Source organism: Amblyraja radiata, chromosome 14 (assembly GCF_010909765.2).
Source record: "Amblyraja radiata isolate CabotCenter1 chromosome 14, sAmbRad1.1.pri, whole genome shotgun sequence".
NCBI lineage: Eukaryota > Metazoa > Chordata > Chondrichthyes > Rajiformes > Rajidae > Amblyraja > Amblyraja radiata.
The window spans coordinates 46,190,044-46,291,889 of NC_045969.1; the positions used below are offsets into that span (position 1 = coordinate 46,190,044).

The 101,846-nt window shown below is 43.2% G+C and overlaps 2 protein-coding genes across 2 annotated transcripts; both read right to left on the reverse strand.

Moving 5' to 3' along the window:
- Positions 1 to 5,528: 5,528 nt before the first annotated feature.
- Positions 5,529 to 54,363, reverse strand: LOC116980723 (superoxide dismutase [Cu-Zn]-like). Its single transcript, XM_033033224.1, has 5 exons — positions 54,251 to 54,363; positions 43,670 to 43,766; positions 15,076 to 15,145; positions 7,609 to 7,726; positions 5,529 to 6,294 (listed from the first exon to the last, which is right to left on the reverse strand). The coding sequence occupies exons 1-5, from the start codon at positions 54,323 to 54,325 to the stop codon at positions 6,178 to 6,180; spliced, it is 477 nt and encodes a 158-aa protein (XP_032889115.1). The 5' UTR covers positions 54,326 to 54,363; the 3' UTR covers positions 5,529 to 6,177.
- Positions 54,364 to 64,570: 10,207 nt separating this feature from the next.
- Positions 64,571 to 99,795, reverse strand: LOC116980239 (superoxide dismutase [Cu-Zn]-like). The gene is made up of 4 exons (XM_033032293.1): positions 99,684 to 99,795; positions 92,608 to 92,701; positions 91,317 to 91,386; positions 64,571 to 64,649 (listed from the first exon to the last, which is right to left on the reverse strand). The coding sequence occupies exons 1-4, from the start codon at positions 99,768 to 99,770 to the stop codon at positions 64,571 to 64,573; spliced, it is 330 nt and encodes a 109-aa protein (XP_032888184.1). The 5' UTR covers positions 99,771 to 99,795.
- Between the last annotated feature and the right edge of the window lie 2,051 nt (positions 99,796 to 101,846).

The following is a 101,846-nucleotide window of genomic DNA, read 5'->3' on the forward strand; positions in this document are numbered from 1 at the left end:
ATTTCTGAACATAACTGTTGAAAGGTCAACCACTATTTCCTTTTCCCCCCCATTGTTTATGTTGGGAAAATATGGGAAATTTGCTTGCATTCATGGCCATGAGTAATTTAACTTGCTCTTTGAAAACTATTTTCCATTATAACTATACTAATGCAATTACAGTAAAGTAGCTCTTTAAAATCGACCTCAACTTAAAAGCTCTGACCTAACCCTAACAGTAAGGGTTTTGCACTATTATGGGCCTGTCCCACTTAGGCGATATTTTTAGGCGACTAGGCTGTCGCCTGTATGGTCGTGAGCAGTCTCAGTTGCCCAAAGAATCGTAGCGTTTTTCTGGTCACTGCTGGACTTTGAAATGTAAAAAAAAAATTGGTGACAGTTGGCTTGACGCCAATGAGCATAGCTTGACTTCTCCTGACATAGGTGCTGTAGTAGGTGAATTTCATTGGCTGCTACCTACGTCAACCGGCCACAGGTACCGGCGACTGAATTGTCTTAAGTTGTCGCCGACAGGGTCGTACCTTGTGGCGGGTGGACGTAGGTGTGGTCATAGGTGGACGTACTAACGGGTCGGCGGTTGTCGGTAGCTTGCCGTATAGCATGACGTTGACTAGGTGGTAGGTTGTTGTAGACATTGTCGTAGGGGGGGTCCAGTCGCTGCTTTTTCGGTGACCTACGACTGACAGTCGCTGAAAAAAGTGCCTAAGTGGGACAGGCCCATTAGGCCCCAGTTGAGCTCTATTCTTGACATTGGTAATATATTTGTCTTTGCCCTGGATATAGCAGTTCATGATGGAAACTTACCACCTCTTTCTCAAGGGTAATCAAGGACGTGCCATAAATGCTCACCATGCCTGTGATGGGCAAGACCCATTGGAACATGTAGCGACCCTCTTAACCTGTACTGTGTTTTTTTTTTAATGGACAACACACAAATGTTTTACTGGGCTATTCGCCTATATATTTCCTCCGGCTAGCACATGCTAATCATTTGCAAAGTAATTATGTTCGCTGTCCAATAAGGGTAACTGGGTGAGTACATGTTCTGAACATCATTATAAGTGCAATACTATTTTGATCACTCTGGTCACAAGTTGAACTTGTGGAGCTTATTAGGGATGAGGTAAATGTGATGCATGTTACATTATTAGTATTTTGATTTGGAGCACTCGGATGCATTTCTTTTTAAAGGTTTCAAAGTGTAGGAATACTTGTGCATTTTGTCAGGCAGATGAAAATCTTCGTTAATTACATCTAGAGAGGTAGAACATATGCAGAGCTGCCAAATAGTACAGATTTTCTGTATATTGTACAGAAATGCGATAAGAATACAGATGTACGGATTTGCTTTGTAAAATACGGATTTTTTTTAAATCGGCCCGACTTCCTGTTTCATCTTGCTGCTTAAAAAATGCAAGGATTTAAAACGTCAAACTGTAACTCTAAAAATTATAGCAGATTAAATCTATTAGTATTTTAAATTTCAAGATCTGGATGATTATTTTCCTAAGTTTTGATCTGCCTGTCCCGCTACAGGTTTAAACAGCGCTGTCAGTTTAGCGCGTGGGAATTTAAACAAACAGCCTATGGGTTTTAATTATAGTGCTACCAGCTGGAGCGCTGTTGCCTTTACGCGTAGCATTATGGCCACAGCGCTATGGGTCACAGATTGTTCGGAGAGGGAGGAGGGAATAAGAGAGGGAGCGAGAAAAAAAGGAAGGTGATAGGGAGGAAGGGGGGGGGGGGGAAGAGAGGAAGGAGGGAGAGAGAGCGAGGGAGGCTTCCAAAATGGCTTCTACATCATCATCTGGTTCTAAAAACAGGAAGCAGCCGTTCAAACAGAAGTATACAAAGAGATGGCAATGAATGCACTGTCAAGTAAGGTGCGTAGAAGACAATTGGTAGCAAGGTTATGCAGTCTTGTACTCTTACATGGGTATGACAGCATATTAATTTTTTTTTTTAAATTTCAGCAAAATGGCACCGTGTAAAAATACTGATTTCCTCAGCAAAATACTGATTTTCAGGTACTAGAATACTGAAATGCTCTGACAAAACTTGGCAGCTCTGCATGTGATGCATTCAGTCCAATGATATCATCTTTACTAGGCTCTCTGAGATCATATTTTTTAGCAGTTTCTGAATGTCAGATAACACAAAAGGCTTACATAAACAATTTCAAAAGATTCAGGTTTGTCAAGAAATTTTCTTGGGAATTGTCATGTTAACTTTGTGAAAGCAAGGATTTACTTCCATTATTTGGCATTTTACAGATAAGATCTGTCGTCCATTCAGCAGGCTGATGGCATATTTGCTTCCAAGTCAGTAATTGGTTCCAGCCATAATGCAGTCTTGACCACTTGCACTTACGTACATTTTTTGAAATATGCTGTTGGAGGAGCAGGGTTTGGATGAGCTGTTAATAAGGCATTTTATTTTCAGATTAATATAAAAGATACAGTGGAACCACATGAACACAATGGGCAAAATGAGTTGTCATTTTTAAAGAATTCTATAAATTCTATATAACTATCTGGATGAGAAGGGAGATGTAACCAACCAATTTAAAAGAATTATTGGCTAAATTTGCCCATTTTATCTGTGCCCATTATCTCGCAGAGCAACTCTTCCCACAAACCATTCATTATAAATAACGACCCTATGATATCTCCACATCTAGCCAATAGCGAGGCAACTTGAATTTAACACAATCCTCCAGCTGAGGCAGACCCGTGTTTTATAAAGGTTCAGTGTTATTCCCCTGCTTTTCTGCATTGCCTCTAGATAAAGATCATTGAATTATCGAACAACAAAACCATTAATCTGATGCAGTTATTGTTTAAAAGATTGTGCACACATTGGCTGCTCTGTTTCCTTCAAAGTATCCTGCCTAAATGGTTTTTGGAACATTCTGATGATTTGACAACCCTTTGCTACATTTGAAGTGACTGTTGCCTTATTGCCTCAGGCGCAGGAGCTTAATGGGCCTGTCCCACTTAGAAGACTAGGCAGTCGCCACATGTTCACGGGTGGTTGCTGGGGAGTCGCCTTCATGGTCGTGAGGAGTCCCCACATTCTGGGAACTAGTCGCGACCTCATTACGCCCGGCGAGAATGTTTCAACGTTGAAAAATTAGCGGCGACTAGAATGAAGCCGTCACAGAGAGTATTGAGAATTCTCGAGCCTTAGGTGGGTTGCCAGGAAGTCGAAGGCTCTCGTAGGTTGTAGCCGGTGCTGACCGGTGAATTTCATTGACTCGTTGGGGGAAAAAAAACGTAAGTTTCCATAACCAAGGATAACCGACCGGTAATGTTAAATGTCCGCCAAAATTCACAGATGTATATCTCTGGCTTTTAGAAGTTGTCTGGCTTCTTAAAAGTTGTCTCCACTCCTTCTCTCTCTCCATCTCCCCCATCCCCTCTTTTAAAGGACTTACCATACACTGTGCTAGTCGTCTTAATTACAGCGCCAACCTTCCTGTTCATCGCGGGTGTGTCTATATCACCTTGGCTTTGCACCATGTGAATTTCGGACAGCGCTCCCCCCGCTTGCCCTGGCCCCTGCCTGTGTGATGTGTTTCTGTGTGTGTTGCATTCTGACAGTCACTATTCCAGGTGCCGGTTTTTCAGGCGACTGCCGGCAACTTGACAGTCTCTGGCAGTCACCTGAATAATTGTCTAAGTGGGACAGGCCCATTAAGTTGCTCAATGCACTATGCAATTCTTGGTCAACATTCAATCAAATTAGTTCACACGGTTTCTGTTCCATGCTCCCTAATTCTCATCATTTTAAAGGTAATTTTCAGAATTCCTTTGACTCATTGATGCCTTTTATTATTCTTATCTAGATTTGCTCACAAATGGAAATGCACATTCTTCAGATGTTTTCACAATAATTGGCAAGGCTCTGGGGAATGTTGTAGAGCTGAGGGATTTAGGAGTGCATAGTTCCTTGAAAGTGGCGTTACAGGTAGATAGGGTAGTCAAGAAGGCGTTTGACACATTGGCCAGGCTAATGAGTATAGAAGTTGGGATGTTATGTTACAGTTACACAGACATTGGTGAGGCTACATTTGAAGTATTGTGTTTAGTTTTTGTCACCCTGCTCCAAGAAAGATGTTGTTAAGCTGGAGAAAGTGAAGAAGATTTTCGAGGATGTAGCCAGGACCGGAAGGCCTGAGCTATACAGAGGTTAGACAGGCGAGGACTTTATTCATTGGAGCAAAGGAGGATAAGGGGTGATCTAATAGCAGTATATAAGATAATGAGGGGGATAGGGTAGATGTACAATCTTTTGCCCAGTGTAAGGAAATCAAAAATCATAGGTTTAAGATGGGAAAGATTTAAGTTGCTCAATTCAGTATGCAATTCTTGGACAACAGTTAGTCAAATGAGTTCACACTGTTTCTGTTCCATCCACCTTTTTCACACTAAGGGTGGTGGGTATATGGAACGAGCTACCAGAGGGAGTAGTTGCGGTAGGTACTAAAACATGTAAAATATTTGAACAGGGACATGGATGGGAAAGGTTTAGAAGGACTTGTGCTCAATGTGGGCAGGTGGGACCAGTGTAGTAGATGGGGCATCTTGGTCGGCATGAGCAAATGGGGCCGAAGGACCGTTTCCACGCTTTATGACGTTGACCATTACGTCTATTAGCTTTTCTAAAATATGGAAACCAGAATTGTGTATAGTATTCAAATTGTGATTGAAGTCTGTTTTAAATGTCTCCTCCAATGGATCTGCAATGTGGTTAGCTTTTTACATTGCCATATTCCCAGGTTGCAATTGGTAACTTCAGTACAGTTAATTTCCTTGTCTACTCCAATCAGAATATTGAAGCATTGTGGCCTTTTTCCAACTACATTTTACATTTATTTAAATGGAAATCAGGTTGCTAAATACAGTGATTCTAAATCCCTTTTTTAGTGCAAAGTACTTTAATATTAATTTGGAGTTGTGAATTCTGAAACTATATATGGTGAATATTCATTCATCTTAGTGCTAATAACTGTAGAAATCTAGAACTAACCATTGTCTAGGTATTATTTTAACATGTGTCAGCCAACTTTAGATTTCGAAGAGGGGCAGCAGGACAAGGGGAAAAAAGTGCTGAAGGGCATGTGCAATAGCCAGTGTTGTTGGTTATGAAAGCAACTAACAAAAACCAGCAATATTGACCATTTAAAAATAGGAGTTCTGGGAAGCAGTTCTGTTCTTCCAGTTTTGCCTCCTTTTTTCAAAAAAGTTAATCTTGCTATAATTGACCCCCCCCCCCCCCACGCCACAAATACAGCTTTACACATTGTCATCATCTCATGATGATCTGGAACATCCCCAAATCTATCGATGCTAGACTTCGGAAGCAGAATGCTTTAATAATAAATTTTACCTTTGTCAAAATGTACAAGAAAATGGTCCAGTGTATAATAATACTTACAAAAGCTTTGTTCAATTGAGCTTTTCCCTTGCCTCAATTATTTAGAGAAGGCTATTCAATAGAGGAAATTACAACCATAAAACTCAATGGACTGATGATAATTTTTATTTTTACCAGTTTGGGGAAATGACAGACTGTTGGTGTTAAATCACATGCATGAAAAGAGCTTGATATTTTCAAGTACTTTATGGCTAAATGCTAAGTAAATATTTCAGTTTAAGAAATTAAAATAAACTGTACTAGATTTTACCCAATAGAATATGGGATATCATTACATTGCCCTTTCTTTAAAATATAATTTAAAACAATTGATAAATTTGAACAGCATTTACTTTTCCTCTCATTGTTCAAGCAATGAATTCTAAGAGTCACACTGGCTTGAAGGTAATTTCGTCTGACGTAAAAAATAAATTAAATTACTAATGGTACTGGTATTAAACTAGGTTATTTCAGTCATGTCAGTTCAGTTCTTGCATTGTAGACCTAGTAACATATCCAAGTTATTTGATATCAATATTCATACTTAAAGAAAAAAGTTGATTCCAATTTTTCTTTGAAATATGCTGCCCTTTAAATAGGCTATGAAATTACTGACATGGTTCACAATTACATGCATGTTGCTATAAACAATACATATTTCTCTGCATGTAATTTTGAATCAATTGCTGTTCAATAATAGGTGCTGATTTAAGAAAATAATCAGTCATAGTGTCTCTAGGTAGGATTTCTACCACATATTTATTTGGGGTCTTCATCTATTCCGATTATACCCCAAGCTAAACCTGTTCCATCGTTTCCTGATTCAAGACTCTCTGCATTACCACCCTTGCCCAAATCATCTTCGTTCTCGTGAACCTTTAAGCAATAGAAAAGATGCATCAGTTGATTCCATATAAATACTATCTTTATTCATAGAGTAAATATAAAGCAAATACATAATATTCATCTGTTAGAACTGGGAAGACTGCAATCAAACAGATTGAAGCACGTTTGATTGCAGCATAGATTATATAAATTAAGATGCACTTTCCAGGATAGCAGAATCTGAGTGATTTAATTAAGATCACATTGTGGCTCTGTAGAACCTCTAGGTGATACGAATGTTAAGCCAGTTTCCTATGGCGACACATTTTAATGCACATTGTGGTCAAAAACAAGGATGCATACTCAACGCCCAATTTTGCATAGGGAACAGATTGTGTTCATAAAATGCAGAATTTATGTTGGTGTTGCAAAGTTAAGGCTCAATGCTTCCAGTAACTTTACACAATTGTACATGCAATCAGCAACAGGTGATCTACCATCTATCTACCCAGCCAGTGTTATGAAAGGGATTGATTTTCAGTGTACTAGATCTTCTGCAATTTGTATTGGCAGCTATTAACTTTAAGTAAGATGGGGAATAAAATATCAAATGTTGACAAGTATTTAGCACAAATTCCCCTTAGCAACCGGAATGAGTAGAGGATTGGTCGCGCTGAATACATGGTCATATTATTCCCCATCGGAACATCTATGTTCAGAAAGTAATTAATTCTCTTTAACGTGGCCAAGAATATTGTGAGACACATCAGTAATGAATCTCTCACCAATCTATGCCATCCACGTAAGGCCGTACTGCTGTTTAGTTTGGGGACAACATGGAAACAGATCCATAGGCCCAGAGAGTCCAAGCTGACCATCCATCTGTCACCATTTCACATATGTTTTCCCACTCCCTATATACAAGGGCCAATGAACATACAAACCTGCACTTCTTTGGGATGTGGGAGAAAACTGAAGCACCCAGAGGAAATGCATGCAGTCACGGGGAACAAGCAAACTCCACACAGAGCACCCGATGGAATCTAGGTCTCTTGTGCTGAGGCAGCAGCTCTACCAGCTGCATTACCGTGCCGCTGTTACATTAGCTGATGCCTCTCACAGCTTGCCACATACTCCCAACATGAGATCATAGGTATTCTGGCAACAGTCACCCAGCCTTCATTCCACTAATGGTGTAAGTCACCACTACATGACGCAATGAGAATGGAATGAGACCGAATTTCACTCTGGCTGGACATATTGCTGTACATTTTTTTCAATTCTGTTAGTTAATAGTGGAGAAATTGAATGAGTTTTTTATTAACACTTTGCTGTTTAATGTGACGATACAACTTTGACACTTACCACTATACTACGTCCAATAATTGAATGTTTTCCTGCCAGGCGCAGCAGCCGGTCTTCCATATCAAAGCGGGCTGTCCCATTTTCGTCAGCTTCAATGTTGCCTAGGTCACCTACATGTCTATATGAATTGGAAGATTAGGATTTATCCAAATAAATGTTCACTCTTTATGCACATTTACAAATCCTTGAAGCAATCATGGAGCCATTTGTCTGTGCCATATTTCTAGCATGAATTTCTGGAATGGACTTTTAACAGGTCAGACACCTATTACATTTTGTAAGTTTTCATGTAATCCTAAGTACTCCACTTCCAGACTTTTTCCACAACGTTACCACTGGAAAAGGAAGTGCTTTACTTGGAAATAAAATTAAATCAATTAAAATTATAAAGGCTTCACTTCATCTTGCCCAAATGAAATATTTCATGATTTCATAGAAAAGCGAATCTCTTCAAACCAAAGAATTGATCAACTTTATGGTGCTACTCTACAACTCATAGTTAAATCTTTAAATTGTTTTTGTGACAAGTTGTAAAAGTGATTTTTATAACTCTTATCTTAAGGAAAGCTGAATCCTCAACTCTCCCTGGCCAATAAACCATGCAAGTACTGCAATTGAGTTGCCTGTCTTAGCCTTTTCCACTACTGCTTCCTTGAGATGAACTGAAGTGTATCAAAATGGCTAAAGATGTCCTGTGGTTGTGTGATTCTCAGAAGGAAGCCACACTGATCATCTATTAATGACAACTAAACTAAATCAACAAAAGATTCTGTCACCCTCAAAAGGAAACCTGGATTACAAATGGCACTGCTGTATCAAGACATTGTTTTACTTCTTTTGAACAAGAGACATTGCCAGTAAAGAATGCACTTGCAAATCTAACAATAAACACTTCTCTACCTGCAAGGTTAAATTTAAAGTGACATTAAATGTATTTAAATGGGGGGTCCACCTACTTGGGGAGGAGTTAATACCCTGAGCCACCAACTACTAAAACCAGAGATCTAACTGGAGATTTTGAGTTTCATTCCCACTGATCCAAACCAATCTGCCCATGGGGAATAAATGCACAATTTCAGTCCTGAGTCAGGTTACACTTGATAACACCACAAGGATCACTCAACAATGGCCCAAGCACTGGATTTACCCCATGCAATTAATCCTACAACCACTTAGGGACCTTGTTATGATATAACCATATCTTTCCAAACACCAACAGGTCAATCATTGGGTTTAAACAGTAGAGCAGACCCAATAGAACTTGACATTGTCTGATTTGGACCCCAGGGAAGGCCTAATTGATAATGGTTGACGGAAGTCAACATTAACTGGATATTACTGATAAAATCAACATTGATTAACCATGAGAAAATAGTTCGCTATCAGTAAAAATGATATAGTTCCAAGCCAGTAACCATTGTTATTAATGGTAGAAATCGTGATTTTGAGAGTTTTTAGTCTTAAATGCTTTTGCAATGATATGCAATACAGCCCTTGTGCACCAGTGGTGGAGGGAAAGAAAGCTTATATTTTTGTGAAAATTGAATCAAGCATAAACTTGTATATAGCAAGTCAATGTACATGTTGCAGAGCTACCTTTTATTCATTATCATTGCAACATTATGTCTTTAGTGCATTATATGCCCACCATGGTTCATTATCAAGTCTTTGATATGATTTGGCATGAAATCAGACAGTTTGAAGATTTTTTTTCACGTCTATAACACAGCTATATTATTGCCTCAATTAGCTTCTGTCTTGTGGTATCGTCCTTTCCTCTAAATTACTCCTTGATAATTGACCACAAATTCTCAATCGGATTCAAGTCAGATGAGTTACCAGTTCAGTCCAAGGAACGTATGCCCTTCTGCTGGAAAGATTGAGTCACCATCTTTGTGTGAAAACAGTGCAGTCTTGCTGGAATATCCCAGATCCTTTTGGAAAAGTCTTCCTAATTTCCAGCATCAACATAATGCTTTGTTCTCATCATTCCGTCAACTGGTGCAGTGAACAAATAACATAGTAGCTGAAACAATCCTAGAACATCAATTGTTCAGGATGTTTGACAAACTGGTTAATGTGGCTTTTTCTCACCAGCTGTCTGACTGAACTCCGAGCATGTTGGCTACATTGGCTTTGAACCAAGAAATGGCTATGGTCACTGAATACCTTTTGCCAGTCCTCATGTCCAGTTTTTTATATTTTAAGACCAACTGGTATAATTGTTTTTTCATTGCAGCAGTTAGAAGTTATTTTTCATGGGTCCACTGGTTTTCAGACTGACTGATGAAGCGTTGGCACCCAGTGCTTGTGCTTATTGAGCCTCCTGCTGCCTCCAAATCTTTCTTCAAGGCATCTCTCGTCTTTCCCACATCCTTCTTACTTTCCATAATCAGCAAGACCTTATCTCTTGTAGTCGTCGTTCTTTTGCAGCCACACCTGCCTATCCTCTTAGGCAATAGTGATCCAGTTTCAGAAGCTCGATTGATAATCCTGGATACAGAAACTAGTCTATTTCTGTTGCATTCCTCCATCACCTGTGTTCTGATTTGTTGCTTGTACAACACTTATTAATTTTGGTATGATGCAGGAAGAAAATATCATTTGAAAGCACCATTGAGACCTTTTATCATTTGCTGATGATTGAGAGTAGACTGATTGACTAGTAATCAACGATCAGATAAGTTCTGCTTTTTATGAACACGACATACCTTAGGAAATCTTCAGCATTGTCAGATAAGCTCCATTATTATGACTGCTAATGTAGTTAGTTCTGGAGCACAGGTCCTAGGACAGCAGCTGGAAGGTCCCTTAGCTTCTACTCCCTTGATATCACTTGGAATGAATCAGAATGGTTAAAGATATCTGTGGTACTATGAATTTCAGAAGGAAGCCAGATGGATAATCTAATTAGCATTTCAGGCTAAAAGTGATTGCAACTACTTCTGCTGTCCCTATCAGTCATATTCTTGGGCTGTACTGTTAGGAAGCATGCTTTTTCCAATTTCCAGTGGTTGAAAACGACGACAAAATTCAATAAAGTAATCACATACATAACTGCCCCTTATGGTACTGTCTAGAACGTAAAAGTAGGCATCTAAAAAAATATATTGGTATTTCTCCAGTGAGTGTTAAGAATGTGAAGTGATTGAAGCAGATAATTGAAGTACATTAATTGATATTTAAGGGGAGGCCTCATTCATACAGGAGAGAAACAGAGGAAACACCTAAATTGCAAGCACATGTTAAAAATTAAAAATATCTTGACAACAATCTAAAATTGGCAACAATCTGAACCAGAATGCTGATTCTGAGTCCAGAACCAGTGGTCACAGTTAAAGAATAAGGGCCATTTAGGACTGAGATGAAGAAAAACATTTTCACCCAGGGAATTGTGAATCTGTGGAATTCTCTGTCACAACGGCAGTGGGGGCCAATTCACTGGATGTTTTCAAGAGAGAGTTAGATTTAGCTTTTTGGGCTAAATCAAGGGATATGGGTAAAAAGCAGGTACAGGGTACAGATTTTAGATCAGCCATGATCATATTGAATGGTTGGTGCTGGCTCAAAGAGCCTACTCCTGCACCTATTTTTCTGTTTCTGACCAAAAGCCATTATTATTAACGCCTTCTGTGCCCAAGGAACATGTGTACTATCACTCCAAAGATAATCAATCCTATATAAATATCAATTAGATTTCCTATTTCCTCTTCCACATAGCATTTTGATGACATTTGATTGAAGTTGGAGCTCTTTCTATTAATTGACTCAGGGCAATGTGAAATGTACAATTGACTACCCAAACCCTGCCACAGTTTCCAGGCTATTGTAACAATGGCACGAAACTGAGTAATCTTGTGGACAAAAGATAATGTTCAGAAAAGATGGGGAAAATATTTAACCTGCAGCAACTACACTCCAGAACCAAGGTCACCCAACCTTAAATTAATGACAACACTTGCTTTTATGCTTGCTCAGAAGCCAAGCATTTATTTCTTAACTCAGTTATGAAGGTAACAAGAGAATTGTCTTTTCACAAAACCAAAATCCTCAACCAACTTATTTCCAATGTACAACCCCACTCTTTAACAATTAAGGTTCAAAATAAACACTGGAGTATAGGGACCAATAGTATCTCAGAAGACATCTCTCAAGGAAGACAGGCAACCATCACCTTCAATGTGCCAGTGTGACCTTTCATTGACTGATGGAAAGGTATTTGAAGATCGAGACCTAAAAACCTAGAACAAAACTCCTAATCTACCACCTAGCAGTAATCCAGCTCTCCTGTACACTTCAACATATCATAAAGATACTACCAATGAGGTAGGTGTTCCAAATAGTTAGCATTCTTTCCAGACCAACATCATCAGCATTGAGGCAGTTCAGCTGATCCTCCCAAAACAGACACACTTCCCTTGATTAAAATTGCCACAGGCAGTCAATCCAACTTCATCTTTAGATTTCTCTACGCTGGTATCTTTAAGATTACTTCTTGAGATTAAACAGGCGTCTGGGGTAATGGGGGTGGGTGTGCGGGGAGGGGTCATTGTGGTGGCGGGGGGAGGGTTGTGGTGGCAGGGAGGGTTATGGTGGCGGGGAGGGTTGTGGTCGCACTCGCAGTGCGCAATCTGCTCACTCCGCTCCTTCAGCTTTCGGCCTCTCAGCAGCTCCCGGCTCATCGTTGTGGTCACCGCAGACGTAGCCCGCACTCTGCTCACTCCGCACCTTCAGCTTTCGGCCTCGCACAACGGCTCCCATTCCCGGCTCCGTCCTCACTCTGCTCACACTGCACTCGATCTCTGCGCTCTCTCTCTCTCTCTCTCTCTGCGCTCTGCTCACACTGCACTTGGTGCACTCTGTTCACTCCGGTCCTTCAGCTTCATTCTCCTTGCTGCCGGTGATTGACAGCGGGTACTGGAAGGGATTTTTAAACCTTCATAACTTTTCTAATATTCCACCGATCAGAACAAAACTTGGTGCACTTGCAGCACAGGAGAATGACGAGTAAGGTGGCGAATCGTAGCGCTTTCGGGTATCATTTTTGCGGAAATGTAAAAACAACGCAAACCAGAAGAGGACAAGATGAAGGTTTTAGTTCCGTATAGATAGATAGTATTCATTTTCAGAAATATTTTTCCATATCTCATATGGAAAGAAGGTAAAGACAAGATATTTGAAAAATGTTCAAAAAGAGAACGTGGACTTATGAAGGCAAGAATATTGTTGTAGTTTCATGTTGTAATGTGGAATAAGGCAGCAGGATAAAACAGATGTGAAATCATTTCTGGAGAACACAGTCTGAGGTTTTCATCTGAAGTCAAAGGTTTTTATTGTAAACCCCAAACACAACAGTTGCACGGCATTCTTTCTCACTCAGAATATTTTACATCTTTATAATCCTTATTCCACCTCTTCCACCAAACCCATTTTGTAAACAATTAATTATACCATAGGTCAGGAATGCAAGAGACAATACCGGCCAAACTTGAGTTCTAGCATAGCCACTCGGACATCCGTCAACTGTGGCAAAGCCCGAGTACAACAAAGTGAAGTAAGGCAGAATTGCTGGCAATAGTGTGGCCCCACGTTTGAACCTATGAGCGCAGCGCTTATACAAGCAAGCTAGACGCCATCCTCAACGGCACCATGCAGATCATCACCGGCTGCCTACACCCTACTCCGATGGAACTTCTGCCGGTGCTCGCAGGTATCGCACCCGCCAAGCTTCGCAGAGAGTACGTCACTCATAGGCTGGTGTGCAAGCCCCCATCGGACGCCAAACATCATTTGCACCACCTCGCCCAGGACTCACAGCAACTGGGACCTCAACGCCTGTCATCTCGTCGCCCCTTCTCCCATCACGCAGCGACCATCTGTGGGTCCAGTTTCAACACACTAGGAGCATGGAGAACCAGCTGGGAACAGACTTCACGACCTCCGCAATTCACAGTTGCACCGAACACCACAGCCCCACCCGCAAAGAGTGGGTCGCCCTGAGCCGGCTCCGTACAGGGGTCGGCCGGTTCAACGCCAACATGCATAGCTGGGGGCTGCGTTCATCAGCAGCCTACATGTGTGGAGCAACCCAGCAAAAAGTGCAGCACGTCATTTTCGACTGCGCTGTTCTCCACAACAGCACATTGAACTGGCTTCAGCGTCTGGAGGGCGTTACATAACCTCTGCTACCTCAAACGCAAGAAGATGCATTCTATGCTCGCTTTGAGCAGGTGTACAGGGCGTTGACATTCATCCCACACTAAACAGTTCCCACATCCCCCCCCCCCCCCAGTTTTGAGAGGTGGGGGACGATTCGGTGAAAACTCCGCTTTTCGCGAGACAGTGGAGGTGGGACTGCTGATCAGCAAGCAATGGGGGCGGGACATGATAATTCAGCGCGATCATTGGAAAAGGGAGGTGTTGGTCAGAGGCGGAAGTAGGGGGGCTGAGACTGAGGAAAGAGCACCTGTACATACAAACACGAGTTTGGGAAATCAATAGGGTGGATTTGCTGGCTGCCGTGGAAAAGCAGGCATTTCCTGCCATGTAAGAAGTCGATTTGCAGCGATATCTGAATAATGCAGTTAAATGCCCTAGTTTAACAAACATTTTACCTAGCTGACCTATATTATTATTTCATTTAAATATATTGCTTGGTGGCTATATTTTTTACTTGTGAACCATTCATAGAAACATAGAAAATAGGTGCAGGAGTAGCCCAATCGGCCCTTCGAGCCCACACCACCATTCAAGACGATCATGGCTGATAATCTAAAAACAGTACCCCGTTTCTGCTTTCTCCCCATATCTCTTGATTCCGTTAGCCCCAAGAGCTATATCTAACTCTTGAAACCATCCAGTGAATTGGCCTCCACTGCCTTCTATGGCAGAGAATTCCACAGATTCACAAGTCTCTGGGTGAAAAAGGTTTTCCTCATCTCAGTCCTAAATGGCCTACCCGTTATTCTTACACTGACCCTTGGTTCTACACTCCCCCAACATCGTGAAAATTTTTCCTGCATCTAGCCTGTCCAATCCCTTAAGAATTTTATATGTTTCTATAAGACACCTCTCATCCTTCTAAATTCCAATTAATATAAGCCCAGTTGATACATTCTTTCATATGTCAGTCCCGCCATCCCGGGAATTAACCTCCCTCAATCGCAAAAATGTCCTTCCCCCAATTAGGAGACCAAAACTGCAAGCAATGCTCCAGGTGTGGTCTCACCTGGGCCCGGTACAACTGCAGTTGGACCGCCTTGCTCCTATACTCAAATCCCTTCGCTATGAAGGCCTACATGCCATTTGCTTTCTTCACTGCCTGCTGTACCTGCATGCTTACTTTAGGTTCAGGTTACATACAGTTCTCAGGAATAGATAACTTGTATCTGGGGAGGACCTGTATATAATAACAATTAAGACTGTAAAAAAAAAGAATTTCCAACATAACTGATTCAAAAAACTCACCTCCTTTTATCTTGTGGTGCGCCATGTTTTTCATTACAGGGGTTGAAATGAGGTCCTGCACAGCTATATCCTAAAAACAAATATTTAACTAGTTTTATATCACTGAAAATGTTCATCCATATCCATATCCTTATAATTATAAAACTCTGATCTTGTGGGTGTGTGTGTGCGTGAGCGTGTGTATTTGTGTATTTATTTGTTCATGTGCGATCACATCTTCTCGATAAAATGACACTCTAACGGTTAACATTTTTTACATATTCCGGTAGAGATTTATCCCGCTAAGTCAAAAATCGCCTTATCTGAAAAATTCATGTATTCTTTCTCAAGTTATTAATCAAAATGTTCAAAAATATGAAAACTTGGAAAAAAAATAACTGCTTTTTCCCTGTGCTTACAGTTGACGTCACAATGGGATTGTAGCCCTGCTCGCAACATTGTTGCTATCAAAGTACACTGAGTTTTGCTAGCCCTAGCAAATGCAAATGTTTTTTTTTTAAGTTTAAAAATGAGGGAGGGTCCCTCATAGGCGAAATGAGCAGCCCCTGCGCAGTTGTCGGCTAAGGGTGAGTGGTGGAAACTTGGAAAAAATAATTGCTTTTCTCCGGTGTTTACAGCTGTGATGTTGCAAGTGCAAATGCAATTTTTTAAAGTCACAATACACTGAGTTCTGCTAGCCCTAGCAAGTGCAAATACATTTTTTTAAAGTTCAAAAATGAGGGTGCATAAGGCGAAATGAGCAGCCCCTGCGCGGTTGTCGGCTATGGGTGAGTGGTGGAATATTGCGTTGGGAAACAGGTTGTGTTGGGGACCAGGCCTCCCGTGTGACAGGGACCCAACGGGTCCCACTTGGTCTAGTAACTATTAAAATTCAGGTCTTGTATGTGTGTGGATGTGTGTGTGTGTATTTATTTGTTCGTGTGCGATCACATCTTCTCGAAAAAACTACGCGCTAACGGTAACATTTTTACATATTCCGTTAAGAGATTTATCCCGTTATTCCGTTAAGAGATTTATTCCGTTAAGAGATATTTAGAAACCCGTCAGTAAAATTGCAAAATCGCCCATGGTTCTCAGGTGGGTTTTAACATGCAAAATGAACACGCCTCTGAAGCTACATTCACCATTTAAATAATCGTAAGCTTGCATCTCAGTAAAATTGATTTCCAAACGCATTGAGAGTTTACGATTATTTAAATGGTAAATGGAGCTTCAGAAGCATTTTCATTTTGCATGTTAAAACCCACCTGAGAACCATGGGCGATTTTGCAATTTTACTGACGGGTTTCTAACTTTTAATACTTTTCATATAACAAATGAATAAAGATAACAAAGTCAATAATGCCACTTTTGATGAAATGCAGCGAGCAAACGCGATAATTCCCGATATTTTGGATCTTTAAATCTCCAAGAAAAAAGTCCGCAATCAACTTCCGCCTTTTTTACACCTTCAGCTCCCTCTTGTATTTACCTTAGTTTCTATCTTTTTTTGGGCTGTAAATTTAGGTAGCTGTTCCTCACGGTCACCCCGACTGGCTCCGTAAATTGCAGCTCAAAACCTGGCCGTTTTCGATGTTTTTAACGGGTGTGAAAGTGCGTGTTTTCCCATTCACTAACATGTACCGGAAGTGACGCTTGTCCCCCAGTTAAAATTTTCGGTCACGTGAGTGGGGATTTACGCTCCAGTGACCTTTCGTGAAATCACCCTATAGTTCACGTTCTGGCCTTTCCTTTATACACACACCTGGGGATATTTGACAGTTTTGATCTGTGTTAAGCAATCCTACAAATTGTGCACTGTAAGATACATCATCCCAATGATAACTAATAGTTAGTTCTGTGAACTGTAGAATTTGATTATGAAGTAAGTAGGCCTTTATAGATCCATTATTGTTTCCACAGATAATTTTGCTAATAAGGCAATGTCATAAGTGATAGGAGTAGAATTAGTCCACTCGGCCCATCAAGTCTACTCCGCCATTCAATCATGGCTGATCTATTTCTCCTAAACCCATTCTCTTGCCTTCCACCACAACCTCTGACACCTGTACTAATCAAGAATCTATCTATTTCCACCTTAAAAATATCCTCTGACGGCCTCCACAGCCTTCTGTGGCAAAGAATTCCACAGATTCACCACCTTCTGACTGAAGAGATTTATCCTCATCTCCAGAGCTATATTTGATGCTGGTGCTAGAGAGGGCTCAGAGGAGGTTTACGAGAAAGATCCCAAGAATGAGTCTGTTGACATATGATGAACGTTTGATGGCACTGGGCCTCTTATTTGCTCGAGTTTAGATGAGGGGAAACGTCATTGAAACTGACCGAATAGTGAAAGGCCTGGATAGCGTGGATGTGGAGAGGATGTTTCCACTGGTGGGAGAGTCTAGGACCAGAGGTTCTAGGATGTTAAAGGAGGTTCCTTTAGGAAGAAGATGAGGAGGAATTTCTTCAGTCAGAGGGAGGTGAATCTGTATAATTCATTGCCACAAGACTGTGGAGGCCAAGTTAATGGATGGATAGATTCTTGATTAGTACAGGTGTCAGGGGTTATTAGGAGAAGGCAGAAGTATGGGTTAAAAGGGAAAGATAGATCAGCCATGGTGGAGTAGACTTGATGGGCTGAATGGCTCAATTAACTGAAGCTTAAAAAATATAGAGGGAAATTACTGAGCAACATTTGCACAAGATAGTTACTCCTGTCCGATGTTTCAATAGGCATTCACAATATGTCATGATTGGGAGAATAAACAGATGCATCAGAGTAGGAAGCCTGCTTCAAAGGAGCAAGGGGCAGTAAAGCTTCACGGAATTCTAATCTGCACAAGAGATACACAGGGAACATTGGGGGGAAGTCTCTGAAAACAAGGAACAATCTCAGTGAAATTATCACCAGTTTCAGCCACAACTATATTGATTACACTATGAGAAACCATGCCAATAATCTCACTTCTGCATACTGACCATTCAATGACAGGAAACTACATTTCATTTTGTCTTGAAAATATGGAGTAAGCCCACTGGTGTTGGTTTATTATTGTCACATGTACTAAGATACAGTTAAAAAAAACTTGGTTTTGCGAGCTATCCAGGCAAATTATATCATACGCAAGTACATCATATGGTGCAAAAACGTAAACATGGTGCAGAATTTAATATTGCAGCTGCAGAAAAAGAGCAGATTTTTAGAAAGTGCAGGTGCCTCAGCCAGGTAGACTGAATGATCGGGATTTCGTCTGAGCATAAGAGTGGTCCGTTCAGGAGTCTGATAGAAGTGGGGAAGAAGCTGTTCTTGAATCTGGTGGTACGTACTTTTAATCTATCGCATATTCTAACTGATGGAAAGGGGTAGAGAGAATGATCAGTTATGAGTGGTCGTTGATTATGTTAGTTACTTACCTGAGGCAGCATGAAGTGTAAATTAAGTGGATTGGGGCCAGGAGTGGGGGAAGGTGGGTTTGTGAGATCGACTGGGCTACGTTCATAACATTCTGCAATTTCTTGATGTGTGGTCTTTGGCCGAGCTGTTACCAAGCTGTGTTTTTGGATAAGATGCATATGCATCTATAGAAATCGGTAAGAATCATTGGAGACATGCCGATTTCCTTGACATTCTGAGGAAGTAGAAATGTTGGTGTGCTCTCTTAGCCAAAACATTAATGTGTTTGGACTAGAGCAAATTGACGGTGATATTTACAGCTAAGAACTTGAAGCGCCCAATCATCTCCCTTTCAGTACCACCGCTACCATCGGAGTGTGTACTCAACCCTGCTTCCTGAAGTCGATGACCAGTTCCTTGATTTTGCTGACATTGAAGGAGAGGTTGGTGCCATGGCACTATGCTACTCCTTCCTGTACATCATCTTGTCATTGCTTGAGATCCAGTCTACCACAGTCATTTTCAAACATATGAATGGGTGTTGAGCAGAACTGTGCATCTGCAAGGCTTACAGACTTACATAATAGTGTGCCATTCATCACAAGGATACTGACAAGAAATAATCCATTTCAATTCCAACTATACTAAATCTAAAGACCCCTTCACTGGAAAGCTGCTGTATGATATCAGAAAATGTTGGCCTCGTTTTCTGTCCGTCAACCACCACAGAAAATCTAAATAGGTAGCAAGGAGTCACATTAAAGACAAAGATCTATCATCATATTCTTTCAATTCTTTCACTTTCTGTCTACATTACTCTTCTTAAGTATTCAAAATTGAAAAGACAACTACAAGGTTAAGGCAGGGCAGTTAAGGGATGCTTGCACACACCAACTTCCAACTTGTAAATGAGAAAAATATATAAACCAAGGAGAAGTGAGACTAGCCAGCATCTGTTAGCACGTACAGTTCAGCTGCACATTCTTATGGTTAGCGGGAACAGTAATGTCCACGAGTCACATAATATATTTAAATATCATAGCCATCATTGTTAAATGGCTGACAAAATGTGTCAGCAGTAAATATATAATGATAGTGGATCATTACCATGATTCTTAAAAGATTTTTACCATGATTCTTAAAAGGTTTTTGCTCATTAAGCAAGGGATGTGTGTCTAATTAAGCAGTAACCACGGCTAAGGAGCAGTTAAGAAGATATGCATAGAATTACCTTTTGATGAGAAGTTATTGTACTTCGAGACAAGGGTTCCAGGGACACAGGATATGTAAACAAAAAAATTATGTAATCTGGTCACTTAAAAACAACATTCAGTTAATCTTATGAATACAATTTACAGTGGCTTGCAAAAGTATTCATACCCCTTGAACTTTTCCACATTTTGTCTTGTTACAACCACAAACGTAAATGTATTTTATTGGGATTTTATGTGATAGACCAACACAAAGTGGCGCATAATTGTGAAGTGGAAGGAAAATGTTACATGGTTTTCAAATTTTTTTACAAATAAAAAACTGAAAAGTGTGGCGTGCAAAAGTATTCAGCCCCCTTTACTCTGATACCCCTAAATAAAATTCAGTGCAACCAATTGCCTTCAGAAGTCACCTAATTAGTAAATAGAGTCCACTTGTGTGTAATCTAATCTCAGTATAAATACAGCTGTTCTGTGAAGGCCTCAGAGGTTTGTTAGAGAACATTAGTGAACAAACAGCATCATGAAGCCCAAGGAACACACCAGACAGGTCAGGGATAAAGTTGTGGAGAAGTTTAAAGCAGGGTTATGTTATAAAAAAATATCCCAAGCTTTGAACATCTCACGGAACACTGTTCAATCCATCATCCGAAAATGGAAAGAGTATGGCACAACTGCAAACCTACCAAGACATGGTCGTCCACCTAAACTGACAGGCCGGGCAAGGAGAGCATTGATCAGAAAAGCAGCCAATGGTAACTCTGGAGGAGCTGCAGAGATCCACAGCTCAGGTGGGAGAATCTGTCCACAGGACAACTATTAGTTGTGCACTCCACAAATCGGGCCTTTATGGATGAGTGGCAAGAAGAAAGCCATTGTTGAAAAAAAGCCATAAGCAGTCCTGTTTGCAGTTTGCCGCAAGCCATGTGGGGGACACAGCAAACATGTGGAGGAAGGTGCTCTGGTCAGATGAGACCAAAATTGAAGTTTTTGGCCCAAATGCAAAATGCTATGTGTGGCGGAAAACTAACACTGCACATCACCCTGAACACACCATCCCCACTGTGAAACATGGTGGTGGTAGCATCATGCTATGGGGATGCTTTGCTTCAGCAGGGACAGGGAAGCTGGTCAGAGTTGATGGGAAGATGGATGGAGCCAAATACAGGGCAATCTTGGAAGAAAACCTGTTAGAGTCTGCAAAAGACTTGAGACTGGGGCGGAGGTTCACCTTCCAGCAGGACAACGACCCTAAACATACAGCCAGAACTACAATGGAATGGTTTAGATCAAAGCATATTCATGTGTTAGAATGGCCCAGTCAAAGTCCAGACCTAAATCCAATTGAGAATCTCTGGCAAGACTTGAAAATTGCTGTTCACAGACGCTCTCCATCCAATCTGACTGAGCTTGAGCTATTTTGCAAAGAAGAATGGGCAAACATTTCAGACTCTAGATGTGCAAAGTTGGTAGAGACATACCCCAAAAGACTTGCAGCTGTAATTGCAGCGAAAGGTGGTTCTACAAAGTATTGACTCAGGGGGGCTGAATACTTTTGCACGCCACACTTTTCAGTTTTTTATTTGTAAAAAAATTTGAAAACCATGTATCATTTTCCTTCCACTTCACAATTATGCGCCACTTTGTGTTGGTCTATCACATAAAATCCCAATAAAATACATTTAAGTTTGTGGTTGTAACGTTACAAAATGTGGAAAAGTTCAAGGGGTATGAATACTTTTGCAAGCCATTCTGTAAATAAAGCTTTTGATGTACATCTTCATTGAGAACACGCTGCTGTCAAAGGAATATTGCTTGTGATATTCCATACTGTAAATATCAGGAAGCAATGGAATCCCAAACAGCTTTAACTTCCTCATAGATTATTGCCTGTATTTTTTTTGTATTTGCCTCAATATTGGTAGCAACAGAGTAAAAACATCTAGCTTTTCCGAAGATTTACCATGATAAATCTGTCAGCTGGTAAATCTAAGGGCTCAATGCCCCATTTTTTAACTGAAAGGAGTGGCAGCAAAGAGAAAGGAAACATTCAGATAATTTAGGTGTTTACGCAGTTTTACGCAATTAATTATTTCCACATGTTTTAAATTTAAATAAAGTAGATTTATATTTTAAAAGTGAGATTAATTTCCACAAAGTCAAACATTCAACCGTTCAAATTATTTGAGTCAGTAAACCTTTTGAAATGGCTTAGAATACTGTCAAAGAATCTCTGTGAATGGAACTATTTATTTGCTGCTGAAGGGCCCCAGAATTTATTCCAGAAACTATCCTCAAAACATCTATTCAGGATCCATATGGGTTGAAGAGAGGTGAGCAATGACAGCATGCCAAGCTAGGAATTCTGAGCCATCTTAGGACCATCAACTGAATAAAGTACTTCCAGGAAATTAAATCTTTTTTTAATTTATTCTAAAATCATATTCACAATCAGGTCAAAGTCCCACAATGACATATGTATAAAAGCAGCCTTCAGTTGAGACTATGACTTCAACCATACAATACAATCAATAAATTGAACAGGTCTTTTGAAACATATATAGTTTTTTTTAAATTTTTAAACCTTTACCTTTGTGTGTGAGAGACAAATGACTATAACACAGGAATTATGTTAAAAAGTTGTTCAAAGAAAGTGTGTAAAAGGCACCAACAAGAAATGCAATTTTATTTTTGATTTAACTATGTTATGTGGTCTAATCCTACCCCATTCCTCAAGATATGAAACTCTAACAAGTTCACATTATTGAGTAAGTATTGATTATATATGTACAGTTTGAACACCGATTTACCAGCACCCTTGGTTCCAGAGTCTTTCTGGATTATCCATTTTTCTGGACCAACGGAGAGGTCACATGACAATGAAACGACAATTCAATACTGGGTGGGCCATTAATGACACTCCTCCTGTGCCTCACAAGCACCATGGAGTGTCAGAAACTTAAAACAAATATAAAAATGTAAACTAAATGTGAATGGAATGATCGGCTTACCCATACCTGGCTCCCACCATCTCCCCGGTCGTTTGTAGAGTTGCAGCCTCCAACCCCATTCCCAACTGCAAAATGCACCCATGAGCCTTTCGTCACCCATCATGGTAACACAGCTGTTGCGGCTCATGTTGTAGCCACTGGAGACTGCGCTTTCTTTGGGTCGTGCGCCCCTCCGCCCCCCAAATGCATCCCTGAAGGAGATTCAGGGACTAACCATACTTAAGAAGGAAAATGAGAGAGCAAAACGGGGGCAAAAGATAACTCTGGCAGATAAAATTGAGGAAAATCAGAGATTTTATGTAAATTAAAGGAAAGGCCGTAACTTGAGAGAGAATAGGGCCACTCTGAAACAAAAGCAGTTATCTATGTGTGGAGCAGCAGATGAGCAATTTCTCTCCTACTGTAGAGAAAATAATGAAGGCTAGAGAATTTGGGACAGTTAATGGAGATTGATTGATAAAACAGACTGTCATCAAGCCATCGATCAATCAGATTTAAAGTCCCCGACGCGCCACAGCCAGAAGCACTGCAGACAGCAGGGCCGGCGGTCGAAGCTCCCATCCAGGGATCCCCGGTGAGGGACCCCGCTCCTGATGGTAAGTCCACACCACGCCCGCGGTATAAGTTGGCCGCGAGCCGGCGGTTGGAGCTTCTTCTTCTCCCTGGTCCCCAACGAGGGATCACAGGCTGCGGATGCCGCGCCAGCTGGAGCTCTGCAGACCGCGGCCTCAGGCTGGCGCGGGCCAGCGAAAGGAGCGCTCCCCTCCGGCGAGGGCTCACCCGCTCCGCGATGAGAGTCACGCTGCGCCCGCTGCTGAAGCCCCGGGTGCGTCTCCGGGAAAGGCCTCCCGATCCTCGATGTTAGGCCACGGGGGAGGCGACATGGAAAAAGTCGCCTCTCCGTGGAGGAGGCGACCGAAGCGGTTTCCCCCTTACCCCAACACACCACCCCTCCACACAGAGAAACATTAAAAACATACATTTAAACACACTAAAAAAAAATTAAAAGTAGAAAAAACGGACATGCTGCTGGCAGGGTTGCTGGTTTACAGCGCCCCCACTGACCTATGGTCAAGGAGATGCTGGCCATATGAAGGTAGATAAATCTCCCCGACCTGATCGGATTTATTTGAGAACACAGTAGAAAACTAGAGAAGAAATTGCAGAGGCCCTAGCTGAGAAATATGAATCATTAGACATGGGTGAAGTGCCGGGTGACTGGAGCATGGCTGATGTTGTGCCTCTATTTAAGAAGGGGTTGCAAGGAAAAGCCTTTATGTAGGTTACTGTAGAGGATTCTGAGGGGTACGATATATCTGCATTTGGATTAACAGGAGCTAATTAGGGATAGTCAGTAAGGTTTTGTACATGGGAGATAGTGTCTTACAAATTTGACACTATCACATTGTCAGATTTTATACATTTTGGTTTCACCATATAGAAATTACAACCGTGTTTATATAGTCCCCCATTTCAAGGCACCATAATGTGTGGGACGTAGACAAAAAAGCTGGAGAAACTCAGCGGGTGAGGCAGCATCTATGGAGCGAAGGAATAGGCGACGTTTCGGGTCGAGACCCTTCTTCAGACTGATGTGGGAGGGGGGCGGGAAAAGGAAGAGGCGGAGACAGTAGACTGTGGGAGAGCTGGGAAGGGGAGGGGAAGAAAGGAGAAAACAAGGACTACCTGAAATTGGAGAAGTCAATGTTTACACCGCTGGGGTGTAAACTACCCAAGCAAAATAGGAGGTGCTGCTCCTCCAATTTGCAGTGGGACTCACTCTGGCCATGGAGGAGGCCCAGGCCAGAAAGGTTGGATTCAGAATGGGAGGGGGAATTGAAATGCTGAGTCACTGGGAGATCAGGTTGGTTATTGCGAACTGAGCGGAGGTGTTGGGCGAAGCAATCGTCAAGCGGCCTCACAGATGTAGAGTAGTTGACAGCTGGACCAGCCGATGTAATAGAAGAGGTTGGAGGAGGTACGGAGCTACGGTATATAGAGGAGACCCTGGTGAGAGAGGAGACCCTGGTCATCTATAATCGAAGAGGGGAACCCCTGTTCCCTAAAGAATGAGGACATCTCCGATGCCCTGGTTTGGAACACCTCATCCTCGGTGCAGATGCGGCGTAGATGGAGGAATTGGGAATAGGGGATAGTCCTTACAGGAAGCAGGGTGGGAAGAAGTGTAGTCCACATAGCTATGGGAGTCAGTGGGTTTATAGTAGATGTCGGTCAGTAGTCTGTTACCTGCGATGGAGATGGTGAGGTCTAGAAACGGTAGGGAGATGTCAGAAATGGTCCAGGTGAATTTGAGTCCCGGATGGAAGTTAGTGGTGAAATGGATGAAGTCTGCGAGTTCTGCATTGGTGCAGGAGGTAATGCAGTCGTCAATGTAGCGGAGGTACAGTTCGGGGATAGGGCCACAGTACGTTTCAAATAAGGATTATTTGACGTACCCAACAAAGAGGCAAGCATAGCTAGGGCTCATGCGCGTGCCCATAGCTGCACCTTGGATTTGGAGGAAATGGAAGGAGTCAAAGGAAAAGTTGTTGAGGGTAAGGACCAGTTGTTGAGGGTAAGGACCTATGTGGAGGAGAGTATTAGGAGGCGGGAATTGGTTGGTTCGCGGTTGAGGAAGAAACGGAGGGCTTTAAGACCACCAGGGACGCCGTGGAGATGGCTGCCCTGCCGGCAGTCTGTTCGTTTTTTCTTTCTTTTTGTTATTTTTAGTGCGTTAAAAGTTTGTTTTAATGTTCCTCTGTATGTTTTATATGGGGGGAGGGGGGAGGGGATCGGGGGAAACTTTTTTTTCAGGTTCTTACCTTCCCGGAGATGTGATCAATTTTCGGATCACATTCTCCGGGCTCTGCGGCCTACCATCGATGGAGCTGGAAGCCTCCTCGGACTGTCGTGAGCCCCACCGCGGTGCGTGGACTTAACATCGGAGCTGATCCCTTGCCTGGGATCGTTCCAACCGCGACCACCGCAGACTTTACCATCAAGGGCTCGCAGTCTCGGGTGAGGCCGAGTCGGGAAGCTCCAACGTCGCGGAAGGTTCGACCAGCCCCAGGGCGAGGTTCGATCGCCCGGCACGGGGGAGCTGTCATCCCCCCGATGCGGGAGCTGATCACCTCGACGCGGAGGGCCCGAACGCCGCCGGCTAAGGGAATTAATATCATTCCGTCAACGGAGGGCTCGTGGCCCCTGACCGAGGAAGAACAAAAGGAAGGACTTGAACTTTATTTCGACTTACATCACAGTGAAGACTGTGTAGGAGTCACTGTGGTGGATGTTCATGTTAAAATGTATTTTTGAGTGTTGCTTTTAATTGTATGACTGACCTGGCCAATGAAATTCCTCGTATGTTGCAAAACATACTTGGTGAATAAAGTGTGATTCTGATTCTGATTCTGGGGGATGGAGGTTTAGAGTGACTGGACATCCATGGTGAAGATGAGGAAGAGGGGGCCTGGAAAACGGAAGTCATGAAGGAGACGAAGAGCATGTGAGGTGTCTTGGACATAGGTAGGGAGGGATTTGACCAGGGGGGATAGGATGGAGTTGGTATGTGGAAATAAGTTTGATGGGTCTGCCATGACAGTCAGGTTTGTGGATTTTGGGGAGAAGATAAAATCGGGCCGTGCGTGGCTGGGGAACGATGAGGTTGGAGGCTTGGGAGGGCATGGAACCTGAGGCGATGAAGCCAGTGATGGTGCTTGAGGTAAAGGCTTGGTGCTCGTCTGTGGGGTCATGGTCCAGGGATAAGTAGGAGGTGTCTGATAAAGTCAGTGAGTTCTGCATGGGTGCAGGAGGTAACAACTCCATCGCCAGTAACAGACTACTGACCGACATCTACGACAAACCCACTGTCTCCCATAGCTATCTGGACTACACTTCTTCCCATCCTGCTTCCTGTAAGGACTCTATCCCCCACTCCCAATTCCTCCGTCTACGCCGCATCTGCACCCAGGATGAGGTGTTCCAAACCAGGGCTTCGGAGATTTCCTCTTTCTTTAGAGAACAGGGGTTCCCCTCTTCAACCATAGATGAGGCTCTCGCTTGGGTCTCCTCTATATCCCATAGCTCCTCATTCACTCCCCATCCCCCCACTCGTAACAAGGATCTTTCTGTCCTGGGCCTCCTCGATGGCCAGAGTGAGTCCCACCGCAAATTGGAGGAGCAGCACCTCATATTTTGCTTGGGTAGTTTACACCCCAGCGGTATGAATATTGACTTCTCCAATTTCAGGTAGTCCTTGCTTTCGCCCTCCTTCCCCTCCCCAGCTCTACCACAGCCTACAGTCTCTGCCTCTTCCTTTCATTTTCGCTTCCCCCCCCCCCCCCCAGAATCGTCGCCTATTCATTCACTCCATAGATGCTGCCTCACCCGCTGAGTTTCTCCAGCATTTTTGTCTACCTTCGATTTTTCCAGCATCTACAGTTCCTTCTTAAACATAATGTTTGGGACACATTGCTTCACAGGCATTTGTAATTGCTCAGGAGCTAATGCAGGTACAATGAGCTCTCAGCACCTAGTCTTTCCTCCAGTCTTTCCATCATCTTTGGACACGTTTATTGCTGATAATCAACATGAGGACCAAAGTTGTGCCAATGAAAGTCAAAGAAGCCATTGTGAGACTGAGAAACAAGAATAAAATTATTAGAGACATCAACCAAACCTTCGGCTTACCAAAACCATCTGTTTGGAACAACATTAAGAAGAAAGAGAGCACTGGTGAGCTTACTAATCGCAAAGGGACTGGCAAGCCAAGGAAGACCTCCACAGCTGATGACATAAGAATTATCTCTATAATAAAGAAAAATCCCCAAACACAGATCAGAAGCACTCTTCAGGAGTCAGGTGTGGATTTGTCAATGACCACTGTCCGCAGAAGACGTCATGAACAGAAATACAGAGGCTACACTGCAAGATGCAAGCCACTGGTTAGCCACAAAAATAGGATGGCTGGGTGACAGTTTGCCAAGAAGTACTTAAAAGAGCAACCACAGTTCTGGAAAAAGGTCTTGGGGACAGATGAGATGCAGATTAACATATCAGGGTGATGGCAAGAGCAAAGTATGGAGGAGAGAAGGAACTGCCCAAGATCCAAAGCATACCACCTCATCTGTGAAACACGGTGGTGGGGGTGTGCTATGGCCTGGGCATGTATGGCTGCTGAAGGTACTGGCTCACATATTTTCATTGATGATACAACTGCTGATGGCAGTAGCATAATGAATTCGGAAGTGTATAGACACATCCTATCTGCTTAAGTTTAACCAAATGTCTAAAAACTCATTGGCCGGCGGTTCATTCTACAGCAAGACATATTGCTAAAGCAACAATGGGAGTTTTTCATAGCAAAAAAAAAAGGTCAATTCTTGCGTGGCCAAGTCAATCACCCGATCTGAACCCAATTGAGCATGCCTTTTATGTGCTGAAGAGAAAACTGAAGGGGACTTGTCCCCAAAACAAGCATAAACTAAAAATGGCCTGGCAGAGTATCACCAGAGAAGACACCCAGCAACTGGTGATGTCTGTGAATCACACACTTCAAGCAGTCTTTGCATGCAAAGGATATGCAACAAAATACTAAATATGACTACTTTCATTTACATGACATTGCTGTGTCCCAAACATTATGATGCCCTAAAGTGGGGGGACTATGTATAAACACTGCTGTAATTTCTACATGGTGAAACCAAAATGTATAAAAATGGTCTTTATTAAAATCTGACAATGTGCACCACATGTGATTGTTTCTATTACAAATCTCAAATTGTGGAGTACTGAGGCAAATAAATAATGGGTCTTTGTCCCAAACATTATGGAGGGCCCGGTAAGTGTGAGGTGTTACATTTTGTGAAGTCAAACCAGTGCCTGACTTTCACAGTGAATGGTAGGGGATTGGTGAGAGCAGAGGGATTTGCATAGTTCCCTGAAAATCGTATCACAGGTAGACAAGATGATAAAGAAGTGCTACATTGACCTTCATCAAACAGGTTATTGAGCACAGAAGTTGGGATGTTATGCAACAGTTGTACAACATTTTGGTGAGGCCGCTTTCAAAATACTGTTTTCTATTTGGTCACCATGCTGTAGGAAGGATGTCATTAAGCTTGAAAGAGTGTACAGAAAATTTACAAGGATGTTGGCAGGACTTGAGGGCAGGCTAGGAAATGGAGCGCACAAGGCTGAGGGGCGATCTTATAAAGGTGTATAACATCATGACAGGAACAGATAGGGTGAAAGCACAGTCTTTTTCCCCAAGGTATGGGAATGAGAGGGCATAGGTTTAAAGTAAGAGGAGAAAGGTTTAATTAAAAGAGACGAAATATTTAATTAATTAAAGGGCAACATTTTCACTCAGAGGATGGTAGATATATGGAATGAGCTGCAGAGGAGGAAGTTAAGGCAGGTAATAAAAACATTTAAAAGACACTTGGACATGTACATGCATAGGAAAGTATTAGAGGGATATGGGTCAAACGTGCATTAATGGGTCTAGTTCAGGCATCCTGTCCAACATGGATGAGTTGGACCGAAAGGCCTGTTTCTGTGCTTTATGCCTCCATGAAAGCTTCATTGCTGCAAGATCCCAAGGGCACAAATATTTGTTCCATGTGAACAAGATTGTTTGGTACAAGAATCTGCAAGTTCTTATTCCTGTTTCAGGTTCTCCACTGAGATCTACAAGATATCTTGCTGAGATCTACCAATATTTTGTCTCATCGGTAAATAATCACACCTCCAAAGCAATTCACACCCATATTAAAATTATGCATGGTTCAGTTTACCTCTGCAGGAACCTGTTGAGAGAAACAAGATCTACGCTATTGTGAGATTATGCTGGGACCTACACAACCCAAATGGTATCATGTTGGAAATCATGTTGGGAGGCAAAAAATTAGGGCTCCGACCCAACAGTATGTGATAAAATTCCCTGCAGACACTTGCTGAGAGAAGCCAAATTGAGGTTGTTGAAAGGTCCTGTTAAGTCCTATATAACATGAATGGTATCACGTTAGAAAAGAGGATCAAGGAGCCATAGAAAGTAGGGAGCTCTATCTTGTGTCCTTTTGTATGCTTCAAAAGGTTAAAGCGCCTAGGAAAAACACACTAGCTGCTCTCTCAATAGAAGCGGATGCCATGAAGAAGAAGCATGAGATTGAGCGACAAGAAGAACAGAAAGAACGGATAAGGCAACTAGAAGAACGGATAAAGCTGAGGCGACAAAAAGAAGAGATGAGACAACGGAACGATCAGAGGAAGGAAGAGATGACGCGACAGCAAGAAGAGATGACGTGACAGATGATGCGACAGCAAGAAGGACTGAGGTGACGAAAGGAACAACTGGAAATGGACACAAAGATAGCAGTGGCCAAAGCAAGGAAGGAGATATTGTAAAGAAAAGGTTCAAGATGCAGCTCTAGATGATCGATAACGATGAGCTCAGGACCAAGAAGAAAAACTGCTCGAAGTGAATTAGCAGTTGGATCAATTCCACAATCGAGGTCCACCGGATTTGTCGGCTTTGAAAACCCATTGGAACGAGGATGGGTGAAACTTCATCTCAGCAAAGGAGTGCTAGATCGAAAGAAAAAACTATTGGACCGTCTGTGGACACTCGAGACAAACCAATAGTGGACCACGCTTTTTTGAGGCCTGAAGCACAGGCTCGAGCAAGCCAATTTGAGTCACGAAGGCCAGTTTATCGACAGTGAGTCAAGCCAAGGATATCAGGATGGGTTAATGGCATTGGTGAAAATTCAAACTGAATTGATAGCTCGACAAAATACCTCTCTCATTTTAGTAGAAATTCCTACGTATGGTGGAGATCCTGTGCTGTATGAAGCTTTCGTAAGGGCATTAGAGGAAGTATTAGAAACTAAAGTTACGGATGAAAAGGAGCGCTTACGATTTCTGGTGAAGTACACGTGAAAGTGTTAAAGTACTTGTAGAAAGTTGTCAGAAGGAGCCAGGCAGCCATGGCTATAGAAAAGCGAGAAGATTACTTTGAAGAACGTTTTGGTGATGAACAGAGGATTGCTAACGCTAACATGGGGAAGGCCCATGCTTAGAAAGGAATCAAGCAAGAAGATGGGGAGGCATTGAGTGATTATGCAATATTTCTGAGAGATTGTTGCAGGTCGATGAGAAATCTCGGCCACATGGAGGAAATGAATCTTGTGAGTAATACTAGAATCATCATTAGCAAGTTGCCCAGAAGACTGAGAGAAAAATGGAGAGACGAAGCAGGCAAAATAAGAGATGCAAGGAAGCAAGTAGCCAGGCTACCAGACCTGGTGGAATTCTTAGAAAGGGAAGCACAGAACATGTTATAGCCACACACGGGACTATTGAAGATTACAAACCAATTGCAACTAACAAAGGTTCTACCATTACTAAAACTGAAGAAATATCTGAACCTAAGAGAAGTAGATTTGCTATAACAACGAGACCTGTGGAAAGGACAGATAGAATGAAAAGATATGTATCTATTAGCAAGCAAACAGTATTTTGTTTGTTACGTGATGAAGTTGGTCACACCAGGAAGCAAAGACTAGGAGTGAACTAGGGCGAGTGGAGTGCCACAAGGCTCGGTGTTGGGGCCGCAACTGTTTTCCATATATATTAATGATTTGGAAGAGGGAATTAGGAGCAACACAAGCAAGTTTGCAGATGACACAAAGCTGGGTGGCAGTGTGAACTGTGAAGAGGATATTAGGAGGTTGCAGGGTGACCTGGACAGGTTGAGTGAGTGGGCAGATGTGTGGCAGATGCAGTATAATATAGATAAATGTGAGGTTATCCACTTTGGCGGCAAAAATAAGGGGGCAGATTATTATCTAAATGGGGTTAGGGGGAGGTGCAGCGAGACCTGTGTGTCCTTGTACACTGAAAGTTGGCGTGCAGGTACAGCAGGCAGTGAAGAAAGCTAATGGATTGTTGGCCTTCATAACAAGAGGATTTCAGTATGGAGTAAAGAGGTTCTTCTGCAGTTGTATAGGGCTCTGGTGAGACCACATCTGGAGTATTGTGTTCAGTTTTGGTCTCCGAATTAGAGGAAGGACATCCTTGTGATTGAAGCAATGCAGGGTAAGTTCACGAGATTGATCCCTGGGATGGCGGGACTGTCATATGAGGAAAGATTGAAAAGACAAGGCTTGTATTCACCGGAGTTTAGAAGGATGAGGGGATATCTTATAGAATATAAAATTATAAAAGGACTGGACAAGCTAGATGCAGGAAAAATGTTCCCAATGTTGGGCGAGTCCAGAACCAGGGGCCACAGTCTTAGAATAAAGGGGAAGCCATTTAAGACTGAGGTGAGAAAAAACTTTTTCTCCCAGAGAGTTGTGAATTTGTGAAATTCCCTGCCACAGAGGGCAGTGGTTAGATTTAATGGATGGATTTAAGAGAGAGTAGAGATGGATGGATTTAAGAGAGAGTAGAGATCTAGGGGCTAGTGGAATCAAAGGATATGGGGAGAAGGCAGGCACGGGTTATTGATTGGGGACGATCAGTCGTGATCACAATGAATGGTGGTGCTGGCTCGAAGGGCCGAATGGCCTCCTCCTGCACCCATGTTTCTATAAGATGGTGTCGAAGATTCAAGATGAAAGAATATGAAGATAAGATGGATTTCTTGAAGGAGAAGGGAATCTGTTTTGGATGTTTGAAAAGAGGACATATGGTGAGAGACTATGTCCTATAATTTGTTATGCGTGTAGGCAATATCATCCTGAAGCACTTTATATTGAGGAAGAGCTACCAGAGCATTGGGAAAAAGAGGATGAACCGGAGCAAACAAAAAAGGAGAAGCCAACTACTAGTGATGCTATCACCTTGCCTCAAGTAACTCCTCATATTGGGGCCAGAAGACTACCTTTTGCACAGAAAACCTGACAAGAAGTCTGAACATCACAGGAGAAGAGACTTACCATTATTCAATTACTTACCATGACTAAAGATAAAGACTAAAGCATTCTTACCAGCAGTCTCTCAGTCTGGTATGGCAGTTGCTCTGCTGCTGACCAGAAGGCCCTACAGAGAGTGGTGAGGACAGCGGAGAAGATCACTAGATCACCCCAACCAGCAATCCAGGACTTATACCCATCTCGCTGTCGCAAGAAAGCAACCAATATCATCAAAGACACCACCCACCCAGCACACAAACTGTTCACCCTCCTACCATCCGGCAAGCGCTACCGCAGCATGCGGAGCAAAACCACCAGATTCAAAAACAGCTTTTTCCCTCAGGCCATCAGACTACGCAACACACTCAAGAAAATTCCATGAACATTACACAAACAAAGACCAACTGACTGTCAAATTAATTTTAACTCAATGTCTGCAGTATGCTATTTGCACTTTTCTATATTGCACCTTTTATTATTGCACCTTAATAACATACCTCAAAATTTTACTACACTCTGGCACACTGTGAATATTATATATAATGTATATGTCCATTGTCTATCTTTATTGGTATATTGTCTGTCTGTGTTATAAATATTACTTGCACATTTGGAGTATGGGGAAACGCAATTTCAATCCTCTGTGTAACTACTTGTTGCATTATTTGAATTGACAATAAAGTTTACTTTGACTTTGACTAAAGAGAGCACGAGTCATTACATTATGCGTATGGAGATATCCAGTTTGGATGAAGATAATTTTATACCAATATCTGAAGTGTTTATGCATGGAACTATGCCTGCTGGTCGTCAGAATGTACCAAGGCATGAAGACTTGAAGCAATGGCCTTACCTGAAGGATGTCAAGATATCTATATTACTAAATCTCTGTTCTTGACCGCTTTTGGCTTTCTGTGCTGCGATTTCCGAGAGAACGCAGCCACCTACGGCCGTCATTTTTGGCCACCTCGCTCAGAGCCCCCCTCCACCGCATGTGTGCTGAGGACTTTTCCCGTCGATGAAAAATTACAGATATATTAATGTTTTTACAAAATTCCCCATTCTCTCTGCTGCCCCTGCTGGAGGGAGGGGGAGGGACTATAAAACCAGGAAGTGGTGTGCCTCAATCAGTCTCTGCAAGTGGTGTGCCTCAATCAGTCTCTGCAAGTGGTGTGCCTCAATCAGAGCTCTGAATAACACTGAACAAATGTCCCCACAGCTGTGAGTACCCATAATGTGGTTTGAAAATGAAAATATGGTTAGTTTGAGGAAAAAAGCACTGCCTGCAAATGGTTGTTTGGATTGAAGTAAAAAGGCACCCTCTCTCTCTCTCCCCTCCTCTCTCCCCCCCCTCTCTGCCTATCCCTCTCTCTTTCTCTCTCTCTCCCCCCGTCTCTCTCCCTTTCTCTCTCTCTCCCCCTCTCCCCATCACCCCCCTCTCCTCTCCCCCCCCCTCTTCCTCCCCCCCTCCCTCTCCTCTCTCCCCCCCCTCTCCTCTCCCCCCTCTCTCTCTCTCTCCCCTCTTTTTCTCCCTCTCCTCCCCTCCCCCATCGTCCCTCCCCTAAACCCCCCTCCCCTCCACATACCCCTAACCCCTTCCCTCCACCCTCCCTCCCGCTCCCCACCTCTCCTCCTCCCCTCACCTCCCTCTCAGCACACCCTCCCCCTCTCTCCTCCACCTCTCTCCCCCCCTCCCCCTCTCCCCCCCTTTCTCCCCTCCCCCACCCTCCCTCCCCTAAACCCCCTCCTCTCCACACCTCCCACCCTCTTCCCTCCCTGCTCCTCACCTCTCCCCCCTCTCAGCACCCCCTCTCTCCCCCTCACTCTCACCCTCTCTCTCCTCCCCCACCTTTCCCCCCTCACCCACCCTCCCTCTTCTCCTCCTCTCCACCCCCCATCCCTCTTGCCCCTCTCTGTCTCTGTCTCTCTCTCTGTCTCTGCCCTCACTCTCTAACCCCCCCCCCCCCACCCCCCCACATCCCTCTCTAGATGTGACTGCAAGTTGGGGGCTATGCGTCAGTGGATAGGGTGGTTATGGGGTAAAAGGAGCAAATTAATAATATTAATATAATATCAAAGGGGGTAATTAGCGTGAGTGCGGGGGGGGGGGGGATAGTTAGTGTGTGTGACGCTGCATGCCGCCTCCCCCCCCACTACCGCACGTTGGGGGTACAGTCCCAACGGGTCTGCACTTGGTCTAGTCTGAAATAAATTCTAGTGTTGATCTACTTATCGGAACAAATGTTTTAAAGGCATTGGAACCTATACAGATTGTTAGGAGTCAAGGCGATGGACCGTATGCTACGAAAACCCGCCTTGGATGGGTTATCTATGGCTCCTTGAAAAGCAACCACGAAATCGGAAATCAGAACTACTATCCTACCATTGCTGTTCATCAAATATCTACTGATGAATTAGAAAAGCCGGTGATGAAGCCATACCATCATGACTTTTATGAAAGCACCAGCAAGGAATCGGAAGAGATGTTGAATGAAGTTGAAGTTCATGGATATTATGAACTACTCAGTGAAAACTGAAGGACACTGTTGTATGGCCTTACCTTTCAAACAAGAACGTGTAGTTTACCGAATAATCGTCATATTGCAGAGCAACTTACCCAGACTTTGAAATGCAAGTTTGGCGAGAATACTAAATTTCATGAAATAAGAATCTCTTTGAAGAATAATTTCTACAAGGATGATTGCTTAAAATTCAGGTCAACTGAGCAGGAAGCAATTCTACCAGTAGAACACCTGACTTCTCTTTGCAATAAGGGAGGATTCACACTTTCCAAGTGGAACAGCGACAATTGTGAAAGCATTCCACTAGATGATAGAGCCAAAAAAAACAGAGAGTTGGATTTGGACAGAGACGATCTGCCAATGGAAAGAGCATGATGTTGTACAACTGAAGTATGTTAACACAGAAGAAAATCCTGCTAATGGAATTTGTAGAAAACTGACAGTGAACCGTTTCTTAAGCGATAAGAGGTGGATCAATGAAGTAAAATTTCTCTGTAAGCCAGACAGAGAATGGCCAAAGCTTGAGCTGGGATTTGAAATCTCTGCTAATGATCCAGACATTAAATCAAACCTAACGGTATAGTGCATGCTATTTTTTCCTCGTTAATATAGTGGTTTAGTATCCCCGCCTGTCACCCGGTAGAACGGGGTTCAATTTCCCGACGAGGAGCCACAGGGATTTATTCCCTGATTTTTGTTTTTTGATATATGTCAAGCCTTCATGGCAACTTTTTCAATGTTTATTAGTAATTGCCTCGTTATATACTCGGAACGATTAGGGGCCGGTGTGTAATGGCCATTTGGCTTGTTTTGCATGTCATTGATTATGGCATGTGCCTTTAAATTTTAGACAGCCCATTATATTGTGGGTGGGATTTATGACGTGTTTTTGGACGTATTTAGAGCTATGTAGCTTGCGCAGAAATTTAGTTTTTAGTGTAGTTTGGTGAGACGATGGAGGTTTACCCTTCGACCATGCGAGGTATAAAGGAGATCATGTGAAGTGTAACGGAGACACGAGGAGTTTTCTAATGTTTAAAGTAATAAGCTGGAGTTCGATGAAGATAGTAGTAACGTCGGAAGAAATTTGGATGTATCTCACTGTTTTCTATCAACAATAAAGCATTTATTCATCAAAAGACTGTGTTTTGAAGCCATAACTGTGAAGAAGCTCTGAAGGTCTCTGTGAGTGAGCTCGCATGCGTATCGAAGATATTTCCCTTAACCATGCTCATCCATTTAGCGGCTAGAGGGTTATTTTCTCAAACGATTTAAAAATCGTCTGCTACAGTAGGACATTCAGCCCTTCGAGCCAGCACCGCCATTCAATGTGCTCATGGCTGATCATCCACAATCAGTACCCCGTTCCTGCCTTGCTACCATATCCCTTGACTCCGCTTTCTTTAAGAGCTCTGTCAAACTCTCTTGAAAGCATCCAGAGAATTGGCTTCCACTGCCATCTGAGGCAGAGAATTCCACACATTCACAATTCTCTGGGTAAAAACGTTTTTCCTAATTTCTGTTCTAAATGGCCTACCTACCCCTTATTCTTAAACTGTAGCCCCTGGCTCTGAACTCCCCCAACATCGGGAACATGTTTCCTGCCTCGAGCGTGCCCAATCCCTTAATAATCTTATATATCTCAATAAGGTCTCCACTCATCCTTCTAAATTCCAGAATATACAAGCCCATCCGTTCCATTCTATCAACATTTGACAGTCCCGCCATTCCGGGAATTAAACCTCGTGAACCTACGCTGCACTCCCTCAATAACAAGAATGTCCTTCCATAAATATGGAGACCAAAACTGCACACAATACTCCAGGTGTAGTCTCACTAGGGCCCTGTACAACTGCAGAAGGACCTCTTTGCTCCTATACTCCTCTTGTTATGAAGGCCAACATGCCATTAGCTTTCTTCACTGCCTGCTTTACCTGCATGCTTACTTTCAGTGACTGATGAACAAGGACTCCCAGATCTCGTAGTACTTCCCATTTTCCCAACTTGACACCATTCAGATAATAATCTGCCTTCCTGTTTTTGCCACCAAAGTGGATAACCTCACATTTATCCACATTAAACTCCATCTACCATGCATCTGTCCACTCACCCAACCTGGCCAAGTCACCCTGCATCCTCATAGCTTCCTTCTCACAGTTCACACTGCCACCCAACTTTGTGTCATCTGCAAATTTGCTAGTGTTACTTTTAATCCCTTCATCCAAATCATTTATATTGTAAATAACTGTATATTGTAAACCTCAGCACCGAGCCTTGCGGTACGCCACTAGTCACTGCCTGCCATTCAGAAAGAGACCTGTTAATCCCTGCTGTCTGTCTGCCTTTCCTGTCTGCCAATAAATTTTCTATCCATGTCAGTACCTTACCCCCATTACCATGTGCCCTATGTGGGACCTTATCAAATGTTTTCTGAAAGTCCAGGTACACTACTTCCACCGGCTCTCTCTTGTCCATTTTCCTAGTTAAATCCTCAAAGAAATCCTGAAGTTCAGTCAAGCATAATTTCCCCTTTGTAAATCCATGCTGACTCAGACCAATCCTGTTGTTGCTATCCAAATGTGCCATTATTTCATCTTTCATAATTAACTTCAGCAGCTTCCCCACCACCGATGTCAGGCTAACTGGTCTATAATTCCGTTTTCTCCCTCCCACCTTTCTTAAAAAGGGGGATAACATTAGCTACCCTCAAATCCAAAGGAACTGATCCTGAAGTTATAGAACAGGGGTCGGCAACCTTGTTCTGCATAGGGACCAAGACCCATATCTGTGAGCGGATGGCGGGCCACATCTATCGCCATAGTGCAACACTTGGTGTTGTTTATTGCATTAGTTTTCACGTGTTTTTCAACTAGTTTTCTGCAGTTCCCAGGTCCCTCGCATGCTCCAGGACTGGCTGCAGTTCCCAGATCAGCTCGCGTTCACGGGACTGGCTGTAGCACCCAGGTTGCCGTCGTGCCCCGGGACTAGCTGCAGTTCCCAGGTCGGCACGCCTCCCCGGGACTGGCTGTAGCGCTCAGGTCAGCTCGCCTGCCCCGGGACAGACTGTCGGGCCCAGGTCGGCTCGCCTTCCCCAGGACTGGCTCTAACGCCCAGGTCAGCTCATCTGCCCCGGGACTGGCTGCAAAGCACAGGTTGGCTCGCCTGCCCCGGGACTAGCTGTAGAGCCCAGGTCGCCCAGGACTGGCTGCAGTCACAGGGTCGCAAAAATTTTTTTTTTTAAAACCACCTGCGGGCTAGATGATTTCGGGTTACGGTCCAGATCCGGCCCGTGGGCCATTGGTAGCCGACCCCTGCTATAGACCATTGAAAAATGGTCACCAATGCATCTACGATTTCTAGAGCCACTTCCTTAAGGGCCTGTCCCACTTGGGCGTCATTTACACAACATCATTTACGCGTCACAACTCACGCATGGCGCGTGGTGAGGCGTGGTGGCATAGGCAGTGACGCGCGGTTGTGCATGGCGCGCCAGGATTTGGGGATTCACAACATTTTCGCGCGTCAAGTGGGACAGGCCCTTTAAGTATCCTGGGATTTTTTCTTCTTCACATACCTAAAGAAGCTTTTACTATCCTCCTTTATATTCTTGACGAGCTTACCTTCATAATCCTAATTAGTTTCCTAATCCTCTGGGTTCCCACTCATCTTTGCTATGTTATACTTCTTCTTTTATTTTTATACTGTCCTTGACTTCCCTTGTCAGCCACAGTCGCTCCTTAGTCCCCTTAGAATCTTTCTTCCTCTTTGAAATGAACTGATCCTGCACCTTCTATATTATCCCAGAAATAGGTGCCATTGTTGTTCCACTGTCATCCCTGCTAGGATGAGTCAGGGAAGGGGCAATGAGTGAGATTTGCTGAGGTAAGGTGAAAAGATTAACTTGCCTGATGCTGGACACAAAAATAAGATCCACCAAATATCTTGTTGGCGGAGTAACAAAGTGATGAAGTTCCAAGTGTAGGCCACTTATTTGCAGAGCCAGAAGCATTATTCCCAGAAATGGAAATAACAATATATTTGCTGGAAATCTTAAACAAAAGCAGAAATGTGTGAAAAACTCAGCAAGCCAGAATAAGGAAAGGTTGCTGACCCAAAATATTACATAGTTTCTCTTTCCACAGATATGGCTTGGCTAACTGAGTTCTTCCATCCGCTGTCTAGTATCTGTTCCTACCATTTTAGCAATTTCCCACTATTCCTGTTTCGGTTTATTATTTTCATTGTACCGAGGTACAGTAAAAAGCTTTTATGTGCGTGCTCTCTAATCATGAACTAGACTAAGTGGGACCGGTTGGGTCCCTGACACACGGGAGGCCTGGTCCCCCAACGCCCCGTTCCCTAACGCAATATTCCACCACTCACCCATTCCCCCAATGTAACCCGTCTCCCCAATGCATTATTGCACCACCCACCCCAACTGCGCAGGCACGGCTCATTTCCCCTCATCCCCCAGTACACCCTCCCTCTCTCCACCCTCCCTCTTCTTTCTCTTCTCCTCCTCCCCTCCTTCCCTCTCCTTTTCCCTACCCTCAGTCAATCCCTCCCTCCATAACTCCTCTCCCCTCTCTACACCCGTCCTATCCCCACCTCCCCACTATCCCCCCTGACCTCCGCCACTGCCCTCCTCTCCCTCTATTCCCCACTCTCTACCTCCCCACTCCTCTACCTCCATTGCTCCTCCTCCCCCACTCTCCTCACCTCCCCCACTTTCCCCCTCTCCCTCTCCACCCCTTCATCTCCCTCAATCCCCCCACTCTCCCTCCTTGCCTCCCCAGGATATTTCTCCTCTCTTCCTCCCCTACCTCAATCCCTCCCTCCTCTCTCTCCCTCTCCTTTCCCCTATCCATAATCACTCACTCCCTCCCTCCATCCATCCATAAAAAGCAGCATCTGCAGTTCCTTCCTCCACTGGTCATTCATTGTTAGTTGTAGTTTAGATCCAGTTGACTTGACGATTAGACCAGTTTGCATCGTGTTTGTGTCAGTTACTCAAACCCCACGCAAACAGCTCGGCCACCCTGTAACCTGACTCTCCCTCCCTCCGCCCGCTCCGGCTAAGCCACCCCTTGGTCCGTCCCTGTTCTGTCCAACAGTCCGCCGCTACCGCTCGGCCCGTCCCCGCCCTGCCTGCGATCGGAACGCAACTTGTTGCACTCGCTGAATAACCGGTGAATAACCTGGCGAAAAATCTTAGCACTATCGCGTACTGTTTTTGCACAAATAGAAAAACCGCGCAAACCGAAAGAGCACAAGATTAGAGTTTTAGTTATGCATAGATTCAATCAGGCCAAACACAAGGTAGAACAAAGAGAAAAATAGAACATAATTTCTCAGCATTATAGCACAACAGTTCCCTAGAAAAAGTTCAATGTACACGAGGTAGGTTGGAAAATCAGAACTGTACCATAGTTTGTGGAAGGACCATTCAGAAGTCTGATAACAGAGAAGTGTTCCTGAGTCTGGTGATATGTGCTCTCAAGATTTTGTCTTTCATGCCCCATGAAAGCAGCGAGAAAGAGGATGTTGGCTATTTTCCAGAAGCAGCATGAGCTACGGATGGAGTCAATGGTGGGGAGTCTTGCCTGTGTGATGGACTAACTTTCTGCAATTTCTTGCGGTCTTGGGCATAACTATTCCCAAACAAAGTTGTGATGCAATCCATAGTATGCTTTTACAGTGCATCTGGTGGTTTGTAAGAGTTGTTGGATACAAATTTCCTCAGACTCGTGAGGTGTTGTGTTCAATAAATCACCGGATTCAGACAACAGAGTTTGATTCACTAGGTATTTTATTACACTACCAAGAAACGCACATACTCACGTATCCCCGTACACATTCGCAAACCCCAATTACACAGCAGGTTGTTCCTGTTCTTGATTACGTGGCACCTACATGGTCCAAGGCTAGGGCTCTCTCCTCAAAATGGTGCCAGACACCATCCTTAATGGCATTTGTTATCAGAGCAGACCGTACCACTGCCCCCTCCCTGAGCCAATCATAAGCCCCCGTTGTCTGCAAATTTTCTGCCTACTAGCGGCAGTTAATTTAGCTGATAACTCCATTTTAGCTGAAATTGTCTGTTTAATCCATAGACTACATTAGGGTGTAAATAGAAAAATGGGAGGATTCCAATGTAGTTGGTCCAGGACAGATCGGTGATAATATCTACACCAAGGAACATGACACTCACAACTGTTTCCTCTTCGGCACCATTGATGCTAATTGGGGCAGGTATACCACCACATTTCCTTAAGTCGATAACTAGCTGAATTTGAGGGCGAGGCTGTTTCCTCACATCATACTACTAAGCTCTCTATCTCCTTCGTATACTTCATCTGCAAGTTAGAGCAGAATTTGGCAGCACAGTTGTGAGTGCACAGGGAGTATTGCAAGAGAGCTAAGAACACATCATTTAATGTTCACATCTACCTACCTCAAGAAGCTGAAAGTGAGTTACCTTTACAATCTTCCCATTTTTCTATCAATGTCAGGATTTTCCATCAACAACAATGAAGAAATTGCATTATTTTCCATTAGAATAATGTACTCAACCACTGCCCTTCGTTCAGGCTGTAGAGATCCTATTTTTCGAAGATGCTGTTAAAGATTCTGTGTTTCTATAAATAAGGTGCTGCTGTACAACTATTAAATACTACACATGACAGCCAAGTGGAAACAACTAATATTTAAAGTAGTAATTGGGATTGCCATCAATGTTCTAAATTAAGTTGATTTTTTTTAAATGTTGTTGCCACTGGATTCATCTTTATAAATGGTGACTGCGTCATCATATTACTGGCCAGTAAATAATATTAAACCGTTTGGGAGCAAAAAGATAAATGACTTGCTTCAGAAAACCCAGCCCTGACCTACACTTGCAGCTAGAGTTAATGTTTGGGTCCTAGTTGGTCCCAATAATTCTGATGAGAGGAGAATTTGATGAGTGTGATTCTATCTGATCTCATGAGATAAAACAAATGCTGTCTTGCTTCCAAGTGGAGTCACACTCACCTCACTATCCATCAGGCTAAAATGGTAAAATCTGTTGAAGATGCTCATTAACTTAGATGTATATTACTTGACATTTATCAGCTCATGCCTGACTGCTTTTTTATTGCTGCACGTAGACAAAGCTTAATTGTTACGTTCTGGGCGTTCTGATAGGGAGAGTTTGGATAGTCTGGGACTTTTTTCTCTTTTTTTCGTAGGAAGGAGTGGTGGCCTTACTGAGGTGTACAAGACCACGAAGGACATGGATAAAGTGAAATTGCACAGTCTTTTAAGCAGGATAGAGGATTCTATAAAAGGGTATAGCATAAGGTGAGGGGGAGAGATTTAAGAGAGTCCTCAGGGTCAACTTTTTCACTCAGAAGTGCATATCTAGAATGAATGCGATACAATTATGAATTTTATAAGTAGTTTGGACGAATATATGGATACAAAGGATTTAGATTGCAATGGAGGCAACTAGCCTAATATCCTAACATTTGGCACAGACAAGGTGTCTGTGTGCACAGCTCTATGACTCTATTATAGGACCAAATTGATTGCCCTTCAAAAATTACATCTTTCTGTCAACCAATCTTTTCCCAATGTTTCCTACTGACCTATTTTACACAGGCATGTCGGCACAATCAAACAAAAGCCACCTTTATTCCAGTCACTCCAACCACTCGCCTCATTTCAAGAATTTAGGCTATCCACTTTGGGCTCAAATTGTGCTGAAATCTCAAGAAATCAGACAAAGACTACCTTCTGAACATAGTTGGGAGGGAAGGGAAAAAACAAACATGTACAGCCCAGTCCAACCATAAACATCTGGGGCCAAACCTAACCAGAAGGCTATCCTTACAAATCAGTCACAAAATTCTTAACAATAGTAAACTTTCCATAAATATTCCATTGATGCAAGACAAGCCAAACCTACAGATTCTCTCAAAGACACTCACAATCTGACCTTGGAAAAACAAAACAATTCTTTCCATCTCTAAGACTTCAGCTGATAGAACTCCTTACCCAAAAGTACTATGGGATTACCTACTTCACAATGACTCAAACAGATGAAAGCATTTGTTCATACCGACCATCCCAAAGGCGATGAAGGGGAGAGGAGGAATGCAGAATACAATGCCATTTTCAAAATGACATTAAAAGAGGGCTTTTTTGCCCTTTAGGGATATGCCGCAGTGAAGAATCCCATTGACTTTTCACGCCGCCTATTCTGCCCACATCCTTTAACTGATTATCATCTTATTCTTCTAAAACAGTCCCTCAGAATGGAGGATTAGTCCAGTTTTGTGGGTTCTGCTGTGGCTAATGAGGGGAAAAAAGAAATAATCATAATTTGTGTGCATATTTTTTTAAATCAAAAAATGGTGGATTTTTTATCAAATTAATTGAAAGCTTGCACAATTAAATCTTCATATCCAATAATTTCTGGGCCAAAATGTTTTCCCCTTCATCTTTTAAACATGAAATCAGAGCATTTCTACTTTTTTTTAAATAAACTGATAAAATAAACTCTTCATACCTTTGGAAATATCTCCAAAAGTGTGCACATGAAGTCCATGTTTTCCTGCAGGCAATCCTGAAATTTCCCCCTTCACAGTGGTTGTATGGCCACCTTCCTGCAAAATATTACGTATTTACTCTTTCCTGTTCCAGGATTTCAGAAAAATACAAATGCTGATAAATGAAACTAAAAGTGTAAATATACTGTAAAACAGTCAGTATTTGCAGGAATACGGGTCAGTTTGTTTTTATTTCAAATTTCCATTTGTCAAGAACAGTCATTCTGATGAAGCCCACACAACTGTAACCTAACAGTAAATGACTTGGCACATTTATGAACAATATTAGCCACCATCCAGTTGTAGTGTCCGCTGTAAGACCCTGTTGTGACTAGCACAATGAATGCACATCCGCCATCTTGTAAGAAAGATTTAATCTCAACAACCAATGGAAACGTCAAGGTCACCTGACCTCAGTCACGAGGCACAGGCACATTTGCCAGTTTCTGCTTTTGGCCTCAAGGGGGGACTGGAATTTATATTACATACAGTGACTTGCAAAAGTATTCATACCCCTTGAACATTTCCACATTTTGTCACGTTACAACCACAAACGTAAATGTATTTTATTGGGATTTTATGTGATAGACCAACACAAAGTGGCGCATAATTGTGAAGTGGAAGGAAAATGATACATGGTTTTCAAATTTTTTACAAATAAAAAACTGAAAAGTGTGGCGTGCAAAAGTCTTCAGCCCCCTTTACTCTGATACCCCTAAATAAAATCCAGTGCAACCAATTGCCTTCAGAAGTCACCTAATTAGTAAATAGAGTCCACTTGTGTGTAATCTAATCTCAGTATAAATACAGCTGTTCTGTGAAGGCCTCAGAGGTTTGTTAGAGAACATTAGTGAATAAACAGCATCATGAAGCCCAAGGAACACACCAGACAGGTCAGGGATAAAGTTGTGAAGAAGTTTAAAGCAGGGTTAGGTTATAAAAAAATATCCCAAGCTTTGAACATCTCACGGAGCACTGTTCAATCCATCATCCGAAAATGGAAAGAGTATGGCACAACTGCAAACCTACCAAGACATGGCCGTCCACCTAAACTGACAGGCCGGGCAAGGAGAGCATTGATCAGAGAAGCAGCCAAGAGGCCCATGGTAACTCTGGAGGTGCTGCAGAGATCCACAGCTCAGGTGGGAGAATCTGTCCACAGGACAACTATTAGTCGTGCACTCCACAAATCGGGCCTTTATGGAAGAGTGGCAAGAAGAAAGCCATTGTTGAAAAAAAGCCATAAGCAGTCCCGTTTGCATTTTGCCACAAGCCATGTGGGGGACACAGCAAACATGTGGAGGAAGGTGCTCTGGTCAGATGAGACCAAAATTGAAGTTTTTGGCCTAAATGCAAAACGCTATGTGAGGCGGAAAACAAACACTGCACATCACCCTGAATACACCATCCCCACTGTGAAACATGGTGGTGGCAGCATCATGCTGTGGAGATGCTTTTCTTCAGCAGGGACAGGGAAGCTGGTCAGAGTTGATGGGAAGATGGATGGAGCCATCTTGGAAGAAAACCTGTTAGAGTCTGCAAAAGACTTGAGACTGGGGCGGAGGTTCACCTTCCAGCAGGACAACGACCCTAAACATACAGCTAGAGCTACAATGGAATGGTTTAGATCAAAGCATATTCATGTGTTAGAATGGCCCAGTCAAAGTCCAGACCTAAATCCAATTGAGAATCTCTGGCAAGACTTGAAAATTGCTGTTCACAGACGCTCTCCATCCAATCTGACTGAGCTTGAGCTATTTTACAAAGAAGAATGGGCAAAAATGTCAGTCTCTAGATGTGCAAAGCTGGTAGAGACATACCCCAAAAGACTTGCAGCTGTAATTGCAGCGAATGGTGGTTCTACAAAGTATTGACTCAGGGGGGCTAAATACTTTTGCATGCCACACTTTTCAGTTTTTTATTTGTAAAAAAATTTGAAAACCATGTATCATTTTCCTTCCACTTCACAATTATGCACCACTTTGTGTTGGTCTATCACATAAAATCCCAATAAAATATATTTACGTTTGTGGTTGTAACGTGACAAAACGTGGAAAAGTTCAAGGGGTATGAAAACGTTTGCAAGCCACTGTATACATCACATCTGAACTCAATGTCCACATTGTTGATGCTGAACATCTGTCCCCAGTCACACGTAGACTCAATCATGGCGTCAATGGAGAATACATCAACGTCGTCTACTGGCTCAGGCAGCAGTGAAGCGTTCATCTGGAACTCGATGTCGCGGACGTCACGGCTCCAGTCCCCGGCCTTTTGTCTGATTAGCTGGTCATGTCGTCGGGAACGTGGGCGGCTGTTGGGCGCTCTATTTACCGGGCAGTCAGGGGATCTGGAAAAATGTCCAATCTCTCCGCAGGTGTGACATCTCATGTACTGAGCGGGGCAGTAGTTGCCTTTATGCCCAAGGGTGCATGACCGGCAAACGGTATCCTTACCAGGATCACGGATTTCTGTATGTGGTTGTCTGGGTCGCGAATCCCTGCCTTGGCCCCATAGCTGACTGGCGCTGTCCCGTTTCACGTAATCAACAGTCTCTTCGGTGTCGATGGTGGTTGGGGCAATCTGCTTCATGTGCTCGGTTGATGCTTCGGCGATCATACACATGTCACTACAATTTTCCAGTGTTAAATCATCGCATTGTAGTAGTTTCTCCCGGAGCGGCTGGCTGGTGATGCCGCAGACGATTCTGTCTCGCAGCAACGAATCGTGGATAATGCCAAACTCGCAATCATTAGCTAAAGACTTCACTGCAGTCAGGTAGCTGGAGAAGGTCTCCCCTCGCCGTTGATTACATGTATTAAAGATGTATCTTGTGACAGTTAAGTTCTTTTTTGGTTCACAGTATGTCTGAAACTTATTCTTCAGCGGTTGTATTTTGTTACATTCCTCCGGGGTGAACCGAAAGGTCACATAATCTCCTGAGCGGCCAGCCCCGTCACATGGAGGAAGGTTGCACACCAAACCTTTTCAGGCTTATTCGTCAGTTCTGTTGCCGTTTTGTAGAGCTGGAATGACCTTATCCAGTCCTTATAATTCTTGGCCAAGTTTCCTTGCATGGAGAGTGGTCCTGGTGGCTTGAGTCCATCCATTCGTTTCTTTAGATTTTTTTCTTCTGACTATGTAATATCCGCTGTAAGACCCTGTTGTGACTAGCACAATGAATGCACGTCCGCCATCTTGTAAGAAAGATTTAATCTCAACAACCAACGGAAATTTCTAGGTCATTTGACCTCAGTCACGAGGCACAGGCGCATTTGCCAGCTTCTGCTTTTGGCCTCAAGGGGCGCTGGCATTTATATTACATTTACATCACACAGTGATCTAGTATCTCACGTATGGCTAAATATACAAATATCTGCGAGGGCCTAAGAAATGTCTTTTCTTGCTTCCCTCAAGGTCTTTTGCTTTACTAGGTCAAACTTCAGGGAGTAATACACCTTTATGCGGTTCAAGGCTGCCTACATCACCTCTTTCGTAATGCCTAACTCTATACATTTCAGGATATCATTGTTCTCTTCCCTGAACTTCCCAGCTTTTTCACAATAAATGCAGACAAGAAGTTTTCATTCAGAGCTAACCCATCTCCAGCAACTCCACACAAAGTTGGCCATACTGATTGTTAATGGCATCTATTCTCTCCCTTGTTATCCTTTTACTCTTATAATTTTTTTTCTGATTCTCCTTTACCTTATCTATCAAGGTTATCTAATACAGGTGCACAACCTTTTATCCGAAAGCCTTGGGACCAGACACTTTTCGTAATTCGGAATTTGTCGGCCTTCGGAATGGAAATTTTTTAGCGTAGATTTTAATGGCTGGCTCAGTGGTAGATTGCTCGGCTCATATCCGCAAGGTCGCGAGTTTGCGCCTTAATCCCGGCAGTTCCTCGGTCGCGAGTTTGAGTCTTCAATGTAGTTTTTTCTTGCAGAATAAATGTCTGTATGAAATGCAGTGTGTTGAATGAATTCCTGAATTTGTAAATGTGACCGCAGCATTGAATCACCTCTCGCACTCATGTCACCCTAGCGGGGCTACATGCCCTTAGCCTAAGGCGACATTTTCACACTCTTATATCCGTGTGCAGCAGAGGCGACGTGCGTTTGGCGCCAAACGTGAGCTTTGGCGTACCATGCTTAGCGCCAAACGTGAGCTTTGGTGAGCTTTGGTGTGCAGGCGACATCCTGGAAAAAATGTCCGGTTTCTTCCAGGTAGGCGATATACCCTCCCGGGCAATATACCCTCCACTTCTCTTTTATGAAGGGGATTTAGTTCCCCTTTCTTCCAGGACCGACCGGAGGTTCCGCTGTCACCTCTGCGGGCCACCATCGGTGAACGTCCTGTCTCCCTGTCCCTGGGATAGTAGGGGGCGATCAAACAGCACAATACCCCCCTCCCCCTCCAACTCCAGAGGAATCCGCTCCCCGATGGGCCGCTACGGCGACAAGTGGCAGTTCGCCCACAGCCCGAGCTGCGCGACCCCAAGAACAAGACGTACCTTGCACACCATCAGCTTCTGCCCATATGGGGAGCGTGTTCCTCTGGAGTTGGAGCGGGGCTGGGCTGGAGTTGCTGATCTGGGATCTCCATGCTTGCAGTGGGCCTGGGGGTCGGTGTCCCGATGAGGGGGCACAGCTCGGGCTGTGGGCGAACTGCCACTTGTCGCCGTAGCGGCCCATCGGGGAACGGCTTCTGGTGGTCCTGACGTCTCCGGCCAGTTTGCAGTTTTCCTCTGGAGTTGGAACGGGGCTGGGCTGCTGCTGGCTGTGGGTCTCTGGGATCTCCGTGCTTGCAGTGGGCCTGGGGGTCGGTGTCCCGTTGGTCCTGACGTCTCCGGTGACTGGCACTGACCTGCTGGCATTCCCGACGTGAAGACAGTGCAAAGCCCCCGCGCCGGTGCAATGGGCGGGGAGCTGGAGAGGGGAGGGAAGGGGTCACACACATGGCCGGGAGGCAGAGGGGTGTAGGTGGGGTGAAACTGAAGGGAGCGATAATCTGCTGCTGCCTGCCCACTGAGTTAAAAAGTTCCCACGCAAGACTCACGATACACTGTGTATCGTGAGTCTACCGTGGGAACTTTTTAACTCAGCGGGCAGGCAGCAGCATATTGTCAATTATTAACCCTCCCGTGCAATATACCCTCACCTTCTCTTTTATGAATGGGGATTTAGTTCCCCTTTCTTCGAGGACCGACCGGAGGTTCCGCTGTCACCTCTGTGGGCCACCCTCGGTGAACGTTTTCAAGGACCTTTCTTCAAGGACCGAAAAAATGTCCGCTATTCGGAGGTTTTCGTTATTTGGATCTTCGGATAAAAGGTTGTGCACCTGTATCCTGCTTTCCTTCTTAAGTGTACAGGTAACCTTACAAATCACTGTAAAAAAAATTGAGATATGGAATAAAATTTGGTCTCTTGGTCTGAAAATAGTAAATAAATTTGGACTGAGAAAGTAAATAAATCGTTTTTATTCCACAGCTGCATATCTGGACCTATGCTCAATTACACAACTTTATCATACAGATTAATCAAACCTGTTTTCTTGGAATGCAAACCCTCCCCTGACACATGGAAGTTGACCGCACTCCTACATCCCTTACACTCTTCAATTGTCTGGCTTGATTCCAGCAGCAAATAACTGACATACACATGCCAAAGCCACCAGGTCCATCTTCCATCATGGTGCTCCACTCCTACCAGCCTTGCTCTTCACTCTAATGGGAACATGCTAGACCTGAACTCTCCTCATTTCACTTTTTAAAGTCATGCACTTGTCAGACATCCTCCCTTGGCTTTCTGCCGTGCATTTTTATCAATTTATCGGGATTTCCCCCCCCCCAAAAATGTATTTTGCGACTTAAGAAATCTGGGTAATGATTTTAAAGTGTCAAGCTATACTGACAATGTTTGAATTAAATCTATGGTTCTTGATCCCCCTACTCTAGCGTTGTTACAAAATCCTACCATCAGTGGCGCTCCTGACTGTCACTGCCTGTGCATGCGATTCCAGAGGCGGGGGGGAGGGATTAAAATGCAGGTTTGTATTGGATGTCGGAGAGGGATTTGCTCGGATTACAAGCTGATGGAGAAAATTCATTCTGCGCTTCTGTTCCCGTTTTTTTTTTAAAGTTGCTGGTCGATTGCATCGCTGGATTTAAGTTAAACGTGACTTCTAACGCCTTGAACGCCTTCAACATCACGGATCGCAAGTGCAGGACAAAACAAAATGTATGTCGTTTATTTAACATCTTATCTTGTTTTTTGGTGTAGTTTCATTTTAATCTGATGATCCGAAATATGTTATTTAGGCCCCAATATCGGTCGTGTCTTGCCTGCCGATATCGGGCCTTAAATCATGGCAGCGGCCACATTCTGATCTATCACAATCCAGAAACATCCACTCTTAAGATAATTAAATCTTTTTTTTTTTGCACAATCGTGTCATAAGAACATCTAAATCATTTATATTTTGTGTCAATGTCTATCCATGATCAATATTTTCATACTAAATATCTGACTGAAAACTTCCACAATACATTTAGATGTTTAGTATAAAAATATTGATCATGGATAGACAATAACACAAAATATTGATCATTTTGTTGTCTTATGACATGATTGTGCAAAAAATAATGATTTTGATTATCTTGAGAGTGGATGTTTCTGAATTTTGAACAAATGGCTGTGTAAAACGACCCTTGTTTGTTGCAGTGTTATAAACCAACAGAGTAAAATTTATGGGAATTAAACATTCAATTCCTTCCATTTGGCATAGAAATTCATGACAAAGTAAGATTTAAAAATCATGTTATATTGTGAATTCTTGTGTGAATGGGATCAGTTTGTTATTTGGATACTTTGGCTTTTAAAACAAATATTTCTAGCCTTTTCTTAAGAATGGGATAGATGTTTAGATCTTGTAATTTAATTTAGATGAATTGATTTGATGACACTGATGAATATGAATTTTTTGTTGGGTATTTACTATTTGCTTTAACGTTACAATATTAAAGTTCTGATCTTGGGAATATCACATTTTTGAATTTTCAAGTCAGTCTGGGTGTTTATTACTATTTCCATCACTAATTTTGTAATTAGCTACTTAGGTAATTAACTAATTATATACTTTAATTTCAGGCCATCCAAGTAAAATGTATCATATTTGTTTCAGAATGCTTCAATCTAAAATTGAAAATTTCTTTCAGTTCTCTTGATTTTAAAGAAAGTTATGGGCTTTTATGTCAATTGACTGTCCCTGGTCACAGCTTTTGCATTATGTTAATGGAAAAGCAATAGGGAACAACATGCTAATTTCCGAGTATGAAAATGACCATAACTTTTTTTAATAGGGAGGTTGCACGGCAGTCAAGGTCACGACCCGTACTGTTGCACGGCAACGCCAACTGGAGTACACGCAGTGAATGTCAGGTAAGTATTTACTATGGCTGCCAGTACAGCCGGCCCTTCTTCTGTCCCGGGATCCGGACTCCACACTCTGGTTCCACACTCGCGGACACCAAGCCGTCTGTCCCCGCGGTCGGGGGGGGGGGGGGGGAGGCGGTTAGGTGTGTCACCTACAGCGCGTGACAGTTCGGCCACACAGAGGGAGACGGGGCGGAGAGCGGTCGCGGCCAGACAGCGCTAACCCCGGGGTTCTGTCACAAGGGATGCGCTCCTTCTGCCGCTTACACCTTGCTCGGGTTTAGAGCAAAGATACTAGAGCATTTGGTTCAGAGCCCTTAGTCACCCTCCGCAATTATTTACAGCACAAAAATTGATCATTTCGGCGTTTTTTAACAGGTAAGAAAGTACGCGTTTTTGCACTGTGAATAATTGTGGAAATCAGGGTAACCGTGAGAGACATTTATCCTACGTCAGAATTCCAAAAGTGAGGAGAAATTATGGTAGCGAGAAGCGACAGCTGAAGGGAAAGCAACAGCTAAAGTGGTTGGCGAAATTTGGCCGTGCAGATATCAAGATTAAAAATATTGGGAATTATCGCGTTTACTCACTGCATTTCATCAACAGCAAGGCATTATTTGTGTTTTTTCTTGATTCCTTTGGTATCTAAAAAGTTTCAGAAGTGATAAATCTGGCTGTAAAATGTTAGAATCGCCCATGGTTCTCGTGGGTTTTTACATGCAAAAAGAAAACGCTTATGAAGCTAAATTTATCATTTAAAAAAACCTGCAGACTTACGAGTGGTGTGTGATAAAGTAAGTTTTCTATCATTATGCTATTGAGATGTATATTTTGGCAAATAATAAAATGTCCTGACAGCTTAAACACCCACTCCCTTTCAAAGATACTGTCAATTTGCTGAGGTTGATTATGTCCAATTAACAGCTAACAATTATGCCATTCCTTGGCTTGTATCTGAGTAAAATGTAATTCAAAACCCACGTATGGTTTGCGATTTTTTTAAATGATAAATTTAGTTTCAGATGTGTTTTCTTTTTTTGCATGTAAAAACCCACTTATGAACCATGGGTGATTAAAAATGTTTACAGCCAGATTTATCCCTTCTGAAACTTTTTATATACCAAAGGAATCAAGAAAAAACAATGCCTTATTGTTGATGAAATGCAGTGAGCAAACGCGATAATTCCCAATATTTTCAATCTTGATATCTGCATGGCCAATGTTCGCCAATCACTTTAGCTGTTGTTGTCCCTTTAGCTGTTACTTCTCTCTACCATCATTTCTCCTCACATTTGGAATTCGGAAGTAGGATAAATGTCTCTCACTGTTACCCCAATTTCCACAATTATTTATAGCGCCAAAATTGACCATTTTTGGCGTTTTTTAACAGGTAAGAAAGTACGTATTTTGTGTATTAACAGTGCATGCCGTAGGCTGTCATGTCCTCCACATGGATTGAGCTGCTCCGTACGTCACGCCCTTTGACCCCATGACCTTACGAGCAACCCCCTATAGGGAGGTTTCACGGCAGTCGGGTCATGACCCATGACCCGTACTGTTGCTACGCTACTCCAAATGGATTACACGCGATGAACTGCAGGTAGGCACTTACCATTGTTTCCAGCGTAGCGGGCCCGTTAAAACCCGCTGAAATTATCAATTTTTGCGCTGTAAATAATTATGGAAATCGGGATAAGCGTGTGAGACATTTAGCCTACTTCAGAATTCCAAAATTGAGGAGAAATTACGGTAAATAGAAGTGAGAGCTGAAGGGACAACAACAGACAGTGCTTAGCGAACATTGGCCGTTTGCTCACTGCATTTCATCAACAGTAAGGCATTATTTGTGTTTTTTCTTGATTCCTTTGGCATCTAAAAAGTTTCAGAAATGATAAATCTGGCTGTAATTTTTTTAAATCGCCCATGGTTCTCGTGGGTTTTTACATACAAAATGAAAACGCATCTGAAGAAAAATTTACAGCCAGATTATGAGAATTTTTAGATACCAAAGAAATCAAGAAAAAACACAAAAAATGCCATACTTGATGAAATGCAGTGAGCAGATGCGATAATTCCCAATATTTTCAATGTTTACCAAGCACTTTAGCTGCTGTAGTCCCTTCAGTTCTCGCTTCTCTATACCTTCATTTCGCTTCACTTTTGGAATTCTATAGTTGGGTACATGTTTCTCACACTTACCCCGACTCCCACAATTTTTTTCAGCGCAAGAATTCAACATTTTGGCGGTTTTTAACAGGTAGGAAAGTACGCGTTTATAGCATTAATAACATATACCGGAAATTACGGATGTCTTCCAGTTGGATTTAGCGGCTCCGTGCGTCGAGCCCTATGACCCGGTGACCTTACGTGCAACCCCCCTATACTGAAGATATGAAAGTGAATTAGGTATCAAATGAAAGTTCTTTTTATGCTTTATCTGATGGGCTTGATTTTTTTAATCTCTAAATGTTGTAACATTCCTACATACTCTGGGTAAAAGGCTGTGCATCTACTCTATCCACCTCATGATCTTCCTGTACTCCAATGAATAAAGGCCTAGTCTACCCAACCCCCCCAACAGCTCTGGCCTTCAAGTCCTAGCAATATTTATCACGAATCTTCTGTTTTTGATAAAAGAGCACAAAATAAACCCCTTTGTGCAATGCCTCGTACTTATGTCAAAGTTGCGTAGCTTTTTTGCTGGGACAAGTATCCGGGGTCGCGTGCGCGGCCAAGTCAGGGCGGGGCGGGGCCGCGGGCGCGACCGTTGCTCTGCAGGATCGCGAGGCGACTGCAGCCGCGGCCCCAGCAGAGCCGGCAGTTACTCCGCCTGCACACAGAAGCAGAGCCCACCATATGCCAGGGCATTCCCAATGTCCCTCTGCCACACCCTCTCCTCGTGTGTTCGCGGTGCTGCACCGCACGGTTGACACGAGCCGGGCATTGAGTCGAGCGCCTGAAGTAACGGGGAACATGTGTCCCGCCGCTCTCCCTGAACGCAAGAGCTTCGTTTAAAAAGCAGACCTCCCGCCGCGTGTTAAATTCACGCGGTCCCGAGAAACCGCGGCTGATGTCGCCTCAGGTCCGAGACAACATTTTCCTTACCCCTGCTGTCAGATTGATTGTTCCACTGACGCCGCCGGGACCCTTCATCAAGCAAATTGCCTTCGTGACCTCCATAATTGCCCACCGCACACAACGGTCGCACTGAGGGCGGGGAGACTGCGCAGGCGCCCTGAGCGCTACTCGCACGCGCGCGCAGTTGCAAAGAACTGGTTTCGAATCTAAGATCACATTCACGACCAAAGACACATCTTTGTTCACGACGAGGAGCGATTCAAGATGAACATTGTCAAAAGAAAACCCCCGGGTTCAGCAATAATCTACGGCATATTACGATAGTAGCCTGTAGCAATGTTTTTTAGAAACAAATACAGCTAAATGCACAATGCTACTGCAAAACTATAAGCAGGAAGTCAATCTTTAAAAATGGATGTTACTATATTAGAACAACGTTGATATGACTCAAAACTCAGATTTCTTTGTTCCAACATTTTTTTCTTCCATAACTTTAGTTTGGAAATTTTCTGTTTGTCTTGTCTCAAACACACGTTGGGAGAGAAAATTCCAGATTTCCATGGACTTTTGATTTTTTTTAAATACTCCGCTTTAATGTCATGATTCCTTGTGGACTCCCTGAGGTCCCCTGTAGTCCATGAATAAACTCCCAATTAGATTATCGCTCACGGAAATGCAAAGCATGATCAATATTTTCTGATTCTCTTTGTGATGAATCTGTTCCACATCCACTTCATGTTTAAGGAAGAACTGCTGATGCTGGAAAAATCGAAGGTAGACAAAAATGCTGGAGAAACTCAGCGGGTGAGGCAGCATCTATGGAGCGAAGGAATATGTGACGTTTCGGGTCGAGACCCTTCTTCAGACTCCAAGAAATGTCACCTATTCCTTTGCTGCATGGATGCTGCCTCACCCGCTGAGTTTCTCCAGCATTTTTGTCCACACCCACTTCATGGTCAGATGTGCATTTCAAATGCAGAGATGAAACAAGAGCTCTGTGCTACAGGTAATTTAAGGGGCTGGCCCACTTGGGCGACCTAATCTGCGAGTTTAGAAGAGTGTCTTTGACCTTCAAACTCACAGCATGGTTGACACGTGGTCCTAGGAGGTCGTATGAGGTCACTGGAACTCTCCTTCATGCTCGAGGGAAGTTCCCGAATACTCGTGGCCTCAGCTAGGTCGCGGAAATGTTTTCAACATGTTGAAACATTTTCCGCCAGCACAATTTGGTCGGCATGGGACTTTTTAACTCGAAGTGCAGTGGAGTGGGGTCACTATTTAGTCACAGGCTGTCGAGGGCAGCCATAGGCAATCTCCTTCGCTGACCGGGAATTTTGATTGGCTCATTGGAGTTTTCAGGACCAAGGAAGACTACCGGTAGGTAAAATGTCCGCTGAACTTTATTATCATATCATATCCTTATGTGTGTGTGTGTGTGTGTCAGTCATTTCGCCTTTGACCTCGAAAACCCGACACCGAAATCTTTACATATCCCGGTAGAGATTTACCTCATGATTTCAAAATCCCCTCATCTGTAAATTTGGTTAATTATTTCCTGAGTTTTTGACTAAAATTGATCACATATCTGACTTTTTTTTCAAATCTAACAAGCTGGCCAGCTGATGACGTCACAATGCCTTTGCTCGTGCCCCCCCCCCCCCCCCCCCCGCCAGCTCTTGATTAAAGCAGCTGCTGTCAACCCGAAGGCGCACTGTTTTCCTCGAGTTACGTCACCCCCTCCCCGTTCTTCAAATGGAACAGAAAGAACGAGCAAGTTCTGCAGATCCCGAGGTCACCGGAGGTCTTCGCCGCTCACCGGCACTCACGAGCTTTTGATGAACTTTTTCCTCGCAGCCTGAGCAGCGAGTGAAGTCATGCTCCTCCCTCCCGCTGCTAACCACTCCTATCCTGCTCCTCCCCCCCCCCCCCCCCCCCCAAAGCCGTAGTTGAATTGAATTGAATTGAATCCTTTATTTGTCATTCAGACCTTTCGGTCTGAACGAAATGTCGTTGCCTGCAGCCATACATGTAATAATAAACAACACACAATAAACACAAATTAACATCCACCACAGTGAGTTCACCAACTCACCTCCTCACTGTGATGGAGGCAAAAGTCTTAAGGTTACGGTCTCTTCCCTCCTCTTCTCCCTCTGCGCTGAGGCGATACCCCACCGGGCGATGGTAAGTCAGTCCCGCGGTTCAAGCTCCGCGGCCCGGGGGTGGTCGAAGCTGCCGCCCTCCAGTCCAGCGGACGCAGCTGTTGCCACGGGAGCTCTGGAAAACAGGCACCAGCCTGTGACCTGCGAGCTCCCGACGATGTCGTCCACTGGCCCGCGGCCAAGCCCCGGATTCAGGTCGCCGCCGCCAGAACGTCGCCTCAGCCACCGGAGCACCGTCTCCGCCCCGCACCGGGCCGCCCACACGGGAGCGTCTCAGCCGCGCACCGGGCCGCCCCCACGGGAGCGCCTTCCAGCCGGGAGCCGGGCCGCCCACACGGGAGCGCCTTCCAGCCGGGAGCCAGACCGCCCACACGGGAGCGCCTTCCAGCCGGGAGCCGGGCCGCCCCCACGGGAGCACCTTCCAGCCGGGAGCGGGGCCGCCCACACAGGAGTGTCTCAGCCCCGCGCCGTCCGCCCTCACCGGAGTGCAGAGTCGTGCCACTGCCCGAACACCGCCGCAGCTCGAAGACGGCCAGCCTCACGTTGGTAAGTCCTGGCTGGCTCTTCCTCCGGAGCCTCGAGGTCAGTCGCAGGTTGGGGGCCGCCAGCTCCGCCATTAGGCCTCAGCTCAGACGGGGGAAGAGAAGAGGGATACGACAAGAAAGTCGCATTCCCCCGAAGGGAGAGACAGAAAGCCCTGTTTCAGCCCCCCCCCACACATAACACTACCTAATAACCAAAAGTTTAACTGAACAAGACAAAGTGGTTGATGGGTAATCTTCAGCGACATTCCCGTAACCGGCTTCTGTCATGGCGGCGTCATCTACAAGCGGAGCGTACTGCTCCGCTATAATTTGCTTGAATCACCAATGTAGACGACCCGACCTGTCTTCAGGTTCCCAACGAAAAACGAAAGGTGAGAAAAAATTTATTACTTTCTGTCTTGAAGTGAAAATATTATTTAGCCTGCCCGATCTCTCCCTATAGCTCAGATAGTTGAGTCGTTGCCAGAACTCCACTATCTGAGCTATCAAGTGGGAGAAATCGGGCAGGCTAAATAATGTAATTTCTTTCAGCCTCTCATACAAATTCAGCTGAACATCTAGATCAAAAATCGTAGAAGGGACTATGATCTAGACTCTGGTCCTCGATCACAGCTTTTGTGTTAATGGAAAAACAAGATGCTAATTTCAGAGTATGAAAATGACCATAACTTTTTTAATACTTAAGATATGAAAGTGAATTAGGTATTAAATTAAAGTTTTTTTAATGCTTTATCTGATGGGATAAATTTCAGGCTTGATTTTAAAAATCTCAAAATGTTGTAATATTCCTACATATTGCTCTGTTCCCCGTGCGGTTCCGGGGCTCTGATCATTGTTTAGTTCACATTATTCCGACCTTCGGGCAGAAACTAAAATCTGCTAAGCCTGTGGTCAGAACCATGGAAAAAGTGGACAAGCGAAGGCATTGAAAAGCTACAGTCCTGCTTTGACTGCACTGATTGGAATGTGTTCAGGGAATGAACCACAATCCTCGATGAATGTATAGACACTGTCACATTCCAAAGAGGAAGAAAGATTCTAAGGGGAGTAAGGGGCGACCGTGGCTGACAAGGGAAGTCAGGGATAGTATAAAAATAAAAGAGAAGTACAACATAGCAAAGATGAGCACGAAGCTAGAGGATTGGATAACGTTTAAAGAGCAACAGAAGATAACTAAAAAGGCAATACGGGGAGAAAAGATGAGGTACGAAGGTAAGCTAGCCAAGAATATAACGGAGAATAGTAAAAGCTTCTTTAGGTATGTGAAGAGGAAAAAAATAGTTAAGACCAATGTTGGACCCTTGAAGATTGAAAAGGGTGAGTTTATTAAAGGGAAATAAGTAGCTATGTTACAATACTTACCTTCAGCGGCACTGCAGTTCTGCCACTGGCTGTGTGCGCGACTTTGGCGCCTTTGAGAGGGGGGCGGGTTGAAAATGCCGTTTTCTCCAGCCTGTTGAAGTCGATCTTTGTCAGGCTGTTTAGCTGCTGCAGAGAAATCGCCCCGACATCCGTTCTATCAAGTTTTTAAAAAACATCACTGGATAATTTAATAGCAGGAGTAAAATAAAAAGCGAGTTCTAAAGCCCTCAATGCCGACAACGAGACAGATTTCCCGTATGGGACAAAGCAAGGTAAGCCGTTTATTTTTACATATAAACGTGCTTCTTAGGATCCCTTTAATCAAAATTTCACGTTGCGAAAAGGTGATTTAGGCCCCATACGAACCGGCAGTGCTTTTCCTGCCGATATGGGGTTTAAATTCACCGCAAATGCCACGTTCCAATCGATCGCGTTCCACAAAATCCCACTCGCAAGATGATTTAAATGGCCATTAATTTACGGGAATTAAACACTAAATTCCTTCCATTTGGCCTATAAATTCATGACAATGAGATTTTAAAATCATGTTATATTGTGAACTCTTGTGTGAATGTTATTTGGACACTTAGGCTATTTAAAAATGTTAACCTTTTCTTAAGAAATGGATAGATGTTTAGATCTCGTAATTGAGTTTTGTAATTAGCCACAAATAGGTAACTAACTAATTATATGCTTTAATTTCAGGTCATCCAAGTAAGATTGTTTCATATTTGTTTCAGAATGCTTCAATCTATAATAACTGAAATTTTTATTCAGTTCTCTTAATTTTTAAGAAAGTTATGGGCTTTTGATTGTCCTCGATCACAGCTTTTGAGTTAAGTCAATGGAAAAGCAATAGGGAACAAGATGCTAATTTCAGAGTATGAAAATGGCCATAACATTTTTAATACTGAAGATATGAAAGTGAATTAGGTGTCAAATTAAACTTATTTTTATGCTTTATCTGATGGGATAAATTGCAGACTTGATTTTTTAAATCTCAAAATTTTGTAACATTGCTAGAACAAGAAAATGGCAGATGAGTTGAACAGGTACTTTGGATCCGTCTTCACTAAGAAGAACACAAACAATATTCCTGATGTACTAGTGGCCGGAGGATCTGGGTTGACGGAGGAACTGAAGGAAATTAGGCAGGAAATGTTGTTGGGTAGACTGATTGGACTGAAGGCTGATGAATCCCCAGGGCCTGATGGTCTGCATCCCAGCGTAATTAAGGAAATGGCATTAGAAATCGTGGACGCATTGGTGATCATTTTCCAATAAATTCAGGATCAGTTCCTGTGGATTGGAGGGAAGCTAATGTTATAATAGAGAAAATAGGGAATTATAGAGCAGTTAGCCTATAATTGTGGGGAAGATGCTGGAGTCAATCATAAAAGATGAAATTGCGGCACATTTGGATAGCAGGAACAGGATCGGTCCGAGGCAGCATGGATTTACGAAGGGAAAATCATACTTGACTAATCTTCTGGAAATTTTTGAGCATATAACTAGGAAAATGGACAAGGGAGAATCTGGACTTCCAGAAAGCATTTGATAAGGTCCCACATAGGAGATTAGTGGGTACAATTATGGCACATGATATTGGGGGTAGAGTGCTGACATGGATAGACAATTGGTTTGCAGACATGAAACAAAGAGTAGGGAGTAACGGGTCACTTTCAGAATGGCAGGCAGTGACTAGTGGGGTACCACAAGGCTCGGTGCTGGGACCGCAGCTACTTAAATATATACTAGACTAAGTGAGACCCGTTGGGAGGGGGGGGTGTGGGGAGGGGAGTGGGGGAAGGGGGAGTGGTGGGGGGAGAGGGAGAGTGGGGGAAGTGGGAAGGGGGGGGTGGTCGCAGCAGACGCAGCTCGGCCTCACGCAGCAGTTCCCGGTCCCACTCCGACTTCACTCAGAGGCTTCCGGTTCAACTTAACAGCTCCGGGCTCACGCTGCTCTGGCCGCAAGCTGCTCACGGACTCAGCCCCGCCTCCAGAGTTTTATTCTCCACGGGTGCCGGAAGGGGCATTGTCGTCATGGTGACTGACAGGCGAGAAGACCAATCTGTTGATCTCACGATTTTATAAACCTTCATAACTTTTCTAATATTTCACTGATCGGAACAAAACTTGGTGCGCTTGGGGCAGAGGAGAACAGTGCGTCAGGTGGCGATATAGGTTACCGTTTTTGCGCAAATTAAAAAAAACGCAAATAGGAAGTGGTCAAGATGAGAGTTTTAGTAATAGTATAAATAGTTAAATGATTTAGATGAAGGGATAACAAGTAACATTAGCACATTTGCAGATGACAGAAAGCTGTGTGGCAGTGTGAATTGTGAGGAGGATGCAATGAGAATGCAGGGTGACTTGGACAGGTTGGGTGAGTGGGCAGATGCAGTTTAATGTGGATAAATGTGAGGTTATCCACTTTGGTAGCATAAACAGAAAGGCAGAATATTATCTAAATGGTGTCAAGTTGGGAAAGGGGAAATACAATGGGATCTGGGGGTCCTTGTTCATCAGTCAATGGAAGTAAGCATGCAGATACAGCAGGCAGTGAAGAAAGCAAATGGCATGTTGGGCTTCATAACAAGAGCAGTTGAGTATAGGAGCAAAAAGGTCCTTCTGCAGTTGCGCAGGGCTCTAGTGAAACCACACCTGGAGTATTGTGTACAGTTTTGGTCTCCAAATTTGAGGAAGGACATTATTGCTATTGAGGGAGTGCAGCGTAGGTTCACAAGGTTAATTCCGGGATGGCGGGACTGTCATATGCTGAGAGAATGGAGCGGCTGGGCTCGTACATTCTGGAATTTAGAAGGATGAGAGGGCATCTTATTTGAAACATGTAAGAATATTGAGGGTTTGGACATGCTAGAAGCAGGAAACATGTTGGGGTATTCGAGAACCAGGGCCATGGTTTATGAATAAGGGGTAAGCCATTTAGAACGGAGATGAGGAAGCACTATTTCACACATAGAGTTGTGAGTGTGGAATTCTCTGCCTCAGAGGGTGGTGGAGGCCGGTTCTCTGGATACTTTCAAGACAGTTAGATAGGGCTCTTAAAGATGGTGGAGTCAGGGGATATGGGAAGAAGGCAGGAACGGGGTACTGATTGTGGATGATCAGCCATGATCACATTGAATGGCGGTGCTGGTTCGAAGGGCTGAATGGCCTCCTCTCGCTTCTGTTGTCTATCATACAGGTATGTCAGCTTTTGTGGGGACAGTTGCTTTCTCACTAGGACCCGGATCAGGTTCAACAATGATAAGCCCAGGTTTACAGCAGAAGTCAGACAGCTCCTCCAGTCTAAAGATGAGGCCTACCGGAGCGGGAATGCACACCTCTACAGGCAGGCCAAGTACAATCTGAGAAGAGGAATCAGAGCTGCCAAGGAAAGATACTCTGAGAAGTTGAGGAGCAAGTTCTCAACTAATGACTCTTCTTCAGTGTGGAAGGGCTTGCAAAAAATCATCAGGTACAAGAGGAACCCCCCTCCCTGGACAATCGTCAGCTGATCAACAACCTGAACGGGTTTGACTGCAGGTTCCCTCCCACCCTCACCCACATCACTTCACACCTACTTACAGCCTGACTGCAAAGACTCGGTCCTCGTCCACTACCCACCCCGTCCTTTCTGCCCAACATCAGTCTGGCCACTTCTCCATCACTAACAATAGCCATTGAGGAGGTGGAAAAGCTATTCAGGAGTCAGAAATGCCAGAAATCTCCAGGACCGGACAATGATTCCCCCTCTACCCTCAAGCTCTGTGCCGAACAACTGGCACCAGTCTATACAGACATTTTCAATTGTTCCCTGCAAACCTGCACTGTCCTTGTCTGCTTCAAAGTCTCCACTATTGTTCCCGTACACAAAAAGCCAAGTGATTACTGGCCTTAATGATTACAGGCCTGTCGCACTGACCTCTGTAATCATGAAGTCCTTTGAAAGACGTGCTGGCCTACCTGAAAAATATCACAAACCCCCTGCAGTTTGCATACCGAACAAATAGATCAGTGGATGACGCCTTCAACCTAAGCCTGCACTTCATCCTCCAGCACCTAGACCGCCAGGTGACCTATGCAAGGATTTTGTTTGTGGATTTTAGCTCTGCATTCAACACCATTGTGCCAGAGCTACTACACTCCATACTCTCCCAGTTGACTGTACCTGAACTCCTCTGTCAGTGGATCAGCAACTTCCTGACAGACAGGAAGCAGCATGTGAGGCTGGGAAAGCTAATCTCGGACCCACAGACCCTCAGAGTAGGAGCACCGCAAGGCTGCATACTTTCCCCTCTCCTTTACTCTCTCTACACCAACGGCTGCACCTCCAGACTCCTTAGTCAAGCTTCTCAAGTTTGCGGACGACATAACCCTGATTGGACTGATCCAGGATGGAGAATAATCTGCCTACAGACAGGAAGTGACACAGCTGGCATTCTGGTGCCATCGCAACAACCTGGAGCTCAATGCTCTTTAGACGGTGGAATTGATCGTAGACTTTATGAGAGTTCCCCCTCCCCTCCCCCACTCATCATCAACAACACCACAGTCACATCTGTGGAGTCATTTAAGTTCCTTGGAACCATCATCTCCAGGGACCTTAGATAGGTGGCCACCATCAACTTCACAGTCAAAAAGGCCCAATAGAGGATGTACTTCCTGCAGCAGCTGAGAAAACACAATCTGCCACATGCAATGATGGTCCAGTTTCCACTGCCATTATAGAGTCTGTCCTCACCTTCTTCAGTATAGTGTAGTTTGGTTCAGCCACCAAGCATGATATCTGGAGGCTGCAGCGCATCATTCGATCAGCCGAGAAGGTTGTTGGCTGCAACCTTCCCTCCATCGACGAACTGTACACTGCAAGGGCCAGGAAGAGAGCGGGTAAGATCATCTCTGACCCCTCTCACACCCTGGCCACAAAGTCAATGAAGCACTTCCCTCTGGAAAGGGACTCCAGACTGTCAAAGCTGCTACAGCCAGACTTGTGGTAAAATGAACTTGTGAGCCTCCTTGTGCTCTGGTATTTTATTTAAATCTTCACATGTTTAAATTATATTTTATTTTTAATTGTCTACTGTATATCGTGTTGTGACTTGCAAGCAAACCACCAAGGCAAATACATATTTGCCTCATAAAATGTATTCAATTCAAATGAAAACCACAAAATTCTGACAGGCTAAATATAGAGAATTGATGCATCTTCTATGGGAGGTGGTGGTCTAGAATTAGGAATCACTATTCCACATTTGGGTAAGTGATAGGATCGAATTGAGGAGGATGGGCAAGGAGAGGACTTTGGTTGCTGGTCGACCAAGGGAAGGCAAGGGGTGGAGGCCCGCAGCAGCCTGAGCCTTGCCTGAATCGGGCACCTCTCTTAATATCTGGAACGTGGACTGGACTTGGAAATGGTGCCAAATATGGCACCTCTTGCATGTGGAATCAGTAGACTATTTCTGTACAACTGCTTATGATAGTGGTATGGTGATGCTCCATTTGTAAGAACAAAATTTCACTGTGTGTTTGCACTTCGGAAATGTGACAATAAAGCACAATTGAGTTTTTGAAATTAGAGAGTAATAAACCTTGTAATTGTATTTCACAAAAGGCAGTATATTCAGCCAAGATGCTGAATATATTTAATGAGGAGATAAATAGATTTCTAGACACAATAAGCATTATCGCGTAAAGAGAAAAAACAAGGATTTGGTATAGAGATAGATTCTCGGCTATAATCATAATGAATGACAGAGTAGACTCGAGGAGCTGAATGGCTTACAACTGCTTCTAATACTGAAAAATGTTAAACCAGTTCTGCTGCATTTCTGGATCTCATGCCCAGATCTCACCACACTTTTCAACATACTCTCATTTACTGTGGTAAATAGTGATGGATAATTATTTAAATTTTATTGAAGACTATTGGCCTGTTATATGTTCAAGTAAATGTTACGTTTTACTCTTTTAATCAAAGTTAACCATTATGTGATGGTATATGGATTATGCAAAAAAGAATATAAATTTGTATTAATATGATGACAGTGTTTGAAACTAAAATAATGCACAATTCAGGCAATGCATTTTATAGTGCTGAAAGATTTGCAATATGAATGACATCTTTATAAAGACCAGTTTCTGAAATTTAATGCAAATTTGAGCGAATTGTATAATTACATGGAACAGCTTGCTTAATTTTATTATTCAGTTAATACTTGTTGAAATTATATGCCTGGTTCATTTTTTGTTAGCTATTCCAATTATACCCCAAGCTAAACCTTTTCCAGCATTTCCTCCCATGACGCTTTCGTCGTCTCCACCTTTACCCAGGTCATCTTCCTTTTCAGTAACCTTCAAGAAAGTAAAAGAGTTACTGATCATATCTGCAATTAGTAAAACAAACATTTTCAAACAATTACTAGTTAAAATAATCTCATCACTTTTAATTTACTTTTTTTCAATTTACCAATAAGAGTTTAAAATAAAATTAATTCACTTATATACAAAATACATTTTCAAATTTTCTGACGTTCTGGCATGTTAGTCATGATTTCAGGTTACCTACACATATAACAAGATAAAGGAGGAAACTGGAATTACATATTTGGCAGGAACAACAAAATTCCCAGAATGGGGCAATAAATCATTTAAGTGTCCCTGGTGCACTGAATGTAAGATCCTTTGATGGAGGTCACACACTTTGTGCACATTCAGAGTAGTCACATTTTCTCTTGGTAAACAGCTTGCTCTTCATGTGGAGGCTTGAGCACTATATGTGCAATTTAGCACCTCCAGAGTCTTCAAGAAGTCCTAGATCAATGAGCTCCAAGTACATGCTGAGCCTGATATTTTCTGAACAAATGGAAGAGGAAAAATATTCTCTTAATCAAGAGATTCTAGTACTGTGTTTCAACATGTCATTTGGAAAACATCCACAAAATAATTTGGCATGACCGAGAAGCAAAGAAATACAGGGCCACTTTTGATATTCACCTCAGGCCACTTATCCCAATGTTAACTGGCAGCTCTTGTCTGTATGTCTGGATACATTAAGCCATTTAGCAAGCAAATATCAACCAACACGTGCACACCTGTTCTACACCCAGCTGTTCAAGATTAATTTCTCCTCGACAATATACAATACTAAATAATAAACTTTAAGACAAGAGGGCAATAAATATTTTAGCCTGCTCATGTAAATGCTTGTAAGCCATTTGCCTTTGAAAATGGAGTTAGATAATCTTCAGAGTAAGATTCAATGTTATAAGTATGTTTCAGTACTAGCATAACTGAGAATATTGCCTGTGGAGAGCAACTGAATAGTGAAAAAGATCATGGGAGCTACAACTGCCCAATGAAGTCCATGAAAAATGTGTGTTTTAGTACAAAGAAAGTACAGTGCATGTAATGGCCCTTCAGCCCACAATGTCTGTGCCAAGAATAACTCTGATCTGCCTGCACATAATCCATATCCCTCCATTCCCTGCATATCCATGTGCCAATCCAAAAATCAAATGCCACTATCGTATTTGTCTCCACAACCACCTCCGGCAATGCGTTCCAGGCACTTACCACCCTCTATGTAAAAAACTTGCCCGGCACATCCTTTGGTCTTTGCCACTCTCATCTTAAAGATATATAATCTAGTGATTGACATTTCCACCTTAGAAAAGGTTCAGACTATTTACCTTATCTATGCATCCCAGAATATTATATACTTTTATCACGCCTCCCCTCGACCTCCGGTATTACAGAAAAAACATTACAATCTGTCCAACCCCTCCATGTAGATAATAACCCCTAATCTAGGCATTATTCTGATCAACGTCCTCTGCACCCTTTCCAAATTAACCACATCCTTCCTGTAATGGGGCAACTGAACTGCACACAGTATTCCAAGTGGGGCCTACCAAAGTCCTGTGAAGCTGCATCATGAATTCCTGACTGTTTGATTCAATGTCCTGACCAATGGCCTTCTTTATCACTCTATCTGCTTGTGTGGTCTGTTTAAGGGCATTATGGACTTGGGCTCCAAGATCCCCCTGTCCATCATTGGTTTAGACTTTAGAGATACATTGTGGAGACAGGCCCTTGGCCCGCCAAGTCTGTGCCGATCAACAATCACCACGTACACTAACACTATCCTAAGCATTAGGGACAATTTACAATTTTACCGAAGCCAATTAACTTATCAACCTGTGGGAGAAATCCGGAGCACCTGGAGAAAACCCACGTGGTCACAGGGAGGATGTACAAACTCCATACAGACAGCATCGTCAGGATCAAACCCGGGTTTCTGGTGGGTAAGGCAGCAGTTCTAACGCTGTTTCACTGTGCTGCCCAAATCTAATTCTGTTAAAGGTCATGCCATTAATTGTACATTTTCCTTTTACATTTGACCTCCCAAAGATGCAACACCTCATGCCTGTTCAGATTAAACTCCGTCTGCCATTTCTTTGCCCATTTTAGTAGCTGATCTAACCCACTATCAACTTTGACAGCCGTCCTCACAATCTGCGACCCCAATAATGTTGGTGTCATCTGCAAACATACTAACACATCTGTAATGATTTTAACTAATAGCATGGATCTCCTGGTTGGATTATTTAGTCAGAGGGTGGTGAATCTGTGGAATTCTTTGCCACAGAGGCTGTGGAGGCAAAGTCAGCGGATATCTTTAAGGCAGAGATAGATAGTTTCTTGATTAGTAGGTCAGAGGTTATGGGGAGATGGCTGGGGAATTGGGTTAGGAAGGTGATAGATCAGCCATGATTGAATGGCGGAGTAGACTTGATGGGCCGAATGGCCTATTTCTACTACTATCACATGATCTGATCCTATGGATGGACCTAACATTATTTTCAGAGCATGAAAATGAATGGGTCAAAATTCAACCCCCCCCCCCTCCAATTAGGCATTCTTCCTTCAACCACTTACTTTTAGTTTCATTAAAGGTTATATCAGTAAACTTAAAGTTGCTTTATTAGGTTTTTATTTTTATTTGAACAATACAGTATTTACCACCAAAGTACGTCCAATTATTGAATAATTTCCGGCCAATCGGAGGAGTCGATCGTGCATTTCAAACTTTGCAATTCCTTCAGCATTAGCTTCAATGTTACCCAGGTCACCAACATGTCTACAATCAATTAGAGATGTTAAACATGTTTAATTATTACAATGATACAACCAATAAACTGCCAGCACATTCCCAATATAGTATATTTAAAATAAAGAAATACGTGATTTGTAGATAAATGCAAGTATTCCGCTAACTCTTTGGGAGACAGGGGATCATTGTATTCCAGATGATAGGCAGCGACTGAGAGAGGTGGGAGAGGGAGGATACAAAGCATGGTAACACATTTGGAGCTCTCTACCAGAGCAACTCTGCAGTTTGACCCAGCAACACTTACTTCTCTGCAGATATGCATTTTTTCTCCATGTATATATTGAATTCCTTTTATAGTGACAGTTTTTACAACGTCTCAAGAATTTAGTCCTCAATAGTCACTAATGTGCTGACTATCGGTCAGAAGGTAATCTTACGCCTTCCACGAGCTCTTCACGAGACATTCAATGCTGTCGAAAGATATGTATTCCAGAAACAGCCTCTTGATTGACAGTTTATTTATTATAGTACCTGTAGTACAAATAGTAAAATCACTCTGAAAACTTCTTCTAGTACAAGTACATATATAGTGCAATCCAGCATATATACGTTTCAATCATACTCGTGATCATGTCGTGATCATGCTCGTGTTCATGGTTGAAAACTATATCCTCCCATAGTCTTCGCTGAATTAAACTAAAGCATCTGGGCATCTGCGCCAGAATCCTCTAGCCAAAAACAAGCCTCAGACTACGTATAAATCCCATACTTACAGGCAGATAAAATTAAAGGGAACTGGTTATAATTATAAAATATTGAGTTAAGCCCAAATGGCTACTACATACTGGCCCCTAATTGTTCTGAGTATATAACGAGGCAATTACTAATAGACATTAAAAAAGGAGCTATAACAGCTTAACATATAACAAAAAACAAAAATAACATGCATAACATATCCGCATTCAGACTTCTTTAACGATTCTTCCATCTTCATCTTCGCCTTCTAGAAGCAAGCATAACTTGGTTATTAGTTTTATTAAAACATTATTCTTAGTCTGGTCATACTGAACACACCATCGTAGCCATCCCTTGAGGTTGAGGATGATGATCTACGTTCTGTTGTTTTTATGGATCCTCAGGTGGCTTTGTAGAAGTTTTGTGTTGCTCACAGAACGAAGACGCCTGTGCGTGTGTTTACCGTGTACTTAATGTTGCACTCCAAGAAGCACACGGCCCTTCACAGATCAATCAACTAATTCCAATGGCAAGGGAACCAGGACGATTGGAGCTGATAGATCTGTTGCAGCCTTCATCTGCCTTCACAGCCGTTGAGTTCAAGATAACTTTGTCCACCTGGTCCACCGTTGAGGTCTGGTAGGTTGGATCATTAGCACCAAACCCTTAACGTCAGGCATGATACCCAGTATATAGTCCAAAACTCAAAAGTCCAAAGTTTTTACAGCATGAAACTTCTTCCTCCATGTCCAATCAGTTCATGGATATGTCGTAACAGTAATGTTGATATGTGAAAGTACTTCGAGAGAATAATAGGATGCTTAGCCTCTTCAGGCATTGCCAGTCTATTCAGGCCTCCTCCAACTCTCAGAAGTCCTTCATCCAATACCGGATCCAGCAAATTTTCTTTTGACACCATGTACTCCAGCTTCTAACGTCGATATTTCCTCTTTGTATTTCTGTCTTTGACAGAAATAAATAATCTCATTCTCTGCCATCTGAAGATCATCATGATGTAAACGCTGTACATCGTACGATGCCTTAAAAACTTGTATCTTCCCCTCAACCTTTTCTTTCAGTTTTTCAGTATCTTCTTCAAAGATACCTTCAGCAATCTCTTTCATTTTTCAAGCAAACTGCAATAACCTTGTTTTTGCTTCAAGAAACCGAGCCACCACATTCACCAGCTTCTTCCATGATGAAAAGTGGGTAATTAAGTAATTTGTGTGTTTGATGAATCTTTATTAATAACGTTCACTGTGATGTTTTGTTTAATTTCCGGATCATTAGCAGAGATTTCAAATCCCAGCTCATGCTTTGGCCATTCTCTGTCTGGCTTACTTATTGCTTAAGAACTCTCCGCTGTTAGTCCTCTAGAAGCTTCATCCGGAGGATTTTCTTTAGTGTTAACATATTTCAATTGTGAAACATTAGATAGATAGATAGATAGATAGATAGATAGAATTTATTTGCCACGCAACCAGGGTCGGTGGTATTTGGGTTGTCAGCAGCGGTACAATAATAAAGAACATGCAACCACAATAAAAATGTAACACAAACATCCACCACAGCATTCATCACTGTGGTGGAAGGCACAGAACTTGGCCAGACCTCCTCCATTTTCCCCCGTGGTCGGGACCTCCACCCTCCGCAGCCGTTGCTGCGGGCGTCCAGATGGTAAGGGACAATGTCAAAGTCAAGGTAAGTCCAGGATCGGCTCTTCCCCACCGGAGACCGCGGCTTCAGGCTGGTGTAGGCCGCAGGCCGGCGGTCGAAGATTTAAGGTTCCCGCCGCGCCGCAGCCAGAAGCACCGCAGACCGCAGGGCTGGTGGTCGAAGCTCCCCTCCAGGGGTGATGGTAAGTCCATGCTGGACCCGCGGTAGAAGTTGGCCGCGGGCCGGCAGTGATGGCTTCTTCTTCCCCCGGGTCCCCCACGAGGAATCCCGGGCTGTAGATGCCGCGCCAGCTGGAGCTGTGCAGACCGCGGCTTCAGGCTGCCCCGGGCCAGCGAAACGGAGCGCTTCACTCCAGCGAGCCCCAGCGAGGGCTCACCCGCTCCATGCCGAGAGTCCACGCTGCGCCCGCCGCTGAAGCCCCGGGCGCATCTCCGGGAAAGGCCGCGCCGATCCTTGCTGTTAGGCCACGGGGGAGGCGACCTGGAAAAAGTCGCCTCCCCGTGGAGGAGGCGGCCGAAACGGTTTCCCCCTTACCCCCCCCCCACACCACCCAACACACGAGAAACATCAAAAACATACTTTAAAACATACTAAAAAAATAAAAAAAGTTGAAAAACTAACGCGCTGCTGCCAGGGCTGCTGCCACTGCAGCAGTTAGTAGCTCCCAATACAAAAAAGATTCTGTTTGCTACAAATGTCAAGAAATGTTTGTTCTCATTGTTGAAGTATTTAAGCAACGTAGTACTATCAGTCCAGAAGATAGATTGTTCCAGTTGAAGCTGCAGTTCTTTATGCAGTATTATGTCAACTTTCACAGCTAAGACTGCGGCAGTAAGTTCCATTCTGGGCATTGTCATTTGCTTCAATGATGTGACTCTGGCCTTTTTCCATTAAGAATGCAACATGTACTTCAGTGTCATCATTTTCCAGTCTTAGAAATGAAACAGTACCAAAGCCACTTTCACACGCATCTGAAAAGTGATGCAGCTGCTCACATTTGATTTGACCAAAGTCTGTAAACTTCATACACTGGTCCACTTTAAACTCCGCGATATTGTCAAGATCCGTTAACCATCACTGAGAAGAGATTTGATTTATACTTTCATCCCATCCCAATTTTTTCTTACAGAGATCCTGCAAAATTAACCTGGCTGGCAGTGTAAATGGTGCAAGAAATCCCAAAGGGTCGTAAATGGAACCAATCACCAATGTCCCGTCTTGTACATTGTCGCTCTTGAATCGAGATTCTGAACTTGAACACATCTGATTCAACACACCTGTGCAGTCCCAGTGCTCTTTCCATTGGCAGGTCGACCAAATCCAATTCCCTAGTCTTCTTGGCTCTGTTATCTGGTGGAATGGTTTCCAATACAGCATGGCTGATGCTGATCCACTTGAAGAGCATGAATCCTCCCCTTTGGCAAAGGGAAGTCAGATGTTTTACCATCAGAATTGCTTCCTGCTCCATAGACATGGATTTTAAACAATCATCTACATAGAAATTGTTCTTCACAGTATTTCTCACTTCTTCTGGAAAGTGAGCTTTATTTTCCTCTGCAGTCTTTCTTAATGTGAAATTTGCACAACTAGGCGATGACACTGCTCCAAAGAGATGTACCATCATCTGGTATTCAACAAGATCTTGTTGTGCACCACCAGCGGGCCATCACAGGAATCGTAAGTAGTCAATATGCTTTTCTGATACATTGACTTGATGAAACATTGCTTTAATATCAACCAGCAAAGCAATTGGTTCTTGCCTGAATTTAATAAGAACTCCAATGAGTGAGTTGGTAAGGTCTGGACCTTGCAGTAGTTGACAGTTAAGTGATGTTCCTTTGAAGACTGCAGCACAGTCAAAGACCACCCTCAGGGTCCCTTTCATGGAGTGATACACCCCATGATGAGGAATATATCAAAGCTCTCCAACACTTCGATTTAACTGGTTTGTTGGTACCTTTCGGTATAATCATTGTCAATCATGTCCTTTAGGAAAGATGTATATTCCTCATGAAATTTCATATTCTTGCCAACCTTGCCTTTCAGATTTTGGGTGCATTGTTCTGCCATGCGATGATTATTTGGCAGACTAACGCTTTCTTGCTTGAAAGGTAAGTCTAGACAGTAGTGTCCTTCTATCATATTTACTGAGTGGTTCATAATATCCCAAAATTTTTATTTTTCTCTGGACATTTCTTCCAATTCCTTACCGGTACTTTCACTGAAGTCATGATTGTATTGCTTGATTAACAGCTCTTCTAATTTAACAGTAGATATTTGATTAACAGCAGCAGCAGGGTGGTTCTTCTGGTTCCTGCTTTCGTTGTTCCTTCTCAAGGAGCCGTGGATAACCCATCCGAGTAGGGTTCTCACAGCGAATGGTCCGTCCCCTTTATTCTCTATTATCCCCTTGACTGCTGATAATCTCTTTAGGTTCCAATGCCTTTGAAGCATTTGTTCCAATAAGTAGGTCGATACCATAACATTTTAGGTATTTTGACATCCTTCAAGTAAGGCCATCCTTTCAAGTCCTCTTGAATTTGATGAGAAACAGGCATGGTCTGATTTGTAAACACCTCAGTTATTCGTATAAAATTATCTTCATTCAGGCTAGATATTTCCATACGTGTAATGTGATGACTAACGCACTCTTTCTTTCATTCATGCTACGTAATAGAATCTTAACCTTTTCTCCTGTAATGTCCATCCTTCTCATCAAGCTTTCTGTGCAAAAGGTAGTTGAGCTCCCATGATTCAAAGATGCATGTTTGCAACGCTGTATTCGTCTTGCTGTTCCTTACCTGTACTGGTAAGATGGAGAAAATACAGGTCTCTACCGCGGCCCCAATATGCGCATTTATCTGAAGTGAGCTCCAACAGCATAATTCGTCGCTGGCTTCGCCTGCTGTTCTATTTGCTCCGGCTTCTTTTCTGTCTTCCTCTGTTCAGTGTGAAGTAATCCAGGATGATCCTGTTTAATTATAGCAAGCTATAGGACTCTTGCAGTCTTTAACCACGTGTCCTTGCTTCAAACATCCAAAACAGATTCCCTTCTCCTTTAAGAAATCCACCTTTTCTTTATATTCCTTCTTCTTGAAATTTAGACACAACTTTATGGGGTGACCAGCTCTATCACACCACAAACAAAACCCTTGTGGCTTAACAGTAGATGTATCTCCTTTTGTTTCTTCAGGTATTACAGCGGAAGCAAAACTAATTCCCTTAGGTCCTGGTCTTCCTCTTGTTTTAGTAAAGGTAGAACCTTTGACAGTTGCTGATTTAGGATCTTGAATATCCCCATGACGTAGACTTGGCATAAATCGTACTTCCCTTTCTATGAAATTCACCAGATCAGGAAACATGGCTTCTCGCTTCTCATCTTCCCGTATCTGGCCTGCCTTGTCCCTCCACTTCCCTCGAAGCCTAAAGGGCAGTTTATGAATAAGTCTTCATAGTATTAACTATATTCATTTCTTCCATATGGTTGAGTTTGCTCATCAACAATCTCTAAGAAACATCGCAAACTCAGGCAATCCCTCCACATCTTCCGCCTTGATAACTGACCAGGCAAAGGCCTTCTTCATGTATGCATTAGCAATCTTCTGTTCGTTACCGAAATATTCTCAGAGCCCTTGCTCATTGATAGTCCTCCTTTTCAGGCAAGTGCAGACAACTAGTAACAAGCTGCCTTGCGCACTCGCCTGTGTTTTGTTCAAGAAAGTTTAAGCGATCTCCCGGATCAGTAGTTTTCATTTCCACTCCTTCCCGAAACCATTTTATGAAAGTTTCATAATGCAAAGGATCACCATCATATGTAGGAATTTCTTTTGTAGGTAAGGTGGAAAGGATATTTTGTTGAGCAACAAGCTCGCTGATTTTCGTTTGATTTTGCACCAATTCAAATAATTCACTTCGAGATCCCTGGTTGGGAACAAATGAATGATAATCAGGCATCTGTGAATGTTGCTGTCTTGAATAAGCTTCGTCACGAGCACCATGGCTAGTTATCCGTCCCTGGCTGGGAACAAATAAATGATAATTAGGCATCTGCCGGTTGGCTTGCTTGAGCCTGCATATCAGGCCCCCGAATGGGATGCTGAAATGAAGTTTTGTTAAGCGCCCACCCCCTGGCTTCTAGCTCTGGGCCACGAAGCCAGAGTGGCTCTGATTGTGGGTACGATTTAGGTGCTGCTTCCTTTCCTGTTAAGGAACCTTTCTTCTGAGATACACTTGAGCCACATCTTGATCGCCGACTCTCCAATGCCTCTTTCTTCATTGCGGCTACTTCCAACTTCATGGCCATTTCCAGCCGTTCCTTCTTTCTCTTCAGCTGTTCTTCATGTTCCTCAGCCTCTCTATTCAACTGCCTTTCTCGTTCTTCAGCTTCTCTCTTAAACTGCCTTTCTCGCTCTTCAGCATCTCTCTTAAACTGCCTTTTCTGCTCCTCAATCTCATGTTTTTTTTCCAAGGCGGCAGTTTCTATCGAGAGAGCAGCAAGTTCAGCTTCGGCTTTCATTTGAGACTCTTGAGATTGAAACTGGCTACAGAACCAGACTTATGTCTTGATCCTCGTGTAGAGACGTTTGAGATACTATCTTGTGGTGTTATAGAAACATAGAAACATAGAAATTAGGTGCAGGAGTAGGCCATTCGGCCCTTCGAGCCTGCACCGCCATTCAATATGATCATGGCTGATCATCCAACTCAGTATCCCGTACCTGCCTTCTCTCCATACCCTCTGATCCCCTTAGCCACAAGGGCCACATTTAACTCCCTCTTAAATATAGCCAATGAACTGGCCTCAACTACCCTCTGTGGCAGAGAGTTCCAGAGATTCACCACTCTCTGTGTGAAAAAAGTTTTTCTCATCTCAGTTTTAAAGGATTTCCCCCTTATCCTTAAGCTGTGACCCCTTGTCCTGGACTTCCCCAACATCGGGAACAATCTTCCTGCATCTAGCCTGTCCAACCCCTTAAGAATTTTGTAAGTTTCTATAAGATCCCCTCTCAATCTCCTAAATTCTAGAGAGTATAAACCAAGTCTATCCAGTCTTTCTTCATAAGACAGTCCTGACATCCCAGGAATCAGTCTGGTGAACCTTCTCTGCACTCCCTCTATGGCAATAATGTCCTTCCTCAGATTTGGAGACCAAAACTGTACGCAATACTCCAGGTGTGGTCTCACCAAGACCCTGTACAACTGCAGTAGAACCTCCCTGCTCCTATCCTCAAATCCTTTTGCTATGAAAGCTAACATACCATTCACTTTCTTCACTGCCTGCTGCACCTGCATGCCTACTTTCAATGACTGGTGTACCATGACACCCAGGTCTCGCTGCATCTCCCCTTTTCCTAATCGGCCACCATTTAGATAATAGTCTGCTTTCCTGTTTTTGCCACCAAAATGGATAACCTCACATTTATCCACATTATACTGCATCTGCCAAACATTTGCCCACTCACCCAGTCTATCCAAGTCACCTTGCAGTCTCCTAGCATCCTCCTCACAGCTAACACTGCCCCCCAGCTTAGTGTCATCCGCAAACTTGGAGATATTGCCTTCAATTCCCTCATCCAGATCATTAATATATATTGTAAATAGCTGGGGTCCCAGCACTGAGCCTTGCGGTACCCCACTAGTCACTGCCCGCCATTGTGAAAAGGACCCGTTTACTCCTACTCTTTGCTTCCTGTTTGCCAGCCAGTTCTCTATCCACATCAATACTGAACCCCCAATGCCATGTGCTTTAAGTTTGTATACTAATCTCTTATGTGGGACCTTGTCGAAAGCCTTCTGGAAGTCTAGATACACCACATCCACTGGTTCTCCCCTATCCACGCTACTAGTTACATCCTCGAAAAATTCTATAAGATTCGTTAGACATGATTTACCTTTCGTAAATCCATGCTGAATTTGTCCAATGATTTCACCACTTTCCAAATGTGCTACTATCCCATCTTTAATAACTGACTAGCAGTTTCCCCACTACCGATGTTAGACTAACTGGTCTGTAATTCCCCGTTTTCTCTCTCCCTCCCTTCTTAAAAATTGGGGTTACGTTTGCTACCCGCCAATCCTCAGGAACTACTCCAGAATCTAAAGAGTTTTGAAAGATTATTACTAATGCATCCACTATTTCTGGAGCTACTTCCTTAAGTACTCTGGGATGCAGCCTATCTGGCCCTGGGGATTTATCGGCCTTTAATCCATTCAATTTACCCAACACCACTTCCCGACTAACCTGGATTTCACTCAATTCCTCCAACTCCTTTGACCCGCGGTCCCCTGCTATTTCCGGCAGATTATTTATGTCTTATTTCTTCTTCAATTTGGATACCTTGTTGCGTAGCATCTGCTATAGCACACGCGGTCCTTTGATCAACTTCAGCTAACCATCTCTTCGCATCTTCCATAAAATCATCAAATCTCTCCACCTTCTGGCTCCTCTTCGTACTCACCTGTCCGTAGCCCCATGGGTTAATCCTCTCCGGCTGACTGCCAGGACGTTTCTTCAATAGTTGAGCATAAATCCATAACAATCGTTCATTCTGGTGCAGTGTTCCATAAACACCCGAAAGAATCCAAAACAAAACTGGACTTTCAGAAAACATCCAATTATTTTCAAGGTCACAGCTTTCCTTTTGATGGCTTATCTTCATATTAAGGTAAACAAGCTTCTGTCGCTGTTTCTGCAGGTTTTAGCAGCTTAAACTTCTAGTATATCTCACAGATTTTATGTTTTCCCTTTTTTAATCACTTTAAATTGCGATAAATCAGTCGAACCTTTCACAGCATCGCGTTAAGAAGCTATTCGAATTAAAGCGTTCCAGCTTTCAAATTTACAGTATAGTACAACAGCTGGTCATTACTCATGATTGCACAATCAGTGAAGTTTTCAATCTTCAGATAAGTCGAGTGGCTGTGTCAATTAACCTACCGGCGGGTAGGCTCTAAACCGGGTCAAGCTACAATCTGTGGCAGAGATTTTGCTTCTTCAGCTCCACTTCTACGGAACCAATTCTTCAGGCAGTAATCTCTCACAGAGATCCAGCCCAATCTACTTGTCCCTCTTCTATGGGACCAATCTTCTACTTCCTGGCAGTATAGTAGTTTTCAACTCTAATTTTACTTCGGAGTCACGTGAGTGACTACGTGAAGAGCCCGTCAGCCCGCATGCGCGTCATTACGTCTAACGCATGGTGCTCTGACTGGCTGGTAGGCGCGTCGCTCCACCAGCGGTAAGTTTTAAAAGACCTCCAGGTAAGTTCTTGAACTTAGTCTGCGGTCGTTTTGTCTTCTGTTCTTGTTGCAGCTTCAAGAACTGACTAGTATGGATAAGGCGAGGGTGAAGTCTCGACGGGCTGCAGGGAGAACCGCTTCGGAAGACCGCGGGAGTGCGGTCAGCGGGCAGCAGTCCGTTTCACCATCGCGGTCGCCGACAGCACAGCCAGCGACTTCGGGCTCGGTGCCCATGGAGAGCACTGTGGCTACCCCGCAGGTCGGGAAGGCCAAGTCCAACAGGCCGGTTGACTCGGATGAGTCCGGCCGGGAGGGTTTGCCTCCTCCAGTGGGGAGCGTTGTCGGAAGCCTTTCTCCTCGGTCGGGAGTCATATCAGAGCGGGTCTCGGGGACCCACAGCAGCGCCTGGTGCAGGGCTGCATTATGTCTCCCCATCCGAGGATGGGAGTGTAGACCACCAGTCCTGGGCGGACTCGCATTGCACTGAGATGTGGGGGGAACGTTCGATACTTGACCCGCGAGAAGCGGAGGTGCCAACCATGGTCTCCAAGTTCGCAATGCCGTCGCTGGTTGGGGAGCCGCTGGACGAAGAGCTGGCGGCCAGCATTAATTACCTCGCTTCCCACCAGCTTCAAGAGCAGATGATGATGGAGACAGCCATTAGGTACCACTCTCCCAGCAACTGCCCCTCCCTCAAGGTACCGGCGGTGAACAGTTCCATCTGGAGCTACATTGGTGGTGGCATCAAGGCCCAAGAGGTCAAATTACAAAGAATCCTGAATCTGCTGGAGTCGGGGTTGACAGCATTCGCCAGGTCTGCGAACAGCAGCGCATTATCCGAGGCTCAACGGGACGCAATGGCATTGTTGTTCAATGCACACTTTGAAATTAATTGCTTTCGCAAGAATGCCATTCGTCGTGTTCTCAACCCCAAGTTTGCGGGGTTGTGCAAGTCCAGTAATGTGCAGCCGCCAAATTTACTGTTTGGAGAAGACCTGTCCAGTCAGGTGAAGGACCTGGACGACGAGTCGAAGGCTGTGGGGCTAATTCGCGCTCCACCAGCAAGCAGACAGTCATCGTTTCGACGCCAGCACCCCTATGCCTCGACCAACAATAGACCATCTGCGGGAACCACCTCCAGCTCAAGGACCGAAAGAACCGGCCGGCAGTCTTTTTTAGGACATGGCCCAAACCGGCTGACATCCAAGATGCGCAGCTAACGCAACCCAGCACCTCAAATCCCCAAACATCGGGGAAGGAAATAAATATCCAGAATCCACCAACAACCAGGTGGGTCTGGTTCGCTATGTAACATACGGGGTGTGGGTCTATCGCATGTTGGTGGCAGGTTACGTTTCTTTTTGCATGAGTGGCGGTGGATAACTTCTGACTTGTTCATACTGCGCAGTATAGACGGGTTCCAAATTGAGTTTGCTGGCTCACTGCCACCCACGCAGCATGCCCCAAACCGTACCTTTGTTCGTTCTAAACAGGATGGTTTGGAAGTTCAGGCTGAAATTGAGACATTATGGGCAAAAAGGGTAATTGAAAAAACTAGTCATGAACCTCACCAATTCGTGTCCAACATATTTACCAAGCAAAAGAAGGATGGGGGGTGCCGCATCATCTTGGACTTGACCCAACTTAACACCTTTGTGCTATACAAACATTTCAAAATGGAGAGCTTTGTTACTGCCAAACATTTGATTTCTAAGGGATGTTACATGGTATGCATCGATCTTAAGGATGCTTACTACTCGGTGCCTGTTCACAAGGATCACAGGAAATACCTGAAATTTAACTGGATGGGGCAGCTATGGCAGGTTAAAGCGTTGCCCAATGGTTTAATCTCAGCTCGCAGGTTATTCACTAAAATATTGAAACCTGCTCTTGCTCTATTACGAGCACAGAAACACATAGTAATGGGCTTATTTGGATGATATCCTCATTGTAGGGAAAACTCTGGAATTGGCTATTTCGGCAGTCTCAGCCACCAAACTTGTGTTTGAGCAGTTGGGGTTCCTAATTCACCCAGTAAAATCCAGGTTGACACCATCCAGAGTCATGGATTATTTGGGATTTACTATTAACTCCAATCACCTGTCTGTGACTTTGCCTGAGGGCAAGAGATTGAAGTTAATAGAAGCCTGCAATCATCTTATCATGCAGCAAGTGGCCAGCTTAATAAGCCACTTATCAATTCGGCAAGTGGCCAGCTTAATTGGGAAATTGGTGGCTGCTTTTCCAGCAGCTAAATATGGACCTTTGCACTATCAGCAATTAAAAAGAGCAAAGGTGCAGGCACTCAAACATAATTCGGGCCACTGACAGGGCTATGCAATTACCAGCTGAAGCTATTGTCGAGCTGCAGTGGTGGAAAGCCAATATTTTGCATTGTTCTGGCAATATTTCGATCGAAAGTCCTTCTGTTGTTTTACAGACTGATGCCAGTGCTCTGGGATGGGGTGCCACTGTCACCATTTCTAGCTGCGGTGGCAGATGGAATGTGCATGAGCTATCTTTTCTGCAGGTGCACGGTGTTAACTATTTGGAGTTGCTCGCAGCCCTCTCTGGTCTGAAGGCTTATTGTGGGCACCTGCACCATCTGCATGTTCAATTACAGATAGATAACACCACAGCGGTGGCATACATAGATCACATGGGTGGAATCAAGTCAGTATCCTGTGATAAATTGGCTAACCTCATTTGGCACTGGTGCATCATTAGAAATATTTGGGTTTCAGCTACCTACCTCCCAGGTAGGTTCAACACGGTGGCGGACACCAGGTCAAGAAAATTCAATGACAACACAGAATGAGTGTTGAATCATAGAGTGTTTAAGGATATAGTTTCTAGGTATGAAACACTGGATATGGATTTGTTCGCTTCAAGATTAAATCATCAGTTACATGGGAACCAGACCCAGGGGCAGTAGCGGTAGACACATTATCGCTGCATTGGGGTGGAATGTTTTTCTATGTATTCCCCCCATTCTGCCTTGTCAGTCGATGTCTGCAAAAATTTCAGCAGGACTCTACCTCTGGCATTCCGGTAGTCCCTGACTGGCCCACTCAGCCATGGTATCCTCTTATCCTGGGCATGGTTGTGGAACCTGTCATGATTGTTCCCAAAAGCAGGTCTCTGCTAACTAATCCCATTTCTGGTGAAGTACATCCTCTGCATGATCGGCTGAACTTATTGATTTGCAGGTTTTGAGAAGACCTTTCCTCGGACTGGGACTAGCTGATCGTACGGTGGATGTGCTAACTGCGGCCTGGAGAAACAGTACCCAAAAACAATATGCCTCATACATAAGGAAATGGGAAGTGTTCTGTGCGCAGTCAGATATCTCGTATGATGCAGCACACATTACGGATGTTTTGGAGTTCCTCTCGAAATTGCATTTCGATGACAAATTAAGCTACAGTGCTCTAAATTGTGCCAGAAGTGCGCTGTCGTCATACTGCTGCCGAGTTCAGAACACCAGTCTGTGGGGTCTCACCCTTTAGTGTCAAGGTTCATGAGGGGAGTCTTCAATTCGAACCCTCCTCGGCCCAGATACACTGAGATTTGGGATGTAGGGGTGGTCCTAACTCTACTTCGCTCATGGTCTCCAGCAACATCCCTGTCTCTACTCCGGCTTACGCATAAGGTGGCCATGCTCATGGCTTTAGTGTCAGCTCAACGGGTCCGATTCCAGAAGCTACGTCTGGACAGGAAGCTCACCTCTGCCAGTGGTATCACCTTTTTTGTGTACGACCCTCTCAAACAGTGTAGACCAGGTACCTCGGTTCTTAAATTACAGTCCATGGCATTAACTTTGGATCTCAAATTATGTGTAGTTACTCACCTCCAGCAATACATCAAGGTCACCAAGGGGCTTAGGGGGTCTGAGTTAGCATTATTGGTCAGTCACAAGAAACCGCATAAGAGGGTCTCAGCTCAGACCATTTCCAGGTGGCTGAAGCAGGTTCTGGCAGATGCTGCGGTTGATACTAAAATGTTTAAATCTCATTCCACCAGCGCTGCAGCTGCGCCCGCAGCGAGGGTCATGGACGTCCCGCTAGACCAGATTTTATCGGCTGCAGGATGATCCTCAGCATGCACATTTCAGACATTTTATAACAAACCCTTAGCCAGACCGAGCGTGTTTGCGAACTCAGTTTTAAGTTCGGGTTCATAGTCCCTCTCGGGTAGAGAGGTGACTATTGTTGTTGTTTTATTTTAGTACATTAGATTGTCAATTTGTTCATTTATGTCATGACTGAACAGTTTTTTGTCCACTCTTCATTGGTCAACTATACAGTGTGTGACGCATGGATTCGTTCCACGGCATGGAGTCACGGAGCTTTAAAATCTTCACGTAGTCACTCACGTGACTCCGAAGTAAAATAGTAAGATTAAACGAGAACTTACCAGTTTGAAGTTTGATCTTTATTTTATGAGGAGTTACGATGAGGGATTACGTGCCCTCTGCTCCCAACCCCTCCTCATAAAAATCAGCTGGTAGTTCTAGTTTCTTGAATCTTACTATTCTCAGGTCAATGTTTGTTGTCTGTGACTCCACACCGCTGCTTTGAAGGTTGACGCGCATGCGGGCTGACAGGCTCTTCACCTAACCCCTCATCGTAACTCCTCATAAAATAAAGATCAAACTTCAAACTGGTAAGTTCTCGTTTAATCTTACCATTATAGTGACAACGTTAAAGTAAAGTTTTTGCATCTCCAGGATTTAGTCTTCGATAGTCACTAATGTGCTGACTATGGGTCAGAAGGTAATCTTACACATTCCACGAGCTCTCCACAAGATTTTTAATGCTGTCGAAAGATAAGTATTCCAGAAACATGATTGATAGATAAGAGACTATCTATCAATCATTTTTCTGGAATACTTATCTTTCGACAGCATTAAAAATCTCATGGAGAGCTCGTGGAATGCGCAAGATTACCTTCTGACCCATAGTTGATTGATAGTTTGTTTATTATAGTAGTACAAACAGTAAAATCACTCTGAAACCTTCTTCTAGTATAAGTAGGTATGTTGCAAAGCGTACCTGAAGCGTCTTTGAAAATCTGCCGCTGCCCGTGTGCGCGATTTTGGCGCCGTTTAGAGGGGGCGGGTTTAAAACGCGATTTTCTCTAGGCTGTTCAAATCGAAGATGTTCAGCCTAGTTAATTATTAACGAAAAATCGCTGGAAGACCCCGTCGCAAAAGCTATTATTAGTTTTAAAGGCCTCGTAAAATAGTTATAGTAGTTTAAAAATCAATCTCTAAACCCGTGACCGCCAGCAACCGCATGGTCTCATAAAGCAAACAGCTGAAGTTAGGCTGTATATATTTACATTAAAAAGGGCTTCTAAAGATCCCTTTATACAAAGTTTAATATTGCGAGTAGCTCAATTTGGGCCCATTATATCCCGCAGTATTTTTCTGGGCATTTGGGGGCACAAATCTACCGCAATGTGAACGTTCTAAACCAGCGCGTTCCACAGGGCCCCACTAGAAAGCTGATTTAAATGGGCATTTATTTACAGCAATTGAACACTAAATTCCTTCCATTTGGTCTATAAATTAATGTAAATGAGATTTAAAAATCATGTTTTATTGTGAATTATTTGTGAATATTATTTGGACATTTAGGCTATTTAAAAATGTTAATCATTTATTAAGAAATGGATAGATGTTTAGATCTAGTAATTGAAGTCTGAAATTAGCTACAATTAGGTAACTAACTAATTATATGCTTTAATTTCAGGTCATCCAAGTAAGATTATTTTATATTTGTTTCAGAATGCTTCAATCTATGATAACTGAAAATTTCATTCAGTTTTCTTAATTTTTAAGAAAGTTATGGGCTTTTGACTGTTCAAGATCACAGCTTTTTTGTTATGTCCATAGAAAATCAATAGGGAACAAGATGCTCATTTCCGAGTATGAAAATGGCCATAACTTTTTAAATACTTGAGATATGAAAGTGAATTAGGTGTCAAATTAAACTTATTTTTATGCTTTATCTGATGGGATAAATTACAGACTTGATTTTTAAAATCTCAAAATTTTGTAACATTGCTAGTATAAGTACATCATCTTCCAGCATATATACTTTTCAATCATACTCGTGATCAAGTCGTGATCATGCTCGTGTTCATGGTTGAAAACTATATCCTCCCATAGTCTTTGCCAAACTAAACTAAAATATCTGGGCATCTGCGCCAGAATTCTGTAGCAAAAAAACACGCCTCAGACTACGTATAAATCCCACCCACATAATTACAGACAGATAAAATTAAAGGTAACTGGTTATCATTAAAATATACTGAGTTAAGCTAAATGGCTACTACTCCTTTCTAAAGGCCACAATGGAACCTGCTCCAATATATCCACACCCCACTCTAGGTTTAGATTTATTATTGTCACTCATAATTTAGTATAGTGAAAAACTTTGTTTTGTATCAAAAGCTTTGTTGTTTATCTAATTAAATCAGAAAATACTATACATAAATATTATCAAGCCAAACTCCAGGACAATAAGCAGAGCAAATGCAAAGATACAGAATGCAGAATATAGTTTTCAGCATTGAAGCGCACCAGTTCCAGAGACAAAGTTCAATGTTCACCAAAGGGTAGAGGTCAATCACACAGTATCCTAGCTTATGCAAGGACCATTCAGAAGTCTGATAAGAGAAGAGAAGAAGCTATTCCGGAGTCTGGTGATGCGAGCTTTAACATTTCTGTATCGTCTACCTGACGGAAGCTGGGAGAAGGTGGAATGAACTTGATTATGTTGGTTGCTTTGCCGAGGCAGCCTTAAGTATAAATGGAGTTAATGATTAAATTAAGAATTTCCCAACCATATCCACTTCAGCATCATTGATGCTGATATTTCCAATCACAAGCTCCATTAAAATAAGTTTTCCATGTTGCTGTTAATTTTCATATCTTCTGACTTCGTGTCCTTGACCTTTCCATCAAAAAGAACAGCTTCCTATTAATTGGTCTTATCACGTGACCTTCCCTTCTCAAAAGAATCAGTCTCTCTACTCCACCATGTAACTATAGCCCCTCTTCCCAGGAATAATTTCTGGACTCTCTCTTATGCCCACACATCGTCCCTACATGACGACCAGATTGGGTCCAATGTTCCAGTTAAGCCAGACCAGTGTTCCATAAAGGATCAGAATAACATCCGTGCTTTTATACTCAAAAAGCCCAAAATTGCATATGCCTTATTAATTAGTTTCTCAACCTGCTTTCACTTTGAGTGCACATTCTTCCGAGTCTGTCTACTCCCTACACTTATTTTAGAACAGTATTCTTTATTCTATGTTTTTTTTCCTTCATTCTTTCTAACAAAATGCATCATCTCACATTTCTCTGCATAAACCGTCATCTGTGATGCAGTCTATCCATTCCACTAATATTGCCCTATAGCCTGGAATCTGAACAATCACAAGTTCATACTGCAATACTTTGAAAAAAATATCCACTCGGGTTTTACAGCATTGTGCATACTCCCTTCCTCTTTTGCATTCCCACTGCATTGAAACAATGATCATGTTGGCACATGTCTCAATGTGGAGTGAACTCTAATGCAGTGTACAAAGGCTTCCAGTGAGGTCTAATGTTGGGTGGGTTGGGAAAGCAATGCGCAGGCCTGGGTGCACTGACTCAATGCTCAATATACAGGCACAAATTTGAATTAAAAACTTGAATATCAAAGGTTATTGATAAACAAGATTGCAAATAAGTCTATATGAATACAATAGATCAAGCAACAGCCTAGATACCAAGACTGACATATGCTACTTTTCCCATTCCTCCAGTCAGAAACACAACTGTTCACCATGACCTTCTTGCTCTCTGTTATTTAGTCAATTTCAAATCTGTACAATCAATGTTCCTTCAATTCATAAGTTTCATCAATATTATATGTATACTATACCAAGTGCAGACCCGTTTGGTCTGCTCCCCCAAAGCACCCGTTCCCTACCTGTAGCCCTCACGGGAGGCGTGGTCCTCCAACTCAACCCACTACCGAAGGTAAAATTCGAGCACTCATAAGCAAAGATTATAGCTTGTGAGTGTGTCCAGCAGAATTGTAAAAAAAATCCCAATAACATCTTCCCAATTGCAATACCAATTGACCCTCCCACTCCTGTCCTGCCAGGAGCTATATGGCAACATTTTTTGCAAATGTGCATTTGCTGTGAGACGACATTGAGCTGAAAAGTTCAGAGAGTTCCTGTCTTGCAACGTGTATCAAGTGTGTTGGAAGTTCTGAGAAATGATTTTAACTGGAAAAAACATTTTAAATTCAAAGTTTTGTCAGATCTTTGAACATTTTCATTAATAACTCGAGAAATAAAGCATGAATTTTCGGATAAGTAGATTTTGGATCACGGGAAAAATCTCTACTGGAATATGTAAACATTTTACAGTCACCGGGGGGGGGGGGGGGAGGATGTGATTAAAAACGTGTACTTAAACACGACGAAATGTAATTAGGAGCGGATACTTAGAATGAAAAGCGAAATCTCTACCGAAATGGAAAAGATCTCGGAGATTGAGCGTCTGGATCCGGCGTGGCAAGGAATCAAAGGAAGAAATGCAGCCGGCAGCCGTACATGTAAATGGATCCATTCCGATTGGACATCTGCGAGCATCGGCTATTCCGATTGGACATCTGCGAGCATCGGCCATTCCGATTGGACATCTGCAAGTATCGGGCACGAATCGAAAGGCAGAAAGGCAGCCGGACGGCAGCCGGACGGATGGCACGAGAGTTTTATAGATATATAGAAGATAGAAGATATAGATAGATAGATAGATAGATAGATAGATAGATAGATAGATAGATAGATAGATAAGATTTATACTCGGTTTTATCAAAAGTATTTTGAAAGTCCATGTACTCCACATTAACTGCATCACCCTCTTCAACCGCTTCATCAGAAAAATCAAGAAATTGGTTAAACAATCTATTCTTAACCAATCAGCTGCACCATTTTCCTGGACTACCCCACATTCCTTGATTCCCGTAAAATATCCTAAAAACAAAGTTTTCAATGAACAACATTCTTTCTCAGCTGCAAAGTAGAGAATTCCAAGGATTCCAACTGAGTGAATAAATATTTTCTCATATCAGTCTAAATGGCCTACCCATTATTCTTTCTCGGGTTTTGTTGCTGGGGCTTGGGGCCAGATATTCACAATCTACATAAATTGTTTGGCTGAAGGAACAAAATATTGTATTTGCATTTGTTCATAAGGCAAAGCTCCAGGACAATAAATTATAATATAGAATTATAAACATCTGTGACCCCTGGGTTCTAGATTCCTTGATATGGGGGGAGAAATTCTCCTTGCCTGTCAAGACTTTTAAGAAATTAGTACATTTCAAAGAGATTTTCTCTTTTTGTTCTGAACTTTGGAATGCAAGCCCAATTTACTTAATTGTTCTTTATGATGAAAACCTGCCACCTTAAGAGCCAGTTTATTGAATCTTGCCCCCACTCACTATCCATCAAGTTTGTTGTTTTATTAGATGAGGAATCCAAAACTGCACATAGCCAAATACCAAGGCCCTATATAATTGCAATAAGATATCTTTATTCCGGTTCTCAAATCCTATATTAATGAAGGCCAACATTGTGGCACCACCCGGTAGTTAGGCCACTTATTGGGTGAACCCTCAACCCTGGGACTGGCTAGGTTTGGCTGGAAGAAGTCGTCACGTGGCTTAGGGGTGTGCCCTGATATCTATATTACTAAAAGTCTGATCTTGACCGCTTTTGGCTCGCTGTGGTGCGATTTCCGAGAGAACGCCGCCACCTACGGCCGTCATTTTTGGCCACCTAGCTCAGAGCCCCCTCCGCCTTCCGGGACCGGAGGATTTTTCCCATTGATGACAAATCAGAGAGATATTAATGGGGTTTTTTAAATCACCATTCTCTCTGCTGCTCCTGCTGGAGGGGGGAGGGACTATAAAACCAGGAAGTGGTGTGCCTCACTCAGTCTCTGCAAGATGGATGAAGCCAAAGGGTCACGTCTCTCTGAGCTCTGAATAACACGGAGCAAATGTCTACTCAACTGTGAGTCCCCTTAATGTGGTTTGAAAATAAAAATATGGTTTGTTTGAAGTAAAAAGGCACTGCCTGCAAATGATGGTTTGGGTGCTTTGGCTTGAAGTAAAAAGGCATTACTTACTGCAAACGGTGGCTTGGGTGCTTTGGTTTGAAGTTGAAAGGCACTACTTACTGCAAATGGTGGCTTGGGTGCTTTGGCTTGAAGTTGAAAGGCACTACTTACTGCAAATGGTGGCTTGGGTGCTTTGGCTTGAAGTTGAAAGGCACTACTTACTGCAAATGGTGGCTTGGGAGCTTTGGCTTGAAGTTGAAAGGCACTACTTACTGCAAATGGTCACACCATTTCTGGTGGGAGGGGGAGGGGTTATAAAACCCGGAAGTGTGGGTGTGGCTCAGTCTCTGCATGATGGGGGAGTGAGAGGTCACGACTCTGTCTGTGCTGTGAATCAACTGAACACACTGAATGTCTACTGAACTGAGTTTGGTGTTTTGTGTGGTTTTATGGTGGTTTCACCCTGCATGAAATGGTATGAAGCTGCATTTGAATTTGGTGGCCTTTCACCCTGCATGAAATGGTATGAAGCTGCATTTGAATTTGGTGGCCTTGCACCCTCCTTGAAATGGAATGAAACTGCACTTGAATTTGGTGGCCTTGCACCCTGCTTGAAGTGGAATGAAACTGCACTTGAATTTTCCAGCCTTGCATCCTTCTTGAAGTGGTATGAAACTGCACTGAATTTGGTGGCCTTGCACCCTGCTGAAAGTGGTATGAAACTGCACTTGAATTTGGTGGCCTTGGATCCAGCTAGAAGTGGTATGAAACGGCACTTGAATTTAGTGGCCTAGCACCCTGCTTGAAGTGGTTGGAAACTGCACTTGAATTAGATGGCCCTGCACCCTGCTTGAAGTGGTAGGAAACTGCACTTGAATTCAGTGGCCTTGCACCCTGCTTGAAGTGGTAGGAAAATGGATTTGAATTTGGTGGCCTTGCACCCTGCTTGAAATGGAATTTCAAGGAATAGCCATGAGTCAACTGCCAGCCCACCAGCCGTGAGTGAGCTTCCAGCAGATCAGGCTTGAGGGACTGAGCTGTCACCCCAAGAACCCATACCAGCGCTCCAGAAAGCCCCCCCCACGGGCCACCAATATTGGAATTGGTGGAGAGGTGGAATATTGCGTCGGGGGACCAGCAATATATAAATGGGTCCCACTTAGTCTATATATATATGTATATGTGTATATATGTATATGTGTATATGTATGTATATATATGTATATATGTGTATGTATGTATATATGTATATGTATATGTATATGTATATGTATATATATAAATAACTTTGGGAGAATCATCACCAGTTGCGTGTGAGCTGTTCTTTGTTTAACTCAATAAAGATCACTTTGTTACACAACACATGTCTCGCTATTACATGTGATTTGCTTGCTAATTACTAATTAAAAGCGGCACAGTGTTGCAATCGTAGAGTTGCTGCCTTACAGTGCTTGCAGTGCCGAGACCCGGGTTTGATCCCGACGACGGGTGCTGTCTGTACGAAGTTGGTACATTCTCCCCGTGACTGCGTAGGTTTTCTCTGAGATATTCCTCCCACACTCCAAAGATGTATAGGTTTGTAGGTTACCGTAATTCCCGGCAATGAAGACACACCCCCATTTTGAGTTGCAAAATTTTGAAAAAAGGCTGGCGGGACTTAAAGAAAGTAACAATTCAATTCAGATTTCAATCCAGATCTCCTCCACTCTGAATGACTGAATGGGTGGGGGTGGGGGTGGAGCAGCAAGTGAAGCCATGTCCTGCTCCCGGCGGCAGTCAGAATCTAAGGATTTGCGGGAAGCTGCAGACATGAGCGAGGCGGGCGAACAGAAGGAGAGAGGTATTCAGACGGAGAGCACTGTCAGAGGTGAGTGGGCCGGCAGAAGGCGCTGAGGTTGCGGCCGGCTCTGCACCCGGATTGTCGCGGCGAGTTGCTGGCATGATCCCAAACCACCTCCTTCTCAACGCTCCTGCCCGTGCTGACCCGAGCCAGACCCCCCCCCCCCCAGCGGCGCTATCTTTTTACAGCCGCTTCCCACTTTACAACCGCTTCCCATCAGCTGCCAGCAATGAGGGATAGACTTTACTATCCATCAGTACAGCACATCGTTCTTGATGTTGCTGTACTGAGGGATAGCCAAGTCTATCTTTCTTGGCTAACAACCTAACCTTCAGCCTCCAAAACGCAGGTAAATTTTCGTGCCTTATTTTTGGGTAAAAAATAGCGTCTTCATTGCTGGGAAATACGGTAATTGACTTGGTATCAGTGAATAATTGTCCCTAGTGTGCGTAGGATAGTGTTAATGTGTGGGGATCGCTGGTCAGTGCGGACTCGATGGGCCAAAGGGGTGGTTTCTACGCTGTATCTCTAAACTAAACTAAAAGTACCCTCTAGGTGGCATTCTGCAACATGTGTACAAGGACAGCTGGATCCCTTTGGGTGCTTATGTTTGACCTTCAAATGCTTTAAAAAGTCAGCTTCTCAAAATTATGCAAAGTGGATAACTTAACATTTTCATTATTATATTGCACTTGATATGTTCTTGCTCCCTGACTTAGAGACTGCAATATTCCCTTAAGCCTCTTTTATATCCTATTTCTTCCTACAATCCCACTTAGTTTCATATTGTCAGAAAACAGTATAGCATACAGCTCCATTTTCCAACTGACAATACAGTTTATGAGTCCCCATGCACCAATCCCTGCAGTAGACATTAGTCACAGAGCGCCAACTGGAAAAATATTTATTCTCACCTTTTTTTGATTGAGGAACAATTCTCAATACATATCAGTTTATTATCCCCTACTTCACTTGATCGAACTCTGTGCACCATCCTCCAATATTCTGAAATAGTAAGAGTACCAGCAAGGAGGACAATTGAAAAGTGACAGAGACATGGACAAACAGTCCATACAGAGGCATGAACATAGTCCTTGTAACATATATTATTTGATTTTATCTTGGAAAAAGCAGAATACAAAGATTGGAGCAGAGATCCCTAATTTAATTTCAAGTGGGACCTGCATGGAGGATAGAAGACCCCTCACTAGAAGACTCCAAGGATATCCATAATTGAATATTAGAAAAGACATCTAAAGCACAAAGAAACACTTGGGTATTGCCTGCTGCTGTGAATATCCTTTGTCCTGGATGTAATGTCCCACATGTATGTATTCATACTTAGCGATAATGGAGCGTCAAGATTCTCAACCCCAGACTTGCATTAGAAATAATAATAACAGGTAACAAGTACAATCTGCTTGTCCTGTATGTATAGGTAGAAGAGCTTTAGGGAAGGCTAAGTAACTGGGAAGAAAAGTGCAAAATAAAGTATTGAATATCACGTTAAGAGAATCATGAGAAGCAACTTAGGGTAAATTTATGAGTTATTATGGTTTTCAATTCACGTTTCAATGTACTTAGTTTAGTTTAGGGATACAGTGTGGAAACAGGCCCTTTGGCCCATTAACACTATCCCACACATAGTAAGGATGTTTTACAATTATACCAAGCCAATTAACCTTCAAATCCAGTATATCTTTGAAGTGTGGGAGGAAACCGGAGAGTTTGGAGAAAACCCACGCAGGTCAAGGGGAGAACGTACAAACTCCGTACAGATAAACGCCCATAGTCAGAATCGAACCTATGATTCTGGTGCTGCAAGGCAGCAACTCTACTGCTACACCACTGTGCCGCCATCTTGCTTTTTCTAATACAGTTGTCATGGTGCTTGCAGTGGCTGACTAAGATAGACCTTAGTTTACATTGTATTTCCTGGTGTAGGTGCAACTAGGGGCCAGCATTTGTATGCTGATGAGCAAAATATTGAGAAACAACTACATTGCCATTTACTCTTTTTCTTAAATTTAGCAGCCCTTCGTCCCACTCATGGGAGATAAGGACGGTAATTGCTCCTTGTTAACAGAATGAGCACAATGGTGCATGATTATGGAGGAAGTGTAGTTCTAATGTAAATGACCAAAAGGCCCAGGGGATAGTAATTTTATGTCCTACCATGCAGACAAAGATACTTGCAAAACATTAAGCAGATTATGCATGAGTGGAATACAGCATGTTAATCACAGTGCTCATTATTAACACAGATACAAACCTCACCTCTCATCATCTTGTGGTCCACCGTGTTTTTTGTCACAGGGATTATAATGCACTCCTGAACTGCCAGTGCCTGAAAGAATTTGTACAAGAATGACTTTGCATTAAGTTTTACAGTGCAGAAATATCTACTTTGTAGTTCTTGTCTCAGGTCAAAAATTCACTTTTACCACTTCGGTCTCTAAATTTGCCTGACCACAAGTGAGGCAGTAACAGGGATCAAGAAGGTAGTTGTAACACTGTAAGCTGAATGTAGTATAGTTAGGGATATAGCCTGTCCTTCACAACTTGGACCACGAGACAGCTATTTTGCCCATCAGGGTAAGAGACATCGCCCCTGAGGCAGAAAGGATCTCAGAGAGCATGGGAAGGGTCCTTGGAGGCAGCAATGACAAAGGTAAAGCTATGAAAAAAGTTCCACTGAGAGAATTTTAGTAGCACATGAGTTCATTGAAATGTAGAACAACAAAGGTAATAACCTCTGAATTTTTACTACTAACCACTAGAAAACTGGTGTATAATCAGGGAAATTAGTGCATGGTTCAAAGTTTGGTGTGAAAGAAGTAGACTTCAATTTGTGATACACTGGCATTAGTCCTGGAGAAGCAGAGGGTGTCCCATTGGGCCAGACTATATCAAATTCAAGTTGAGACCAAAGTGCTATTGAGTTGAATGACCAAAGAAGTAGATAAGGCTTTAAACCAAACAAGGGTTAGGAGAGTTCAAGCGGAGAAAAAATTAGAATGCTGCACAATAAGCAATGGAGGAAAAGGATTGGGTTAAGGATAGTCACATTTTGTGGGGAAGGCACAGAATATACTGAGAAATGTAGTAACAAACAGGATCCAAGTAAGAAAAACAAACAGTAATGACAAGTAGGGCTACAATATAAAGAGATGGTAAAATGTTAATTAAAAAAAGCCAAATAAAATGAAAAAGGTGATGTATCTGAATGAATTAATAGATACAACATCATTTCAATTATGGAGGCATGGCTGAATCTCCAAGGATATTTGATATTTAGAGAGGGACAAGGAAAAAGGAAGAGATGAGCGTTGCATTGTTAGTAAAAGATGAAAACCAATCTATAATGAGAAAGGATATTGGCTCAGACGATTGAACAGCACCAAACAGCTGAAAACATTGGTCAGGGAACATGGTCCAAACACTTGAACAACCTTTTACCAATGAAAATTTAATTGCTGAGATTTAATTGCTGTATTAACATATTGGTGTGTACAGGCTAAAAATAATAATTACTTTTTGCAAATACTATAACATGGCCAATACATACCAGTGCTAACATTTCCCGATGATGAAACATAAAGACCATGTTTTCCTGGTTTCAGTCCCTCAATGTTCCCCTTTATGAGCACTTCTTCAGTTTCCTATAAAAATTTTTAACATTCAAGTAATTAAATGCAATTCTTCAACTTTTAATGGAAACTGCTACTTGGAGGTGACATTACCTGTGTCATCTCTCTAGACATGGTGTACGTCTTCCACTCTCCCAAACTTCCTTTCTATAACTTGTACCTCCATTCATGCATAACTAGTCATGGCCATTGAAGCACCCACAATGTCTTCTTATTCATTACTATGAGGTTTCTTTGATGTACCTGTCCTGCTGCACCCCTCACCACCACCCCGCCCCCACAAACGATCTATCCTAACCTGTTCCCATATTTTTGGTACTCTCAGGAGCATCAGCATCCAGCTAAATGTTGAGAACTCGGAAATCTAACCACTATCCTCCCTCAATTCATCCAGATTGTTAACCTGATTGTTCCGATTGCTCGGAATAGGTGTACTGTAATTTGCTCCAATTTAGCAGTGAAGAAACCCAATTATTGTTTTCTATTCTTGCCACAAAATACATTCTTAACCACCAATTCTATCCATCCATTGTTAGGGTCAGAGTAGCAAAGTTGGATGCTAGGAACGTGGGGCACCAACCGAAACAACAAAAAGCTTACAGATGTAATCAGCATCTCAGTATCCTTCAAATTGTTTTAATATTACTGCCTACCCAGCTTGAACGCAATAAAAGTTCATGCTAAATGCACAAATTCCATTCCTAGTAGCATCAAGTAATATCTGCAAAGGTTCCAGATCTTTATAGGGGTTTTGTTTTCCTGGTCAGTGGGAATAATAGTGGCCAAAATAGAAAACCTTGTATAGGTTCCAAACATTCATAATGTCCAAATTCTAAGTTCTCATGAAAGATAGGAAATATGTCAAAGGAGAGGGTTATAGAAGAATATGGATTATGGATATATTAGTGTTGCCTTGAAAAATCATTAATAGAATCCGGCTATCTGAACAATATTAAGTAAGATTTGACAATACTAGGTAAAAGTAATGTAAGTGCAAACAATATTAAGCATCAAACTTGCAGTCAAATTGTGGAGATGAGCAAAAGTCAGTAATAATGGGATCTTCAATTTCCAAATATAGATTTGGTGAGGAATACTATTAGAGTGAATGAAGAAGAGGTGCTTCTGAAGTGTGTTCAGGAGAATGTTATTGAATGTGAAGTAGCATTGCTAGACTTTATTCTGGAAAATGAGTCAGGCCAAAAGATGTAAGAATCAAGAGGGGAACAGCTAGAAAATATTTATGATATAAGGTTTCAAATATCTATGAAGAAGGATAGAATCCACATCTAAGTCAAATCAATCAATTAGTGATAGGCCAATTTCAATCAGATGAGATCCACACCAGTAAACAGGTATCAAAGGGTTGTAAGAACTGTTAACAAACAATTGCAGGCCATGAAAGTGAAGATGTTACAGCTAACAGTCACATGAACAAACGTGGACTGCTCAGTGAAATCCAGCAAGGAAAATGCTGTAAGCCAAACCCTCAAAAAAATACCTTTTGAGGAAGTAATCCAAAGTGTTTATGATGTATGTGCTATTAAGTTATATATGGAGCTGGCCAAAGTTGACTGGAAAGAGACCCTAGCAGGGATGGCAGTGGAACAACAAAGGAAGGTATTTCTGGGAATAATACTGAAGGTGCAGGATCTGTTCATTCCAAAGAGGAAGATTCTAAGGGGAGTAAGAGGCGATCATGGCTGACAAGGGAAGTCAAGGACAGTATAAAAATAAAAGAGGTGTATAACATAGCAAAGATGAGCAAGAAGCCAGAGGATTAGGAAACTTTTAAAGAGCAACAGAAGATAACTGAAAAGGCAATACGTGGAGAAAAGATGAGGTACGAAGGTAAGCTAGCCAAGAATATAAAGGAGGATAGTAAAAGCTACTTTAGGTATGTGAAGAGGAAAAAAAGTTAAAACAAAGGTGGGTCCCTTGAAGACAGAAACAGGTGAATTTATTATGGGGAACAAGGAAGTGGCAGACGAGTTGGACGGGTATTTGGATCTGTCTTCACTAAGGAAGACACAAACAATCTCTCAGATGTATTAGTGGCCAGAGGACCTAGGGTGACGGAGGAACTGAAGAAAATTCACATTAGGCATGAAATGGTGTTGGGTTGACTGATGGGACTGAAGGCTGATAAATCCCCAGGGCCTGCATTCCAGTTCTAGAAGTGGACGCATTGGTGATCATTTTCCAATGTTCTATAGATTCAGGATCAGTTCCAAGAAAGGAGAAGGGAGAGAGAAACCAGGGAATTATAGACCAGTTAGCATGACATCGGCGATGGGGGAGATGCTGGACTCGATTATAAAAGATGAAATAGCAGCAGTATGGATAGCAGTAACAGGATCAGTCCGAGTCAACATGGATTTACAAAGAGGAAATCATGCTTGACTAATCTTCTGGAATTTTTTGAGGGTGTAACTGGGAAAATGGACAAGGAAGACAATAGACAATAGGTGCAGGAGTAGGCCATTCGGCCCCAAGCCAGCAGTCATTCACTGTGATCATGGATGATCATCCACAATCAGTACCCCGTTCCTGACCTCCCCATATCCCTTGACTCCACTATCTTTAAGAGCTCTATCCAACTCTCTCTTGAAAGCATCCAGAGAATTGCCTTCTGAGGTAGAGAATTCCACAGATTCACAACTCTCTGGGTGAAAATCTCCATTCTAAATGGCCTACCCCTTATTCTCAAACTGTGGCCCCTGGTTCTGGACTCCCCCTACATTGGGAGCATGTTACATGCTTCCAATGTGTCCAATCCATTAATAATCTTATTTGTTTCAATAAGATCCCCTCTCATTCTTCTAAATTCCACTGTATAATAATAATAAACTTTATTATGGACTCGAGGTCCAGACTATACAAGCCCAGTCCCTCCATTCTTTCATTATTTGAGTCCCACCATCCAGCGAATTAACCTTGTGAACCTGGACATACAGTGCAGTGTACCTGGACTTTCAGAAAACCTTTGATAGGTTCCCACATAGGCGATTAGTGGGCAAAATTAGAGCACATGGTATTGGGGGTAGGGTACTAACGTGGATAGAAAATTGGTTCGCAAACAGGAAACAAAGAGTAGGGATAACGGGTTTCTTTCAGAATGGCAGGCGTTGACTAGTGGAGTACCGCAAGGCTCGGTGCTGGGACCGCAGCTATTTACAAAATACCTTAATGATTTAGATGAAGGGATTAAAAGTAACATTAGCAAATTTGCAGATGACACAATGCTGGGTGGTAGTGTGAACTGTGAGAAGGATTCTATGAGGATGCAGGTTGACTTGGAGAGATTGGGTGAGTGGGCAGATGCAGCTTAATGTGGATAAATGTGAGGTTATCCACTTTGGTGGCAAGAGCAGGAAGGCAGATTTTTATCTGAATGGTGTCAAGTTAGGAAAAGGGGAAGTACAACACGATCTGGGGGTCCTTGATCATCAGTCTATGAAAGTAAGCATGCAGGTACAGCAGGCTGTGAAGAAAGCAAATAGCATGTTGGGTTTCATAACAAGAGGAGTTGAGTATTGGAGCAAAGAGGTCCTTCTGCAGTTGTACATGGCCCTACTGAGACCATACCTGGAGTATTGTGTGCAGTTTTGGTCTCCATATTTGAGGAAGGACATTCTTGCTATTGACGGAGTGCAGCGTAGGTTCACAAGGTTAATTTCGGGGATGGCGGGACTGTCATATGTTGAAAGAATGGAGCGACTGGGCTTGTATATACTGGAATTTAGATGAGAGGGGATCTTATTGAAACATATAAGAAAAAAAAGGGATTGGACATGCTAGAGACAGGAAACATGTTCCGATGTTGGAGGAGTCCAGATCCAGAGGCCACAGTTTAAGGATAAGGGGTAGGCCATTTAGGACGGAGATGAGGAAAAACCTTTTCACCCAGAGTTGTGAATCTGTGGAATTCAAAAGGCAGTGGAGGCCAATTCTCTGGATGCTTTCAAGAGAGTTAGATAGAGCTCTTAAAGATAGCGGAGTCAAGGGATATGGGGAGAAGGCAGGAACAGGGTACGGATTGTGGATGATCAGCCATGATCACAGTGAATGGCGGTGCTGGCTCAAAGGGCTGAATGGCCTACTCCTGCACCTATTGTCTATCGTCTATTGTTTACCAAAAGGCATTTGATAACATAGAGACATACAGCATGGAAACAGGCCTTCGGCCCAACATGCCCATGCTTGCTTATGTACCCTAAGTAAGCATATACCCACCGACCTCTGAGTAAAATAGATATTATATGACAAAAATTGACTAAAGGAACCAAGAATTGTGAATTTTTAGACTTGCACATGGATATTGAAGTTCCCCGGTGGTAAAAGGACCATTGTCTTTCCCCAATATTTGTGTCACTACAATAGAGCTGCTACGCACAGCACCAGAGACCTTGGTTTGATTCTGACTATGGGTGTTGTCTGTGTGCAGTTTGTACGGTTTCCCTGTGACCGTGTGTGTTTTCTCCATGTGTTCCAGTTACGTCCCATATTCCAAAGGCGTAGAAGGGTTTCGGCCCGAAACGTTGCCTATTTCCTTCGCTCCATAGATGCTGCTGTACCCGCTGAGTTTCTCCAGCATTTTTGTGTACCTTCGAAAGACGTGATGGTTTGTAGGTTAATTGGCTTCAGTAAATTGCCCCCACGTGTGTACGATGCAAAAGTGGGATAAGGTAGAGCTGGTGTATGGTGACCGATGGTTGGCATGGCCACGATGGTCTGAATGGTCTATTTGCATGCTGTTCTTCTCACTTGTCTCAAACATTGATTTGGACATGTGTACAGGACTTTATTTTCACAAAACCTGGAGGGTATGAACAGATTTTAAGCAGATAAAAACTGGCTGGCAGAATGGATAAATAAGTGCCATATGAAACCTATTGCTTTAAAATATATATTATATTTTAGAAGAATAAACAATATAAATTGGAGGGCACAATTCTAAATGTGGTACAAAAACAGAAAAATCTGGGTGCTAGTGCACATATTAAAGTGACAGGGCTGATTGAGAAAGTGGTTAAAAGCATATGGCATCTCTGGAGGAAAGGTATTGGCGACGTTTTGGGCCGAGACCCTTCTTCAGACTGAGTGAGTGGAAAAAGGAACGAGATATAGAAAGGTGATATAGATATAGAACAAATGAATGAAAGTATGCAAAAAGTAATAATGATCAAGGAAAGATGGAGCCCACAATGTTGGCTGTGGGTTCAGTGATAATGAGTTATACAGTGAAATCCAACAGGACGACAGTGAAACTAGTACGAAGACTAAGATGGGGGAGGGACGGAGAGAGAGGGGATGCAAGGCTTACTTGAAGTTAGAGAAATTAATAGTCATATCACTGGGTTGTAAGCTGCCCAAGTGAAATATGAGATGCTGTTCCTTCAATTTGCATTGGGCCTCACTGATAATGGAGGAGGCCCAGGACAGAAAGGTCAGTATGGGAATGTGAGTTCAAGTGTTTGGCAACCGGGAGATCACGTAGGCCAAGGTAGACTGAGCGAAGTGTTCAGCGAAACGATCGCCCAGTCTGCGCTTAGTCTCGCCAATATATGAGTCCACACCTGGAACAGCGGATACAGTAGATGAGGTGGGTTTCCTGGACAGAGTCGAGGGAAGAGGTATAGGGACATTTTTTTAATTAAACGAGGCATGGTGTAATGCAGCTAAAACTGGAGTATCCTGTCCAGCTGTAGGAGCTCACTTCAGAAAGATGCAAGGCATTGCTTGTGACACATAAGACGATTATTTAAATGGTTTAAGGGACAACAGATACTTTGATAGAATGGATAAATTGAAGGTGTTCTCTCCTGAATGAAGATCCTCGATGGTGACATTTAAAATCATGAATGATCTCGTTAACAGTATTGGGAAACATGTTTCCACTGGCCATGAACTTCGTGACATAGAATGAACTGGGGTTTGGCACAGGGACGTGATTAATTGGGAAACATGTTTCCACTGGCCATGAACTTCGTGACATAGAATGAACTGGGGTTTGGTACAGGGACGTGATCCACCCCGCCCCGCCCCGCATGTTGAGTGAAGAAAGCTGGAAATTCGCTGCTGCAGCGGATGTGGAGGGAGATTGACTCAGCAGTCAAAAGGCGGGTAACCTGAAGGGAAACAAATAACGGATTACAGCGAGAAGCCGGGGCAACGAGAGTGGCTGGATAGCTTTTGCATCGAGCCACAACCTTGACAAGCCCAATTGTCGTCTTTCATGCTACAACCGTTACCGGATTATTGAATCAGTTAGAAGCATCGTGAATGACCAAATTTTGGGCCATTGTGCATTTAAGGCTTTGAAGTAAAAGTTGCAGATGTCGTCATGTCGGTACTCCTAGCGCTGAGATCAGCTAGCTAAGTCCTTGCGGGAAACAATCTTCCGCGCGGTTGTCTGGCTCATGACGAGGTGTCGAAGAACTTGGTTCCTGGCAGATACCCCAACACCACCATCAGGCCTCAGTTAAATACCCGACGGACGGCGGCTCATATCAATTGCCGCGGGCATTTCGCCACAAAACTGATTTCAACAGAGTTCAATCGGCGACGGTGAAGCCAAAGCCTAAGCGCAACCCTGCGACAGACAGCACAAGTAGCCGTCCACACCCGTGGACACCGTCGGGGGGGGGGGGGGGGGGGGGGTCGACGGCCGAGCTAACGGGGCCCAGTTGACGGGACCGTTAGCTCAGGAAAAAATCCCGCGCTCTAATAACTACTCAAAATGATATTTATATGATGATTGTAATCATTCGTCTATGATAGAGGTTGCCTGGTTAACTTTTTCATTTAAGCTCCCAGAAACTAACAAGTGCCATTATGTGCAATGGAAATGGTTCGTAATTTAATGTTTATGGCGATTCAGACGAAGGGACGTTAACGGTTTTTTTAAAATCCAGTTCGCATATCAACAGCCCGTACACCGCTCACACACGGAGCCGTGGACGAAACCCGCTGGAGTGAATTCGATGCTTACATCCCACTCAAAGGTGACGATCCCTTGAATGGCGCTGTCTTCGTTCACTTCCTCGCCTCTCATGAAACAGGTGCCCGTCGCGATCATGGTTGAACCGGCTGCGCCCACCCGCAGCCACCGCACGACAGATACTGAACGCCGCCCGCTGGGAGAGTGGGGGGGGGGGGGGGGGGGGGGGGGCGCCAGCATTACGTCAGCGAACCCCAAGCCGCGGCTACCATGGTTACAGGTGGTACTTGGAAACAGTAAAAATGGCTCGGATATTTATTAATGAAGACACAAAATGCTGGAGTAACTCAGCGGGTCAGGCAGCGTCTCTGGGGAGAAGGAATGGGTGACCCTTCTTCAGACTGAGAGTCAAGGGGAAAGGAGAGGTGTAGACGGTGATGTAGAGAGATATAGGGTGATTTCACGAAAGGTCACTGGAGCGTAGATCCGCACCCACGTGACCGAAATTTTTAACTGGAGTACATGCGTCACTTCCGGTACATGTTAGTGAATGGGAAAACACGCACTTTCACACCCGTTAAAAACATCGAAAACGGCCAGTTTTTGAGCTGCAATTTACTGTACCAGTCGGGGTGACCGTGAGGAACAGCTACCTAAATTTACAGTCCAAAAAAAAGATAGAAACTAAGGTAAATTCAAGAGGGAGCTGAAGGTGTCAAAACAGCGGAAGTGCTAGCGGACATTTGCCGTGGAGATTTAAAGATCGAAAATATCGGGAATTATCGCGTTTGCTCGCTGCATTTCATCAAAAGTGGCATTATTGACTTTTTATCTTTATTCATTTGTTATATGAAAAGTATTAAAAGTTAAAAAATCCGTCAGTAAAATTGCAAAATCGCCCATGGTTCTCAGGTGGGTTTTAACATGCAAAATGAAAACGCTTCTGAAGCTCCATTTACCATTTAAATAATCGTAAACTATCAATGCGTTTTGAAATAAATTTTACTGAGATGCAAGCTAAGGAATGGGAACGCCATGCACATGCAACAAGAAGAGAGTATTAAAGCAGATTTGGTTGCAGCTCAAGCATCCATAGCTCTGCAAGTTGATGGCGTTCTTGTGCACATTGTCTATCCTGCTCACAGTGGGTGCCCAATCAGGATTGTTGACATCATTCCATGCTGCAGGCTTGTCTGTTATTAGATGATAATAAATAAATAAGTAGTTTGGGTGATTGTGCAGGCTTTAAACAAGAAACATTGAGAAATATATTTTGGCAAATAATAAAATGTCCTGCTTTTGTCCAACTAACAGCTGACAATTATCCCATTTATCAATTTATTTCAAAACGCATTGATAGTTTACGATTATTTAAATGGTAAATGTAGCTTCAGAAGCATTTTCATTTTGCACGTTAAAACCCACCTGAGAACCATGGGCGATTTTGCAATTTTACTGACGGATTTTTAACTTTTAATACTTTTCATATAACAAATAAATAAAGATAAAAAGTCAATAATGCCACTTTTGATGAAATGCAGCGAGCAAACGCGATAATTCCCGATATTTTCGATTTTTAAATCTCCACGGCAAATGTCCGCTAGCACTTCCGCCGTTTTGACACCTTCAGCTCCCTCTTGAATTTACCTTAGTTTCTATCTTTTTTTTGGACTGTAAATTTAGGTAGCTGTTCCTCTCGGTCACCCCGACTGGTACAGTAAATTGCAGCTCAAAAACTGGCCGTTTTCGATGTTTTTAACGGGTGTGAAAGTGCGTGTTTTCCCATTCACTAACATGTACCGGAAGTGACGCATGTACTCCAGTTAAAATTTTCGGTCACGTGGGTGCGGATCTACGCTCCAGTGACCTTTCGTGAAATCACCCTATAGAACAAATGAATGAAAGTTACGCGAAAAAAAAAGTTACGATGATCAAGCAAACAGGCCATTGTTAGCTGTGGCCTACGTGAGAGCGAGTACACACAATGAGACTCAACAAGACGACTTTGAAGCTGTTATGCTTGGGTGGGGATGGATGGGGAGAGAGAGAGAGAGAGAGAGAGGGAATACAGTGTGTGTGTTTACTGTGGACACTGACCATACCGCTCAAACGTTATGCATTTTTATGCACCAGGGCACACATATGGCAATAGACAACAGAGATGATAAGCAATTGAGTAACTCCTTTTCAGCGTTGCACCCATGCTCCGAATAC

Bases quoted from the DNA above. Each gene is read 5' to 3' on its own strand.
- LOC116980239 (XM_033032293.1), bottom strand. From the start codon at position 99,770: ATGATCGCGACGGGCACCTGTTTCATGAGAGGCGAGGAAGTGAACGAA. The intron at 92,702-99,683 runs GTAAGCATCGAA...AAATTTTTATAG, and splicing joins TCGTCACCTTTGAGTGGGAT to GAAACTGAAGAAGTGCTCAT. The intron at 91,387-92,607 runs GTATGTATTGGC...AAATTCTTTCAG, and splicing joins ATCGGGAAATGTTAGCACTG to GCACTGGCAGTTCAGGAGTG.
- LOC116980723 (XM_033033224.1), bottom strand. From the start codon at position 54,325: ATGGAGGTCACGAAGGCAATTTGCTTGATGAAGGGTCCCGGCGGCGTC. The intron at 43,767-54,250 runs GTAAGGAAAATG...AATATTTTGCAG, and splicing joins CAATCAATCTGACAGCAGGG to GAAGGTGGCCATACAACCAC. The intron at 6,295-7,608 runs GTAAGTGTCAAA...TATTGCTTAAAG, and splicing joins TTATTGGACGTAGTATAGTG to GTTCACGAGAACGAAGATGA.